This window comes from Vipera berus (assembly GCF_964194415.1).
Source record: "Vipera berus genome assembly, chromosome: Z".
Taxonomy (NCBI): domain Eukaryota; kingdom Metazoa; phylum Chordata; class Lepidosauria; order Squamata; family Viperidae; genus Vipera; species Vipera berus.
Window position 1 is genome coordinate 120694043 of NC_138205.1, and position 111527 is coordinate 120805569.

At 41.8% G+C, this 111527-nt stretch overlaps 1 protein-coding gene across 1 annotated transcript; it reads left to right on the plus strand.

The window, feature by feature from the left end:
* Positions 1-19668: 19668 nt before the first annotated feature.
* VIPR2 (vasoactive intestinal peptide receptor 2) lies at positions 19669-103829 on the plus strand (the record flags this gene model as incomplete). Its single annotated transcript, XM_081343351.1, has 13 exons — positions 19669-19722; positions 27627-27729; positions 48753-48860; positions 54011-54105; positions 61534-61628; positions 69801-69942; positions 77299-77449; positions 78641-78701; positions 93471-93540; positions 100607-100698; positions 100812-100935; positions 101023-101064; positions 103656-103829. 13 exons carry the CDS (start codon positions 19669-19671, stop codon positions 103827-103829), a joined length of 1311 nt encoding a protein of 436 aa, XP_081199477.1.
* Between the last annotated feature and the right edge of the window lie 7698 nt (positions 103830-111527).

Consider the following 111527-nt stretch of genomic DNA (forward strand, 5'->3'; position numbering starts at 1 on the left):
AGCTTCTGGAGGCAGGTTGTTCTACTGGTTAATTGTTCTAACTGTCAGGAAATTTCTCCTTTGTTCTAGGTTGCTTCTCTCCTTGATTAGTTTTCAGCCATTTCTTCTTGTCCTGCCTTCAGGTGCTTTGGAGAATAGCATGATTCCCTCTTCTTCCTAATTGTCTAGTAACTAGCTGCTAGAAAGAAAATGCTAACAATATTAATATCTAACCAAATTTGGTTAGCTCTTTAGTTTTCAATTTGACAATCTGACAAAGCAGAACCAAGAATGCTATTGTTACATGGTTAGTTTAGTTCTCAAACCTGTGGTTTGCACTCCTCTGGGGGCCCAAAATGTCACAAGTGGTCTGCGAAGTCTTGATGAAGTGTTATGATTTAAATCTTGAGTTAAGTCTGAGTGGTCCGTGGCCACGGTCCATGGCCACAAAAGGTTTTTAAAGGGAGTCTGTGGTGAAGAAATGGTTAAGGTTTTATAGTTAAGGCACCAAACTAGAAAGCAAGAGACTGTGAGTTCTAGTCCTGCCTTAGGTGTGAAAGCCTGCTGGGTGACTTTGGGCAAATCACCAGGAGACAGTTTCACCTTAGGCATGAAAGCTGACTAGATGAATTTGGGCCAGTCATGCACTCTCAGTCCAATTCAACTCACAGAGTTGTTATAGGAAAAACAGGATTGGATATGTTAAACAGTCTTGAATTATTTAAAGATAATAAAGTTGGGATATAAACAAGCAAACAAATAAACAAAACATTCCACCTATGTTTAGCATCTTATCTGGGTTGGATGATATTATTAACAAAGCAAATGTTCATCCAGGACCGTCTTGCCTAAGTGGGTTCAGTTGCTTTCAAATGAATCCAAAGAAATTTGGGAGAAAATTATATGGACGAATTATTATTTTGCAAATTCAACTTTATGAATGGAAATATAAAATTGTTTTTATATGAACGGAAATACTCTAAGACTTTTGTCTATGAATAACAAATTCATGTTAAAGAATTTGTTGCATTCTTGAATTTTTAATATTCCCAGGTTTTGTAGTTTGCAAAAATATTACTAAAAATGTAAAAAAACTTTCAAAAATTCACATAAAAATTCCAATTCTAACAGGCAACCCCAACATGTGCTTTATTTCCAAAAGAGGTGGAAAAGAGAGAGTTAGGCATAGGTTTTTTTAAAAATGATACCTTGCTTTATTTATTTTTATTTTTTCCTGAGAACAGCGCAGCATGCAATTCTGCAATAGAAGAAAACTATTATAATAAAATTAGTACCTTATGACCTAGAGCTATAGGGGAAAAAACATTTGAAAAATGAGTTAGAAATATTTTGCCTTTATTATTCTGGAACTGATTTTAAAAACTGCAATAAAGGGCCATTATTTTTTACATCAAAGGAATAATAAGTGCCAGCAGAACCTCTGAAATCTTTATTTGGTTTTGAAATGGCAAAAGCCTCATAAATTATTATTATTCACTAATAATTTTTCAAACATGAATACAGGAAAATAATTATGATGGTAGAAAAAACCCTAAATCCTTGTTTGTTTAAATGGGAGCTATTTCACTTTTATACATGTAAACTTTACTGTTTGGTTCATCTACAGAAATCAAATATAAATAATTCTCCTCAGAAGTTAGATTAGCCCCAACTCTGACGGTTTTAGATGACTTCGAAGATTTGGTTGGGCCACCAAGTATGTGGAGTCAGAAGAGATAACATGGCCTCTGGCATTACTGTTGAAGAAAAAGAAAGAAAGAAAGAGCGAGAGAGAGAGAGAGAGAAAGAAAGAAAGTAAGAAAGAAAGAGGGGGGAAGGAAGGAAGGAAGGAAGGAAGGAAGGAAGGAAGGAAGGAAGGAAGGAAGGAAGGGAAGGAAGGAAGGAAGGAAGGAAGGAAGGAAGGAAGGAAGGAAGGAAGGAAGGAAGGAAGGAAGGAAGGAAGTTCCAAACGTTATTCCAGGAAATAAATTAATAACCATCCATAGGAGAAGATGATCACTGGCAGGAAATTATACAGTAGGCGCATAAGGACAGGCGCACACACCATCAACCATCTTACATGGGCCAATTCTTTCCTTATGGAAGTGGAATATAAGTTTTCATACCATTATTTCAGTGGTCAAATTAGCACATTCTGAAAGCATTAGAAAAGGAAATTTTTACATTTCCTGAGCAATGGACTTTTGCCCTTAAAAAAATTGAAAAAGAGAAAAAAAACATAATTACCATACTGGTAGAATCATCTGTTGCATTTCAACTGCAAATTTAAATGTAAGGACAATTTTTGCATTTAAAGTTGCAATTGAATCATGTGCTCCTGATTAAAATATTATGTGATGACTGTACAGAATAAATTGCTCACACTTGTAAACCCATCTGGTCAATCTAAGCTCTCTGTATTGGACACATTCCCTAAATACTGCAGAAATGATTCAAGAGTTCTTTATGTCTCAATTTCTGCAGTCCAATTTATTAGAAAAGAGTAGCTGTCTAGCCAATTTGAAAAAGGTACAAAGGCCAAGGAAATAAGGGAAAAAAGATGGCTTGTCAGGAGAAAGAAATTTATCTGGATATGGATCTCATGTAAGGAGCTAAGGCAAAGAGAGTTTCAGTCTAAAAGAAAATAACTGTATCTTTTCTTGAGATGGATGGATGGATGCATAGATAAAACAGAGACAGAAATGTTTCTCTATGTCCATTTTTTATTTTTATTTTTGCAATTTATCATATAAATCCCTAGTACTCGGCATCATTCTCTAGTCTTCCACAGTTTATGGAAGTTCCTCTGAGTGTTTATAGTAAAGCGTGAAAGTTTTAAAATGGATTTGCTCTTAGCAATTATTATGGAAAGATTTCGCACAGAAACTATAAATATAGAAATGCATTTGTCTTAAGAACACTGGCCTGGCAAAGGATCAGGTTTTGCTTTGGGGTCATTTGGGAAGGTGAAAATAAATTTCAGAAATAAGGTATCCCAAAGAGCAAGAGACTAGTTACAATATATACTAACTATACGAGAAAATAAATGGAATCTATATTGGAAATTCAGCTCAGTTTATTTAAAACCCACATGTGCACATACACAGACACACATATTTTTTTCTACTTAAACATGCTCTCTTCCTCTCATACGTACAACACACATAGGCTTCTACAGTTTTTGCAAGTAATCTCAGGAAAGCTAAACAAATGAGTATTTTTAAAAAATTGTGGAACACATTTCATTAGCCCAGCCATTTCTCTTACTTCTTTCCCAGATGAAACAGTAGGAATCTTTTCCTTTTTATGGGAAAGTGGGGAGAGTGGCTTAGAGGGAAAGAAGCTAGCACACTGAATATCTTGTCCTTAATTTCCTTTAACTTCATTTTATAAAACTTTGGTAGAGAGAGCTATTAAACCCATACTGAATAGAAACAAACAAGAATGGTCAGTATGTAGAGAAGGGTGACTTTAAATTATTAATAGTGACTCTCACCTCAATTTTATTTATTTTTTAAATATTTATTTGATAGTTTGATATAGTTCCTTGAGATATACATGTGTACTCCCATGTAACACCTCTACTCCACGAGCTGCATTGGCTTCCGGTTGCCCTCCGGGTGAGATTCAAGGTGCTGGTGATGACCTATAAAGCCCTAAATGGCATGGGTCCGGATTACTTATGGGAGCACCTGCTGCCAGGATCAACTTCCCTTCGTCCAGTGCGCTCCCACAGAGAGGGCCTCCTCAGGGTGCCATCGGTCAGAGAGTGTCGGCTGGCGACCCCCAGGGGGAAGGCGTTCTCTGTGGGCGCGCCAGACCTTTGGAACCGTTTACCGGTTGAGCTCCGGATGGCTCCTGACCTTCGCTCCTTCCGCCGTGACCTAAAAACTTATTTATTTGAACAAGCCGGCCTGGTCTGATGGGTTTGGGGTATTTTAATATTTTAATATTTAATATTTAATATTTAATATTTAATATTTTAATTAATTTTTATTGTAATTGGGCTTTAATATTTAATTTTATCTTAACTTTTGTATACTGTATTTTTATTGTATTTATTACCCTGTACACCGCCCTGAGTCCTTCGGGAGAAGGGCGGTATAGAAATTAAATTATTATTATTATTATTACTACCATTAAGTTGCCCTTTCTCTAATGAAGGAATTAAGTGGGATTTCCAGTACAAAATAAATTATCCTGACAATAATTATCATATATAAGGCCAGCTCAATGCAATTTTAGATATATAAGATTTAGTAATATTTTACAAAACAATAACTTGTATTGTTAATCCTTGACTTACAACAATTACGTGTAAAATTTCTGTTGTTACGTGAGACATTTGTTAAGTGAGTTTCGCCTCATTTTACAACCTTTCTTGACACATTTGTTAAGTGAATTATTGCAATTGTTATTTTAGTAATATGAATGAATGAATGAACCTTTATTGTCAAAGTACAACCATGTATACATTGAGATTGGCTGAGCCTCCCTTCGTGCCCCCACCCCCAACTTACAGTGACACAAACCCTCCATCTTATTATACCATGTAAGCTAATTGCACAACACACCGGCCTCGCAAGTCAATCATGCATAAAGTTTATAAAATTATATCCCGTTCAAAAGCCTAACAGCCCATGGATAAAAGCTGTTCTTCAGCCTGTTGGTATGGCTGGCTATACTCCTATATCTCCTACCCAATGGTAGGAGAGTAAATAGATACCATCTCAGTCATCCCTGAGAATTTTCCTCACTCTTCCAAGGCAGCGAGCCCTGGTGATGTCATCCAGTGGTGTCAGGGGACAGCCCACAATGTCTTGTGCTGTGCTCACCACCCTCTGTAATGTTTTCCTATCCGCGGCTGTCAGACCAGCATACCAAACCACAATACAGTACGAGAGGATGCTCTCTATAGTAGACCGGTAAAAGAGGGTCATAAGCCAATGTTCTACCCTGTTCTTCCACAAGACCCTGAGAAAGTGAAGTCTCTGTTGGGCCTTTCTGGCCACCTGGGTTGTATTAACTTTTCAGGTCAGATCTTCGCAGAGGTAGACTCCCAGAAATTTAAAGGAGGAAACTCTCTCCACACAGTCCTCCCCGATGTAAAGTGGGGCAGGTTCCTCCTTTTTCCTCCGGAAGTCTAGCACCATCTCTTTCGTCTTGCCAATGTTCAGGTGCAAGTAGTTGTTACAACACCATATGGATAGTTTTTGTATCTCTGCCCTGTATGCTGTCTCATCCCCACCTGTAATAAGACCCACCACGGTAGTATCATCTGCGAATTTATCACAGTAGATGGGTCGGATGATACACAGATAGAGTACAGATAGGGGCTAAGCACACAGCCCTGTGACGAGCCGGTGCAAAGCTTCAGGGGGGTGGACAAAGCAGACCTGACCCTCACTGTTTGTAACCGGTCCCTGAGAAAGTCTTGAATCCAATCGCAGATGGAGGGGGGAAATTTCAAGTCAGTCAGCTTCTCGATGAGAGTGCTCGCCAAAATGGTGTTGAAAGCTGAGCTATAATCAACAAAAAGCATCCTGACATAGCTCCAGGTTTCTCAAGATGACTTGCTACAGAGTGTAAAGCAGTAGCTATGGCATCATCTGTCGACCTGTTCCCGCTATAGGCAAATTGATGTTTATCGAAATCCAGTGGGAGGCATGTCCTGAGATGTTGGAGAACCAGTCTTTTGAAGCATTTCATGACTACAGACATTAATGCAACAGGTCTGTAGTCATTCAGGCACTCAACTGCAGTTTTCTTGGGGACTGGGACATTGGTAGCTGCTTTCAAGCAGGATGGTACACATGCCGTTTGCAAGATGTTAAAAATCCTTGTCAGGACCCCTGCTAATTGGTCGGCACAGTTCTTAACCACTATCCCCAGCACCCCATCTGGTTGTTAAGTGAATCTGGATTCCCCATTGATGGTTGCAAAAGGTGATCACATGACCCCAGGACAGTGCAACTGTCATAAATATGAAGTAGTTGCCAAGCGCTCGAATTTTGATCACATGACCTTGGGATAAGTGTGAAAAATGGTCACAAGCCACTTTTTCCGGTGCCGTTGTAATTTCAAATGGTCACCAAAAGAACTATTATAATCAAAGTCTACCTATAGTAAGAGAAACTCAATATTTAGGATTTGTTTCATCCTATATTATTTTTCAGAATAGTTAAGTTTTATGATATTACCATCAATATGCTAAAACATTCTGATTTTTTGCATTTCCAACAATTTTTTGAAAGAAGGTTGTTTATTCTGTCAGTCACCACCAAGATCATGTACCAGTGGAGGAACATCTTGTACCAATTTTCTCTTAGTATATTATTCACAGTGAATTTAGTTTTTGACTTCAGTTGATATTCCATTGTTGCATATCAGTTGTTCTGTTTAACTTCTGCATCCATTAGATCATGCCATATTAGGAGCAATTTATATATAAATTCTACAATGGTAAGAATTCTGTATTTTATGTTATAAGTGTCTCAAATTCAGCAAAGGCTCGAAATTACTATATTGTCACCATACCGTAATTCTTTCTGGACTGCACATAAGAAATATTTGGCATTGCTAACTATTCTAAGGAGAAAATCTCATCTCAGTTTCTTTAGCCAAAGCAGTTAAAAATCTTCTTAACTTGGACTTTGAAATTGGTACCATTTTTTATTATTTTTTTTAAATCAAAGATAGGAAAACCTTGGGGACTAATGAGCATGTTTTGCACTTAAGAGGCTGTTGTGACCCCTTTCTCAAAATGGTTGTCCTAAGGAGTTTGTACATTTACAATATGAGCTGCTGGGGAAGGCATGCACAAAGTCACAATGCACCCATTTTACTAGAAGACAACACTGATGTAGTCATCCACCCTTTACTTGCTATGCAAGAGTACGTCATAAAATCCTAGCTTACCTCTTCAGGTAGTCCTTTATTGACAATCATTCATTTTGTGACCATTCAAAATTACGTGACTTATGATTGTTTTTCAGACTTTGCATTGCAGCATCCCCATGATCATTTGATCAAAATTTGGATGTTTGGCAACTGATAAGATAATCTTTATTGTCATTTTTTACTGTGGGCACAATGGTGCACATCAAAAATGATAAGATAAGATAATCTTGACATTTTTTTACTGTGGGCACAATGGCACACATCAAAAATGAAATTTTGTTGCCTGCTCTCAAAGTGAGACACATACATGACACCCCCCAAAAACATACTACATACAACATATGTATAGACCCACACCCCTACATATACATAACAATAAAATATTAAATACTGTCCAACTTGAATATATAATGGAAGGAGGAAGCCTGAGAGTTCACCAGGTTAATGCTGTATGGAATGAAACTATGGTTGAATCTGTATATTCTGCTACGGATACCACAAAGCCTCCTCCCAGAAGGTAACAAGGAAAACAGGTTGTGAAGAGGATGAATAGTGTCCCAGATAATCTTACAGACCCTGTTCAAACAACGCTTCTGTGCTATGTCCTGGATGGGAGGGAGGGAGCTGCCAATGATCTTTTTGGCCATCCTCACCACTCTCTGCACTGCCTTCCTGTTTGAAGCAGTGATGCTTCCAAACCAGACTGTGATGCTGTATGACAGGATGCTCTCGATCGCCCCCCTGTAGAAAGTGGTCAGGACAGGGGAAGGTAGATGAGCTTTTCTCATGCAACATAGAAAGTGCAGGCGCTGCTGTGCCCGCTTCACCAGTTTCTCACTGCTGAGCAACCAAGCCAGCCTACTTGTTAGCTGCACACCCAGGAATTTGATGCTGGCAGCCATCTCCACAGGTGAATCATTAATGCACAGAGAAGTGTGGCTGTGCCTGCCTTTTCTGAAATCAACGATTTATTTGGTTTTACTGGTATTTAAAACCAAGCTGTTTTCTTTACATCAGTTCACCAACCCCTCAACCTCTTTGCGATAAGCTTCCACATTGTCATCATAAATAAGGCCCACTACTGTTGTATCATCTGCGAACTTTACAATATGGTTGATGGCAAACCTAGCACAACAGTCATGGGTCAACAGGGTGAACAGCAGCGGACTTCTCCTCAGCAGCCCTGAGGAGAACCTGTGCTCAGGGGAAATGGTATTAGAGGTATTTGTTCCAGCTCGCACATATTGGGGCCTGTTGGTAAGAAAATCCAGAATCCAGTTGCACAAAGTGGTGTTTAAGCCTAAAAGGCCCAGTTTGTCTACTAGATGCTGAGGAATGTTTGTGTTAAATGCCGAACTGAAGTCAACTGGCGTGTATTTAATATGGTTGCAGTGTCCCAGGGTCATGGGATCGCAAAATTCCAAATTAACAACAACGGTAAGAAAGGTTGTAAAATGGGGCATAAGTCACTTAACAATTAGCTTAGCTTAGCAAAGGACATTTTGGGCTCAATTCTGGTTGCAGGTGAAGGATTACCTGAATTTGACTCTTAGGCAGTTACCCAAAGAAATAATTGAGATGTTATTCAACCAGTAAAAATTCAGGTAGGAAAATAAATGGGGCAAAGTGCTTGATAGGGGCCAAGGGAATGACCTCTAAGCATATTAGGTTCATAGGAACAAGATTGTTGGCTTACATCTCTCAGTCTTCTGTTTGTTTCTTATGTACCATCTTGATGGCTTCTCAAAGTGATATTAAAATAATGCAAATAAATATAGGAGCAGTATGTTTGCTTTTCAAGTCTGCAAAATCAGAAATAATCATGATTATGCCTAAATTTTGCATATATTTTTTTACCTTTTCTCCCTTTTAGTTTTTTGTTTTAAGCTTGTTTGATCCTTCAGTTGTCATTTGTGCCCTTTCTTCTGCTGATCTTTGCAAGGGAATGTATCCATCCAATAAAATATAATGTCGGGCAATGATACATCCTTCCACTAATTTTTTTTAAAATTCCATTTATATCCCGCCCTTCTCCGAAGACTCAGGGCGGCTTACAAGCTTAGCAGTAGCCTTCATTCTATGTATATGCCTGCTTATTAGGGCTTTTGCCCCCCCCCAAGCGGCATTATTACAAAGTCAGCTTAATTGCCCCCAACAATCTGGGTCCTCATTTTACCTACCTCGGAAGGATGGAAGGCTGAGTCAACCTTGAGCCTGGTGGGATGCGACCCTGCACTAATTGCAGGCAGCTGGTGTTACTTAAGGAGGCATTAGCCCACTGCTCCACCAAGGCTCTAAGATTGGTTTTCAAGGTCTTATTTCTGAATAGGCTTTGAAGAAACTGCTATTTCAATAAATTTCAAGCTTCTAAATGAATCCCAAACATTCCTCACAGTATCTGAAATTATTGCCTATGTTCTCCATGTGCTAAATTTCTCAGAATTCATTTCGAAGTGTGAGCCTAATTTTGAACTTTCCGATTTGCAAATTGTCACACAATAGCATTCTGTGAAGAAAGACTAAAATAGCCTGCCTCCATCTTTGAGAATACAGAAGCTGATTTTCCCTGTCTTAGGGAAAGTTAAACAAAACTAAATCTTATTTGTTCTTTCTGTTCCATGCACAGAATTAAGAGAAATCATTCAAAATGATGTGTTTAAATAAAGTATGACACTATCAACCAACAACTGCCTTGATTCCAGAATGAAGAGAAGCCCTAAAAATATGTTGCCAAAAGCCCAGCACTATCTTGCATTTTTCACATTATCTACCAAGTGAAAAAAAGACTCCCTTTTCTATCTTATTTAATGGAGTCATGAATCATGGTGTTTAAATAATGCTTTCCATTAAATCAATAGTCAACAGTATTGTTGTAATCTGTATGCAAGACTGACTTGTATTACTTATTATTTAAAGTACTCTCTCTATATATATCATTCAGCTCAGCTTCTTGCAGCTAAAGACACAGCCAGAATATTATCTGGGCTCTATTAACTCCTTATTTTCTGCAGCATCTTTACTTATATAAAAAAAGTCTTACTCTTTTATTTAATATGTTGTTGTATCTTGAATGGAGACCACTTAAATAGATGATAAATAGAACAGCTAAATTGATATCTCTCAAATATACAATATTATTCACCCAATATCTTCCAGGAAATAAAATAAATAAATGTGAAATAAAATAAATGTGTGGTATCAATTTGAAATCAGGCATCCAGCATTGGTGTTGCCAGGTATTTTTGTATGTGTGTGTGTTAAGCAAATTGTGATTCTGTCTGATGTATGAACCAGACTAAAATTCCATTGATTTAAAGGCAGACTCGACTTTGTGGTATAACTGTGGTGTAGTTGGATCTGGAAGTTAAAAAAGATACAGATCAAATTTTATACATATACATTCAGGGCAAAAAGCCCCACCAAAGAATCTAGACATAAAGCAGAATCTAGCATTTTGAAAGGCAGGAGTTGAAATATTCTCTGCGATGGGTCATCTAATACCAGGTACCCAATGTAATGTATACATAGAACCTAAAGATTAAACCGTTATTTGGTGCTTTTTTATTCTTAAAAGTCTTTAAAGTTTGGTTTAGTGAATTAGTGAATAGCATTTCCCGCAGCTATATAGTATAAAAGTATATATAATACTTTTATCCTTATTAGAGATCTATTAAAGATAAATGTAATAGCAGACAAATGAGTCTATTTAAAGAAATATATGTATAGCTAGTCCTTGACTTATGACCACAGATGAGCCCAAATTTTCTGTTAAATGAGACATTTTTTTAAGTGAATGTTGCCCCCTTTTATGACCTTTCTTGCCACAGTTGTTAAGTAAATCACTGCAGTTGATAAGTTAGTAACACACTTCTTAAGTGAATCTGGCTTTCCCATTGACTTTGCTTGTCAGAAGGTCACAAAAGTGATCACATGACTCTGGGACACAGCAACGGTCATAAATATGAACCAGTTGCCAAGCATCTGAGTTTTGATCACATGATCATGGGGATGCTGCAAAGGTCATAACTCTGAAAAATAGTCATGTCACATTTTTCAGTGCCATTGTTACTTTGAACATTTATTAAATATTTATATTTATATTTATATTTATTAAATTTTTATACCTCCCTTCTCCCGAAGGACTCAGGGCGGTGTACAGGGCAATAAACATTAAAAAACAAAGTACAAAAGTTAAAAACAATTAAATGATTTATGCCCGATATATACAATAGTTAAAACCATATTAAAACCCAACCCCAAACCCATCAGACCAGGCCGGCTTGCTCAAATAAATAGGTTTTTAGATCACGCCGGAAGGAGCGAAGGTTGGGGGCCATCCGGAGCTTGACCGGCAAGTGGTTCCACAGGTCTGGCGCGCCCACAGAGAACGCCCTCCCCCTGGGGGCCACCAGTCGACATTCTCTGATCGGAGGCACTGTTTTAAGTTGAGGACTACTTGAAAACAATGGACAAAGTTTCTGAATTATAATTATTTATATTAGATTTTTATTTATAACATCCCACTAAAATATAAACCGTTTGTGTATGCTTCTTGTGCAAAATTTCACTCACTACAAAATGTATTTGTGACTTTAAGAGAATATTGCAATTCAATGTTCTCATCTCTTTTGGAATAGAAATGAACAGGGGGTTGGACTATAACTGTGATGGCGAACCTATGGCACGCGTGCCACAGGTGGCATACAGAGCCCTCTCTGTGGGCACATGCGCCGTTGCCCCAGTCCTAGGCCTTTAGCTGGGTTTTATAAAACTTTTTCGCTTTAGGCCTCCGCCGCCAATTACAAAAAAAAAAGGTTCAATCAATCAATCCTTTTCAACTTCTCGCGGGGAAAAAAAAGATCTCGCGAAGTTGGAATTGATTGACTGAACTTTTTAGTCCCACCCAGTCTGCCGTTACCATCACAGCCATGCCCACCCAATGGGCCATGCCCACCCAGCACCTGACAATACATAAGTGGGTTTTCGGTTGCAGTTTGGGTACTCGGTCTCTAAAAGGTTCGCCATCACTGGACTATAAGATCTCAAAGGTCCCTTTCAACTCTGTTATTCTGTTATATAGTTCTCTTATTTCGATACCAAAGAATCAGGCATTTACACAAAATCTTTTCTGTCCCCTTGAAAACAACAAAACAGTCTATTTAGATGGGAAATGACAAGGGGAGGACAATAAAAGCCATTTGGTCCTCAAAAGTAAAGAATTGGGTGTATATCATGGGCTGTTTATGGTGATTTATATGAGTTCTTTTATGTTATAGGACTGATGCTGTACAGATAATTCTCAACTTACGACTGATCCCTTAGCAACCACTCATAGTTACGGTGGAACTTCCTGGAGGTACTTATGACCCGGATTCAAAGTTCCAGAGGTCACACACCCATGCGTGCACATAATGGGCAGGGTCCATTATGGCTATAACGTGAGCATGGCTATTGTCTGATGGATTTAAGTCTCAGTGGACCCAGTGATCTTCACGCAGCGCTCTAAAATGAGATGGGAAACTAGGTTACTGCTTCATTTGCTCAAGGGAAATTTTGAGGGTAAGTTCACATATCATTTTGTCTCTTGGACTATCTGAACTCAGCTTTTAAGAAACCATGAAAGGTCTTGGATACAAGCAAGATCTGAAACGAAGGAAAAAGTCAACTAGTTACAAAATAAGCCAAATATTTGGAATGGTGCTACCTGCATGCATGCTTTGTCTCCTCTCTGTCTCGTTTCTCTTTATGCTATTAAACAGCAGTAGCTGCATGCAAGTGTTGGATGTAGAAGAATGACAATGGCGAAGAATCTGGCAAGGACTTCAGCTTTCTTGTCCAGTTACTTAGTCATAAAGGTGACTCAGCTGCTTGAAATGTGCAGAAAGAAAAAAAGAAAAAAAGAAAAATGCACCATTGGATGCTGTATGCTAAGAAGCTTCTAATTCAGCCCCAAGTTTGAAATCTGGTGAGAAAGCACCAAACAATGAGTTCTATTTCTCTTCTTAAAGTTTCATAATGCTGCACAGCCATGCTCACTTAGGACAACATTGTATGTTACAGGGACATCTAGATTCATGCCTATATCAGAATTGCTGGTATAAATGTTGATCTTTGCTCAGAAAATAGAAGGAATCTAGTAGTGGGTTTTTTTTCTGAGTAACACATTTTTGGCATAGACGTTTTGTGAGTTTATTTCATCAGAGACACAGAATGTCTAGACCGATGTGGGATTTAAATGGGGTGAAGGAAAGGGAAGAACAAGGAAGAAGAAAGGGAAGGAAAATAGGTTGGTTATGCAGATACAAGTGAGACAGATAAGTACCTTGTCAACTAACAATTGTAATATGTTGAAAGCCCATTGTGTTGGTTCCAAGATGGCCTCACACTTTTTGATATATGTGGAGTTCACAATACTTGACCTCTGGGAATACAGTATAATATCACTAGTGCTGATATACTCCTGATTTCCTAAAACAGTCATTTGGTCTCTACAATGGATTTGCATTGCACTACGCTATGATATTCCTTTATCCTTGATTTGAATCTTGATGTCAAACTTGTGTTCATTAATTCTTTTCTTGGTTTTGTCAGATTTGTCTTAGGTAGAAGCTATTTGTGTTGATGTGGGGGCAAATTAGACATGTGAGTTTGTTGCAGGGTCTGGTTCCCATGTCAGTGTTATGTTTTGTTGGTTCTTGTGAGGATCTGCTTCAAAGTTGGGTGGTTGTGTGTATGAATCTGCTAACAAGTGCTTGACAAAATGAGGTGCCATTGGCTATGGCATATCAATCAAGTATTTGAGTGATTTGAGATGTGAGCTGTAGTGACAATTAGTGGTATTCTGTTTTTTAATAGATAACAAGGCATGATCAAACAAGTTACCTTAAAATAATAAGGTAAAAAGATAAATAAGTCCCTGTGGATTTTACTCCACTAATCATTGCCCACTATAGGGGGCAGTGCTCATCTCCATTTCAAGGCCATTGAGCCAGTGCTGCCTGATAACATCTCTGTGGTCATGTGGCCAGCATGATGCTATGGAGTGCTGTTATCTTCCCACCAATGTGATGCCTATCTACTGTATCTACTTGCATTTGCATGCTTTTGAACTTCTAGTTTGGCAGGAGCTGAAGTGAGGATGGGAGCTCACCCCATCATGTAATGCTTGGGTCTCGAACCTGGGCTGCCAACTTTCAAGTTGACAAGCCCAGCATCTTAACTGCTGAACCACCATGCCACCCACTTTAAAATAACAGTCAACCTTAATTCATTATCAATGAATGTAATAATTAATAGTTATTTGATGAATAGATCATTAAATAAGTAGCAGAGGAGCAGTTTTTGCCACCAATTAACCTTCCTTCCTTCCTTCCTTCCTTCCTTCCTTCCTTCCTTCCTTCCTTCTTCCTTCCTTCCTTCCTTCCTTCCTTCCTTCCTTCCTTCCTTCCTTCCTTCCTTCCTTCCTTATCTCACTACGCAAAGGAACTCTGGGAAGCAAATCAAGTAGATTATGTCTAAGAAATTAAGAAGGAACCATTCAATGCCACATTCTTCCAAGTTCTCTCCTTAGATCCCACAAGAATATTTATTTATTTAATTGGATTTATATACCGCCCTTTCCCGAAGGACTCAGGGCGCTTTACAGGGTATTTAAAACAAGAAATACAAAAGTTAAAAACAATTAAAAATAATTACAACGGTCCCTGAAAAAGTAAAAAAAACCAATTAAAATTAAAATTAAAATTCTCAGCCTGGGCCAGAGAGCTTGAAGAGCCAGGTCTTCAGGTCCCGGCGGAATGAACGGAGGTCGGGGGCAGTCCTAAGCTCCAAGGGCAGCTGGTTCCAGAGGGCAGGCGCACCAACTGAGAAGGCCTTCCCCCTGGGTGTTACCCGCCAGCAATCTTTTACCGGCGGCACCCTGAGAAGACCCTCCCTGTGGGAACACACTGGACGAAGGGAACTTGATGCTGGCAGCAGGTGTTCCCTCAGATATCCTGGACCCAAGCCATTTAGGGCTTTATAGGTCATCACCAGCACCTTGAATCTCACCCGGAGGGCAACCGGAAGCCAATGCAGCTCGCGGAGTAGAGGTGTTACATGGGAGTATCAGGAAACCCCCATCACAACTCGTGCAGCCGCATTCTGCACCAGCTGAAGCCTCCAAGTGGTCCTCAAGGGCAGCCCCATGTAGAGAGCGTTGCAGTAGTCTAAACGGGAGGTCACGAGCACATGAATGACTGCGCGTAGGGCATCTCGGTCCAGATAGGGTCGCAACTGGCGCACCAGGCGAACCTGGGCAAAAGCCCCCCTGGTCACGGCTCCTATATGGTCTTCAAAATTGAGCCGGGAGTCAAGGAGGATGCCCAAGTTGTGAGCCCTATCAACGGGGGGTAACACCTCACCCCCCATCGTTAAAGGTGGAATGGTCTGGCTAACCTGAGATGCCGAAATGCACAGCCACTCAGTCTTGGCAGGATTGAGATGTAGCCTGTTTCTCCCCATCCAGACCTGGACCGTCTCCAGGCAACGGGACATCACTGCGAGGGCATCACTGGGTTGGTTCGGGGTGGAAAGAAAAAGTTGGGTATCATCAGCGTACTGATGATACCCCACCCCGAAACCACGAATGATCTCACCCAGCAGCTTCATGTAGATGTTGAACAGGAGGGGCAAGAGAACCGACCCCTGAGGAACTCCACAAACAAGAGGCCTCGGAGTGGATCTCTGCCCTCCCGTCAACACCGACTGCGAGTGGCCCAGGAGATAGGAGAACCACCGTAAAACGGTGCCTCCCACTCCCAACCCCCTGAGACGCCACAGTAGGATACCATGGTCTATGGTATCAAAAGCTGCTGAGAGATCTAATAGGACTAGGACAGAGGAGCAACCCCTGTCCCGAGCCCGCCAGAGATCATTCACCAGCGCGACCAATGCCGTCTCCGTGCTGTGTCCGGGCCTGAAACCCGATTGGTACGGGTCCAGATAATCAGTTTCCTCCAGGAACAGAGGAAGCTGATGCGCCACCACACTCTCAACAACCTTCGCCAAAAAGCGAAGGTTGGAGACTGGACGATAATTATTTAAAACAGCCGGGTCCAGGGCAGGCTTTTTGAGGAGGGGTCTCACCACCGCCTCCTTCAAGGCGGTGGGGAAGACACCCTCCTTCAAAGAAGCAGTTATTACTGCCTGGAACCAGCCTCGTGTCTCCTCCCGGGCCGCATAAACCAGCCAGGAGGGGCACGGATCCAACAAACAGGTGGTGGAGCTCAGCCTCCTCATGATCCTGTCTACATCATCAGGGGAAACAGGATCGAACTCAGTCCAGATAACATGCTCAAGACCGTCCGATTCCTCCACGTCAGACTCCGCCCAGTCAGAGTCCAGGCCGGCCCGGATCTGAGCGATTTTGTCCGTCAGATGATGACTGAACTCCTCGGCCCGTCCCTGTAAGGGATCCTCCCTCACGTCCTTGTTAAGGAGGGAGCGAGTCACCCTAAACAGGGCGGCCGGGCGATTATCTGCGGACGCGATGAGGGCAGCGAAGTAATTAGACTTCGCCATCCTTATCGCCACAAGATAAGACCTTATAAAGGTTCTTAGCTGCAATCGGTCAGATTCGGATCGGCTGGACCTCCAACCGCTCTCTAGACCCCATCTCCGCCGCTTCATCTCCCGGAGCTCCGCAGAAAACCATGGAGCCCAGTGGGATCTGCGCCGGGTCAGAGGTCGCGAGGGTACAACACAGTCAAGTGCCCTGGTGGCCGCCCTTTCCCAGGCATCCACCAAGGCATCGACTGGGCTGTGGGTGAGGGCGATGGGTATAGAACCAAGCGCCATCTGGAACCGTTCCGGGTCCATTAGGCGCCTGGGGCGGAACCACCTGGTTCTCAGAGAGAACCATACAATCTGATTTTAAAAATTCCTAAAGTTATATAACACTCCGGACCAGTTATATGAAGTGCCCCGAATACAAAAAAAGGCAACATGGGTCATCCCATTATTTCAAATATTGGAACTATAAGAACTGATAGATAAACAGCTAGGTTGGTCTAGTGGTTAAGGCACTAGGTTAGAACTGGGAGACTGTGAGTTCTAGTCCCATTTTAGGCATGAAAACTAGCTGGGTAACTTTGGACCAGTTATTCTCTCTCAGTCCATTCTCTCCAGCCCACCTGACAGGATTGTTGTTGTTGGTGGGGAAATAGAAGAAGGAGGGAATATTAGGAATGTTTGCCCCCTTGAGTTATTTCTAAAAATAATAAAAGCAGGATGTAAATAAAGTGGAACATCAGGTGTCATGACTTCTGTCTTTTTACCTTATGCCATCAGCATTCCTATCTACATAAAAGACACCACAGACTTCCTAAGAAACGTCAACCACGCTCCTCCTGATTTTTGTCACTATAAACCATAAACAGCTGTCTTCATAGAATGATCTTTGCCAAGCTTTTGAATTATTGGGAATTATTGGCAGGAATGCCAAGTGGCCCTATTCTAGATGGATGGTGTTCTAAAGATTAGTGTTGTTCTTTAATCTTTTTTCTTCTGATTTCCTCCAAACCTCTTGCTAGCTTGAAAGTATTAACTTTTTAATAACCTCCAACTCTTTGGTGTAGCTTGAAAACAGAAGCAGAAATGGGCTATGGGTTTGTGTGCTAATTCTTGATCTGGTGAATCTGGCTAGTAAATTTGGTACAAATTGTATATGAAAGGAATGACAATTTGTGGCCATTCAGGCAATGCAGAAAATATGGGACTCTTGCTATGCAGACCATACTGGAGTACTACAGGTTCCATCGTTCTCTAAAAAAGTAAAGGTAAAGGTTCGCCCGCACATGCGTACTAGTCGTTTCCAACTCTAGGGGCCGGTGCTCATCTCCGTTTCAAAGCCGAAGAGCCAGTGCTTGTCCGAGGATGTCTCCGTGGTCATGTGGCCAGCATGACTAGACGCCAAAGGCGCACGGAACGCTGTTACATTCCCACTGTAGTGGTCTCTATTTTTCTACTTGCATTTTTACGTGCTTTCGAACTGCTAGGTTGGCAGAAGCTGGGACGAGTAACAGGCGCTCACTCTGCTATGTGGCACTCGGGATTCAACCCACCAAACTGCCGACCTTCTGATCGACAAGTTCAGCGTCCTAACCCTAACTGTTACACGGCACTTGGGATTTGACCCGCCAAACTGCCGACCATCTGATCGAGCATTGCAAAATTCTTCTCTTGGGTAGGTGTAACGTGAACAGTTCTACAGTACTTCTGCCATGTTGCTTTCAAATATTTACATGTATCAATCAATAACAATAATAATATGCATGTTTATTTATTTCGGATGTATCTTTCATGCCATAGTCTGTTTTATAATATGCATCAGTCATGCATATTAAAAGCAACTCTGCTTTCTCATCTGCCATCAAGATGTCTTGTGAGATGGTTGAGAATTGCTTGGGTTACAATCCTCCTCGTCTAGAGGGAATCCTGTAGGGAATGCCTGTGATATTGTACGATGAATGCATGTATTTATGAATGCATGTAGATGCATGTATTTATGTCTCTATTAAATATCGAAATCATTAATTACAGATGTTCCACACCAGTTAAGAGTTTCCCTGGAATGAATTACTTATAAATTAAGGGGTTTTGTAATATATTTATAGAGCTTTTGGTGCAGTTTGTTTGTTTTACTTCCCAGAGATCAACATTTGGATTATTTTGGCCATCTACCTTCACCATCCAATTGCTTGGGTACCTTTCTTTAACAGTTCAAAGCATTCCATAGCAGTTCATATTTGAGCCATTGGCTGCTCCTTTACAATGTACCACTTCATTTTTGAATTATTTTCTGTATCAAAGCTCTATAAAATACTGGGGAGTGGTTCTCTTTCAGCCATTTATCATCAAAAATGTCCTATTCAGACGCATGCTCTCCAGCGAAGAGACATGTTATTCCATTTCCCAATCACTTTGACAACAGACCAACTCCAAAGTTGAGGTGACCTCCAAATTGACCTTGGAAAAGGGAAGCTGGCAGTCCACCATAGTGTCCATTCCACTCTCTAGCCTTTGATCTACATTTTGGCCTTGATCCTCACCCTTTTAATGGCTCTGGGGGATACTCAAAACTTGCACTCTCATGGATAATATTATGGAAGGTCTTCCTCATCCAATTATTTTTTTCCAAACTACTGACTTTGGGGTTTTTTAAACTCCCCGCCCCCATATCCTCATTCCCAACCCCGCCCCACGGATCAACGCAGCTCCTGTTCTTTACACCCCGACGAAGTTAAGGCAAGTGAGATTACGCGCCATCATCCCAAGGCTCTGGAGAATATAGCTTTCACCATCTCCAGTCGAGGCATCCTAGACTGCTGCGGAAATTGACACGGTCCTTCTAACTCAATGGATTAGAAGGGAAAGGTTGTTTTTGCATCTCACCCCCACCTTTTTTGGTGTGGAGGGGGGAAACAAGTAACTCACGGAGAGATTAAGTCCAACTCCCGGAGGAGGACCCGGCGAGGAGGGAGGTGGAGTCCGGAGAGCGCGCAAGACCACGCGGCGGGAGTGCGGCGGGCACAGAGTGGGCGGACGGGTGGGCGAGGCGACGCGGCTCTTCGTCGGGGCGCGAGCTCCAGTCAAGGCTCCAGGCGGCGGGGCGGGGGAGGCGAGAGCCCCGTAGTAAAAGCGCGCGGCTGCAGACGGGCAGCGCCGGCTGGACGACCGCATGTTCCTCTGGCTGCGGGAGGCTGCCCGCGCCAAGGAAGGTTGCCGCGAGTACCGAGAAGCTGGGACGGAATGCAGCTCTCGCTGCTGCTGCTCTTCTCGACGTGCTGGTGGACGTTGGGGCCGGTGAGTAGGGATCCCTGGCGAGTTGAGCCTCGCCTGTCGGGCTTGGTCCTGACTGGAAAGGTCTGAGTTTCGGAGCAACGTGCAGAGCTCTTTTCCTGCGGCTTCTGCGAGAAAGGGGCGCGTTAGCTTAGACGCCGCGACCCTTTCAGCAGTGCCTCAGGGATGGAGAGAGGCGCCTCGGATCTTGCCTTTCTGCTCTTCTTTTGGAAGGAAACCTACGGGGCAAAGAATGAAAACGCGTCCATATCGGCTCCTGTTTGTCCCCCGGTTGTGGGGCTGACTCTGCGGGCCGAGTTTGGCCAGGGTCGCCCCCCCCCACCCTTAATGTGGGGTATGAACTTATTCCTCCCCTCCCCGCATCCCCTTAATACGTTACACATACACACAAACACGTACCCCGAATAGTTCCTGTTATTAATACTTAATGCTAATAGTTATCACTTTTTAGAATTGCTGCTTATTCTTATGTCCCTCCCATTAAAAAAGGAGCGAATGGGTCTCCTCAGGCTGTGCAGGATTACAGTTCTTATTATTCCCTTCCATTTCAGGTTGGGGAGGATGCCAAGCCCATCTGCACAGTCCCCGGTTGAGTGTTTGGTTATACTACTGGGCTACTGTTAAATTTGAGCACCGGATAAGAAGCCAGCTAAATTTGAATATCGGGCTGATTTATAGGATTAAAATTTAATAAATAATTGATTTAAGGTGCACAGGGCTTTGGCAGTTCCAGTGTCTACTGTAACTCCCTGAAAAAAGCTAATTCAATTTTAATTGATATCAGTGAAATTGCTATAAACAACAGGATGCCTTATTTCAAGGAGTTTTAAAGCTTGTGAAAACTCCACCCTCCCACACATGCACCAGCTTTCAGGATCATTTAAAGCCAACAGATTTCACCACACATTTAGCACTCAGAAATATAACAGTGAAAGAAAGACAAAAGGGTGGAGTTTTCACAAGCTTTTCTTTATTTAAGGTTGGAGTAAAAATTCTGTACTACTTTAAGGCAGAAATTCTGTCCGTTTTAACCATTTTAATGGACAATTTGATTTTTGTGTATGTAGCACTGTAAATTTTGGTGCACTTATGGCATGAAGTTGTGAGGACTAGTGAACTTTAAAACAAGACTGCAGATGTGATTTTTGCCAAGCATTTGCAAAATACAAAATATTAAGGAAAAGAAGGCTAAGCTAGGGATAAATGTGTGTTTTCTGGATAAATCAATTGGTTTCTCTTTTTCCATTGTTTGTTACCTGTTTTAAGTGAACCAAAGCAGGCTTATGTAGAGTTTATACCTGCAGCAGAATGAAGTATTCATTGACCTAATATTGTATATGTTTAAAAAATACAAAGGTCATCCCTGCCAGGAGCCAGATTGAAGACCTCCAAATAGGAAATAACGTTTATAATAATTTATTAGAAAGTAGAGGAGAAAGCTTATGAGATTTTGGGGCTCAACTTCAGGGTCTATATCATGATTTTTGAGAATTATGAAGCAACAACTAAATGTCTTCAGACAGTCCTGTTGTGTCCCTCTTTTATAATCCTCCTTGAAAGCAAAAAAAACAAAATGATTTTGTCTCTGTATAGTTTTCTAATTCCAAGGAGATAGTTTCCCCTGCCATTTGGTTTCTATCATTATGATAACCTCATTCTATGATATTAATTGTCCTAAACTTAGAGAGAATATGAAGTGGCCTAAGAAAAATCACATTAGGTCAATGTTTATCATTACATTTTATATAAACATTTTGGCTGTTGTGTATTCTCTTATTTGTATAGTGTATGATACATACATTCCAGAGCTATTAGTTTTGTTTACTAACTCCTATAAATGTAAAGTCTCTTTTGAGTCACACTTGATTTCATGTCTTCATAGATAGGTCCTTCTAGTTTTATTAGTTGCAGTATGGAATAGCTTACTACAGTATTCTCATTTTCAAGATGATTTTTTAATTTCTCAGTCTAACTTGCAGCTTTAAAGTGTTTTGATAGTCTCCCATTAAACCACTAACCAGACCTCCAAAAGTTTAGCTTTTTGATATGGCCAGGCTTGGTTAAGTCATCCGATAGTTGAGCACTGAAATATTATTGCACCTAAAACAAAAAAAAAGGTCACAGCATTTCTCAAACAGGATTAAAAAACAACAATACAAACATGGTACAACTGCTTACCACAATTGATTCATGAGGTTTTGTGGTAAAGCTAATCTTTTTATGTTTTATAGTTATCACATATGGTCCTTAAACATGTTTTCATATTCAAGCAAGGAGCTACGGTACTTGATAGGTATTTGATAAGCAGATACAATTGTTATTAATCTCTATAAATTGATGATTTGGTGTTTGAAATAGTATACTGGAATGTTATTTAAATAAAGGAATAGTTGTGTTATGTGGATATGTAAGAGATGTATTTTTAACGCTTATATGTGTGAAGCACAACCCAAAAAAGTTTAACTGAAGTTTAGAGCTTAGTCATCTTAATAAGAGACAAATAAATTCAGAATATCCCTGGATTATCTTCCGTAATAAAAAAAATTGGTTCCACTCCACTGGAGTAACCAAAATCTTTTCATTTCTTAGTCCAAACAAAGAGAAAATAGAAAAATATATAGAATCTAAGCTAATTGAGCAAAACACAGTTGCTTCTCTCTTATTGAAGAGGAGGAAGAAGTAGACAAAATGTATCCCTGTTAGAAACCCAGCATTGCTCTTAAATGATTTTCTAAAGTTCCTGAAATTCTAGTACAGAATGAGGAAGAAGATTATTTATAAACTCAACAAAGCTTCACTTTTGCAAAAAGAAGCTTCTATATTTTGCACTTGGTTATGCTATAGCGACCCAAAACTAAGTTGGATCAGTTCTTAAGTTAACATCAGAATTGGAACAATGTTTTCACCACCACAACATTGTTCTGTAAAAGTCTATTTTTGACAAGCTTCTGATTTTTTTTACCTTAGTATTTTTTTAAATTCAGCTTTAAAGTTGCTCAGATTAATTGTTGTCATTTTACATAATTTCATATATTAAATTTTCTAAGGAAAAAGAACATAACTGAGAAACTGTTGTTTCATAGTGCCCAGCTTTTATGCTAGAAGGACATCTGTGTAGAAATTAGCAAGACTTTGGTTTTGTTAGTACAAAATCCTTAATCAGTCAATTACAAATCCTGAAGAGGCATTTATATAATATGCTAGATTTCACTTCTTTAGCAGTAAACTACATTATTGTGGCTTATTGGATTGTTGCAAGATTATTTTGTTAGTCTATGACTTGTTTGGACTCAGAAAACAGAATAGTTTGATAACTTAGGTTAAAATATGTATAAATGCAGTTTTTGAGTATGGAATTGTTTGGTTCAAATTTTGAACGTAAAGGTTAAAAAACCCAAAATCTTTGAAAAGGAGTTGTAGTTCAGAAGTAATAAAGTTCTTGGACTGAGCCAATAAATCATGGCTACAAACACAAAAACAACAATGAGAAAACTCTGGTTCTTTGTTGTCATCTAGTGTTCATCTAGGTTTTTGCAGTAGCCCTGATTTAGAATAAGATAATTTTTACATTAAAAGAGATTTCAAACTGTCTTATCCATTCCTCTGTTTAATGTAGGATCTACAATGTAGAATACTCTCTGGCTGTACAGATGGACTCCTTAGGGCAGAGGTCTTCAAACCTGACCCTTTTATGACTTGTGAACCAACTCCAAGAATTCCTCAGCCAGGCATGCTGGCTGAGAAATTCTGGGAGTTGGAAGTCCACAAGTCATAAAAAGGCGAAGTTTGAAGACCCCTGCCTTAGGGATATATTTGTCAGACATTAAGCCTTGACTTCCACAGAGTACCTTCTAAAACAAAGAATAGTGTAGAAATTATGAGAGCCTGAGGTACTGAGTTGTGGAAGGCTTATGAAGATGAATCTAATTCACAGTCAGTAGATTAGCCAGTCATGCCATGTCTCATTTGAACTACAGCACATATCTAAAGCATTAGAAGTTGAGCATCTAAAGCGTTAGAAAGCCAGGCTTTACTGTGGTTTAATGCTGGAATTGGGAAGAGCATCACTGACATGGGGAGAGAGTAAAAAACATTGCAAGAAATTCTTGCTCATGTTTTTTAGTTATTTTAAGTAGACGTTAAAGTTGCTTTAGCTGTTTGCTTGCAACTGCTGTACTCTGCAATAATAATTGCAGAGCAATACTTAATTCTTTGACACTTGAGACAAAGATAGGAAGTGAGAAAATACTTGTGTCTCTCAGGCATGACCAGAAACTAGAGTTCTACATATTTTATGGTGAATTGACAATATTCTACTACGTAGGTTTGAGGTGTGGTTTTCAACAGACAAAACGTCCAATGTGTGGTGTAACTCGGTGTTTGTCTCTGTTATTTCTTATTTATTTCTTATGCCTTCAAGTCATTGTTGACTTCTAAGAACTGCCTAGACAAATCCCTGCAGTTTTCTTGGCAGTGTTTTTAGAAGTGGCTTGCTATTGTTTTCTTCCCAGAGTTGAGAGAGAATGGCTGGCCCAAGGCCACCCGGATAGCTTTGTGCCAGAAGGTGGAAGTAGAACTCCCAGTCTCTAGCTTCTGTGTCGGTGCTTTAACCCAGAGGTCTTCAAACTTGGCTCTTTTATGACTTGTGGACTTCAACTCCCAGAATTCCTCAGCCAGCGTGCCTGGCTGAGGAATTCTGGGAATTGAAGTCCACAAGTCATAAAAGGGCCAAGTTTGAAGACCCATGCTTTAACCTGTACACCAGATTGACTCTCACCAAAACTGTCCCTCTGCTAACTGTCTTTAAAGAAATAATTCTCAGAATGAAGGGAGTGCTTATTTGGTGTCCCAGATGAGGATATGGTTACAATATGAGTGTCTGCAGATGGAGATTTTAAAGAAGTCAGTCTGATGGCTGAGCCCACAAAATCAGTGCTCTGCCCTTTTTTATGTGTCCTACACACAAACACACACATGCACAGACACTATAAATGTTTTATGTAAAGCTGTGAGACATTTTGGTTGACATTTCTAAATAACTGTGGGGTTCTAATTGTCACCTGATGTTTTATTTTCCAATTTAGGAATCGCCAACATACAAACAAGGTGGCGTTCCTTAATCCAGCTATACAAAATTTTATGTGTTGAAATTTACATTTGGTCAGATATGCTTAACCAAACTGTTGAATAAATCAGAGTGCGTGGATATGCACAACCATAAATCATTATTTAGTTTGTTTAATCTTGGCTATGGTTGTATATTTATGAATCTAGTTTAGCATGATATGTGAAGCCAACCATATCGGTTAAGAGGCTGGCTTTTAACTGAACATCAGATGTTTGGATCAAGTCATGTTTAAGTCATTATCTCTTGGATATAGTTCCTCAGGAGCTACCTTTTAGAACCAAATATTTTTTATCTCAGAATTAATGAATTCCCAATTGAAATTTAAGAAATCAAACTTTTTTGCTAAGGACATTGATTTGTGCTTTAGATTGTAAGCCACCCTGAGTCTTCGGAGAAGGGCGGGATATAAATGGGATTAAAAAAACCACACTGATATTGCTACAGCTATAGGTAATCTGCAACTTGTAGTAAGTCCTCAAACTTAAAACTATTGTAGTATGCCCCTCCCCACCTAGTTACATGATCAGTTTTTGGGCATTTGGCAACCAGCATGTATTTACAACAAGGTCATGGCAGCATCCTGGGGTCATGGGATCACCATTTGAAACATTCCCTGCCGCTTCTGTCATGCAAAGTCAATTGGGAAAGCCCGATTTACTTAATGACTGCATGATTCAACTGAGAACAGCAGCAGTGATTCGCTTAACAATCATGGCAAAAAAGATGTATAATGCAGCTTTATCAACCACCTTCCTTAGCAATGGAAATTAATCCCAGTTGGGGCTGTAAGTCAAGGACCATCTGTAATTTGTTGCTCTGACCCTTTTAGTCTTCTAAACATTTTGAAGATATTTCAGTTTGACATATAATATTTTTTTTTAATAATAATGGTTGTTTGCAAGCTGATGCTCCCAAACTGTCATTTATCAGTGTTGAGACATACCGGACTGAAGTTTTCCAAAAAGCAGATGCTAGCTAATTTCAATAATTGCATAATTAAATAAGCCATAATTTGCTAGATTTTTAAAACAAACTGTACCGTAAAATATAGTTTACAAACAGCAAAGGCTGTTAGTATAACACATACTAAGCCAACACAAACTAAGTCGTGTTTATAAATTAGTGCAATAGGTGAACCACTTTTATGTTTTTTTCTAAGTTGCACAAGAATTTGGCAGAGAACAAGTTTGCTAGTGAAATTTAGCATAACCTGTTAATTTTGGGGCTCTGGTATCTTACGTCAGAAAGAAACTAGAGCATAAATCTCTAGTTTGTTAATGACTTTGTCCTCTTTTTCTTCTGGTTAGAAGAATTCTATAATCTCAGGTGAATTTTGGTAATCATATTATAGATATCTTACAAATTATGCTCTTTTGTAGAAGAACCAGCAGGTGCATTTGCTGCTAAGCCAATCTTGGAACCTAGTGTTAACAACTTTTAAAAAAAGGTTGGCTAAACCATTAACTTTGGTTGTCATGTATGGATACCATATTTGCTGCAAAATTCTAAACAACCACATGATGGCAACAAAGAATTCAAAACTCAATCAGATTTTTGCAGCCTGATGTCAATAATCCTAGTGTGACTTCAATCTGTACTGGGGATCTAATAATATAGAAGTGCCTTTTATAATCTTTATACGAAGCATAGACTGCTCCAGGCATATAACTAGAGCAATAACTGTGATGCCCTCGATGTAATGTCACGTTGCCTGGAAGCGGTACAGATTTGGATGGGAAAGAACAGGTTCCGGCTCAATCCGGCCAAGACTGAGTGGCTTTACGTACTGACATCTTGTTTAGTCCAAGAGGTTCCATCTTTGATTATAGGAGGAGAGATGTTACCTCCCGTTGATAGAGCACGCAATCTGGGCGTCCTCCTGGATTCACGACTCAGTTTTGAAGATCATATTGGAGTCGTGGCTAGGGGGGCATTTGCCCAGATTCACCTGGTACACCAATTACGCCCCTTTCTGGACCGAGATGCCCTACGTACAGTCACCCACGCACTCGTTACCTCCCATATAGACTACTGCAATGCTCTCTACATTGGGCTGCCCTTGAAAACCACCCGGAGGCTTCAGCTGGTGCAGAATGCGGCTGCACGGGTAGTGATGGGAGCTCCCCGATACTCCCAAATAACACCTCTGCTCCATGAGCTGCATTGGTTACCGGTTGCCCTCCGGGTGAGATTTAAGGTGCTGGTACTTACCTTTAAAGCCCTACATGGCTTAGGCCCGGGATACTTGCAGGACCATCTGCTAACAGGAACGAATTCCCATTGCCCAGTACGCTCACACAGAGAAGGCCTCCTCAGGGTACCGTCGGCTAGACAATGTCGGCTGGCGACCCCCAGGGGAAGGGCCTTCTCTGTGGGAGCGCCAGCCCTGTGGAATCAGCTCCCCCCTGAGCTTCGGATGGCCCAAGATCTCCAGTCCTTTCGCCACGGCCTCAAAACACTCCTTTTTTCACCTGGCTGACCTGGACTGACAGGGATTTTAATTATGTTTACAATTTTTAATTTATTTTTAATTTTAATTTATTGCACAGAGGCCTTTAATTTTAATTTTATCTTAATTTCTGTATTTATTGTATATTATTGTTGTTAGCCGCCCTGAGTCCTTCGGGAGATAGGGCGGGATATAAGTCCTATTAATAAATAAATAAATAATAAAATAAATAAAAGCTTCCTATTATAACTTTTTCCCCCAGTTGGTTTTTCTAGCATAGATATCCTTTCTGCAAAATCAAATGTTTTAGTTTTTGTTTTTATTCAACAGGTAAACAGTATTCATCCAGAATGCAGAATGCAACAGGAAATCTATCAAGAAGAAAAAAAGTGTATGGAACGTCTAAAGAATGCCAATACAGTGAGTTTAACAGGTAAGATAATGGCTTATAGCTCAAGATTCCAAAACAAACAAGCTCACTTGGAATTTAAGCAACAAAGTTTTATTTAAAAAGAAGCATTTGCAAAGGCTTGGTGAGCTGAAGCACACAGAGTCCAGCCAAACCTTAAAGAGCTGTTTGACACATTTTTATATTATAGATTCCCACCCCTCCCCATCACACTCAATGCCCCTTCCCCAATCATCCAATAACTAATCCGGACCGCCTAAAACCACTTTCCCTCCCATGTTCCAGGAAGACCCTTTGTGCACATCCTATCTATCACCATCTAATTTTCTATCAACAAAGCTCAATTCTTATAATTATCTCTATATTTGTTTGCGGTTGTACCTTTGCTACCTTAAGCTCTAAACTTTATCTTCAGTTTTTGTGTTTCCTTTGTTTGCGGTTTCAGTTAGCTAGCAACTTCTGCTTTTCTTATTTGTATGTAATTTGCTTGTCTGACTATGACTTTCAGGTGGCTTCTGTCGACCTTTAGACTCATTAGAAATTTCTGAATAATAATCTACTCCTTTCAGTGGCATAGCAGTCACTCAGTAACAGTCCACTGGCTTTCTATACCGGCTTACTGAGGACATGATGATGTTGCACAAAATGGTACCTTGTTCTAAATTATAATATGATTTGGATTTTGGTTAGTGTTGTGAAGAACAGCCTGTGATACCAAAATGGTATAGTTTCTCCATTTGAGGTTCTTGGAACTTTTCTGGTGTTGATTGCTGAAAACTGGTAATGCTTTTTCCTGCTGTTTTCAGATGGAAAACATGAAATTTGAAAAACCTAAAGTTAGCATTTATAGTTTTTAAAAAGTAAAAGACCTCGCACAAATTCATCCCGTAGCCGGGCACTCCACATATATAATATGGCTCCATCCACATTGTAGATTGTTATCAGCAAAAGATAGTCCAACCCTGAGTGAGTTAGCTCTATTTCAACTGAAACATTCAACATGTAGAAGCATCATATCTGGTGTACAAACCAACAAATGGCAACCAAGAGTTTCATAAACGTTCTCTCCTGCCATCTGCTGGTCATCTCAACATTTGCAGACCTATATCTTGAGCCTAACAAGCAGCTGGCATAAAAAGTCTATGCACCCCTGTTATAATCTCAGGGTTTTGAGATGTAAATCAGACCAAGATAAATCACTTCAGATTTTTTCCCCCACCTTTAATATAATCTGTAAGATTTTACAATTCAGTTAAAAACAAACTGAAATCTTTTGGGGAAAAATAAAACTAAAATACTTAAAGTAATATGGTTGCATAAGCATGCATACCCTTAAACTAATATTTGTTGAAGCGTCATTTGATTTTATGACAGTATTCAGTCTTCTGCAGTAGGAGCCTATCAGCAAATCACATCATGCCTGGGGTATCTTTGCTGACTCTTCCTTGCAAAAGCATTCCAAATCTGTCATATTGTGAGAGCATCTCCTATGCATACCCTCTTCAGGTCACCCCACAGATTTTAGATAACATAAGATGAGAAGAGATAAGATAATCTTTATTGTCATTTTTTACTGTGAGAACACTGGCCCACATTAAAAATGAACGTCTGTTGCCTGCTCTCAAAAGAAAGTATATATCTACCCATACACATACATAACACACGTATACACATGCTATATACATACCTATATATTCCTACATCCATACACACACATACACACACATGTGTATGTGTATGTGTGTATGTATATATATATATATGTATGTGTGTGTGTGTGTGTGTGTGTGTGTGTGTGTGTGTGTGTATTAATCATTGTCCATTTTGAATACATAGAAGAAAGAGGGCTCAATTGGATTCAGGTCCGGACTCTGACTCAGCCACTTTGATCTTTTTCTGTTCCATTGTTTTCTTGATTTGGAAGTATGCTTTGGGTCATTGTCATGTTGAAGGGTGAAAGTCTTCTTCATCTTCAGCATTTTAGCAGAGCCTTTGTGCCAAAATTGATTGATATTTGGAATTGTTCTTCATTCCCTTCACCTTGACTAAAGCCCCAGTACCAGCTGAAGAAAAGCAGCCCCAAAGCATAACGCTGCCATCTTCGGGAGAAGGGCAGTATATAAATAAAATTAATAAATAATAAATTAATAAATAATAAATCACGCTTCATTGTGGGTAAGAGGTAATTCTGGTTGCGTGTAGTGTAAATTTTGAATCAAACATACATTTTGGAGTAATGGCCAAAAAGTTCAACCTCGGTCTCATCTAATCATAAGAAATTTTCCTACATGATTTTGTTGGACTTGATGTAGATTTTTGTAAATGTAACTGGACTTGAATGTTTTTTCTTTGTAAAAAAATGCTTCCATCTTGCCACCCTACCCCACAGCCCAGAAGTAGTGGAGACTGTTGTTACGTGCCATACATAATCAGTACTTTCCAAAAATTCCTGCAGCTCATTTAATGTTGCAGTAGGTCTCTCTGCAGCCTCTTGGATCAGTTTTCTTCATTTTTTAAAATAGTTTTGGAGAAACATCCAGTGCTTGCTTGGCAATGTGTCATTGTTGTGCCATATTTTGTCACCTTGTTGATGGCTGTCTTCACTGTGTTCCATGGTATATCTAATGCCTGGACATTTTTTGTATCTTTCCCCTAACTGACAACTTCCAACAATGAGATCCCTTTGATCCTTTCTTTGTAAGCTCTTTGCTATAAGAGGCAATTGAGCCAATGTCAGAAAAATCCTACTAAAACAGCTGAACTTTAATATGGACTTCATCAGAGTCACTTTCATTGATGGCAGGTATGTAATGACTACTATTTAACATCAGTTTGAATGTGATTGATTATTTCTGAACATAGCCACATGCCTACTTATAAGAAGGTGGGCACACTTATGGAATTATATTATTGTAAGTTTTTTTTGGTTTGTTTTTCAGTTGAATTATGCAGCTTACGAGTTATATTAAAGGAGGAAAAAATTTCTGAAGTGATTTATCTTGGTCTGATTATATATATATATATATATATATATATATATATATATATATATATATATATATATATATATATATATATATATATATATATATATATACACATATACATATACATATACATACACACACACACACACACATATGTGTGTGTAAATTTTACATTGCTAACAAAGAATTAAAGGCAGACTGATATGCATTTCAAACTTATTTGTTTTCATCAGTCAACCATACCCTTCTGAGATTCGAACCTGGGCTGATTGCACATTAGGCAGTTGTTGTGGCCTAGAGGTTAAAACAACTGCCTAATGTGCAATCAGCCCAGGTTCGAATCTCAGAAGGGTATGGCTGACTGATGAAAACAAATAAGTTTGAAATGCATATCAGTCTCCCTTTAATTCTTTGTTAGCAATCTAAAATTTACACAAATATGAGCTGTCACTGTTGTGACTACTGCCTGTGGATGGCCTTCGGTTAGGCCGAAACAGGAAATAAAGATTTGTCCCATGTTTGGGGGACAAAGCAAGGTAATCTAAATAGTTAACAAGCATTTAATACACACATATATGTGTGTGTGTGTGTGTACATACATACATACATATATATATAGCTCCTACACCTTCAATTCTACGTGGGGAAAAACCCATATATATAAAACCTGGCACTTTAATGACAGCATGCAGACTTTTTATATCCACTGTAGAAAGTATCCTTGGGCAGTTTCTGGGATTTGAGCCTTCTATCAAGCCTCAGGCTTTTCAGGAAGGTAGGAAATTGGTGGCTGCAGTTCATGTGTCAGTTGCCAGTTTATTTTTCTCATAATGCCATAGGCTTTATGGAAGAAACAAAATCATGGGTGTTGGAAAATGCTTCCCGTGGATCATCCTTGGAAAAGCAGATGGTATTGCAAGTAATCTGTGGCACGGATTATAATAAAATTAGAAACACGACGCTTTAGCCTATAAACCAGGGGTCCCCAACCTTTGGGCCATGCCCCACTAGTGGGACATGAGGGGATTGCAACCGGGCCATGGAAATGGCCAGCAAGCATGGATAGATGGCCATCCACACTTGTGCAAGCAGCAGGTGAGTGCGTGCCCGCCAGTTCCATTTGTTGGGCAACAAGCTCATATGCCCACCACTCACATGGAACCATCCCCTCCCCACTGCTTGTCCGCAAGCCGTAAATGTTGGGGAACTCTGCTATAAACAATGATATTGTGGATTGATTCTCCCTAATATTCTTTTTTTTTATTAAAAAGTTTTAGAATACATTTTATCTTTAACAAACAACAAAAACAAAAACAAAAACAAATAGAAAAAAGAAAAAGAAACCCCCCCAGCCCCCTTCCCTCCCACCCTCCCCAACCCTCCCCAACCCCACCCTCCCTTTCCCCTCCCCCACTTCGCAGAGCAGAATACAGGGTATAAAAATACAAACAATCATAATCTAGCTTACGCAAACAATCCTGAACTATATAGACTATCGAACTTTAACTCATATAGATAAACTCCAAACATATATATATATATCATATCAATAATTATTCAAAAACAAGATAATACTTTTCAATCTACCCAATAAAAACAATCACAAATAAAACAATTTGTATCAATTGTCTAAAGCTGTTCTTCTTCCCAACTAAGCTTTAAATTCATATTATCCTGATATACAAATTAAAATACCATAGATTACTTCCAAACTTAAATTTTTTTTATATAATCACATCATTCTTATATTCTTATATTCTATTACCTACTCCAATATTGCCCATAAAAGTATTACAAATTAATTTCAATCACACATAAAACAATTTATATCAGTTTTATAAAACTATTCTTCTATCCAACTAAACTTTAACATACTAAAACCAAGTTTATACAACCTTTCCTTCTCCTAATGTATTATACAACTTAAAATACCATACATTACCTTCCAGGCTTAAAACTTTCCATCCAAATAACAAAGCATAACCTACAGAATATCAATAAACACTACTACAAATCTTCCCAATTAAATTTTCATAATCATCTTAAAACTAAAGCAACACAAAATATTATATAATTATTTTATAAGGGTGAAAAATGAATCCCCAAATACTTAATCCTTCTAGCATCCTTATTACATTATTATCTCTTGCAATTATGCAACTAAATCCTCAGGTTTGCTTCATTCTTCCAGAAGCAGCACACCTCTTCCAATTTCTGGCCTTCTCCCGTGGTGATGAAATTTGACCCACTCCTGTAGCTTTCACATCTGTCTGCGTTAACCCTTCATATTCTTAGGGCATAGGCACTTACGGGGAAAAAAAGAAAGGAAAGGAAAGCATGAAAGTTACCTCTCCTGTTATTTTGTGCTCCCCTTAAAAAAGCTGTAATGTTTTAACAAATGCTGAGATATAGTTGTTCACATTTATACAAAGTTAATGGCATTTTCTAATGACCAATGAGAGTTGCTTCACATTGCATATTCAAACCACCTTTTAAAAATGATCCATGGTTACTGTACTTTAGGAGATGAAACTGTGATGAAAGGAAGTAGCTGTTTCCATTCCTTTTCTGTCTTTACTTTTAAAAGAAATTTTGTTGTCCCTTTAAGTCAAATGGAATAGAAGATTATCAAAAAGCAAATAGAAGAAGTACAATATTTTCCACAAGTAGGTGCCTAAGTCAAGACCATCTGCTCATAGTGTAAATAAATGATGTTTTTATTCTTCTGGTAGGGAGACAATAAATATACCGGTGAGCTTATAAATGAAAAATAAGTGTATCTTTGCCAGGAGTGCAAGGAAAATATATCAGTAGCCTAATGCTACTTTATAGGCAAGGATAACTCTGTTAGTGTTATGCAAAGCTAAAATTCAAAGACAATTGGGTTGAATTGTCCTTTCAGATTGCATTTCTAAATGTGTTAGGTTGAACCAGTTGACATTCCTGATGAAAACACATTTTTATCATATTTAATCTTTAAACTGAACTGAGTCTCTACACAGTTTGAATTGCAATTCCGAATTCAACAAATAAGTCAAGAGATCTACTGGTAAATCAAATTTTCTAACCTCAGTTCTTGATCATGGCTAATCTGCATGCTCCTAATTTCTGTTTCAAAAGGATTACCTAGAATTTCATACTAATAGGACATGTGAACTAGTAACCAATCCAAATCTGGAAGATCCTTTCAATGACAAAGCTTAAAAACATTTTTGTCATAAATTCTAAAGGAATTTATAAGATAAGATACTCCCTACATTTTATCTTCAAAGGCTATTTTCTGAACCAGGAAATCACCTGCATTAATGAGCAGACTACTCTGATTGAATATCTTTGACCTTCCATATTGAGTAGCCAATCAACATTGCTGCTCCCAGATTAATTAGCCAATTATAATTATACCTTATTTCTTGTGTTTTATTCCAGAGAAAACAATGCTATAAATATTTTGCTAGACATCTAAGTGGAATGAAATAAGGAAACTTTTACTTATATATCACCTATCACATATATTTTAATCAAGGCAGCTTAAAAAAAATCTATAATTGGCTGGGTACACAGATAATGCTAAACCATAAAACATGATTTACTAATTATATTGGCTGGTTTGCCGATGAACTAAGCCAAAATGTCTGTTTGTTTTGAGTTAAGTAAAGTGTAATTAATTTGGCTTTGATTGCATTCATTATAGTTTATCTTAAATCAAGAGATAGGAAGGAATTGAACTATGCATAGCAAGAAGAGGAACACTACAGTACATATATTGTGATTCTGCAGATGATATAGTGGTGTCTCATTCATATGTTTCATTTTAGTGGCAATAATAGTACGTGTGTAATCTTTCTTCTTTTAATAGCCTAAACTGCAAAATATTTTTTTCAACAAAAAACTATTTTTAATTCTTTGTCTTCTTGGTAGAGTGAATTTCAGTAAGAATGATTAAATTACTGTTCGTTACTGTTTTTCCAGACCTATTTTCTCTCCCCACCCCCGCCTGGTGCCTTTGAGTCAGCATTGACTCTTGGTGACCCCTGGTTCCTATAGTTTTCTTAGCAAGGATTTTTCCGTTACATCTTTCCTAAGGTTTAAAGAAAGTGACTGTCTCAAGATCACACAGCTGGCTTTATGCCTAAGGCAGAACTCGAACTCAGAGTTTCCCGGTTTCTAGGCTAATGCCTTAACCACTACATGAAACTGGGTCTTCTGCTGTATCTCCTCTGTCATTTCTGCATCTTACTGTATGCTTGGAATATTTGCTTTCTAATCTCCTTTTTTAATTCTGTTACATTCATTAGGAGTCTAATAATAGGTTTCTTAAACTTTTGTTCTTTGAAGAGATAAGCCTCTATTGACCAAAGAAATTACATGAAAATGCTTAATATGGAGCAAAAAATCTGTCTTTAGGTAAATTGCAATCCAATCTGAACTCGAGGAAATAACAAGAAGAACGGAAAGTTGCAACTGAGAACCAAATTTGTTTTTAGATAGCTGAGAAGCTCTTAGTTCTTTTTTTAAACTGCATTGTGAGCTTTTCCAGAGAATGATACAAAAGCTAGGGAAATAATATTGTAATCTACTGTACCTCTGTGATCTATATATAGAGCATACAAATATTGCTTTAGTTCATCCATGTATGAATCACATTTCTGTGGGGACCATTGACTTAAATGCAGGTGCAAACACATTATTTTTCTGAATTGATGTTGTTCAGAAAGGAACCAATTAAAAAAGACACCCTTTATTGATTACTAGCTTTTCCAAAATCGGAATATGGTCAACTTACTTGTAGTTAAAACTCCCCCCCCCCTTTTTTTTTAAAGTGGAGATAGCAAGCTGAAATAGTGTACGATAGTTTCCATCTGTTTGGGAGCAGCCTTTGCCTGTCACTCTAACCTATTTCACAATATAAGAATAGAATTGGGATAAAATAGTTTGAATATTGATGTACTCATAATTTAGTCTTCTCTTCATGAATCAGCTACTTAATCTACAGAGCTGCTTGGTTAGCTCCTCTTATTTATCTGATTAAGTTTATATTCTTCCTTTTTGCATTTGTAAGCATTTAGGTGGCTAATGGTTATCTGTCTATCTTAGATAATCTATATCTATCTATCTATCGATCGATCGATCTATCTATCTAATGTATATATCTCTCTATCGATCGATAGATCGATCGATAGATAGATGATAGATAATTATTGCGGCAAATGTATCCAACATACCTTCCTTCACCTATTTTCCCCATAAAGGCAACAACCTTATGCAGTGAGTTGGCTGAAAGAAAGTGATTGACTCAAGGTCATCCAGCTGGCTTTCATAGCTCAGAGAGGACTTCTTTCTAGCCTGGAGCCTTAACTACTAGACACCCCTCCCCCCTCTCATTAAAATGAAACAACTTTGTAATATAAAACATGACATTTAAGATCAATAAAATCCAAATGGCTCTAACAGTTAAAAGCGAAAATATGTTTTTGCTGCTTTCCTGGGAGAAAGGAGGCCGAACACTAGAGATATGGGGTGAAAAGGTTGCTGGGGTACACACTCAACACTTATCAACAACTTCTTTAACAAAGTGCTTCTTTCCCTGGGATTGTGCTGCAGCTGTAGAGAGGGCCTACAGAAGTGTCCTTGTATAGTCTGAAGGACTTTTATTCCTTAAGAACAAAAGTCCTGCATAGCCTGTCAAACACTTCTTCCCAAAGAGCACGTTTTTGCAGTATTGAAAGTCCTACAGAAAAGAAAGTCCTAGCCCGCATTCCAGACAGTTAAGCTTTGGGTGGAAAAGACATCTTCAAAAGTTGTTACTGCTGATTTAATAACTAGGCAAGTTCTTAGCAAGAGAGATGTTTTAAACAGTAGCACTTTAAATGTTGATAAACAATTAGCAGCCAGTCCAGAGCTTTCAATGCAGACATTTGTATTTAATATCTTGTATCACTTACACAACTTGTCTGCTGTATTTTGCATTAGTTGCAATTTCTGGAATTTAAAGCACCTTGCAATAATTGAGACAGGTTATATCCGAGGCATGTGTAATTGTTGCTAGGTCTGACTAATAAAGAAAGGATATCGGGTTTATTACTGTAGTTGCGCAAATGAACTTGTTTCCACAATCTCCATCTGTGAATCTAGTGCCAACTCTGGGTCACAGAGCATATAAAAACAGCAAAGTTGTTAGGGGAATGCAGTAGGTGGGAAGTTCAGAGAACAAAAGACAATGTATGAATTTGGGTATCAATGTGATGAAAGCAAGGAGGATGTGTAACCATAAAAAGTTGTTGTAAAGTAACTTTAGTTATATTTCCTTTTTTCATACTTCATGCTTTTTTTAAAAAAAAAAGAAGCCTTCTGGGTATATGTGTATTCTTTAATTCCTCAACTTCCCTGTCTCCTTGGTCTGGTTCCCAATACTAAAGTACAATTAATATTAGGATTACAATAACTGTACTTTCAAATTTTACATGGTCACCAGATGGCATTAGGTTTTTTCAGAATGTTCTGCAACTTTGTTGCCATCTAGTGGTCATCCCTAAAAAGCAGAGACATCACCCTGTCAACAAAAGTGCGTATAGTCAAGGCTATGGTCTTCCCAGTTGCAATGTATGGCAGTGAAAGTTGGACCATAAGAAAGGCCGAGCGCCAAAAAATTGAAGCCTTTGAACTATGGTGCTGGAGAAGACTCCTGCGAGTCCCTTGGACTGCAAGGCGATCAAACCGGTCAGTCCTAGAGGAGATCAACCCTGACTGCTCTTTAGAAGGCCAGATCCTGAAGCTGAAACTCAAATACTTTGGCCACCTAATGAGAAGGAAGGACTCACTGGAGAAGAGCCTAATGCTGGGAAAGGTTGAGGGCAAGAGAAGAAGGGGACGACAGAGAATGAGGTGGCTGGATGGAGTCCCTGAAGCAGTAGGCGTGAGCCTAAATGGACTCCAGAAGATGGTAGAGGACAGGAAGGCCTGGAGAAACGTTGTCCATGGAGTCGCGATGGGTCAGACACGACTTCGCAGCTAACAACAAGTGGTCATCCAGACAGTGCAACCCAGATATGGTGACCTTATGACAACTGCTCCTTTAAACCTCAATGCTTTCCCAGTGTTTATACATGAAGATGAACAGGGACAGCTTTCTTCTGAATTAACTCATAAAACAACAACCCATCATTACATCTGTTTGCCCCAGAATTCTTTTCATACCTGAGAAAAATTCCTAAAATTTTTATTTGTGACGGTTGCAGTATCATGGGATCACTTTTTGCAAGAAAAAAATCAGATTCAGTTAATAACCCTGTTATTAACTTAACAACTGTAGTGATTTACTTAGCAACTGTGGCAAGGAAGGTCATAAAATGGGGCAAAATTCATTTAACAACGGTCCCACTTAGCAACCAAAATTTGGGCTCAGTTATGGTTGTAATTCAAGGACTACCTGTACTTAAACTCTTTTCAATCGACACAGCAGTTTTTTGTGTTGGAGACTAATGGGAGCTCCAAAATATTTAAAGAACATCACAAGTCTGTATATGTTTACTAATAATCCTTTTCTTTGGATTAATTAAATAGAGATATATGGTCATTAGTAGCCTTAAAAGCAATTTGAGGCTGCATAAGAAGAGATGGTGCAGTTGTTTGTCGGATCACCTAAGTGGCAATATTATAGGGACCATTCAGATACAGGTAGAAGTCAACTCGCAACCATTCATTCAAAGTTACAGCAGTACTGAAAAAAGTGACTTGAAGATTGGTTTTCACATTTATGACTGTTTCGGCATCCCCAAGGTCATGTGATCAAAATTCAAATGCTTGGCAACTGGCATTTATTTACAACAGTTGCAGTATCCTTGGATTGTGTAATCGCCATTTGCAATTGTGCATCTGGTTTTCAACAAGCAAAGTCAGTGGGGGAAACCACTTAACCACTGTATGGTTCACTTAACATCTGTAGTGATTTGCTTAACAACCATGGCAAGAAGATTGTAAAATGGGGAACAGTTCACTTAACAATTGTCTTGCTGAGCAGTCAGGCTCCATTGTGTTCTAAGTCAAGGACTACCTGTATATTAGTGTCTCCTGGGAACAAATTTGTACAATGCTAGTTTTTACCGGAATTCAAGAAATAATATGAATTGTCCACCTGTTTTGCTAGGGGTCATGGCAGTGATCAAGTGCCCAGGCAACTGATTCTTTTAGATCTGGAGACAATGAACTTTCCAATAAATAAAAGGTTTTTAGACTTTATCACTAGCTCAAGCAAACATTTAAAAGCATAACATAAAAGATATATATTCTAAGCAAGATAATACCCAAACCTTTTACAAACTGCCAGGAGCTTCTTGACAACTGAGTTACCTTGAAGGTGGCCAATTTTTCCACAGTACCCAGAGCTATGCTCCATGCAGGAGCTTCTCACTAATAACCCCACAGGTTTTATCAAAATCTGACACCAGAACTTCATGATCCTGTTATAGTCAGGAGCTTGCAAGACCTAACATTGACTGAGTGACACATGACTTCAGGACAGGAATTGAAAGTCCTGAGACCTTCACAATGGCAAAAGTTTTGAAGTTATGAGCATAATTTTGGATGTTAACAGAGAGTATCAAGGATAATTTAAGAGAAAGGTGCTTTTCTTAATCAGAAAGGATCGTAAGGTTTTTAAAGAATGCACTGTATATATTTTTCTTAGATTGGTGAAATTGTGTAGTATTGTTCTGAAAAAGTATTATAAGTTATAGATTTCTTAATAACAGTATCAAGGATAAGAGGCAAGGATTGTAAAAGATGGATCAATAAATGTCTCAAAAAGACATTTCTAGACATAGAAATTTTCAATATTTCATTTCTGAATGCATTTCTAACACAAAACAGATTTTTCATTGGGAAGAAATATTGAAGATGTGCTTGCCGAGGACTCATTTTAAAAAAAGTTATTTTAAACTTGGTGAAAAATTTGAAGTCACTAATTTATGCCTGTTTATTGCATTTCTGTAAACAGCAAATGCTTATGTGGCTCTTACTTTTAGAAAATCCAGGCTTGAATTTTAATAACATTTCCATAGAGAAAGGTATTCCAGAGTTTAAAAATGTCATTAAGGTGCAAAATATATGGCTTCATTTGCAGGTTGCTTAAATGCTCCTCTAGGTTTCATGAACATTTATATTTGTGTATGGAAAACATGATTCTGTCATTTTGTTTTAAGGGAAGATTTTTTTTTCTAGTGGAGAGCTTTAATATGCAGAAATATATAAACAAGTGTATTACTGATCATGAAAGAACAAACTGTGCTCCATTACTTACCAAGATCTTGCATGACTTTTAGCTAAAGCATGCACTCAAAAAAAATCAAGTAGATAATCAAAGTTCCATTGGGATATATTTCTCTTGGGATCTTAAATATACCATATTTATCTTTAAACCATTCTCTGAAGAAAAAGTATCTTTCTCTTTATTGAAACACAAATCTGTTAAAAGATTACAAGGTTAGTTTAGCAGAGTATAATACTATATTCACATCACCAAATCCATAAAGCATTTTCTGTATTATGGCATAACTGCTTATTAAGTCTACCTGAATTAAGTACACATATGAGGTATTCATTTTGTGTAGCTGAAATAGATTCTCAATCAGTTACCTTTTATTTTTCTCCCATCCTCATTTATTTTCTTCTCATTTCATGTTTCAGAGATCATTATGACCTGATAAAATAATTTTCTTTCCCAAATCATTGGGTCAAATATTGTAATCAAAGTGTATGTATGTAAGTAGAGATGTAGAGTTTAATACATGGAGTATTTTACAGTATTTCCTTGTACAACATCTTTGCCACTTTCTGGGAATCTGCACACAGACCTTATCTTTTGTAATCTTTCTTAACTTTGATCTAACTGATGCTTCTTTTAAACACTATATCATTAGATATTACAGTAAGAAAAAAAAAGTAGTATCAATTTTTTATTCCATTATTTGCATCCCACCTTTATTATTTTTACAAACAACTCAAGGGAGTGAAGATATCCAACACATCTTCCTCCTATTTTCTCTACAACAACAACCTTGAGAGGTGGGTTGGATTGAGAAAGAAAGAGAAAGATAGAAATGTAGGTTTGAATTTTTGCATGCCTAAAATCAATTGGGACTCCACTGTTTGTGGCCTGAATCCTCTCTGGCATGACAGGGTAGACAGAGCAAGGCATTAAATAGGAATTTTGCTAGGCATTGTGAAAATGAAACTCCAACCCTTTGATTTCCAGGCTACCTTGTAGCAACAGTAAGGATAAAAACAGCAATATCCTCTTCTATAGTAAATATACATTTCCTACCTCTATTTGTGCATTGTATATATTCCATAGGACCACAGTGGATACTAAATTGGGGAAGGGGGAGGGACACATCTCATTTCTGTTGCAATTCGCTGTAAGTAGGTAAAAAGATGATTTGGAGATTCATAGTTTAGATATGAATTGAGTGAATGGAAGCCTATGAAAAAATGGACATTCCTATCCTCTTTCAAGCCTTGTATAGAAAGGCAGTTGATTTGAGCCACACTAAAATTAGCTAAGTACATGCATAGTACAAGGGGGTTGGATATTTTGAGGAGAAACTGACTTGCTTCAATAGTATTCTACAACCTGCCTTTTACCACAGTATCCCAGTCTATTTTAATGTCTGGAATGGGGGATTTAAAATAATAATGCCAAACATTCCGACAACTCTAATCAGAACTATTACGGTTCTGCAAATAGGAAACTGATCCTGAAGCGGTTGGTCTCATGATTTCTCTAAGGCCAAAAAAACAAAATGAGGCCTGAGATTCAGCCTTCAAGATCTCAGCCGGAATTCACTGGTTCTTATGTTGACATTATGAAACGCATAATATTTACAGTAGTGAAAAGATGCTTGGATCCTTCTATTATACTCACAGAGACCTGGGTGGAGTAGCTTGACTGTGAATAGCACAGGACTGTCCTGTAATTTCTGTTCTTTTCTCTCTTTTTTAAAAAAAACATGTCTTTTTTGACATGAAAACAAAGTTAATCTGCATAAGATAAGGCTGCAGTTTTCTTTCAAGTCAGAATATCTGTAGATTATAGGAAAGAATGATACTTCCTTTTTTCCATATAATAGACACAGTGCATCTCACCAATTCCCAGCTACTGTTATTTCAGTGATGATTATGACAGAGACATTACTCTTACACCCAAAAGTAGGAGGTTCAAATCCTCATCTCAGCAGGGCAAAGAAATACTTTTATCTTTATTAAACACATAATAGGCATGCAGTAGGTACTTTAAAGGTAAAGGTTCCCCCGCACATGCGTGCTAGTTGTTTCTGACTCTAGGGGCCGGTGCTCATCTCCGTTTCAAAGCCGAAGAGCCAGCGCTTGTCCGGGGACATCTCCGTGGTCATGTGGCCGGCATGACTAGACGCCAAAGGCGCACAGAACGCTGTTACCTTCCCACCGGAGTGGTCCCTATTTTTCTACTTGCATTTTTACGTGCTTTCGAACTGCTAGGTTGGCAGAAGCTGGGACGAGTAACAGGCGCGCACTCTGTTACGCGGCACTCGGGATTCGACCCGCCAAACTGCCGACCATCTGATCGACAAGCTCAGCGTCCTAACCCACTGAGCCACCGCATCCCTAGTAGGTACTTAAGTTTTCTAAATGAAGATTAGACATTGCCCCTTATAGAATTTTGCACAAAATGAAACAATGCATTTATTATGTGTGCTTTTAATTATTAGGGGGGGAAAACAACCGCTAGATAAAGAAAAAAGTATTTTTTAAATAATCATAGAATAAGAAGTAATTATGTAACTATGCTTATATTTGCTGCAAAAGAACTGGAAGCTTTCTTTTCTTTTTTTATTCTTTCTTTCTGGATTTTTTTTGTCTTTCCTTGCTTCTTTTATTCTTTGTTGGATGAGTTAGTTTTTATGTTCTTTGTAAAACCTTTAATAAAACCTATATTAAAGATTATGATTGTAGACATTTATGACCCGTTCTGAGAATTATGGGAAAGTCACTTATAATGTATGTAAATATTCCACAAATTCTTCAGGCACTCTGCAAATGCAACAAGGCCAATATTGTGTGTTTAAATATTCTGAAGATGTTTTACTTATTTATATAGGAGTTTGCTTCATATCAACTGAGGAATTTTATTTTAAACTAAAAAAACATTAGTGAATAAAGCAGAAAGTAGTTTTCTCTGAAAAGTTAGGATGGATTAATTTGTATTGCTTTCTGCAACATATGTTTTTCAAGGTCATGTTTATTTCATCCCACTTACACAACAGTGGTCAGTTTTTTAAAAAAAACATTCAAAAACCAATAAACATTTTAATGCAGAAGTTTACTTAATACATATATGTTGGATGCAATTTTATATGCGCTAAATTACATGTATTCAGTATTTCCAGAGTGTCTAGAAAGGAGATTAAGATTTCAAATGTTCCCTAAGGCATTGAAAAATTTGTAAACCAAAAAATAATTGTGTGGTGGTTCACACTTTTATTTGGGCAAATGCAAATTGTCAATTTACATTAAAATATAAAGCAAGCAACTTTATACTAGGAAAAAAAAACAAAGGTCATCAATGGATAGCAAATAGAATTCAGAGTCACTTTTTCCAATGGAGTTATGGCATGCAAGACAGCTTGATATTGTATTTCTATATTTCATTTCTACTAGAAGCTAAAGACATCATAAGCATTCTTATTCCACTCGTTTATTCTTACAAGAACAAGAATAGTGTGGTCTAAGTTATCCTAAGAAATACAGGTAGTCTTCTTTGACTTAAAACCATTCATTTAGTGATCATTTGAAGTTACAACAGCACTGAAAAAGTAACTTATGATTGGTTCTTTCATTTATGACCATTGCAGCATCCCTATGGTCACATGATAAAAATTTGGGTCCTTGGCAACTGATGTGTATTTATGACAGATATATTGTCCTAGAGTCATGTTATCACCACTTGTAACCTTCCCAGCCAGCTTCCAACAAGCAAAGTCAGTGGGAGAAGCCAGATTCGTTTAATGACTGCATGATTCACTTAACAATTGCTGTGATTCACTTAACAACTGTCTTACAACAAAAATTTGGGGCTCAGTTGTAGTCGAAAGTCAAGGATTATCTATATTAACTGCTTGATATAAAGACATTCTTGAATTTGGGAACTTCACAGCTGAATGGAAATTTGAACCTGAATATTTAATTAGAAGTCAGCCTACTGATCCGTGGGCCAAATCCAGTCCTTCAGCTATCCCTGTCCGGCCCATGGCATTGGTGGCAGGAGGTGGGGCAGCGCCAGCACCAGGAGAGATCAGGGGGCTCTGTCAGGGTAGTGGGCGGCTTTAGTGGGGGCTTTTCACAAAAGTCCCAATTTCTCATGTGGTCTCCTTGGAAAAATTAATTGCCCATCCCTGGCTTACTGCCTTCTAGAGCAGGGGTCCCCAATCCCCGGTCTGTGGACCGGTACTGGGCTGTGGCATACTAGCAACCGGTCCGCACAAAAAAGCAAATCCCCATCCACAGGATGCAGGCAGCACACAAAACCATGCCCCCTCTGGTCCATGGAAAAAGCTCTCTTCATGTAACCGGTCCCTGGTGCCCAAAAGGTTGGGGACTTCTGTTCTAAAGAACTGAAGAGTAAAGCAAGTTCTGGTTTCATTTAATTCGTGATGCAGATGTAAAACCAAGCTCTCCATGCATATTACTACTAAGGCTTCTGCTGTACATTTCCTCTATCAAATAAATCATGATTAGATAATGATTAGATAAAATTACATAAAGTTAAATAATGGGACATAGAAGTTCAAACAAGCTTGTGGTTGTTACTTAGGATTTACACAGTCTTCCGAAACCAGCAAATGTGTCCAATTAGCCATAAGCAAAGGATATGGCTGTTCTTGTGCCTCTAGAAGAGCTTGATGTACAGACGTATTTTACATGGGAAACAATAATTTAATCATTTTCTAATATTAGCTCTTAAATGCACTTTTAATGACAGGAGACAAAATTGCTTCTTTTTGCTTGCAAAGCAGTTTAATTGCCCATACTGAATTAGGGCGCAATCTGGAATCTTCCTAGACTGTCAATTCCTGTTCAAGGAACAGGTAGTAGGTCTGACCAGGATTGCCTTTGCACAGCTATGTATTGTATGCCAGTTGTGTCCTTTCCTAAACCACAACAACCACAGTCTATTCATGGTTGCTCCTGCTCTAATCTTCTAAATGGAGTACTGCAATGCACTTTATGTGGGGCTGCCTTGTAGCATCTGGAAGCTACAAATGTACAGAATGTAATGATGGGTACTCCTCGATCAGTTCATGTTACACATCTTGTTTTCCAGCTTCATTCATTGCCAGTTTGCTTCTGGGTGAGTTTGAGGGGCTGGTTATAAGTTATGAAGTCTTTTATGGCATGGATTGGGTTCTTTGAAGGACTTCCTCTGCCTGATTATTCCCCATCCCTATCCCATTAGATCTGGCAGAAGCAGCATAGTCCAGATGCCACCTGTTAAAGAGTGCCATCTGGCCTTTTCTGTCATGGTGCCCATCATTTCATATATTCCCCCAAATGTTAAGCTGGCCCCAATTTTTATAAGGCTTGCAAGATGTGATGTGTGTGTGTGTGTGTGTGTGTGTGTGTCAGGAAATGGTTCCGAGCCCATACATGGGTTGTGCAGATTTGTTATTACTAGAGTTATTTTTACTTGACTTTAAGTCTGTTGTCTTTCATTTTTTTTCTGTTTTTATGCCTTTTTTTCAATATTGTTAACAACTCGGGGTAATGAGTTTGAGATGGTGGCCATAGAAATCAAATGGATAGATACATGCATGATGGTATGTGGTAGGCTAAGATGCCAAAATTCACCTATTCATATTTTGGAGGGTTTTCTCTAGAAGCTGTTGGACATAATGTAGATCTTTTCAGAAAAAAAGTCTTACCATTTAAATATGAGAACTATTTTGCTTTTCCTGTAACTAAGATATAGGAGATGCTAAATTATGCTTTCCCAGTCTGGCTAATAGTTGTGATAAATGATTTTCATAATTATAACTTTTATTCCTTCCTATCTCATCTGTGACTGAAATGTTGTATAATAAAAAATCCAGATATATGACTAACAAAGGTTCTTAGTTAATAGCATTATGTTTCATAGTTCACCATAAATTGCTTTCCATTAAAAGGAATCAGTTAACGTTTAGACAGCAAACATTATAAATCCGTGGAGTTAAAAGATCAAACTAAAACTACACCAGTCAGAGAAATGGATTAAAAGAATGGACTTGTAATCTGTAGATATTGTTGGGGAGATAAACATCTGCTACCAAGCTTTATTTTGGTTGGATTCCTCTTCATTTGCATTGCCAGCCCTTGTAAAGATTGGAAGTATTTTGAAAGCAGCTTGAGACACAGGATTTACAGATGGGTGTCATTAAAAGCAGGCTCTCCAATGATATATAGATAGCTGGTTTGAAAAATTACTTTGAAATTGCATGAGAGTCATTTGTCTAGCAGTAGAGCAGCTGTATAAATATATATTTAACTAATCATTCATTGATATTAAATTCAAATCATTATTAAGAATCCACCTCAAAGAATGGTTAAGTAGTAACTATTTTTATTAATTTGTAATAAATGATGGTTTCTAGCCCATCATTTATCTCTCATAATAGTTTGAAGCAATTCTTTATGTGCTGATTTAACAGGCATTTTTACTTTCTTTAATAAATAATTCTTGGGTTTAAGTAATAAAAGTGGCATCTATTAATCTCACAAGTATTAGCATTTTATACAATTAGGTAAGCCTAATAAAGAATATTAGTGTTATTATGGTAGTTGGAAAATATTAGTAATGCTGACCAACATCTGGAGGCTGGGACTGTGACTGAAGGCTAAAACATATAAAGAATGATTGCTGGAATTCAGAATGTCTAGTTTAATGAAAAGAAGGACTAAGGGTGACATGACAGCAGTGTTCCAATATCTCAGGGGTTGCCACAAAGAAGAGGGAGTCAAGCTATTCTCCAAAGCACCTGAAGGCAAGGCAAGAAGCAATGGATGGGAACTAATCAAAGAGAAGAAACATAGAATTAAGGAGAATTTTTCTGACAGAACAATTAACCAGTGGAACAACCTGCCTCCAGAAGTTGTGAATGCTCCAACACTGGGAGGTTTTAAGAAGAGACTGGACAGCCATTTGTCTGAAATGGTATAAAGTTTCCAACCTGAGCAGGAGGTTGGATTAGAAGATCTCCAAGGTTCCTTCCAACTCTATTGTTGTTGTTGTTGTTATATCTTTTAAACTTCCTTACAACATTATCATGATAAACATTGATTTTTAGCAAATGACAAAGTTAATAACTTTCTTTTGTATCCTTCTCTATTGTAATATAAATCTGACTAGGTTGCAAATAAGATTTATTACCTTGTCTCAGGCACAGTCATTTATCTTTGCTTGCCAACACTGAATATCTACTTTTATTTCATCGTTTGGTCTGTTTTCTCAACCTGGCAATTTCCAGATGTGAAAACTTCAATTCCCATAACTTCTTAGCCATCTTGGTGCCAATGTTAAAAATTCAGAGGATTGAAGTCCATGTTACTTGGAGTCTTGCTTTGATCTAACCTGTTCCTGTTTCTGCTAAGTAGTAAAGAAACAGATTTATATTGCATGATTCAGATTTAGACCAGGACATTTAACATCTATGGGGTCCTTGGTGCTCTCTTGAGTTTGATTATTTGCTTGCAGACATTTCAGTACCCAACTAGGTAAAACCATCAAAGCTAGGATGAGCTGTGTGAAGCATTTTACCCACATATGGTATCAATAAAAGGGAATATTTGTAGCTCAGAACTGAATTGTGGGTCTTTGGTGTTCTCTGAGCTTGACTGTTTCTTGCAGATATTTCTTTAGCCAACTAGGTAATATTATTGGTGCTATTCAACCTCTGGTAGTGTATCATTCTGTACCATTGACCTGAAGTTAGCATTTGATGCAATTCTAAGAAAAATTGGGGAGACAGCTTTGTTTGACTTCCTGTTATTTGGATAGATCATACTGCTCCATGAAAATATTTACATGAATACAGTACCAGTGAAATCCTTGCTAATCTTATTCCCATCACATTAGCAGTTTAATAGAGTAGAACTCTTGACCCATTAATCATAAACTTCTATTTTAATAGTATTATTTAGGCTCTTTCACAAAACACATTTCATGCACCAAAATTGACACACTGACCCATCCCTACATTACTGTTGATGCCATTCTTTCTGTCTCGAGTAGAATTTCAGCAAAGCATCCAAATATAGATAGCCCTTGACTTATAATCAGGAGTTTAATTATCTTTTGAAGTTATGATGTATTTTTTAAGAGCTTCTTACAACCTGTTCTCAAAAGATATAACTGCTTCTGCAGACATATACTCACACCCTGACGCCATCATGTCATTGCATTTTGGACACCAGGCAACTGGCTGTGTTTGTGACCCGTTGCAGCATGCTGTGGTCATGTGACTATGATTTGCACTGTGTTTTTGGCAGTTTCCAGTTTTTACTAATCAAGGGCAGCAATGCATGATTTCTTCTGGCCAGCTGAGAAGATGGCTGGTTGCCCATTTTCCCCCCTGTGATGCATTATAAGGGAATCATCATAGCATTTTATGACTTCTGCAGAGACAACATGTTCTGGTTCATCTGCTGTGCTTCCTTTTATTGTAGACAAGTAACTTTAATTCCAGTTGTGCACTACACACCATCTTCAATAGTTACTATCCTTCATGATCATTTTTTGTGCCCTCCTACCTTCCTGCTTCCTTCTGAAGGTACTTCAAACAATGGATCTAGGAAGATGGACCAATCAAATGCTGTTTATTTTTCCTTCCAAAATTTAACTGATGGACTAATAAACAGTGGAGCCTTTGCCCCCAGTTTTTTTAATAAGATGAAATTGAGAAGATTTCCTCCAATGTTCCCTTCTGTTGGTATTGTTGTTTCCTCTGGAAACATTAATTTGCTCAACAAGTTGAATGTTTTCTACTTATTTTTCAGGATGTGCTGGGAACTGGGATAACATTACCTGCTGGCGTTCTGCAGAAATTGGAGAAACTGTAACAGTCCCTTGTCCGAAAATCTTCAGCAAATTTTTCAGCAAACAAGGTATTAAAATGTCTTTCTGTAATTTGGACTGATGTGTATCTTTGGTTTCTGTGTGTTTTAAATGTTGGAAATAATGGTTATTTCATTAGGCGGGATACAGATTGAAAGGAAAATACATTTGACAAGTGCCTCTTAAGACTTGTGTTTTAAGACAGGTACAACCACCACCATAGCAGGTGGCATGCACCTCTTGTTGCAATTTCAGATACTGACTATATTTAGAAAATAGTCTTGAACAAGGGTTAAGGACAATGAAAAGTATTTTATAGTTTTGATGTTTAATGAAAGGAAATTCTTTTCTCTGATCATCTGTTGGTTTATGATAAGTTTTTTACTATGAAGATATGGGAAAGTCAAATTCATTTTCTTGCATACTTCAAAAGAATCACAAGGATTCTTTTAGGACCCTTATTCTAGGATCAGATCTGTGCTTTCTTTTTTGTTCCAATATTATTATTATCTGAGATCACGCCCACGCTATCTTCTTGCTGTGGCGCGCTCTGACCCTCTGGCTCTCGCCTGCTGCCCTGGGGAAGAGGGAGGACTGACTCCTGAGCTCAGGCTGATCTATTTTAATGCCAGGTCTGTTATGAATAAAGCTCCCCTCATCCATGACTTGATCGAGGAGGAAGACGCAGACCTGGCATGCATCACGGAAACCTGGCTGGGCCCAGAGGGAGGGGTCCCTCTGACTGATTTATCCCCTCCAGGTTTCCGTGTGCTACATCAACCTCGAGCTCAGGGTAGGGGAGGTGGCGTGGCGGTCGTTATCAGAGAGACCCTCCATCCACGGGAGGCCACTGCCCCTCAGATAGACGGATGTGAATCCCTCCTCTTAAGATGGGGTCCTGGTGGTCAGTTGGGCCTACTTCTGGTATACCTCTCTCCAAGCTGCACAGCAACGGTTCTACCCAAGCTACCTGACGCCATCTCAGGATTGGCGGTCGAATTTCCAAAACTTATGGTACTGGGAGACTTTAATCTACCTTCCCTGGGCAGTGCATCAGAAGTGGCCCGAGAGTTCATGGCCTCCATGACGGCCATGGACCTGACTCAAATTACTCAGGACCCAACTCACGAGGGAGGAAACATGCCGGATCTTATTTTTGTCTCTGGGCAGTGGCTAAATGAACTGGGTGGGGTTACTCCAACATCACAACCCCTTTCATGGACAGACCACTACCTCCTGCGGTTGGGCCTCCGTCACGTCACCCCCCGATGTCAGGAGACGGAACCGACCAGGTGGTTCCGCCCCAGGCGCCTGATGGACCCAGATAAATTCCAGATGGCGCTTGGACCGATTCCCACCTCCCTCTCCCACAACCCGGTCGAGTCCTTAGTTAATGCCTGGCAACAGGCTGCTTCGGAGGCGCTCGACCGCGTTGTCCCTTTGCGGCCTCTGACCCGGCGCAAGTCCCGACTCGCTCCTTGGTTCTCCAAGGACCTGCGGGAGATGAAGCGCCAGAGAAGGGGCCTAGAGAGCATTTGGAGAGCCAGTCGGTCTGAGTCTGACCGAACACAGTTAAGATCCTTTTCTAGATCCTATCTTGTGGCAATGAGGGTGGCAAAGCGCGCCTACTTCACCACCCTCATTGCGTCCGCAGATAATCGCCCGGCCGCCCTATTTAGAGTGGTCCGCTCCCTTTTAAGTCAAGAGACGGGAGAGGACCCCCTACATAGACGAGCTGAGGAATTTAGTAAATATCTGGTGGACAAAATTGCTCAGATTCGGGCTGGTCTGGACTCTGACTGGGCAGTATCTAACAAGAGGAAAACGATGAAGTTGGCCGAGTACATTTGGGAAGAGTTTGATCCTGTGACTCCGGATGAAGTGGACAAGATCATGGGGAAACTAAGTGCCGCCACATGTTTGTTGGACCCGTGTCCCTCCTGGCTAGTCTATGCATCTCGGGAGGTTACACGAGGCTGGCTCCTAGCAGTTATCAATGCCTCACTGAGTGAAGGGTACTTCCCTGCTGCCTTGAAAGAGGCGGTGGTAAGGCCCCTCCTCAAGAAACCAGCACTGGACCCAGCTGTTTTAAACAACTTCCGTCCTGTCTCCAACCTTCGCTTCCTTGCGAAGGTCGTTGAGAGCGTGGTGGCACGACAGCTCCCTTTGAACCTGGAGGAAGCTGAATATCTAGATCCGTACCAATCGGGTTTCAGACCAGGGCACAGCACGGAGACGGCATTGGTCGCGCTGGTGAACGATCTCTGGCGGGCCCGAGATAGAGGTTATTCCTCTGTCCTGGTCCTATTAGATCTATCAGCGGCTTTTGATACCATCGACCATGGTATCTTACTGCGTCGTCATGAGGGGCTGGGAGTGGGAGGCACCGTTCTGCGGTGGTTCTCCTCCTACCTCTCGGACCGTTCGCAGACGGTGTTGGCAGGAGGGCAGAGGTCAAGCCCTAGGCCTCTTAATTGTGGAGTGCCTCAGGGTTCGGTGCTCTCGCCCCTCCTGTTCAACATCTATATGAAGCCGCTGGGAGAGATCATCCGGAGCTTTGGGGTGAAATATCATCAATATGCTGATGATACCCAGCTATTCATCTCCACCCCGAACCAACCCAGTGATGCCCTTGATGTGATGTCCCGTTGTCTGGAAGGCGGTACAGATTTGGATGGGAGAAAACAGGCTTCGACTCAACCCGGCCAAGACTGAGTGGCTGTACATACCGTCATCTCGTTTAGTCCAAGAGGTTCCATCTCTGACTATAGGAGGAGAGATGTTACCTCCCATTGATAGAGCACGCAATCTGGGCGTCCTCCTAGATTCACAACTCAGTTTTGAAGATCACATTGGAGCCATGGCTAGGGGGGCATTTGCACAGATTCGTCTTATATACCAATTGCGCCCCTTTTTGGACCGAGATGCCCTACGTACAGTCACCCACGCACTCGTTACCTCCCGTATTGATTACTGTAATGCTCTCTACATGGGGCTGCCCTTGAAGACCACCCGGAGGCTTCAGCTGGTGCAGAATGCAGCTGCACGGGTTGTGATGGGAGCTCCCCGATACTCCCATATTACACCCCTCCTGCGTGAGCTGCATTGGCTACCAGTTGCCCTCCGGGTGAGATTTAAGGTGCTGGTACTTACCTTTAAAGCCCTACATGGCTTAGGTCCGGGATACTTGCAGGACCATCTGCTGCCGGGAACAAATTCCCATCGTCCAGTACGCTCACACAGAGAAGGCCTCCTCAGGGTACCGTCAGCTAGGCAATGTCGGCTGGCGACCCCCAGGGGGAGGGCCTTCTCTGTGGGAGCGCCAACCCTATGGAATCAGCTCCCCCCTGAGCTTCGGATGGCCCAAAACCTCCAATCCTTTCGCCGCGGCCTCAAAACACACCTGTTCCACCAGGCTGACCTAGACTGACAGGCATTTTAATTAATTTATATTTAGTATTTTTAATTCATTTTTTAAATTCTCTAATTTTTTATTGCACTGATGTTCTCAATTTCATTTTATCTTGATTTATGTACTTATTATATGTTTTGTTGTTAGCCGCCCTGAGTCCTTCGGGAGATAGGGCGGGATATAAATCCCATCAATAAATAAAATAAAATAAATAAATATTAGCCACTCCGCCATTTCTTTAATATACAAATGGATGATATATTTGCCAACATGTCTGGCTAGGAGACTCTGGAAGCTGAAGTCCACATAGCTGGAAATTGCCAAGATTGAGAAACACTGCCCTAAATGGAAAAAGCAGACTCCTGCCCCATATAGGGCCAACTGATAAAAGTTTGCCCTCCCGCCCAAGCATGAAGAGCAAGAGGCAGAGAAAAAAACTGATCAGGGTTTGAATTGGCCATAGGTCACCAATCTAGCCTTGTTGACTACCATTACATTCTGGATTGGAATTTGTTAAGTCATCTTCAGGAACAACTCTGATCGATGGAGGAGACAAGCAGATTAGGCTGACACAAAGGATTGTCCAAAAAAACTCTTCCTCAACTTTAGCCTTTCTTCCATGTTTGGATGAGTGTTTTTAAAAATGCATTTTTACCATTCTTGTGTGTCAGATGTGCATTAATCTCTGACTAGTAATTCATCACAGGAACTGAAGCCTTTGATACTCTTGCCATGGGTCATTCAAAATCACTTTAAATAATGATGTTGAGTAATGAGAGGCTTTTATGGAGACAATTTAATTTAAATTATTCTCCCATCCGGCACATTTATAGCCTCAGATTAGTTGTATCTAAAGCTACATATGTTGCTTTAAATGTTAAACAAATTTTTCTGGCCACCGAGTTTCCTTGAGTAGTTGTCATATCCTTAATGACAGACACTTTCTCAGAAAATGAAGAGGGAATCAAAGTCAGTTTGTGCAATAAACTAGGCCTATCATGACAAGCAAGCAACACTTTGCATGGGTGCGATGAATAATGTAGTATCAAAGGAAGTCCAGGAATGTGAGATTGCAAGGAAAAACGTACTGGGAGTGATGTATTTGGGAATCATTTTTGTTTCCAAATCAACTTACCTCAAACTGAATTATATACATAGGGTTCTGTTAGATACAAAGAAACATTTTTATATAAAGCTTTCCTTTTTCCCCAAAAAATGGTTTATTCCCAGTTTCAATATCTTGTTTGCTCCTATGGCCACCTCTTTTACATCCAAATCTTGTCAGTTGGATTGATATCTTGGATTTTGATATTGCCTTGTCTGGTGAGTTATGGGTTGAAACTTTGATTACCTTACCTTGGCTTTTTAATAAGCTATGCTTCTTTGCTGAATCTTATGACATGTTGATTGTATGGGAGAAACTTTAATCCACCCAACTAAATATCACTGGGTTACACTGCTGTTAAATTTTGTCTGATACATTTGGATACAAAGTAGAACAGCTTTTCCAAAGTATTATTATTCCAATAGGAAAAACACTTGGAAATACAACATATTATCACCTAGCACTGATAAGAGCTGTGCTAGTTGTCAATGTTAGTTAGGAGTCTCAGAGTCGTCGTCTCAGTTTATCTGGAATCCATGAGGTTAGAGAAGATTAAATAATTTAATAAAAGTGGAAGATCTAACAAATAAGTTTTAAGGTTAGAAGTTTTGTTGACTTAATGGTGGTGGGAATGTCTGATGCTCATAAAATATATTGCAGTTCTCCCTTGTTCATTTTCTTAGGAAACATCAGCAAAAATTGTACAAGTAAAGGATGGTCAGAGATGTTTCCACATTTTTTCATTGCTTGTGGATTCAAAGATATCGAAGACAACCCGGTAAGAAAAACTTATTGAAAAATACTAAAGAACCATCTTCATTTTTAAGAGATCTGGTATTTGTATGACAGGAAACAAATACAAACGTCCATCTGATTGCATGTTAACCACTGAGTTACTAGCTTCTTTAGGACGATGTTCTGTATTGTCTGTCTTTGCCTCCCTAGAGAAGTCAGTTTTGCAGGTTAAGTTACCAGATTTGGATTGTAATTTCTTTGCTTCCAAAGTATCTTAGCTTTATGCTAGTTAACACAGAGCTTAATGGCAGAAAGTGAAGAGGAACTAAAGAGCCTCTTGTTGCGGGTGAAGAAGGAGAGTGCAAACGTTGGCTTGAAACTTAACATTAAGAAAACCAAGATCATGGTATCCAGCCCTCTCAATTCCTGGCAAATAGACGGGGAAGAAATGGAGGTAGTGACAGATTTTATTTTCCTGGGCTCCAAGATCACTGCAGATGGGGACTGTAGCCAAGAAATTAAAAGACGCTTGCTCCTGGGGAGGAAAGCCATGGCAAATCTAGACAGCACACTAAAAAGCAGAGACATCACCCTGTCAACAAAAGTGCGTATAGTCAAGGCTATGGTCTTCCCAGTTGCAATGTATGGCAGTGAAATTTGGACCATAAAAAAGGCTGAGCGCCAAAGAATTGAGGCCTTTGAACTATGGTGCTGGAGAAGACTCCTGTGAGTCCCTTGGACTGCAAGGTGATCAAACCGGTCAGTCCTAGAGGAGATCAACCCTGACTGCTCTTTAGAAGGCCAGATCCTGAAGCTAAAACTCAAATACTTTAGCCACCTAATGAGAAGGAAGGACTCACTGGAGAAGAGCCTAATGCTGGGAAAGGTTGAGGGCAAGAGAAGAAGGGGACGACAGAGAATGAGGTGGCTGGATGGAGTCCCTGAAGCAGTAGGCGTGAGCTTAAGTGGACTCCAGAAGATGGTAGAGGACAGGAAGGCCTGGAGGAACATTGTCCATGGGGTCCCGATGGGTCGGACACGACTTCGCAGCTAACAACAAAAATCTTTTTTTCTCTCTATAAAAGTGGGGTCTTGCCTCATTTTTTTTAACTGGAGAGCAGTATTTCACAATCTTGGCCACTTCAAAATGTGTGGACTTCCATTCACAGAATTCTCCAGTCTGCCATGCTGACTGAGGAATTATGAAAGTTGAAGTTCATACAGCTCCAAGTGGCTAAGGTTGAGAAACACAGCTGTAGGGGATCATTTCTCATTATAATTTTATTACTTCAGCTTGTAATGACATTCTTTGAAATGATCAGAACAGAAAGTTTCCAAAGGCCATCCTGGAGATATGACTTCTATGAATATGTGACGTTATATGTGGTTTGCACCTGTAATTCTTTTACTTAATAAATCTTTGAGAAAGTGACATTCTGGCAAAAATGTCTGTGTGCTTTCTCTTGTGAGTTTTGACAGCTATAATAAGTTTATTTCTCCTTTTTCTCATCAAGATGCATCAGGGCTATCTATGTGTGAACATATGTCATGCGTACATGTCTTATATAAATATGGCAGCTGCCTGTAGGCTTATTCTGAAGGATTTTTTTTAAAGAAAAGAATGATTGTTTCATGAACTTTGCAAATTAAGGGATTTTTAGAAGGCTAAACAGTTGTAAGTTCTCATGGAAGTGGAATGAGTTTGTTCTTCCAGATGGTTTTTGTCATTCCACATGTCTGGAATACCTCCTACTAACACATGTTATGGCCCCTGTCCAAAGCTCCTTCTCAAATAGCAGATCCTACACTTATTGGCCATTGTGAGCCCTTTGAGGTAGTCCAGATAATGAGCACGACAATGAATACTAAGCCTATCTTTATTGTAAGGTTACATTAACAGAATCTTGCAATCTGAATATCCCTTCTGATCCTTACTTTTGCTCTTGAAAAGTAGGGAGGGCCCCTTCTGAGTTGTTTTATTTTACTGTACACCTTCAGACTCGAATTTTGTTTATCAGACCAATCTAGTCTATGGCTTTTCTTCCTGTCTCTTAAGATCATGCCATTACAGAATGAATGGAGCAAAAAAAAATTAGATGCTGAAGGGCATTTGGGGAAGGCAAATGGCACAATGGGAATTTTACAGCCATGCACAAAGATGCGTTTATTAGAAGGAAAGCTGGTGAAGATAATCTCCTTTAATCCCTTAGGATGGTGTCTGTATTTCATCTTGCTTTTTGTCTTTTTCTTAGGCACGGGAAAAAAGAATTTTTGTTCTATTAGTATCCATGTAGAAGTATAAGAACCCTCAAGATGAGTCTTTCTATTTTTAAACTACTAATTAATTTTTAGAAATAACTTGTGGACTTCAACTCCCAGAATTCCTCAGCCAGGCATGTTGGCTAAGGAATTCTGGGAATCGAAGTATACAAGTCATAAAAGGGCCAAGTTTGAAGACCCCTGGTCTAATGCATGAGTTCCTGGTGAGGAAAGAATGGTCTGAAAGCTTCATGTCATGAATGAAAAGAAATCTCACTCCAAAAGTCTCAGACATGAAGCATTTAAAGGGAAACCTACAATTGATCTATTAATCAAATATGGATGCCAATAGGAAGTTCAGTTATTTTGTGAAAAATTATCTGAGTTGTTTTGCCTTTGTTCTGCCTTCATTCTTTGTCTGCGTCCATGTGTTGCTGGCTGAAGGAACAAGCTGAGATAATCTCTTTAAAATCATTATTTTCTTTTGTTTCCTTCCTTTTTTTGTTTTTCATCCCTGTTTAGTTCCTTATTATTCATATACATAAGTTTTGAATTCTTGCTGAATTGGTTGTCTTATTCTGAAAGGATTTTCACTTAGCGCATGCATCAATTTGTTCAGAACTTTACCTGTTTCAAGTAATTCAGTCCTAGAGAACATAGAGAACCAGAGACCATGTACATTTCATTAAATAAGTAGATAAGGATAGTGGCAGCATTTACATAATAGGACATCCACAGAAGTATGGGAGGGTACAGTAGGATTTGATGGGGAAAAACAAAGGGAAACTCACTTAAGTCAACTGAGAGACCAATTCACCACATCTGCATCTCATTACAATAAATAGGAGCAGCAATGCAGCTGGAAAGGACATGGGTTCAAGTTCAACACAATAAAAAAGCTGGTTAACTCCTATGGAGTTTCTCAATTTGCAAAAAAGTTTTGTTATTAGATATTCCGAGCAGCCAAGCTTTGTCAGCATATGGACAAAGAGTGCGGTATCCTTGCAAGAACAATGTCAACGTTGAAACTTCTCAGTTAAGAATATATTCAATCATCAATTAATTTGAGGCTGCACATTGCCCTTTCCCAAACTATCACCCTCCAGTTGAATTTCCAACTACGGTAACATTTTTAATAGAATCTATTCCACATGATGGAGTAACCATTATTGGATGATTTCAGAAGTGCTCTAAACAAATGAATGAAACTACGAGGGCAATTTGGAAATAAACCTCCATTTAGTTATCAGTGACAGATATAGAACTTGTACACATTAGAAAACTACAACTTTACTTTTCGACCTAATCACCATTCAAACTGATGCACTTGTCATAACGTCTTACAAAGTTTGAAATTCCTTCTACAAAAAAGGAAGGGCGGGGTCTTTATCAATTTGAGGGCGGATGTTGGTTTGTGTTGGTGGGGTGTGGCTGGGGTGTGGCCGGACGATAAAGGAGCATTGGAGCAGGATGCTGCCAATGCTGACTTTGTTCCGGTTTAGTCTTTTGTTTGGCTGCAAGACGAATAAACAACATCACTCGTACCTTGGACGTGTCTGTGGTTTGTCGGCAAGGATGGTTCGTGATAATCTCCTGCCTGAGAATGAAGCCACCCTGTAACACAGTATTGTGAAGCGCATTGTCATAATTGAAGTGATGTGACACAAGCCACTGTTTCATTTTAAAAAATGGTTCATTTTCAATTGATCTAGAGGACGAGTCAACTGCAACACAACTTTCTCCTTCCATTCCTCACTGCCTACTAAACTATTGCGCAGGGCGCCATAGGACAGGCGTCACTATCCCCGCCTATTTCTCGCACATGCTCAAGTGGAGATTTATTTCCAAATTGCCCTCGTACATAGAAGCTTCAGAGTATTGCAAGGAACACAACCAGAGGTGTGGTGTTGCCTGCAAGCTTTGTTTTTAGACTTTCTAGAAGAGCATTTGATGAACAATTGAGAAGGAAATAAGAGTGATAAGCGCACTAGGATAAATTACTTAAATTTCAACTGGATTGGATTGGATGTGGGAATGAATGGAGGTAGACTAATTTTTCTCAAGGTGAGATTTCCCTTCTAATGTTTTTAAAATAGGCTTCAGAAAGGTCAACATTAGAAATGCCATATTTTTGAAGAGCAGAGGCCATACTTCTGACATTGGCCCTGACCATATAATATATTCATAACACCATGCCAACGGTGTCAGGAAAGGAACATTCTCCCTTAAACCCAGCCCTGCTGTCAGTGTAAGGACCTCTGTAAATCAGTTTTATGAAAATCAAGAGAGGCTTTTCACCATTTTAGGAACATGAAAACAACTTCTACCTGTATCTGCCATATATTTATTCCTATAAAGAACAAGCTATAGTTAGCTCCATCGTGCTATGGAGCATCTAGAGATGTACCGCAATGAAACTCCTAAATTTGCTCCTGGCAGGATGTGTGGCAGAATTCTTTTTTAATCTCTTAGCAGAAAATGAAATCTATGTGGCTCTTTAGTCTAATCCTACAGAGCCCTTTTAATATTTTCAATATGCCCTGTAATTTAATTCAAATGGCAATTATGTTAAGAGTGTGAATGAAACCAAAGTGTCAAATGTCATGTAACTTGTTCCAGAGAGAAAAATGATACATTTGGCAATTCTAAGGCTTTGTGCACCGGAAAGCAATAAATTAACACTTTTTCCCCCACATTAAGCAGAAGTGAGAAATATACTTGAAAAGTAGGGGAAAAATGTCCCGTCAAGCAAAACCTGAGCAAGTTAATTTCAGCATAGTAAATCCAATAATAATAGCAGCACTAGGTACTCTTTTGTGTTGCTATACATTTTTAAAGAAATAAAATATTCTTTTTTTTATTGAAAAGTTTTAGAATACATTTTAGAATACAAACCCCCCTCCCCTCCCCCCAGCCCTCCCCTCCCCCCTCCCCGACTTCTCAGAGCTAAATACAGGGTATAAAAATACAAACAAACATAATCTAAAATATGCAAACAACAATAAAATATTAAATTCTATCGCACTTTAACTCTTAGTAAAATAACTACAAGCTAATTATACATCATATAAATCCGCTACTTATTCAAATGCTAAGTGAAACTTAAGAAATAAAATATTCTTGATTTGAAGTAAATGTATTTTGATTTAAAATAATGTACCAATACAATTGAATAATAGCTTTTCAAACAATAAGCATCAAGCACTATATAAGCTGAAAGAACATTTTCCCAGAATTATTATAGTACCATTTTAGAATATCGGCAAAAAGGTTAGCTTTTTAAAGGATTTTTACTTTAAACATAACTTCTGAGGCTATTGTTCCTAAAGATGTGGTGAGTTACTCTTTCAAATGCTGCAAAATAACAGGAGCAAAACCTCCCTCAGAGTGTCTTGATTCACACAACACTTAACTCCATAAAGTGGTTTGATTAGTTTTGATTTCTGTATTATATGAAACCAGTTATTTTGTGTATATCATAATTTATGGCAAAAGGTGGAATAGGCAACATCACCACCAGATGGATCTGTAGCTGGCTGGCAAACCATACTCAATGAGTAGTCCTCAACGGCAGTACATCCACATGGAGAGAAGTAAGCAGTGGGGTACCACAAGGTTCCGTCTTAGGCCCAGTACTCTTCAATATCTTCATCAATGACTTAGATGAGGAAATAGAAGGGGAACTCATCAAATCTGCAGATGACAGAAGTAGCCAACACCCCAGAAGACAAACTCAGGATCCAAACTTGAACAATGGGCCCTGTCTAACAAAATGAGTTTCAGTGTGGAGAAAAGCAAAGTTTTACATTTAGGCAGGAAAAATCAATGGTACAAGTATAGATTGGACAAGACCTGGCTTAAAAACAGTAACTGTGAGAGGGACAGGAGTCCTAGTGGATGATCACTTAACCATGAGCTAGCAGTGTGCAGCAGCAGCCCAAAAAGCTAATACAATCCTGGGTTGTATAAACAGAGGCACAGAATCAAGATCACGCAAGGTATTAGTACCGCTTTATAAAACTTTAGTAAGACCACATCTGGAATACTGCAGCCAATTTTGGTCACCATATCACAAAAAGATGTTGAGAGTTTGGGGAAAAAATTCAGAGAAGAGCAACTAAGATGATCAAAGTCCTGGAGACTAAAACATACAAAAAACGGCTGCAGGACTTGGGTTTGGCTAGTTTAAAGAAAAGAAGAAACGGGCGACATGATAACAGTATTCCAGTATTTGAGGGGCTGCCACAAAGACAAGGAGGTCACATTATTCTCCAAAGCACCAGAGGGCAGGAAACAATGCTTGGAAACTGAACAAAGAGACAAGCAACCTTGAATTAAGGAGAAACTTCCTGACAATGAGGACAATTAGCCAGTGGAACAGCTTGCCTCCAGAAATTGTGGGCACTCCATCACTGGAGATTTTAAAGAAGAGGTTAGACAGTGGTGAAATTTTGGAAATATGAACTTGGGATGGGTTTCTGTTCTCTGGAACAATTTCTCCCTTCCCCTGTATATGATATCCCAAAGTCTTCTTGCCTTTAGGAATATGCTTAAGATTTGGCTCTTCCCCCAAGCATTAGTGGTCCTGTGAATGGTTGAGCGCTTGGTCACCATTTTACATTTGTATATTGTTTGCTTGTTGTTAGGTGGTTTTTTTTCTTCTTTTTGATTTACTGTGTTTATGTTGTATGGCAGAGGTCCCCAGTCTTTTGGGCACCAGTGACCGGTTCCATGGAGAGAGGTTTTTTCATAGACTAGAGCAGGTATGGTTTCATGTACTGCCTGCATCCCGCAGATGGGGCTTTGCTTGTTTGCGCAAACCGGTTTCTGGCATGCCGCAGTCTGGTGCCAGTCCATGGACCAGGAGTTGGGGACCCCTGTTGTATGGAACCCAGAAGCACACAATCTGAGTTGGGCTGTATTATAAATGTATGACTGACTGACTGAATGAATGACTGTTGGATGGTTGTATGCTGGGGTTTGTCACTTACACAATATAGACCAAGATTCTGGAAAGGAGAGTATTTTCTGCCTAAATAGTGAGATGTGCAGTACACAAATTTAATAAATAAATAAATTTCTCCATTTGACAGGTACAAAAGTGTTTTATGTAATATCCATGGTCTACTGTATTTAAAAGGCAATTCTCTTGCTGAATCTTTTCCAAATGTCTACCCATGGCAATTAATTAAAATACATCTTTGCTCCATAGGTTTTCTATGTTTGGGTGAAAGCAGTTTATACCCTTGGACACAGTGTTTCTCTCATTGCTCTGATCACAGGAAGCATCATTCTTTGCGTTTTCAGGTAAGTTTGTTGAAACATTGGCAGGGACTAAGTATTTTGGAACAGTGGTAGAATAGGAAGAGGTAACATTCTCACTAATCGCTTAACAGGTCCCTTATTTTATTTTTTAAATAAAGCCTCCTTTGAATCAAAATCAGCTCCTGGTGATCTGAAGGACATGACCATGTAGTTATCTTGGCAACAGTATATAAATTGTTTATTGTTATCTTCTTTGGAGAAGGGACGCGGTGGCTCAGTGGGTTAGGACGCTGAGCTTGTCGATCAGAAGTCGGCAGTTTGGCGGGTCGAATCCCAAGTGCTGCATAGCAGAGTGAGCGCCTGTTACTCGTCCCAGCTTCTGCCAGCCTAGCAGTTCAAAAGCACGTAAAAATGCAGGTAGAAAAATAGGGACCACTATGGTGGGAAGGTAACAGCGTTCCGTGCGCCTTTGGCATCTAGTCATGCCGACCACATGACCACGGAGACGTCCTCGGACAAACGCTGGCTCTTCGGCTTTGAAACGGAGATGAGCACCGGCCCCTAGAGTCGGAAACGACTAGCACGCATGTGCGGGGGAACCTTTACCTTTACCTTCTTTGGGAGTATTTTTGGACTTCTAATCTTCTATAATTTTAGAGTCTTCATCCAAAATATTAAATAGTTTGTAGGCTGATACAGATGTTAAGGTTTTGCATTTGTTCAGATGTGTTTAATTGCAACCATTTAATTAAAATGATAAATGGAAAGCAACAGGTTTGCTGCAAGCCAGAGTGCCATTCTGCAGTATTATCTATATTTCTAAAAATCCTTTCGGAACCGAGACAAGCCCTATAGAAATGTAGATGAACATAGTCCTGTGCTTTGCCAGCCCTCTGGAGCCCAGGACCTTGCAGTCCAGCAAAGAGGCCTACCTGCTGAGGCAAATAGGTAACTGGGTGGGGAGATCTAAATGAGGTAATGTGGGACAATCTTATTGAATTGCCTTTTAAAGAAGAGTTGTTTTGAGGCTGGCTGTTTTTGTCAACTCAGCCATTTTCTGAATGGGCAGATCTTTCCCTCGACAGGCATTTTATGTGAATACCAACATAATTTCAAAATTCCTAATGTATCCAGGGCCTAAAATGGATTTGGAACAGCAGCAGCCATAGACGATTTATTGTTTTATTAAAGAACAGTGCTGATTAGTGAACCTAATTTAAACTGGGCAGTATTATACTGCAGAAAGCTTGTGGGTTCAAGGGCAATTCTAGAGAAGATTGATAAAGAGAGTTGTTGGGTAAGAGCAAGAAGGGATCACAAAATGAGGAACAGGATGCACTGCAAGACCTTCCCCCTCCTTTGCAAAAGATGTCCCCAGGACTAATGTAGTTAGAAAATGTTCTACCAGTCAGTCAGGCAAGAAGGCAGTGTCAGTCTAAGAAAACGAGGATGGGCAGCTAATATACAGTATATGTAGTCCTTTCTTTATTGTATCTTTAGGATGTAAATAAAAAAGAGAATAATTAGGAATTGCCATTTGTACTTACACAATAAAGCAATAATATAACTTGCAAATATAAACAGTTAAAAAAACAAGGCTATGATATTTAGTAGTAGGAAAAAGAGTTAGCTCTGTAAGGAAGCAGCTTAAAGAAGTGAGTGCTGAAATGCAACTATCTTACTTGTAAAATCAGGTTCCCCTTTGAGGCAAAGGGTGTTCCTGGGACAGATCAGTGAGGAACATTATAGGCAGTACTTTTTTGTAAAAGAAAAAGGTGCCGGAACTCACACGTCATACAACCTGCCTTGCCTACCCTACAAGGTTCCATCTAAAAAAGGTGCCGGAACTCTGTTCTGAGCATTCTATGAGAAACAAAGCCCTGATTATAGGATTTGCCAAAAATATGTACCCCCAGCAGGGTCCCCCAAGACATGCAGGTAATCCTAGCTGCCCGGCTAAGCCAACATAATGGCCAACAACAATATAAGAAGATGTTGGAGGTGGATTATCACTTTAGTAACAATGGCAAAGACTGTTCTGTACCAGCCTGCTACCGGTCCTGCAGAAAAGGCAGGGACAACCCCTTTTACAAGAAGGCAAGAGGCTGGAACTAAGCCTACCAAATTTATGGATACAAAAGCAAACAAGACACGAACCATGAAACAGGAGCTATTCAAGCGGTTGCCTTCAGCAAACCAGCCCTCCCACGCATTCCCCTTTTATACAGTTCAGGGCATGGCTTCTCTCTGCCTCCTTCCGAGGTGCCCCATTGCCTTCCTCTGTTTACTCCTGATTGACTGCCTCCTGCGTCGGGCGTCCTTGAACAGGGCCAGCTGTGGGTCATCTTCATCCACGCTGTCAGGCTCACACAGCTGGGTCTGCGTCGTGACCAGGTGGGAGGGGCCTGGCTGAGGGCTCTCATCAACAAGCTCTCCAACCCCCTCAGCAAGCTCTTCAACACCCCCCTCCTCCTCTGAGTCGTCCGACCCAACTGCCGAACCCACAGGCTGACCCTGAATCACAACAAAGACATCATTTCATACTGCATAGAAGAAAGCAGTATAAACCATATTTTGCCAAGTAGACCATATGGATAAGCAGAAGTAGAATGTTGTTAGGTAAATAGGTACCACAGAACATCTCGCCATCTTCCATGAGAAAACTTTACAAAGAACAGGAAGCTGCAGTCAGGATGCAGCATGTAGAAATAATCTGTCTCTTGAACAATAGACTGTTCTAGGAGGTTTAACACATCTATTTTTAAGGGAAATTTTTTTGTTGTTTAGTTGCTAAGCCGTATCCAACTCTTCACAACCCCATGGACCATAGCACACCAGACCCCCATCCTCCAGTGTCTCCTGGAGTTTGCCCAAATTCATGTTCAATGCATCAATGTTACTATCTGACCATCTCATCCACTGCCATCCTCTTCTCCTTTTCCCAACATCAGGGCCAATGGCCCTCTCTTCTCATTAGGTGAACAAAGTATTTGAGCTCCAGTTTTAGCATCTGTCCTTCCAAAGAAGAGTCATAGTTGATTTCCTTTAGAATTGGCTGATTTGATCTCCTTACAGTCCAAAGGACCCTCAAGAGTCTTCTCCAAGACCACAACTCAAAAGCATCAATTCTTCAGCACTTCCTTATGATCCATCTCTCACAGCCATACATAACTATTCTAAAACCCAGCTCTTTCAAGTAAAGGCTAAAATGTTGGCCTTATCCTTTCACAACTATAAAACTATAGTGCCTCCTTGTAACCCTCCAAGGAGAGAGAGAAAAAATAAGAAAGCACATTATCTCATCCCTGCCTTAAAATAAGTCACTTTAACAATTCTTTCAAGTTAAGACATAGCCATCAGTTTTTCTTAGTTTTCAGTGAAATTCCTCAAGATCCCTCATTTGTCACATAAGAACTTGTAAAAAAGAGCAATTTTGCATTTTGTTGTTGTTGTTAGCTGCGAAGTCGTGTCTGACCCATTGCGACCCTATGGACAACGTTCCTCCAGGCCTTCCTGTCCTCTACCATCTTCTGGAGTCCATTTAAGCTCACGCCTACTGCTTCAGTGACTCCATCCAGCCACCTCATTCTCTGTCGTCACCTTCTTCTCTTGCCCTCAATCTTTCCCAGCATTAGGCTCTTCTCCAGTGAGTCCTTCCTTCTCATTAGGTGGCCAAAGTATTTGAGTTTTAGCTTCAGGATCTGGCCTTCTAAAGAGCAGTCAGGGTTGATCTCCTCTAGGACTGACCGGTTTGATCGCCTTGCAGTCCAAGGGACTCGCAGGAGTCTTCTCCAGCACCACAGTTCAAAGGCCTTAATTCTTTGGCACTCAGCCTTTTTTATGGTCCAACTTTCACTGCCATACATTGCAACTGGGAAGACCATAGCCTTGACTATACGCACTTTTGTTGACAGGGTGATATCTCTGCTTTTTAGTGTGCTGTCTAGATTTGCCATGGCTTTCCTCCCAAGGAGCAAGCGTCTTTTAATTTCTTGGCTACAGTCCCCATCTGCAGTGATCTTGGAGCCCAGGAAAATAAAATCTGTCACTACCTCCATTTCTTCCCCGTCTATTTGCCAGGAATTGAGAGGGCCGGATGCCATGATCTTGGTTTTCTTAATGTTAAGTTTCAACCCAAGTTTTGCACTCTCCTTCTTCACCCGCAACAAGGGGCTCTTTAGTTCTTCACTTTCTGCCATTAGAGTGGCATCATCTGCATATCCTAGGTTGTTGATATTTCTTCCGGCAATCTTAATTCCAACTTTTGATTCATCTAGCCCTGCCTTTCTCATGATGTGCTCTGCATAAAAGTTAAATAGGCAGGGCGACAGTATACAACCTTGACAGACTCCTTTCCCAATTTTGAACCAATCAGTGGTTCCGTATCCAGTTCTCACTGTTACTTCTTGGCCCACATATAGGTTTCTCAAGAGACAAATAAGATGGTCTGGTATACCCATCTCTTTAACAACTTGCCACAGTTTGTTATGATCCACACAATCAAAGGCTTTAGCATAGTCAATGAAGCAGAAGTAGATGTTTTTCTGGAATTCTCTAGCTTTCTCCATGATCCAGCATATGTTGACAATTTGATCTCTAGTTCCTCTGCCTCTTCGAAATCCTGCCTGTACTTCTGGTAGTTCTCGGTCCACATACTGCTGGAGTCTAGCTTGTAGGATTTTAAGCATAACTTTACTAGCATGAGAAATGAGTGCAATGGTGTGATAGTTTGAACATTCTTTGGCACTGCCTTTCTTTGGAATTGAAATGTAAACTGATCTTTTCCAATCCTGTGGTCACTGCTGAGTTTTCCAAGTTTGATGGCAAATTGAGTGTAGCACTTTTACTGCATCGTCTTAAGATTTTGAATAGCTCAGCTGGAATACTGTCACCTCCACTAGCTTTGTTTTTGCTCAGCTTTTCTAAGGCCCACTTCACTTCACATTCTAGGATGTCTGGCTTGAGGTCAGTGACCACCTCATTGTGATTATCAGGGACGTTAAGCTCATTCTTGTATAGTTCTTCTGTGTAATTTTGCCGCCTCTTCTTAATCTCTTCTGCCTCTGTTAGGTCCCTGCCATTTTGGTCCTTTATAATGCCCATTTTTTCATGAAACGTTCCCTTCATTTCTCCAATTTTCTTGAAAAGATCTCTGGTCCTCCCTATTCTATTGTTTTCTTCTATTTCTTTCCACTGTTCATTTAAGAAGGCATTTTTATCTCTTCTAGCTATTCTCTGGAATTCTGCATTCAATTGGGCATATCTTTCTTTTTCTCCCTTGCCTTTCGCTTCCCTCCTTTCCTCAGCTATTTGCAAAGCTTCCTCAGACAGCCATTTTGCTTTATTGCATTTCTTTTTCTTTGGGATGGTTTTGGTTGCTACCTGTTGTACAATGTTGCGAACCTCTGTCCATAGTTCTTCAGGCACTCTGTCTATCAGATCTAATTCCTTAAATTTATTTGTCACCTCTACTGTATATTCAACAGGGATATGATTTAATTCATACCTGAGTGGCCTAGTGCTTTTTCCTACTTTCTTCAGTTTAAGCCTAAACTTTGCAATGAGAAGCTCATGGTCTGAGCCACAGTCAGCTCCTGGTCTTGTTTTTACTGACTGTATAGAGCTTCTCCACCTTTGGCTGCAGAGCATATAGTCAATCTGATTTCTGTGTTGACCGTCTGGTGATGTCCATGTGTAGAGCCATCTCTTGGGTTGTTGGAAAAGAGTGTTTGCTATCACCATCGTATTCTCTTGACAAAGTTCTATCAGCCTGTGCCCTGCTTCATTTTGTACTCCAAGGCCAAACTTGCCAATTATTCCAGTTATCTTTTGGCTTCCTACTTTAGCATTCCAATCCCCCATGATGATGATGATGATGATGATGATGATGATGATGATAATAATAATAATAATAATAATAATAATAATAATAATAATAATAATAATAGTAATAGTAATAGTAATAGTAATATAAAGTTGGAAGGGACCTTGGAGGTCATCTAGTGAAACCCCCTGCTCAGGCAGGAAACCCTATACCATTTCAGGCAAATGGCTGTCTAGTCTCTTCTTAAAAACCTCCAGTGTTGGAGCATTCACCACCTCTGGAGGCAGGTTGTTCCACTGGTTAATTGTTCTAACTGTCAGGAAGTTTCTCCTTAGTTCTAGGTTGCTTCTCTCCTTCACTAGTTTCCATCCGTTGCTTCTTGTCCTGCTTTCAGGTGCTTTGGAGAATAGCTTGACTCCCTCTTCTTTGTGGTAGCCCCTGAGATATTGGAACACTGCTATCATGTCACCCCTCACCCTTCTCTTTATTAAACTACACATACCCAATTCCAGCAACCGTTCCCTATATGTTTTAGCCTCCAGCCCCCTAATCATCTTTGTTGCTCTTCTCTGTACCCTTTCTAGAGTCTCGACATCTTTTTTACATCGTGGTGACCAAAACTGGATGCAGTATTCCAGGTGTGGCCTTACCAAAGCATTCTAAAGTGGTATTAGTACTTCACTTGATCTTGATTCTATCCCTCTGTTAATGCAGCCTAGCACTGTGTTGGCTTTTTTGGCAGCTGCAGCACACTGCTGGCTCATATTGAAGTGATTGTCTACTAAGACTCCGAGATCCCTCTCACAGTTACTACTATTGAGCAAGGTACCATCTATACTATACCTATGCATTTGATTTTTCCTGCCTAAATGTAGAACCTTACTTTTTTCACCATTGAATTTCATTTTGTTAGATAGTGCCCAGTGTTCGAGTCTGTCCAGATCCTTCTGTATCTTAAGCCTATCTTCTGGAGTATTGGCTATTCCTGCCAGCTTGGTGTCGTCTGCAAATTTGATGAGTTCCCCATCTATCCCCTCATCCAAATCATTAATGAAGATATTGAAGAGCACTGGGCCCAGAACAGAGCCCTGGGGCACCCCTTCCTTCCATGTAGATGCGGTTCCATTGAGGACCACACGCTGAGTACGGCCTGTCAGCCAGCTACGAATCCATCTGGTGGTAATGCTATCTAACCCACATTTTTCTATCTTATCAAGTAGTAGGTTGTGATCTACTTTATCAAATGCCTTACTGAAGTCCAAGTAAATTATATCTAAGGACATCATTTTTGGGTGTTAGTTCTATAAGGTGCTGTAGGGCTTCATAGAACCGGTGAATTTCATCCTCTTCAGCACCGGTGGTTGGGGCATAGACTTGGACTACTGTGATATTGAATGGTTTGCCTTGGATTCGAACTGAGATCATTCTGTCATTTTGAGGATTGTATCCCAGTATTGCTTTTCCTACTCTTTTATCGACTATGAAGGCTACTCCATTTCTTCTGAGGGATTCTTGCCCACAGTAGTATACCTAAAGGTCATCTGAATTAAATTCACCCATTCCTGTCCATTTTAGTTTGCTGATACCTAAGGTGTCAATGTTCAGTCTTGTCATCTCTTGTTTGACTACGTCCAGCTTTCCTTGACTCAAGGATCTTACATTCCAGGTTCCTATGGAGAAAAAATCTTTACAGCATCGGACTTTCCTTTCACCACCAGACACATCCATAGCTGAGCATCCTTTCAGCTTTGGCCCAGTCGCTTCATTCTTTCTGGCACTACTAGTACTAGCCCTCTGCTCTTCCCCAGTAGCATATTGGACGGCTTCCGACCTGAGGGGCTCATCTTCCAGTGTCATATCGTTTTGCCTTTTGGTACTGTCCATAGGGTTTTCATGGCAAAGATACTGGAGTGGGTTGCCATTTCCTTCTCCAGTGGATCACGTTTTGTCAGAACTCTCTGCTATGACCTTTCCGTCTTGGGTGGCCCTGCACGGCATAGCTCATAGCTTCATTGAATTACGCAAGCCCCTTCGCCACGACAAGGCAGTAATCCATGAAGGGGAATTTTGCATTTTAGCAACTATTTAATTTTTATGCTGTTCAGATGGAGCATGAGACATCCTGATCCTTCACTGCTAGCTTCAATGTATGGTGCCTCAGGAGTTTCTGGACTAAAAGCAGAGATTTTGGCATTATTATATTTTAACAGTAAAGTTGATGCAGCTTGTAGAATAGCAGAGGGCAAAGCAGAATATAGATATGGTGCTCTCAAGAGCTACACCTACATTATAATCTTTTCATAGTTCTATCAAATAACAGAAGGTAAGTAGAAAGATTTTCAGCTATACTTTGGTTCCAGAAACTACTTTGTTTTTCTTTCCATATGTAGGAAACTTCACTGCACTCGGAACTATATACATTTGAATCTGTTCCTGTCTTTCATTTTAAAGGCAGTCTCTGTCTTAGTTAAAGATGGAATCCTCTATTCCGACACTAGTACAGATAAGTGTTCAGATGTTCATGCTTCTTGGGTAAGTAGTTAATATTACTTAATGTGTTTCCTTTCTAATGATCTTTGAGATGGTTGTAGGTTATATCAAACCTCACATGAGATGAGTACCAGCAAGGGCAGTGAGGCTTTTGTTGGCTTGCTGGAAAAGAATTGGAACAGAGTAAGAGTGTCTATGGAGATTCTTAGTCATCCAGTTCATGGTTGTCCCAAAAGTGCTTTTTCAGGAGGCAACTGGACTTTCTTGTTTTTCTTTGAAGAAATTTCACTTCTCAATCAAGAAGCTTCTTCAGCTCTGTCTGGGTGGTGGGGAATGGAAAGATTTATATTCCTTGCAGACAGAATTATTGAGGCTATTTGGAGTTGTACCTGTGTCCTCAGGGTCACCTGAGTAGTGCAAATGTGTGTGGAGTCTTTTCTGCTGCAGGATGTTTTCTGCCCTGGGTCCCTTCGCTGTTGAAGACAGGCAGAGGCTGTTGGGGATGTGTTTTGTTCGCGGCGGGTTCCAGTAAGAAGGAGGACAGCAGGCTTAAAGTTCAAACAGCTCTTTTTATTTGCCTCACAGGAACGAACGGCAAGGGGACAATCTCCCCCTTATATAGGGATGTCAGCAAGAGGCTAGCCAATCCCTGTCTTAGAATGCTTCCCGCCATTTCAGCTCCTTCCAATCCCCGCGGACCATGTGTGCAGCTGTCAAACTCAGCTGTCAACTGTAGCCGCGTGTGGAGCTGTCAACTAAAACCGCGTGTGCGGCTGTCAGCTGTCAAACAGGGCTGACTCGCGAATCTTTGTTAAACAGTATTGATAATCACATATAATACATCCCTTCCCCCCCATAAGTAACCATTTAACTTATTTACATTATAAAGGTTGTGTTTAGATGTCCATTTGGCCTACCCCTGGGGTTTCAGCCAAACGTAGTCCTGTAGGTATGCAGGCGGCTTTCTTTCTCGGTTGGAGCGTCGGAGAGGTTGGTACGTCGCTTTCTCCCTGGGGAGGGAGATAGTCTCTGCCGGCTCGGCTGCCGGGCTTGTTGGGGTGCTTGGTGTTTCTTTGGGGTCTGGGCGGCTCCTGTTCCTTTCGGGCGGTGTTGATTCTGCGGTGTTGGGGGTGATGTAAATGGGGTCTGCTGCAACTGGATCTGCCACCGGTTCAGGGTTGCTCAGTCCTCGTTTTCTAAGCTGGTCGAGGTGTCTCCTCATCTGACGGCCCCCTTCCCCCTCAACCAAATAAGAAATTGGTCCCGTGCGTAGAATAACTGTCCCAGGCAGCCATTTGTCCCCTTGGCCGAAATTCCTAGCCCAGATAAGATCACCTGGGTTAAATTGTCGTGGTAGGGGTGGTAGCTCGGGTGCAGTAGTTACCCTGTCGGGGTGGAATCTGTTCAGCTTGGTTGTTAGTCGACGCCCCCAGCGTAATTCTGCCAGGCTCTTGCCAGTAGTTGTGCAGGGGGTTGAGTGCTGTGCGAGCAGGAATTGTGCAAGCCGCTGGTGCCAGTCTCCTGAGATGATACGCCGCAAAGAGTCTTTGGTGGTCCGTACCATAATTTCTGCAAGGCCATTAGTCGCTGGCCGTAAGGGAGCCGTGGTGACGTGCTTAATTAAGTTGGATTTGATGAAGATCTGGAAAGTAGCAGAAGTGAATTGCGGGCCGTTGTCGGATACAATAACGTCTGGGAGACCGTGCGTAGCGAAGAGCCCCCTAAGCACTTGTATTGTGCTGGCTGAGGTGAGAGTCCTAACGGGGACGACCTCTAGCCACCTGGAATAGCTGTCCACTACTATGAGGAACAGCTGTCCTTGGAAGGGTCCAGCATAATCTATATGGATTCTTGCCCAGGGTCTCTGCGAGAGCTCCCACTTGTGCAGCGGTGCATGGGGGGGTCCTGGTCTGGATTGCTGGCATGGGTAACAGCCTGCAACATAATTCTCAATGTCCCTATCTATACCCGGCCACCATAAATAGCTTCTGGCCAAGGCTTCCATTTTAACTATGCCAGGATGACCTTCATGTAATGTTAAGAGAGTTTTGGTTCTAAATTTTTCGGGAATTACTACCCTGCTTCCCCATAAAACACATCCCTGGTGTGTTGAAAGTTCAGTTCTTCTATTGTAAAATGCTTGGAAATCGGTGCCTGGGCAGTGGTTTTGCCAGCCTGGAGTTACCCATGCTAAGACTCTGCTCAGAATTTTTTCAGAGGCTGTAGCTGATGCTATGTCTTTAACCTGAAGAGGGCAATCTGGTAGTTCGTTGATGGCTAGGATTTGTCCCCCCGGAGCAGGGTCTGGGTCGTAACCAGGAATGGGAAGCCTACTTAACCCGTCTGCGTGACACATTTCCCTACCCGGTTTGTGTATTAATTTGAAGGTATAAGCTGACAGGAATGTGGACCAGCGCAGGACCCTCGGGGACAGGATCTGGGGGGTTTGCTTGTCGACTGTAAAAAGTCCTAATAGAGGCTTGTGGTCTGTGAAAATCGTAAATTCTCGACCATATAAATAATCATGAATTTTTTTAACCTCAGCGACAATAGCAAGTGCTTCCTTGTCGATCTGGGCGTAATTTCTCTCTGCCTTAGTTAGGGTTCTGGAATAGAATGCTATGGGTTTCTGGTTTCCCCCTTCCTCTAAATGGCTGAGTACAGCGCCAACCCCATATGGTGAGGCATCATACGCTAAGCATAGGGGCTTGTGCTCATTGTAATGGGTTATTGTTGAATTACTGGACAGTAATTCTCTTAGTTCCTTGAAGCACGCTTCATGGAAAGAGGTCAATTGCCACGGTGTGTTTTTATCTAACAGTCTGTGCAAGGGCTCTGCTTTGGCTGCTTTGTGATAAAGGAATGAATGATAAAAATTTAAGAGCCCTAAAAAGGCTTGCAATTCCGCTTTGTTCTGTGGTGCTGGTGCTTGTTTAATTGCCCTAACCTCTGATTCAGTGGGGTGAATTCCCTGAGCATCTATGCGAAATCCAAGAAACTCTGTGGATTTCACTCCGATGGAGCACTTTTCTTTTTTTTAATTTTAACCCTGCGGCTCGGAATCTGTCTAAAACGGTTTCTAATCGTCCTGCTAGTTCTGCCTCGTTTTCCACGGCTATTAAGATGTCGTCGAAATACGGGCACACCCCTGGGATGGCTTTTAGGGTGCGCTCCATGATTTCTTGAAAAATTCCTGGTGCGACTGAAATGCCAAATTGAAGTCTGTGAACTTTGAAAGCCCCGCGGTGGGTAACTATTGTCTGCGCATCTGCGGTCTCGCAGGTGGCAGGGAGTTGCAAGTAAGCATGCGCGAGATCCAGCTTACAGAAGATGGCGCCGGACTGAATGGCCGAGAGGACATGCTTCACCGCAGGAACAGGGTAAGCATGGGGGTTCAGGGCCCGGTTCAGGGTGGATTTATAATCAGCACAGATACGCACCTTCCTGTTAGGTTTAAGGGGGGTGACAATAGGGGTCTCCCAAGTTCCTCCCTCTACAGGTTCCAATACCCCTAGTTTAGTTAGGCGTTCCAGTTCGTCCTCGATTTTCTTTTTGAGGGCGAATGGAACCCTTCGGGCTTTAATGCGGATGGGCAGGACTTCGGGTTTGAGTTTAAGGGATATTGGGGACCCTTGGTATTTACCTAATGTGGCATCGAAGACGTCTGCAAACTTTTTGCAGACGGATGCGAGGCTTTGGGGCCGGCTTTGGGGCTTAGTGTTGTGGACTCCCCCAATCCAAATTCCTAGGACCTGGAACCAATTTAGGCCAATTAGGCTAGCTCCACTGCCCCGGGCTACCAGGACTTCTAGGGGTCCCTGGAATTTTTTATACTGCACGTATAGTGTGGCGATTCCGTTAATTTTTATCGGGGCTTGCTGGAAATCCGCCAGCTGCATGGAGGTCGGCTTAAGCACAATCCTACTTTTGCTGAGTCCCCGAATTTTTTGAAAGGTGTTCATTGAAATTATTGAGACGGAGGACCCAGAGTCCACTTCCATCTCACAGGGAATACCTTGTAATTGGACCTTGATTCTAATCTTGGGCCTTAGTAGGTGGTGGATTTTAAACTGGTTATCTGGTTTCCCCAGCCAATTTGTGGTTTGCACTAAGGGCTTTGGGGGCTCTGCGTCCCGGGAGGGGAATTTGGTCCTATCTGGCAGAGAGGAGTCCAGGTCATTGATGTTGGCACGGTTCTTGCTGCGGCAGACGGTATGGATGTGGCCCGTTTTTCCGCATTCGTGGCATCGGGCGTTCCTGAATTTGCAGGATGCCCGTGGGTGAGATGACCCGCAGCTCGCACATTGTTGTCCTGAGCTAGGCGTGCGGGGAGTTGGTGGCTTGTTAGGGCCCCATCTATCGAATCGTTGTGTCTGTTGCTTTGTATTTTGTTGTTGGAGTATATTGATTTCATTGTCAGCTGCCGAGATTTCTTCATCGCTGTCAGTGTGCTGGCAGTGATGTATAGAATTGTTGGCCCCATTGGTAGGGCATTCTTGATGCTCGTCACGGGTGGCCTCGTAAGCTTGGATCTCGCTGAGTACCTCAGCAAGGCTTAAGGTCGGCTTAGCGACTATCTTCCTCTGGAGTCTCCTGTCCGAGAGTCCGAGGACGATCTGGTCCCGGATCCTGTCTTCTAGGTCCGGGAAGTGGCACCATCGTGCGGCATGTCGGACGGCCGAAATGAAATCTTTGGCCGCTTCGTCAGGCCTCTGAGTGCGTTGGGCGAACCGGAGACGCCAGTAGAGCTCTGACCGGGTCGGCACGAAATGCTTGTTCAGCATGTCCGTTAGTTCGGCATATGGCACGGCACTGACAGGGTCAGGATTGCATAGGCCAGCCGCGACATCGTACACGGGTGTGCCGCTGAGGCAAAGTAGGGCCGCAGCTTTCATGCGGTCATCTGTTATCCTGTTGAACAGCAGGTACCCTTCGACTTGGCCGAGGTGTGATTCCCATCGTTCTGGGTATTTTAGGTCAAACTCTTTGATTTGACTGACTGCTGCCATGCTATCCTGGTGTTAACTGCTTCACGATAGTACGGGAATTAATTCCCCTTAGTGACTTCGCTCGGTGACTAGTCAGCTCGTGACTTCGCTCTATTGTCGTGAAGCAGCACCACCTTCGTCGCCAGTTGTTTTGTTCGCGGCGGGTTCCAGTAAGAAGGAGGACAGCAGGCTTAAAGTTCAAACAGCTCTTTTTATTGGCCTCACAGGAACGAACGGCAAGGGGACAATTTCCCCCTTATATAGGGATGTCAGCAAGAGGCTAGCCAATCCCTGTCTTAGAATGCTTCCCGCCATTTCAGCTCCTTCCAATCCCCGCGGACCATGTGTGCAGCTGTCAAACTCAGCTGTCAACTAAAACCGCGTGTGCGGCTGTCAGCTGTCAAACAGGGTTGACTCGCGAATCTTTGTTAAACAGTATTGATAATCACTTATAATACAGGATGAGTCTGTGTTGTCTGCATCTCAGAGTGAAGCACAAATGGCTCCTGTAGTCTGCAATGTTTTCTGGAAATCCATTCGTACTCCTGCACCATTCGAAGGGTGTACATCCCAAAGTGCATAGCTAAATGTCTATGGAGATTCTTCCATTCCCCACCATCCAGTCAGAGCTGAAGAAGCTTCTTGGGTGAAAAGTGAAAATTCTTGAAAAAAAAACAAGAAAGGCCAGATGCCTCCTGAAAAAGCACCTTTGGGACAACAGACTAAGACTGCAAGGGGGAAAAGTTATCTATTCTGGTAATGGCTTCCACTTTGCTTTTGGGAAGACAGCATTAGATGCAGCTGATATGCAGATTGATATAATTAAAATTAAGGTTCTCCTTCCTCAACCTTACATCTTGTAAAGAGATAGAAACAAGAAGTTGGAATGGGATCTGGAAGCCTTTATTTCAGGTTTAATAATTGTAAATCACTACTGGCTAGTGCAGTGGGCAAAATGCTGCTCAGTTCTGCATCTGAAACTTTGATCCATCTGTCACTGAACTTGCAAAATCTTCCTAGTCAAAATGCGTTTTCTAACTTCCTAACAATGAGTGGTGCTAGAAATGGGAAAGATAATTTGAATATTTTTAAAAAATGAATAGTGATATGTGTGAGTGTGTGCATGTAGTTTTGCCTGTCAACACCAGACAATATTAATCTGTCAAGCATCTTAACTTTTGAAATTAAGAAATAAAGATAACAACCCTTAGAATGCTTATTTTGGGAGGGATAAACACAATTCTGGTGAATACGAAGGGATTTATAGTGAAACTTGCTTGCAAGAGTGTCATAACACAGACACACCCAAAGGGAGAACTCTCAGAGGGCATTGAAGGATATGATTTCAAAGATGTTGCTACTCAGTATGAAACTCTTGTCTTGATGGGTAAGACAACTTGAAGAAATATGGCAATTAAATACTTAAGTGCAAAATTTCAGTTTCTCAAATCCATGGATATTATGATTCCATTCTTTTCTGCTTAGTTAATAGGAACTGAGGATGTTGGTAACAAGTGGAGGCGTTTTAGTCTTCAGCATGATGCTTCCTCATATGTAATCCCTCTCCTTCCCCCGTTAATTAAATCGTGACGTGGCTTTTCACAAAAGTGCTCTGTGATAAAAAAAATGTAAAACAATGGATCACCTTTCATATTTTGCATGTTCAGCCTCATACAAGTCAGACTGGAGTGACTTGTCTTGGCTAATTTAAGAGGGAATATTCTCCTTCTCCTCCCCCCTCCCCCCATTTCTGATTAATTCTTCAAAGTCCTATCTTGCTGGCCTCGTTGTAATATGGTCCATGTGATAAAAGATCTGCAGCAACGAATCACTTATGCTGTGCTCATTCTGGTTTACTTATACAATAGTCAAGCAAAACCTTTCAGTTTTTCCTCAGGGTTGTACATTCCATGAGCTATTTTTTGCTTCTGGCACAGCTGCTGTAGAATAAACTAACTTTAAAAAGGGATGGGAACATGTTTCCCAAACCAAATTGCTCCTGATTAATGGGTGGTCTTAAATACCTCTGCCCTCTCCTGATTCTCAAAGGAGGTGACGTTTTTATTCCTGGGCCTTTTTGCCCTGAAATTTGTGAGAAAGTGAGAGAGAGATTTCATTATAAAGACAAACACAATATGATGAATATGCCACTACTTTAGGAGGTAACAACCAAGTACATCAGTCTCAAACCTGGTTTTGAGAAGCACTTGGCATTTGCATTCATTCATTGGATTAAGTCCAAAACAGTTGAAAGAGGCTGTTTCAACCCATCAATAGCTAAATTCATGGAAGGAGAAATCTCTTGTCAAAGCTTGTATCTATCAAAAGAGCTTTTAAACAAAGGAAACCATTTACTGTATTACAACAGTTTCTTTGCATAAACATTTCATCTTTGATTTGTAACTTTTAGGTCGGCTGCAAGGCTAGCTTGGTATTTTTCCAGTACTGTGTAATGGCCAATTTTTATTGGCTCTTAGTTGAAGGACTTTATCTCCACATCCTCCTCATGATCATGTTCTCTTCTAACAGACACTTCACCATGTATCTCCTTACTGGATGGGGTAAGAAGGTCAATACAGTTATCTCTGTTTTTTATTCCCTCCCCCTCAAGAGACTTTGGTATCCTACTTAGGACCTCTAGAATGTGAGACTTGGCAAACTCCATGTTCTCTGTGCTGGTGGTATCTGTCCCATCTTTGACCCACTGTTGTTTTGAAAGTTCAGGCACATGCAAAAATACTGGAGATGCATACAGAGCTCTTGCTCCATGACTGATGGGATTTATGTAGTTTGATAGGTCACAAATTTTGTAGTCCTCTGACCTTAGTGCTTGGACTACAGGTAGTCTTTGGCTTTTGACCTCAGTTGAGCCCAAAATTTCTGTTGCTAAGAAAGACAGTTATTAAGTGAATTTTGTCCCATTTTATAACCTTTCTTGACACAGTTAAGTGAATCACTGCAGCAGTTAATAACACTAGTTAAGCGAATCTGGCATCCCCATTGCTTTTGTTCAACAGAAGGTCACAAAAGGTGATCATATGACCTCAGGACACTGCAATCGTCATAAATATGAGCTAGCTGCCAAGCGTCTGAATTTTGATCACTTGACCATGGGGATGCTGCAATGGTTGTAAGTGTGAAAAACGGTCATAAGACAATTTTCAGTGCTGTTGTAACTTCATTAAACGAACTGTTGTAAGTCGAGGACCACCTGTACTTGGAGAAACAACTATAGAACTCCTATAGAGGAGCACGAGAAAAATTCTCAAGTGAAACCAAAACCATGCTGGAAAGAAGAGTCAGAGTTGCTAGGTACGATAAAGTCTTGGCCTAAATCGAGTAAACTTTAATTTTCCAGAAACAAAATCAGGGAGTCATATTGAGGCACATTCAGTGAGCGTTCCCAGTTTCAAGACACCCTGCACAGCTGCTTATAGTTATATAGACAATTCTGGATGCACAGATGTTTTAGTTATTTGTTGGATTTGGAGACCACTCCAATTGTAGATGACTAAGGATGGTTTAAAATACAGACACAAAGACCAAATAGTAATAAACGTGTGTACAGAACACTAAAAACAAGGTCTATTAGTGATTTCCCTTCAGCTGATTCTCATGCTATGTCATATTATATAGTTTGAATTCTTCATCTACAAAGTGATTTCTGTTTACATGATTAATTTTGTCAAATCAAGTATTGTTTATATATATATTCTTTTCCCCCCTTGCTTCCTCTGCTGTCTTTCTTCCAGGAATCCCTACAGTTTTTATAATCATATGGATAATAACTAGAGTCTATCTAGACAACAATGGGTAAGCACTAATTGAATAGCAGCATATACATTTCCAGGCTTTATTGTACAAGATAACTGCTTCTGCTTGCATGATGTCAAAAATTTAATCCTGTATATATGGGTTGCAATAGATAATATGCATAGATATGTTAAACATAAACTTGAATTGTATTGTCAAGGTTAGTTGCCTTTTCTTAACTAGCTGCTTCTGTTTGATGCAGAATGCCTTTATGGGAAAGGGGGTTGAATCAGAACCTCCTGATCTTCTGAAGCATCATAGAAGATCAGTTGGTTATACCAACAAAAAGAACACAGCTTTCTGATGAGATTTTAAGTGTGAGGATGGAACTCTTACTTTTGAATCAAAATGGTATCATTCAAGTGGAGTCAGTATTGCAATGCTGAGATGCTGGATCATGCAAATGGGGTGGTTGGAGAGTCCATTTATAGGCATAGTCCTGATATGGAGTAAAGACATCTAAGCAGTAAAGAAGTAACAACTCTGCTCCACAAAATAATGGCTACATCTGATGTGAAAACAAGTTTCATGTCTTGGAGGAGGAAAAACCCCAAATATAATGTAATGAATTTAATGTATGATCTTTATTTAAAATGCAGAGCAAATAACTGAAATATAATTTCTGAACACTGTGTTCCTTCCTTGTTCCCTCCCCCTTCCATCTTACCTGACAATGACCATAATGTGGTTGCCCATTCTAGACATCATTTATTTATATAGTAGATTTACGAGCTTCCTGATACTGGGTAGCTTACACTTAAATGGGAAAACAATAAAAAGAATCTAAGTGTCCAGACAAATTCTGTCACAGCCTCCACAAACAACCTCCCACAAGGCCTGGGAGAACAGCCAGTCTTTTAAAGACTTGCAGAACATCTTTTTTTTTCATTGATTGATTATGTCTCGTCAAGCTGGTATTGATGCTTGGCAACCACATAAATAGATATTTCTCCAAGAAACATAGTCAGAAAGGGTGCTATTTGGATCTCTAGAGGGGTAACTTTCCAGAGGACAGGTGCTTCAACAGAGAAGGCATGCTTTATGGGTCTTGATAGATGGCATTACAATCATGCAGGACAGTTGTCAATCAAGTAGGAAGCCATTTCAGACTTTACTATCACCAAAAAAATCAGTGTCTACGCCCTTCATAGTATATATTATTTGTGATATACAGGTACAACTCTCCTCAGTGCAACTTGCATTAATTATTCTGGGCTTTTATTTTGAGGCTTGCTTATTTCACAGCAAGATATGAAATGCCTCAGATAATAAATATGGACTGTCCCATGATATGAAGGCTTGTCAGAGACGCGAAGGCCTGGAAAAACGTATACATGCAAATAAAAAAAAATTAAGTGTTTTCTTCCGCCATCCAATATTTCCAATAATTTTCCCAGGCTAAGACCTCTGTGACTGCTAAACTGATAACTTAGATTTGGATTTGTTGAAAACCATAAAGTTGTACCTGGCTAGGCTTTTTAAAAAAAGGAAATTAAGGATAGTGAATCTCAAACAATATCAGTGAGGATGAAAATTAGGAGATATTAAAAACAAGTAAATATAGTTTTATAGGCAGCTTATGAAGGAGTTGAGTCAACTGAAGATGCTTATATGGAATGGAAGGTAAAGCAGACAGCCAAGGAAGTTCAGAAATGTAGAAAGTTAGGAAGACTCACAGGGAAGATTTCTTCAAATAACTCAATAGCAGGAGGAAGGCGTAAGAAAGGAGAAATCAATGTTAGTCCAAGTGGAGAAATCTTGACATATGACCCCCCCAAAAAAAGGAAACAAAGGAAGTCAAGTGCTATTTTGTTTCTGTATCCAAAAGATATGGTCATTTAAGTAGCTTCGATTTTAAAAGAATATTCGCAGGGTGGATTGAAGTCAGTAGAGATGTGGTAAAAGAGCCACTTTGAATGTCTTCATGCTTATTGCTTCTCCTCCTCCTCCTCCTCCTCCTCCTCCTCCTCCTCCTCCTTCCAAAAAAAAATCCAGTAATTATTGACCAGTCAGCCTAATATTAATAGCTAGAAAGATGTTAAGTAGAGCAGAAAATAAACATATCATTTGTAAACTTGTAAATAGTGCTTTGATTCCTAAGTGTCAGCATGGTTTTGTCAAAAATAGGTCATATGAGACAAATTTCATCTCCTTGGACAAGATAATTACTTTAAGGGAGTAGGGAAATGCTATGTATATCACTTATTGGGAGAAGAAAGTGGAGATGGATGTGGAACGCACATTACTGGACAGAGAGTAAAGCCTTTGCTTTCTCTTCCTTGTAGCAGTTGATCAACCAAAAGAGACAAATGTTTTCCCAGTCCTAATTTGCTACCAAATAAAAGCCCTATATATATAAAATAGAGAAGGAATGCCTAGTTTTTAAATTTATTATTTATTAAACAGGTGTATATAGCCCCCAACTCACACATTTATTTATAAATTTTATTTATTTATAAAATTTATATTTTTGTGACTGTAAGCTACCCCGACTGGTCACTCATGTTATCATAGGGTAACTCTGGGTAGCTTATAGTCATAAAAATATGTCTTTACGTATACAGTTAAAACATAATTAAAATCAAACTTTAAAACTTAAGGACACTTGGGGAGGGCAGGAGCAGTGTGGTGGAAGGTGGGATCTGTGGTTACTCGAACAGTCACCTCCACCGTGCTGTTCCCCTCACTGGGGCCTCAAGCTGACTGGCAGATCCATGTGTTTAGGTGCTTACAAAGGGAGGGTTGGGCAAGAATCTCATCAGAGGGCAAGATGCTCCAGACCAAGAGAAGGGGAGGTTGGAAATTGGACAAAAATCATCTAGGCAGGTGGAATCCAGTGATGGTTTTTTAAGGAGGGGGCAAACTTGGGCTTCCTTAAAAGCATCCCGAAATGTCACTGCCTGGACCCACCCACTAGTCACCAACCTGCAGGCTTTCACCATCCAGGAAGGACAAGGATCTAAATGACAGGTGGTGCCACTGACAGCATCAAAGACCTTGTCCGCTTCATCAGGGCTAACAGGATCCAACATTACCAGATAACAAAGCAAGACCTCTCCCTGGGCATCTAACATGGACTATCTTCACACATGGGATCCAACTGGGAACAGATCTGAGTAACTTTGTCCATCAGGTACGGAACAAGGTCCTCTGCCTGTCCCCCGGCACTCTGGGGACTGAATAAGAGCAGAGAAATACTAGGTTTTGCTGCTCTTACCGCCATGAGATAGGCCTTAATAGCGGCTCTAAGTCATGCCTGGTCAAAGTCATCCCTTGTGTTCCTCAGCAGCACTCGTAGAATCTCTTGGCCCTTTTCAGAAGCCATAGCTCCTCCATGAACCATGAAGAAGGTCAGGGCATTATCCTTAGATTTCAGGGCATTATCCTTAGATTCCAGGCCACAACCATAGCTTCAGTGGGACTGTGTAGCAACATCTCCTGGATATCCCCAGTTCTCTCTGGAACCCATCAGCATCCATCAATCACTGGGGGCAGACCATCTGAATGGATCTGGCCTCCCTGTGGAGAGGGACAGTATACAGAGGTGACAAAATTTTAAAGATCTACCTTATAATAAAAATCCATTTTAAAAACTCATTCTATTCCTCATGGCAGCAACGACACAATCAAATCTGCCACTTAATAAATTGTAGAGTGTGCTGTCCCACTCACACACCGCAGTGGATAAAAGGACTTACTGAGCTACCCACGCCCAATTATTCAGTCCCCAGCAGTTTTAGAATTGCTAAAATCCTTTTTCTGGAGCTCTAAGAAGTCAATAAGTGCGGGTTAAATGTTATGTATTCACATGTTTAACGAAAACAAACGTTAACCATACTTTAATGTAAACCAACGGGGCTGAGGTAAAACCGCGGCAGCTTTTGACTGCTGTCAAAAGCTGCCGGAAGGAACTACGCAGGCGCTAACCGACTGACAGCTCTCGGCTGTCAAAGTCGCCGGCTACAGCGCACGTGCCACCAGATGACAGCTCCGAGCTGTCAAACCAGCTCGACTCCGATTGGCTGAAACAAACGAAGCGGGAAACCGGCACAGCCCCGATTGGTCAGACATCTGACAGCTGCAAGTATAAATAGAGCGATGTTCTTCTGTTTGTTTGCCTGGTTCCAAATAAAGTTAAGTTTTGCTTAACCTCGCTGTCCTGCCTGCTCCTTCAAAGCACTGGCGACGAAGGTGGGATGTCTGCTTCGCGTAGCTGAAGTCACCGCCTAAGGGGAGAAGAGATTTTTTCCCTTAGCCGAGCTAGTCACTCGCTGAAGTCGCTGACTGGAAGCATAGCTTCCACGATAACGCAAGCAGCACCCACGACCGGACAGCATGACGAACCACGGCCATATTCGTGAATTCAACACCCGCCACCCAGAATGCTGGGAATCACACCTAGGCCAGGTAGAAGGGTACCTGGTGGTAAAGAAGATAACCGACGATAGGGCCAAAGCAGCTGCACTTCTCTGGCTCAGCGGGCCGGCCGTATACGATGCTGCTGTGGGACTATTCAGTCCAGAACCCATCGCAACTATATCCTACGCAGAACTCACCGAGGGACTGAGCAAACACTTCATGCCAACGAAGTCAGAGCTGTTCTGGAGAGTGAATTTTGCCCGACGCGTACAACTCCCTGACAAACCCGCTAATGACTTCATAACTCGAGTCAGGCACGCTGCACGGCGGTGTCGGTTCCCTGACCTGGAGGACCGGATCCATGACCAAATCGTTATTGGGCTTAAAGATGAGCGCCTGCGGAAAAAACTAATCGCCAAACCCGCTCTAACGCTGGCAGAAGTAGCCATGGAAGTCATCGCCTATGAAGATAGCCACGGCGACAAACCCCGACCCCCTGATAGCGGACCCAGCGGGTCTGTGCACCAGGAGGACGGCACCTTCAGCGGGCCAGAGGACGACGACATCTCCACGGACATCGATGCCATTCAGCGTCGATTCGAGAGACTCAGGTCCCAGCGCAACAGCCGAGGGGGTCCTTCCAAATACAGCAAGAGCGCCAGCTACCAACCTAGCAGAGCCAAATGTGCCAGCTGCGGCAGGAACCACCCGAGGGCATCGTGCCGGTTCCACAGTGCCAAATGCCATGGATGCGGGAAAACAGGTCACCTCAAAGCCGTGTGCCGGAGCCGAGAAGACATACATGAATTGGAGGTGACGTCTGCAGGTACGAACCGACCCACATCCAGGGAAAAACAAAAATTTAAACCCCTAGTACAAAACGTTAAGGGAAAAGCTAGGGAAGAGACGATCCACACCATCCTTAAGCCCAAAGTTAAAGTGGACGTCCTAATCCATGGAGTCCCTTGCGAGATGGAAGTTGACTCAGGGTCCTCCATCTCTCTCATCTCATGGCAAACTTACAAGAACATTTGTAGCCGCAGCCGGCAGCAACCTGCCTTACGTCCCACTAAACTCCGCCTAGCGGATTTTCAAAAAACGCCCATTAAGCTCAAGGGAAAAGCCTCAGTCCCAACGGAGTTTAGGCAATTTAAGGGACCCCTCACTATTCTAGTCACCCAAGAAAACAGGACCAGCCTGCTGGGGCTGGACTGGTTCGAGGCATTAGGAATAGCACTAACAGGCGTCAACGCCACTCAGCTGTCAAACTTAGATACCGTCTGCTATCAATTTGCGGACGTTTTTGATGGCTCGCTAGGGAAATATACAGGACCCCCGGTGTCTCTAAAACTGAACCCTAATGTAATGCCCATAAGAATTAAGGCTAGGAGGGTCCCCTTTGCTTTAAGAGAAAAAATAGAAAACGAACTAGACAGGCTAGTTAAATTGGGAGTTTTAGAACCAGTCGAAGGGGCCGAATGGGAAACACCTATAGTGACCCCAATCAAGCCCAATGGCCAAATCAGACTCTGCGCTGATTATAAGGCCACCCTGAACCGCGCATTAAATGCCCATGCTTACCCTGTCCCGGCTGTCAAAGACATCCTCGCGGCCATTAAGTCAGGCGCCATTTTCGCTAAATTAGACTTGGCGCAGGCGTACTTACAGCTGCCTGTCACCCCTGACACCGCCCTAGCACAGACAATTGTCACGCACAAGGGAGCCTTCAAAATTAACCGCCTTCAATTCGGCATCTCTGCAGCCCCAGGGATCTTTCAAGAAATCATGGAGAAAACACTAAAAGGAATCCCTGGGGTCTGCCCATATTTTGACGACGTTCTAATTGCAGGGGAATCGGAAAGGGACTTAGCGACCAAGCTGGCAAAGGTGCTCCTTAGGTTCAGAACAGCAGGGCTCAAATTAAGGCGAGACAAATGCTCCATAGGGGTGCCCTCAGCGGAATTCCTAGGGTTCAAAATTGATGCAAAGGGGATTCACCCCACTGAGTCTAAGATAAAAGCCATCAAAACAGCCCCTATCCCAAAAAAACAAACGAACTGCAAGCCTTTCTGGGGTTAGTTAATTTCTACCACACCTTCCTGCCACATAAAGCCACAATAGCAGAACCCCTCCATAGGCTTTTAGATAAGGGCAACCCCTGGTCTTGGTCCCCGCAGCACGATGAAAGTTTCAGGCTTCTAAAAAACTTACTCACCAGCAACGCCACAGTAGCACTGTTCAACGAACAGCTACCCCTGTGTTTGGCATGCGACGCCTCTCCCTACGGCATAGGAGCAGTCCTAAGTCACTTAACGAGGGAAGGAACCCAAAATCCTATAGCGTTCTATTCTAGAACGCTGTCAAAACCTGAGCGCAATTACGCTCAAATCAATAAAGAGGCTTTAGCCATAGTGGCCAGCGTGAAAAAGTTTCACGACTACCTCTATGGTCGCCAATTTACCATTTTTACAGATCACAAGCCCCTGCTATGGATTTTTACAGTCAATAAACAAACGCCCCAAATTTTGTCTCCCCGCATCCTCAGATGGTCCACCTTCTTGTCAGCCTATTCTTTCACATTAGAACACAAACCAGGGAAAAGCATGGGTCACGCAGATGGGCTTAGCAGGCTGCCCCTACCAGAGATAGACCCGGACCCCGCACCAGCTGGAAAAATACTAGCTATCTCTGAATTGCCAGAATGCCCATTATCAGTCAGAGATATTTCTTCAGCCACAGCTGCGGACAAAATCCTGGGCAGAGTCTTAGGCTACGTCACTTCAGGGTGGCAAACCACACCCCCAGGGCCAGAATTCCAACCCTACTTTCTAAAACAAAAAGAATTATCCTCCCACCAGGGATGCATATTATGGGGCAGCAGGGTAATAATACCTGAAAAACACAGAGCCAAAGTCCTAGAAACCCTGCACGAGGGTCACCCGGGAACCGTCAAAATGAAAGCTTTAGCCAGAAGCTACGTCTGGTGGCCTGTCCTCGACAAACAAATAGAAACACATGTGGCTGGGTGTTACCCCTGCCAACTTGTCAGAGCAGCCCAACCCCAAGCCCCTGTACACAGATGGGAAACAACAAAAACACCCTGGTCCCGCGTCCATCTAGACTTCGCGGGTCCCTTCCAGGGACAAATGTTCCTAATAGTGGTAGATAGTTATTCCAAGTGGTTAGAGGTGGCCCCAGTCACAAGCACAACCTCTGCAGCCACAATACAAGTATTAAGGGGATTGTTTGCCACACATGGGCTTCCAGATGTGTTAGTCTCCGATAACGGCCCCCAATTTACTTCCCACGAATTCCAGAGTTTCACAACGGCGAACTCTATTAGGCACACCACCACGGCTCCGTTTCACCCCTTGACGAACGGCTTGGCTGAGGTGATGGTGAAATCAACCAAAGAGGCACTGCGGAAAATCATCACCGGCAATTGGCACCGCAGACTTGCTCAATTTCTATTAGCACAACACACCACCCCCTGCACGACCACCGGGAAGTCCCCGGCAGAACTCCGCTGGGGCAAACGACTTACGACCAGATTGGATCGCTTACATCCAGACAGAAACCCAGCAGACCCAGAACTGCCCCTCCAGCACAGGACTCTCAGTACCGGGCAAGCCGTCTGGGCTAGAAACTACGGAGGTGGGAACAAATGGACACAGGGGGTCATCATAGAACAGACGGGTCCCCTGTCATACATCGTCGAGACCGGAAACAACACCCACCTCCGTAGACACATCGACCAGCTACGGCGACGCAGCCCACAAAATATGGGGGAAAGGGGGAACTACGAAATGCTATCAGAACCCCCCCCCCGCAAACACTGTCACACCAAAACCTCCCCGAGCAAATGTCATCACAGCAAAACCCCGCACAGAATGACTTTTCCCCACAACACGATTCCAACCCAGAAACGATGGAGCCAAACCCTCTGCCCCCCGAGCCAGACTCTAACAGAAGCACTACACCTAGGGGCAAGGAACGACCAGAGGAGACACCCCCCCGACGCTCCGAAAGAACAAAAAGACCCCCGCCTACTTGGAAGACTTCGAATGGGGAAAGCCGAAAAAGAAACAGCCGGGGGAAACTTCAACTCAATCAGAGGGAGGGGTAAGGGGTGTTATGTATTCACATGTTTAACGAAAACAAATGTTAACCATACTTTAATGTAAACCAACGGGGCTGAGGTAAAACCGCGGCAGCTTTTGACAGCTGTCAAAAGCTGCCGGAAGGAACTACGCAGGCGCTAACCGACTGACAGCTCTCGGCTGTCAAAGTCGCCGGCTACAGCGCACGCGCCACCAGATAACAGCTCCGAGCTGTCAAACCAGCCCGACTCCGATTGGCTGAAACAAACGAAGCGGGAAACCGGCACAGCCCCGATTGGTCAGACATCTGACAGCTGCAAGTATAAATAGAGCGATGTTCTTCTGTTTGTTTGCCTGGTTCCAAATAAAGTTAAGTTTTGCTTAACCTCGCTGTCCTGCCTGCTCCTTCAAAGCATTAAATTACCAAACTTAGGCAGTGGCTAGAATGACAAGGCAAGAGTCCAAGGCAAGAAGTAATCCACGAGGCAAGGCACAAGGTCCAGGCATCAATCTAAAGTCCAAACACAAGTCCAAAGGCAAGAAACATGGGAAACAAGAACATGAAGCAAGGCAAGCAGGCACCTTGTTCCAGCAACATCCTTCTCTTTGGACAGGCCTAAAAAGTTAAGCACAGCTCCTCATGATAGGTGAGGCTGCTGCCTTGCAAGTAACTTGGTCGACCAGTGTATTATATATGTAAACAGTTAAAAATACATCATTTAACAGGTTGTTCCAGCTAAAGAAAACATTCTGACAGGAGAACACGCGGGAACTTTGACAGCTGTCAAAGTTCCCCGCACAGCGCAGGCGCAACCACTGACAGCTCGCGGCTGTCAAAACACCGGACCATGCACGCGGGAACTTTGACAGCTGTCAAAGTTCCCCGCACAGCGCAGGCGCAACCACTGACAGCTCGCGGCTGTCAAAACACCGGACCATGCGGAAGCCTGAGCTGTCAAAGAACAGACGACGCGGATTGGTCCGGATAGACGCGGCGCCAAAATGAACGCTCCTGATTCGCCCTCGCTGACAGCTGCCGGCTATAAAAGCCGGGCAAGTTATTCTATGTTTGTCTTGCTCACAATAAACCTTTTAGTTAAGTAGCCTGTCGTCCGAGTGGTCCTTCGGCTACTTCACTGGCGACGATGGGATCGCTCCGGAGCTGAAGTCACAGCCGAGGAAGAGAGTTCCCGAGCTGAAGTCACGGCCGAGGAAGAGAGTTCCCGGCAAGAGCTGTCACTGGAAGTTTTAACTTCCAAAGGAGCGACCCAGGACCGGACGACATGGCAAACTTCGGGCGTGTGAGGGAATTCGATACCCGCCATCCCGAGAGATGGCAATCACACCTGGGCCAGGTCGAGGGATTTCTCCTCGTCAGTAAAATCACTGACGACAGAGCAAAGGCCGCCGCTCTACTATACATCAGCGGACCTCCAGTGTACGACGCTGCCGTGGGCCTGTTTAGCCCGGTGCCCATCACAGAGGTCTCCTACGCGGACCTGGTGGACCAGCTGAACAAATACTATATGCCGGCTCGCTCAGAACTGTACTGGCGGGTCCAATTCGCCCAGAAGAAACAGCGACCAGACGAGCCCGCCAACGAGTTCATCGCTGGGGTCAGACACGCCGCGCGGAACTGCTGTTTCCCCGACCTGGAGGACCGCATCAGAGACCAGGTGGTGATCGGGTTGAGGGACGAGAGGCTGCAGAAGAAGCTGACATCCAAACCCGACATGAACCTGGCAGAATTGACCCGAGAAATCATGGCGTATGAGTACAGCCACAAGAAGAAATCGACCACCACGACCCCTGAGAGCCCAGCAATGGTATACCAAGAGAGCGCCACGCTCAGCGACAGCGACGAGTCGGTGGACTTCACTGACGGGGAAGCCCTCCAGCGGAAAATGGAACGCAGACAACAGAGGAGAAGCGACACCTCGGATCATCGCAGAGCGAAGAACCCCCTGCCGCCACCACTGCGTTACGAGCAACGGGCCGCCTGCGCCAGCTGCGGGGGCAATCATGCCCGAGGAAGTTGCCGGTTCAGAAACGCTAAGTGCCACAATTGTGGAAAGACCGGCCACATCAAACCGGTGTGCCGCAGCCGGGGGCGCGACAACATCAATGATCTGGAGACCAATCCCCCAGGTAGGCCAGCTACCCGGGCCATCAGAGAAAAAACGCCAGGGAACCTAGTAGAAACAATTGACAGGGTACACAGCCTAAGCTCTAAGGTGAGGATCAGGGTAAAAATTCAGGGAGTGCCCTGCCTCATGGAAGTAGATTCAGGGTCAGCAGTCTCTTTAATTTCATTTGGAACGTACCAGGAGATCTGCCGACAAAGCAAGGGAAGAATTCCTCTGAGGCAAACCCAGGTCCACCTAGCAGACTTCCAGAAAACCCCCATTCCTCTGGAGGGGAGGGCTAAGGTTGTCGTGCAGTACAAAGGGTTCAAGGGTCCCTTAGAAGTTCTAGTTACGCCAGGAAACCGCACCAACCTGATAGGGTTAAACTGGTTCGGCCCTCTAGGAATCGCCATAACGGGGGTAAATACAATTCAATCACCCAGCCTAGAAGCCGTTTGCAACAAGTATGCAGACGTCTTCGATGGCACGTTAGGAAAATACACCGGTCCCCCCATCTCCTTACAGTTAAACCCAGCAATCCAACCCATAAAGATAAGAGCTAGGAGAGTACCCTTTGCCCTTAAAGAAAAAATAGAAAACGAACTTGATCGCCTCATAGGTCTCGGGGTGCTCGAACCTACGGAAGGGGGAAGCTGGGAGACCCCTATAGTCACCCCTATTAAACCTAACGGGGAAGTGAGATTATGCGCGGACTATAAAGCGACCCTTAACCTAGCCCTCAGCCCCCACGCTTACCCAGTGCCAGCGGTAAGGGACGTATTTGCTTCCATCCGCTCTGGCGCCATTTTCGCCAAACTTGATCTCACGCAGGCGTATTTGCAACTGCCTGTCACTAATGACACCGCGGAAGCCCAGACAATTGTCACCCACCGCGGTGCCTTTAAAGTGAAAAGGCTCCAATTCGGCATATCGGCAGCCCCGGGTATCTTTCAGGGTATCATGGAGAAAACCCTGAAAGGAATACCCGGGGTCTGCCCCTATTTCGACGATGTTCTCATCGCCGGAGAAAACGAAGCAAACTTAGCTGACAGGCTGTCAGCTGTGCTGAGCCGGCTTAGAGAAGCCGGCCTCAAACTTAAACGGGAAAAGTGCTCTATTGGAGTCACATCCACAGAATTCCTAGGGTACAAAATAGACGGCCAAGGCATCCATCCCACTACAGAAAAACTAAGGGCTATTCAAACAGCACCAAGCCCAAGGAATAAACAAGAGCTCCAAGCGTTTTTAGGGTTATTAAACTTTTATCATGCCTTCCTTCCCCATAAAGCCACTATCGCTGAGCCTCTGCACAGGCTCCTGGATAAGGGAACTGTTTGGTCCTGGACCAAAATTCATGAAAATAGTTTCCAATCATTAAAAAAGATTATTTGTCACAGCTCAACGATCACCCTTTTCAGAGAAGACACCCCAATATGCATCGCATGCGATGCCTCTCCCTATGGAATCGGGGCAGTGTTAAGTCATTTATTCAAGGATGGTACACAAAGACCCATAGCCTTTTATTCACGCACTCTGTCTAAAGCAGAAAGGAATTATGCACAAATAGACAGAGAAGCCCTAGCAATAGTCGCAGGGGTTAAAAAATTTCATGACTACCTCTATGGGAGACACTTTACTATATTTACAGATCACAAACCCCTTCTGGGCATATTCACGTGGAATAAAACTACACCACAGATTCTCTCACCGAGAATACTACGGTGGTCCACATTCTTATCGGCCTATTCCTATCAGTTAATACATAAACCGGGGAAGGAATTAGGACACGCAGACTGCCTCAGCAGACTGCCCATTCAAAGCAAGGACTCAGACCCAGCCCCAGCTGGACTGATTCTAGCAATCTCTCAACTTCCAGACTGTCCCCTGTCTGCAAACATTATAGCTAACAATTCAGCTAAGGACAAAATACTTAGCAGAATCCTCAAATGGGCCACAACAGGGTGGCCAGCACAAAACCCACACCCCCAATTCCAGCCATATTTTAGCAGGAAAAATGAAATATCTACTCATAGGGGATGCCTGCTGTGGGGAAATCGGGTCATAATACCAGAGAAGAACATAAACCAAACATTACACATTTTACATGAAGGACATCCAGGCATTGTCAAGATGAAAGCTATGGCCAGAAGTTATGTCTGGTGGCCTGGCATAGATAAAGAGATAGAAAGATATGTGGGAGGGTGCTACACCTGTCAAGCAACCCGAAACGAGCCACCCCAAGCACCAATTCACAAATGGGAAACTACGAGGAACCCATGGTCACGGATACATTTAGATTTCGCAGGACCTATCCAGGGGCAAAGTTTCCTAATTGTAGTGGACAGCTATTCTAAATGACTAGAAGTCACTCCCCTTAGAAAAACAACGTCAGGAGCCACTATACAAGCCTTAAGGAAAATATTCGCCACACATGGTCTTCCAGACACCATAGTTTCAGACAATGGACCTCAATTCACCTCTCGTGAATTTCAGATGTTCACTATGAAGAATTGTATTAGGCTGGTCACGTCTGCGCCGTTCCACCCATCGACAAACGGGATGGCTGAAATTATGGTGCGGTCCACAAAAGAAGCTTTGAAAAAATTCGCAAAGGGGAACTGGCAGCGGCGTCTCAGCCAGTTCCTCATGTCACAACACGCAACTCCATGCACAACAACGGGCAAATCCCCGGCGGAACTGAGATGGGGGAGGAGGCTGATAACGCGGCTCGACAGACTGCATCCTGACACATACCCGGAAGAAAAAGAGCACCCCTACCCAAACCGCACACTCAAACCAGGGCAAATGATATGGGCACGGTCATATACGGATAAAAACAAGTGGGTCCAGGGGACAGTACTAAAACAAACGGGACCCATTTCCTACCTAATATCCACCCAAACTCACGGCAACCTACGCCGCCATATCGACCAACTCAGACCCAGACACCCACCACACAACTCAGAACACCAACCAGAGGAACTCGATCTGCAACCCCCCCCAGAAATACTACCTATACCAAACCAAGAGGAAGAAGAGCAAGGAAACGAACTACCAGAACCAGACAACCCCCCACTTCCTCGCCGTTCCAACAGGAACCGAAGAGCCCCCGCCTACCTAAAGGACTACCAGTGGGCAGGTTCCGGCAACCAAGGGGGAGGGAACGCTCCAGGGGAGGGGTAAGGGGTGTATTATATATGTAAACAGTTAAAAATACATCATTTAACAGGTTGTTCCAGCTAAAGAAAACATTCTGACAGGAGAACACGCGGGAACTTTGACAGCTGTCAAAGTTCCCCGCACAGCGCAGGCGCAACCACTGACAGCTCGCGGCTGTCAAAACACCGGACCATGCACGCGGGAACTTTGACAGCTGTCAAAGTTCCCCGCACAGCGCAGGCGCAACCACTGACAGCTCGCGGCTGTCAAAACACCGGACCATGCGGAAGCCTGAGCTGTCAAAGAACAGACGACGCGGATTGGTCCGGATAGACGCGGCGCCAAAATGAACGCTCCTGATTGGCCCTCGCTGACAGCTGCCGGCTATAAAAGCCGGGCAAGTTATTCTATGTTTGTCTTGCTCACAATAAACCTTTTAGTTAAGTAGCCTGTCGTCCGAGTGGTCCTTCGGCTACTTCAACCAGTGCTGTTCTTGGCACCTCTCCTCCCTGTGCGCTCCTGGATCAGATTGGGGTGTGTGGTTGACTTCACTTCCTCATCCTCACTGGCCACTGGCAGCTGCCCTCACTCTGGAGCCTCCAGGCTAACTTGTTGCAGCTGTGTCTCACTTTGCTCGGGCTCAGCTGGCTGCCCGTCCAGTCGTTCCGGCTGCAGTTGAGCTGGGTCTCTCTATGCCCTGGTCTGTGTCTCCCACAACCCCCGGACTCACTGCCCAGAGGTGCCAGGGACCAGGTCATCCTCTTCCTCTGAATTAGCGTTTGGAGAGGACACTGGCAGCACATTACATAGAGAGGTTGTTGTCCTGGTACTACTATAGCTCCCCTCCCACCTATCTATTGTCATATAGTCTAAAAATAGTACTTGTTTCTGATTTACAATTATATTGTAGTCCCCTCTGCTTTTTGTTTTCAAATTTTCTCACAATTTTGCTAGAGTTAAGTAATAATTATGGTACAATGACACAGGATTTATGTTTGTTCATTATTTTTTCCTTTTTTTAACAGTTGCTGGGATACAAACGAGCATAGTGCTCCTTGGTGGATTATACGAGTACCAATCCTAATTTCCATTTTAGTAAGTAAACTCATAATTGGAAATGAATTATGTTAATGTAATTTTTCACACTAGTTTTTATCCCTTGAAATTTCATGCGCAGATGTTGGTCTCGGCAAAAGTCTAATATTTTCCATTATTAATTTTAAACCCACCCTTCAGTAACAGAAGAAGCAGCTAATAATAAAAATTCACAAAAAAACAATAATTAGCACTACAGAAAGCAATTCCACATTCCTAAAAACAAAAACGAACAAAAAATCAAGCATTGACATTCTTTCTATTAGATAATCCCTGGTGAATTTCAAAAACCTTAGTTTATTTTCTGAAAGAGTAGCTAAAATTTATTTATTTAAATTTATTGGGTGCCCAAGTCCAATTGAATCTGGCCAGTGGGCAAAACTAAAAAAGTCATCTGCCAAAAATATTAAATGAAAAAGCTTTCCCATTATTAGTTTGACAAAAATCAACATTTTTCCATATTAGATATTGATGTTATAATAACTGCCCCAAATTTAGTTTTTATGTATACCTTACAGAAATATAATTCAACTGTATCTCTCCAAATTGTAAGTACATATAGTCCTTCTACTTTGGATTACAATTGGGACAAGGCATTCTGTTGTTAAGCAAGGTGATTGTTAAGTGAGTCATGTCCAACTTTATGACTTTTTATTGCTATGAGTGTTAAGCAAATCAATGCACTTGTTAAGTGAATTCAGCTTCCCCCATTAACTTTCTTTGTGAGAAGCCAGTGGGAAAGGTTGCAGGTGTGATCACATGATCCTCGAATGCTGTAAATATATCCCAGGTATCAAGTGCCCTAATTTTGATTACATTACCAGAGAGGATGCTGCAATGGTCGCAAATATGAGGACTGGTTGTTTGAAATGATTGAGGGTGAAGGTTCATTCTCCAGCATGACGAATGGAGAATCCACAGATGGGTTGATCTTGCCTTTCTGCCCTAGAGATTAAGTCGATCAACCTTTGACATGCCTCTCTTCTTCCGGCTAGGAATCCCCAGTCACGACTTAGTCTTAGCCCAAGAGAGACGTGGTGAAGGTTGGCTCTAGTAGAAAGGCAACACCATTGGATTCTTCTCAGGTTGTATCTTTCCTTCCCTTCCCTTTCTCTGCGCTGATATCAGTGCTGAAATTTAAACCGCTGTGAGGCTGAGCGGTTTTTTTACAGACTTCGGCTAAAGCCTCAAGGTACTTTTAGCTTCTAGGCAAGCCATGAGTGTAGCGGTCGCCATTTTGGGTGCTGCTGTTGTTGTTCCTGAGGGGGGGGGGAATCCTCCCTTCCAGCGAGGGCAAATTAGCAGCAAACAGACTTAATTGGGCACATCCAGCTAGCAACTTTCTTGCCCCAACCATTGAATCTGCTGCTACAATCGGTTAATTGTGTCTAGCGTTGGAGCAGGAGGTTGTTTTTACTGGCGGCTGACATTTTGAAAACGCCATTTTGAAAACTGCACGATCATTTCTCAGGCCATTCAGAAGGACAAATCACTTTCTTCAAGGTGCTTTCAGACTACTGGGCAGCTCTCATTATAATCACAAAACAGCAACAACAGCCTCCAGCCTCATAGCTTTTATGGAGGTGTGCAATCGCTCAGGCATTTCCAAGGTTCAGGGCGTGGCTGGGTGCCTGCCTTAACTACCTCCATTTTCCTAGCAGTTTTACTGCTTATAGTGTGCTAGCTACCCCATTAACTTGGTCTTGCTGCCACCAACAGAATATTGGAGTGTGCTAGCCATAACACTAAGTTGGGCTTGCTGCCGCCAACAGGACTTTATGTGTGCTGGCCGTACCAAAAGTTGGGCTTGCCACCACCAACAGATTAATATGTGTGCTGGCCGTACCATAAAGTTGGGCTTGCCGCCAGTATTGGAGTCATACGTCTGCTGGCAGTAACATTAAGTTGATCTTGCCGCCACCTCCAGGACTGTGCGTGTGCTGGCTATCCCATTAAGTTGGTTGAGTCGCCACCATTTCAAACCACAACTAAACTCTTTACTATTGAGTTCACCTTGCTTTTGTAAACACATTGTGATTGCCATTTCCAGGATATCTCTAGTGTCATAATGGCAAATGAATCTACAGCTCAGGTACAAAGTGCCTCTAGCAGTTCACCCAGATGCAAGAAACCCAAATCGGCCAAGCAGGAGGCTGCTGGGAAGCTCAGATCCAAAGCTATCGCTGGCAAAAGGTCTTCCAAAGCTGCGGAGAAAGAAGCAAGTAGGAGGCACCAGGCATTGGAAAGGCAATTGTCCAAAGCTGCAAGGCAAAAGAAGGATGCAAAGGTTGGTCAGAGTACTTCTGTTTCTATGGAAGCATCGGTTTTTGGCCCTCACCAAGCTCCTTCTCCCTCCGCTGCTCCCAGTGCCTGGTCCAGAGGGTGAGGCAGGTCAGTTCAGTTTTCCTGTGATAGAACAGGTGGAGATGGCTTCCCCTTCCAGTGAAGGGTTCGGCCTTCAGATCCCTGGTCCTCCTACTACAGCTAGGCCCCTGGGCCCAGAGGCCACATTCACTCCAGATGCTACGCTCTCCAGATGCTAAGGAGCCAGAACTGTCAGAACGACTGCAGTTGCTGATTTCTCAGGCCATTGCCCAAGGCATAGCTTTGACCCTGCACCAGGCAGCTTGGCCTAAGTCAATAGCATCAGAATATCCATCTCACAGCAACGTGCCATATCTTCCCCAGGTGGAGTCTGCCGCATATCAGGGATCAGTTTTCCCCTCACATTCCTCCAGAAGTAGGATGACGTTCATAGGGGACGAGGATCAGAGAGAGCAGGGGATGTCAGAAGATGAGGACTTATCTCCTGACCCCCCTCCTTTCGTAGGCTTGTTTAATCTGGCCCTCTTCAAATCCTTGCTTCACAAGGCCAGGAGCACTGCCCAACTTGGTCCTGAAAGTGTTTCTCAGGCTGAACCTTCCACCAGCCAAGCGTCTACCAGTAAGGTTTTTTCGGAACCAACCTTTACTCAATAGGACATTCCCTGCCCTTCCCTTTTTCTCAATGTTGTCCAAAGACAATGGGGAGCAGCAGGTACTTTTCCATCCCCGGGAGGAACCGACAAAAGGTTATTTAATGTGGCTCCAGCACTGTCAAGAGGTGCTAGCAGTCCCCACAGTTGATGAGCCCTTAGCACCTTTGGTTTCATCTTTCGCTGTGGTCTGGAAATATAGCAGAGGCTCTGAAGTCCGAGGATAAGAAGGCGGAGCTTAATTTCTGCAGGACCCATTGAGCCTTAGCATGGGCAGTGAAGGCAGCTTCATCAACTTATTTTTTCACCAGAACTTATCTGGCTTTGCCAATTGCAGGCTAGGGTCCCTCCAGAAGAGGTACAGATGCACCAAGATCTAAATAAATTAGTGGCTGCATCTGAATACATGGCTGATTCATCTTTGCACGCGGCCAGATTTTCCTCCCAGGCATTAGCATCTAACATCACGTCCCGCAGACTTCTGTGGCTCAGACACTGGCAAGCTGGTGCTAGATCCAGTCTCAGCCCCTTACAAGGGGGGGCAGTTATTTGGAGAGGCACTAAATCCTTATCTCATCGAGAATAAGGATAAGCGTAAGGTCATGTCCCCTCTGATCAGGAGAACAGACAGGAGAGCTACCCGTTATGCATTGTCCATCAAGATTCTTCAGGACCATGGGTTTTCGGTGAATTTTCAAAAGAGCCAGACAGTTCCCTCCACCCACATCCTTCACCTGGGCACGGTGATAGATAAAAAGAGGTGTGAGGTTTACTTGTCTCAGGAACTTCAGGACAGTATCCAATCTCTAAACTCCCAAATTCAAAGAGAGCGAGTAGTTGCCCTGGCAATTGTTTCGCAACTGCTAAGAAAGATGGTTTCCTGCATAGCAGTAGTTCCTTGGGCTCAACTCCACTCCAGACCCCTCCAATGGTTCCTGCTCCTGTTCCAGAGACTAGGCACCAGTTCCTCCAACCACAGGGTATGGGTCCCATCACAAGACCCACAATCCCTCCAGTGGTGAGTCTCTCCAGCGATGGACAGGGGGACCTTATTCAAGGAGCCCAACCGACTCATCCTAACATCGGATCCCAGCTTGTTTAGCTGGGGAGCACAGCTGCAATCCCAGTTGGCCCAAGGTCGGTGGTCCCAGTCAGATCTGAAGCACAACATAAACTGGTTGGAGCTCAGAGCTATTCATCTGGCTCTACGCCACTTTCGCCACACAGTGACAAGGTGACACATTCTAGTCCTCACGGACAACGTCGCGGTGAAAGCCCATATCAACGGGAAAGGGAGTACCCACTACAGGTCCCTCATGGCCGAGGCTCAATTATTAGGAACCTGGGCAGAGACCAACCTCTTGTCCCTTAAGGCGGAGCACATCTTGGGAGAGATGAATCGCCAAGTGGATTTTTTGAGCAGGGCAACAGTGGACCACTCCGAGTGGCGCCTGCACCCAGATCTCTTCAGGGAAATATCGGAGAGGTTCGGTCATCCAGCGCTGGATTTGTTTGCTACCCGGGTGAATTCCCAGCTCCCAAGATTCTTATCCCGGTTCCCGTCTCCAGGGGTGGAAAGGGTAGATGCGCCCAGAAAGCTCCTGTATGTGTTCCCTCCTCTCCCTCTGATCCAAGCAGTTATCTGAAAGATACTGCAGGAATGGGCAGAGGTGATACTCATTGCTCCCCACTGGCCACGACGGCCGTGGTATACCGACCTCATAGGCCTATCGATATCTCTTCCATGGAGGATACCTCAAGATCGGATCTCCCTCAGCTAAGGGGCTCTACAACATCCAGAGCCTCAGTGGCTCCAACTAACCGCCTGGCATTTGAAAGGAGACTCCTAGCAGAGGAGACCTACTCATCAGGCATGATTAACATGATTCAGGCTTCAAGACGACCTGCGACCAATAGAATTTATGATTCCACATGGAGGATTTCTGTAACTGGTGTGGGAGACAACAATTAGATCCAAGTACCATTCCTGTTCCAAGAATCTTGGATTACTTACTGGAGGGACTTCAAAAGGGTTTAGCACCTAACACTATTTGCAGGCAAGTCACTGCTCTGTCCACGGTGCTCACATATGGCAACTCAGAAACCTTGGCTCAGCACCCCATGGTATGGTCCTTTAACAAGGGAGCAGTCAACACCAAAGCCACCCGTGGTCCACAGATATCCCTCGTGGGACCTGTCCAAGGTCTTGCAGGCTCTCACTTCATCTCCATTTAAGCCCATCAGAACCTCCTCTATGCGGTTTTTGACACTTAAGGTCACCTTCCTAGTAGCCATCACATCGGCTAGGTGCATCTCAGAATTGGCAGCACTTTCTATTAGAGATGTCTTGTGTATTTTTTACAAGGCCAGGGTGGTCTTACGCTTAGACCCCTCATTTGTTCCCAAGGTAAACTCATTGTTTTACAGAGCACAGGAGATTGTGCTGCCAGATTTTTGTCCAGAGCCATCCCACGAATTGGAACATAAATGGCACACCTTGGACGTTCATAGAGCATTGCGTCGCTATATTAAGCGAACCGCCTCCTTTCGAAAATCTGAAGCACTCTTCATTTCATTCCAGCCCTCTTCAGTGGGTCAGAAGGTACCAGGCACACTCCTTGCCAGCCCCAAGGCGAATTACTCGCAGTTCTGCAACTTCAGTGGCCTGGGCAACACAGGCATCGATAGAGGAGATATGCAAGGTTGCGACGTGATCGTCCCCTTCCCCATTTGTGAGGCATTATAAGTTAGATAAGTTCGCCTCAGCAGATGCTTCATTTGGCAGGAGAATTCTCCAAAGAGTAGTAACAGATAGTGGGACACAGGGCCAGATGTCTTCCCGCCCATAGGGACAGTGAGGCTTTGGTATGTCCCATCCGTGGATTCTCCATCGACATGCTGAGAAAAGGCATTCACGTAAGACAACACCCCTTCTCTGAGCTTGTGGGTTGGTTTCTGAAGGTTTCGTTACCAGGCTAGGTGTAAGGAAGCCCTTATAAACAGAAGAACACTGACAGTGACTTCCCCTAAATCCACTGGAGGTGTTATCTAGCCTGGTAATGAAACTTTCAGAAACCAACCCACAAGCTCGGAGAACAAATCTTCAGATATATGCCATTATTGCAAACTTCAAATGTTTGCTAAACAAATGATTATAAGTTCACCTGTGTAGAATAATTTGTTTGTTTGCATCCCGCTTTTGTTATTTTTACAAATAATGCAAGTCAGCAAACTTATCCAACATACTGTCCTCCTCCTATTTTCCCCACAACAGCAACCTTGAGAGATGAGTGGGGCAAGAGAGAGTGACTGATCCAAGGTCACCCAGCTGGCTTTCATGGCTAAGGTGGGACTTGAACTTAGGTCCTCTGGTACCTTAACCAATAAACTGGCTTATGATATGCAACACTAGTTATGTTATGACCTGTAATATTAGTGTTAGTGACAGTAAAATGGTGGTAGAAATGTGGGAAATAGAACTTGAATAAAGGATCAGAAGAGAAATTTATGGCTCCTAATTTAAAGAAAAAATATAATTTTGAGACAGGTGAATGGACAGGTGTATTATACAGAGGCCTGTTTGTCTTTCTTTTAAAATTTTATTTCATAAAACTATACCTAAAGGCCAATTATTTTTTAAAAGGTTCAGAAGAAAGATAAAGTTATTAAATATCTTTTCCCTCTCTTTAATTATCTTGCAATGCCTTTATAAAAACTGAATGTTCATGGACAAGTTTGTGCAATTATTATACTGCCGTTGTTAGTTGATCAACTCTTAGATGCAGTTCAGTATTGATTTGTCCCAGGATAAGCCTCTTTGAATTCCCTGGGAATTGATTTTAAGTAAATCAATATAATGAATTATGTAATTACAACTGGATGTATATTTAACTACAAATATATCCTGTTAGATACACTGAAATGTAATTCATTCTATATTTAACTGAGAGTAAATTTTAATCTGCACATTAAAGCAGTATTTTTCATCCTCAGCAAATTTAAAACAGATGAATTTCAACTTCCAGAATTTGGGCTGAGAATTCTTATGCATTTTTATACAATTATTAATGCCTCTGTTAATTCTTTCATAGGTAAATTTTATAATTTTCATTAGCATTATAAGAATTCTGCTCCAGAAGTTAAGATCTCCAGATGTTGGAGGCAATGAACAATCACAATACAAGTGAGTGAAACACAAATCTCTGTTTCTCTTGATGGAGGCCCATGTTGGCAAAACACATATCAGAGGAGCTCTGACTTATTCTAATGAGCTTATTTTATGTGTTTACTTTTAAGGAGACTTGCAAAGTCAACGTTGCTTCTGATTCCACTCTTTGGTGTTCACTATGTGGTGTTTGCAGTCTTTGGCGTTTCTAATTACTACCAGATAGTTTTTGAATTATGCCTGGGCTCTTTTCAGGTAGTATCTGAGCAAGTTTTCCTCTTAAAATAATTCTGATTTAATTTTATTACTGTGTTTTAACTTGTAAGTATTTTGCCCTTGCAGGGACTGGTTGTTGCAATCCTGTATTGCTTTCTGAACAGTGAAGTAAGTTTATATCTTTTTGTGATAAGATTGGGGGCAGTGATAATATTTTAGGCCATTATGCTGTTGTTCAGCTGTTGATAGAAGCCTTGAGATTCACTTTGCAGTATATGGAGGTAGGATTGAAAAAGTTCCATCTTGGGCAAGGGGAATCAGCTCAAGTGAGAGAAATGAATGGAATCTTGTTTTAAACATTGCAAAAAACCATAGCATGTTTTGAATACTAGTTGAAGGGACAGGGTTGTAAGGTGAGTACTTTGTCAGATCGGAGTGGAGTCAAGAATTTCCTTCCTTCCTTCCTTCCTTCTTTCCTTCCTTCCTTCCTTCCTTCCTTCCTTCCTTCCTTCCTTCCTTCCTTCCTTCCTTCCTTCCTCCCTTTTTGTTTTTTAATATATACTAAATGTGGCTTAGCCTTACAATTCTACTGTGTGTTTCCATCTTGAAGTAATAGCTAGCCACCAGTTTTCCAGAGTGTGGTTGGAAGAGGCTCTAGGAGCCTCTCCAATGAGTCTGAGGGTTACTTGTAGCCCTGGACTTCAGATTTCCTATTCTTGCCTTAAAGCACAGTTTACAAACCACAGTGCCTGCATATAGCTAACATACTGTGGGATTAAAAAAACTGCATTCTTGTGTGACATGTGAACTCAACTAGGGGGTGGTGACATGATAGCAGTGTTCCAATATCTTAGGAGTTGCCACAAAGAAGAGGGAGTTAAGCTATTCTCCAAAGCACCTGAAGAAAAGAGAAGAAGCAATGGATAGAAACTAATGAAGGAGAGAAGCAACCTAGAACTAAAGAGAAATTTCCTGACAGTTAGAACAATTAATCAGTGGATTGCCTCCAGAAGTTGTGAATGCTCCAACACAACCATTTGTCTGAAATGATATAAGGCTTCCAGCCTGAGCAGGGGGTCAGTCTAGAAGACCTCCAAGGTCCCTTCCAACTGTTATTCTATTAAGGCCTTTTCCCCAAAAAGAGGGAAATGCAAAGCAGGAGAGGCATTAACTATAAATATTGCTAGAAACAATGCCTTTTTTGCAATCCAAATCTAGTGCCAACCCAGACTTGAAATATTTTTTTTTATTTTTTTATTTTTAATTCCATTTATATCCCGCCCTTCTCCGAAGACTCAGGGCGGCTTACAAGCTTAGCAGTAGCCTTCATTCTATGTATATGCCTGCTTATTAGGGCTTTCACACACACCCCCAAGCGGCATTATTACAAAGTCAGCTTAATTGCCCCCAACAATCTGGGTCCTCATTTTACCTACCTCGGAAGGATGGAAGGCTGAGTCAACCTTGAGCCTGGTGGGATGCGAACCTGCACTAATTGCAGGCAGCTGGTGTTACTTAAGGAGGCATTAGCCCACTGCTCCACCAAGGCTAGCCATTTGTGGATTTAGTTCTTAGATGGCTGGTAGGGAATAAAAACTGGGTTCTTCAATAAATACAATTGTAAATGTCTAGGGTAACATGAGGAGAGTGCTGGATGATTTGATGAGATTTTGTAAGTTCATGCTTGTGACATTAGGAAAGTATCTACTTTCCCTTCTGTGGGCCTCTTCCTCAGTTATCTTTGATTTTTTTTCAAACATCTGGATCCTTTTTTGCCTTGGTATGAGGTATCCAAAATATTTAAGCTTTAGCTTAAGTGTTACTGCTTCTAGTGAACATTCATTGGATTTAGCACCTCCCAAAAATAAATATGGTGATACCCTGCAAGTGTTTAATCAGTTAACAAGTGTCTTTTTCGGCTGGGAGTTACTGAGAGAATAATTTTCAGATATTTTCAAATGCCTATAATCTGCCAGTTGCTGGGTTTTAATTTGGCACCAACCCAAAATTTGGAAATAAAGATTCCTGAACTAAGAAGAGATTTAGTTTCAAATAAACATGCCTAATTTTCAGTATGTAATTAAATTTTTAAATCAAAACCTCTGCTTAGACGTTAAGAGAGAGATAAAATATCTTGACTTCAGTTTTCTTGGCAGCTACAGAGACACATCCCTATTGGTGATCGGAGTATTGCCTTTTTTCTGTTTTTTCCAGGATGTTTGGGTTTTTTTACTGTTTTTCTCGGTCTAGTGCTAAATCAATTTGATTGTTTTTTTCACCACCACTTTAACACCTTTAGATATGGAATACTTTGAATAAATGAACTTATTATTTTTATTCTTTACTCTTTTATTAGCACCCCAACTATAGCACAGCATGTTGTAAACTGTCAAGCAATTTCAATACTTAGCATAACAAGTTTTATTTAAAAAATAATTATAATGCAGTTTTATTAAATGTGGGAACCTTCTTGTAATTCTCTTTTCGATTTACCTCACCTTCTTGTGTATGGGGGGCTCTTAGTGCTCTCTAAGCTTGGTGGTTTTCTTGCAGACATTTCATTACCCAAACAAGGTAACATCATCAGATTGAAATGTCTGCAAAAACTCCAAGCTCAGATAGCACAAAGGACTCCTTATTTCAACCATATACGTATATTTTCTTTTTTTGTCTTCTTGCATATTCAAGCACATTTTCATCCCAAAGGGAACTAACCCCAGTGCTAATAAATTGCATGCTGGTTTCCTGTTTGCCTTTAGGTTCGGGGAGAGCTGAAAAGAAAATGGAAGAGCTGGTGTCTGAATGAAAGAATAAGCCGCGATTACAAAGTTCACAGGTCTTCTGTTTTCCCAAATGACTCAGAAGGTGGCTCCCATTTGCATCACAATTCGGCCACTCAATTTTCTTCTCAGACAGAAACTTCAGTGATATAATCCATCTAGGTGCCTATGTAAAAACTATGGGGCATATCTCTGGGCTTATAGTTCATTCATTGTGCTATTTTCTAATGTGTAAAGTTTGTACTCCACTTTATCTGTAGGTCAAGATAGAGGGATTTCCAGCCTATGACAGCTGTCTTTTGTACTTGCTTTTAGAACTTGGTTATGATGAAACCTCTCTCCTCTATTAATTCCCTGCCCCCAACTTTGTATGCTGCAAATAGCCGTAAAAGTTTAATAGTCACCATCCACATTTGGTTTAAACCTCTGAAAAGTCATCAAATCATGCAGCAATTAGTTTCATCTGTTGAAGAAATTTTTTTTTTACAAAGCTGCTTCCAAAGATTATATATTTAGATATTAAATCTGTTAATTCTGCTACAATTATTGTCCTTTTGCAGAATCTTGACTCTCATTAGTGTATCTTCTGTGCAGGTAGTCCTTTTTAGCAACCATAATTGGGGTCAGCAACCTGGTTGTTAAGCAAAACAGTCTCTAAGTGAAATATGATTTTTGTGGTCTTTAGCTTTCCTTTGCTTTATGAACACATGAAGGTCATAAATGTGAGGGACTGGTCACAAAGTTATTTTTTCATCATCAGCGTAATTATGAACAGTCTAAGAAGGACAGTTGCTAAATGGGGGCTACTTGTAGAGAAACCTGCTGCTTATCTTTGCAATATCATATGACAGAGGACCATGAATTTGCTTGGTCTTTAGAACCTAGAAGGGTCATATGTACACAGCACTGGCTTCCCATTCCAAACAAGCTGCTTACACAAGTATGATTGTAACCATAGAATTGGGGCTTGTGATCATGGCTCATTTGAGTTCTCATGTAGATGAACAATTGAAGGGATTTGAATGCAAAGTAAAAATGAAAAACTAAATGTTAAGTGTTTGTGAGTTGTCAGAGCAGATAGTACGTTCTTGGCAGATGGAATACATTGAAATGCATTTGAAAAAGGGGAAATTTTCAGTGTCAAGCTTTTTTTTGTCTTTTTCATGTTTCTGTGATCTTCCAAATGCTGTCATTTATCAGTTTTTTCATATGTTGTTTTAATATTATTTATTGTGTGCCTTTTTGATATTTCCTGTAATTTAATATATTTTGATTATTCCCAAGGTTTTCTTTTTTGTTAGCTTCTGTGGATTTCTGTAAAATAAGACTAAAGCACTGAGAGACATCGCTGCCACCTCTCCATAATGTTACCTGATTTTATTAGATTTCTATTTGTTTTTAATGCCGTGGCCACGGAATCCCAACAAAAAAATTCCAATCTCTTTTTTATGAAGAGGGAGGCAGGCCCTCAGCACTAAAAGTAAAAGTGTGGTCATAACATAGCCTTTTGTTTTCAGATACGTTAGGGTTGCAACTTCCAACACAACTTGTTTCATTGGATTGTGCTTTTATAATGTCTGAAAAGAAGAATGATAAACCTGTATGCCTAGGGCCAGTAGTGGACTCCAAAACAATTAATTTCCCTGAGTAGATTCATTTTCAGATAAATATTTATGGCAATTTCAACCAGAATAGTAGTAACTCAGTTATTTTCAGTTTTAGGGTGTCCCCTCCATTATACTACTGTATCTTATTTGCATTGCCTCTACAAGGAAGGAATGAGTCAAGATGAGTGTAAAATACTTTGCTTTAGAATATACAGCATATTTCATCTACTTGATATCAGTGACCTTTACAGCACAATCCTATTCAAATATTCCGATGGTTCTGAATGGGAATAAGGCATAGTAATGAGTTAAATGAATATTTTACAAGCTGCTGGGCTTTAAATGCGTTGGATTATTATTCCCAGACTTTCTGATCAGCCAGTAAGAATTCTGGGAGATTTTACTCACACACAGGTAGTCCTCATTTATCTACCACCTTGTTCAGTTACAACATTGATGAAAAAGTAACTTTGCAACCAATTTTCACATTTACAACCTCTGCAAGTCTTTAAAAGAAAGCTGAAATAAGATCATAAGCGCAATCACCAGCTTTATTTAGCAAGTGCTTTGCTTAATGATGGAATTGCTATTCCCAGTTGTGATTGCTAAATGAGAACTATCTGTATTTTAAATCTCCAGACGCTAGATGGTTAGTCTAAAGCTAGTTAATATCTTTGGAACAGCAACTTGCTCTAAATAGAAAATCAGGCATATATTCCTGGAAGTAAGTCCCATGAATTCTGCAGAGTGCTGCCTCTCTTTGGCTATTTGCTAAAGCTGGTCTGTATGTGCAGAACAGCTTTTTATTAATTAGTATTTTTTCCTTTCATTTCCCCTAGAATGAAAAGGCTAGTTTTCTTAAAGAATGCAACAAATGCACGCACTGATAAAAGGCAAAATAAAAAGCATATTTCTGCATAATCATAAGGCTTTTTTGATTTGATATAATTATCTTTCTAAGTTTCCTTTTCCGGTATTGTTTTTTTCAGCGTTCTGTTCTTTTCCAGAATTTTTCAAATTGATTGTTTTTCTTGAATTGAATTTTTCTTCTTGTTGGATCCATTCCTAAAAAGTTGAAAAGATCCAAAATGTGGAAGTCTTAACTGTAATTAAAGTTTTAGATTTTTTTAACAACAAGATGAAAAATATGTAATAATCTGGGTATATTAGCAAGTTATCACTCGACAAAGAGGAGTAGCAAAAAAAAAGTCATACAACATAATTTTTTGCCATTGCTTTTTTCTAGGATTGTTTTAATTTTCTAGTCTAACCTGCAAATTTAGTCTTTCCAAATATTAGTTAAATTTAAGTTTAATCACCTTTCATTGAATAGGCACAATGACAATTAATCAATTTTTTTATATAAAAGATGCATTGAAAACCATTTTTATATAACAAAACAGATTGAAAACCTAGAACCTCATTATAATTTGTAATCTTATTATAACATATAGGTTCATGTTGTTTACAGGTAAGATTGTATGGATAAATTCACATTGCCTAGGGATGTGGCTGTGCTTGATGACCATTTGACAGACTCTTAAACATCACTAGGGCCTTAAGATGGCTCAATGGCTGTTTTTTCCAGTAATACTCTTGTGACTTTGTGTTATATGTTAATTGTTAATGTTAAGTATTAGTGTTGGAAGAAATGTTAACCACTGTATGAAGTAATAACCATGACAGGAATACACGCGGCAGCTTTTGCTAGCTGTCAAAAGCTGCCACCGGCGAAGGCGCAGGCACAGAAAGCTGACAGCTCTCAGCTGTCAGCGCAGCTCACCACCACGCATGCGCAAACCGCCACGAGGACGCAAAGCTGTCAAAACACACCCCACAGCCGATTGGCTCAGCTGTCCAGACGGGAGAGGAACGAGCAGCGGATTGGTGCAGCCAGCCGGCGGCCGGCTATAAAAGAGCAGAAGCGGAGCATATGATTGTCCGGTACCTCAATAAACTGTTAGACCAAACCAGCTGTCTCTGAGTGGTTCTTGAGCCACTTCACTGGCGACGAAGGTGGGATCTGCTTCGCCAAGCTGAAGTCACCGTCAGGGAAGAGAGTTCCCGGCGACCAGAGCTAGTCACGGCTGAAGTCACAAACTGGAAGTTATAACTTCCACAGACGCGGCGAAACAGATAACCGGACCGAGAAAGTATGGCCAACTTCGGACACGTACGAGAGTTCGACATCCGCCACCCAGAGCGTTGGGAGTTGCATCTGGGGCAGGTCGAAGGGTTCCTACTGGTCAGCAAGATCACTGAAGACCAAGCCAAAGCAGCAGCTCTCCTGTATATAAGTGGCCTGGCAGTGTACGACGTCGCCGTCGGCCTCTTCAGCCCAGAGCCGATAGCTGAGGTACCCTACACAGAACTAACGCAGAGACTCAACAAGCATTTCCTGCCTACGCGCTCTGAGCTGTACTGGAGGGTACAATTTGCGCGTCGACACCAGCGATTTCATTGCAGGAGTCCGGCACGCCGCCCGAAGATGCCGATTTCTGAATTTGGAAGACCGAATCAGGGACCAAGTAGTTATCGGGCTAAAAGATGAGCGCCTCCAGAAGAAAATTATAGCGAAACCACTTTTAAATTTAGCGGAGGTCTCCAGGGAAGTTATGGCGTACGAAGACAGCCACCAAGGAGACCCCGCACGGCCCGCCATCAAACAACATGGATCGGTGCATCAAGAAGGGATAACCCTAAGCAACGATGACAAACTGGTAGACCTGACCGACGTGGACGCCATACAATGGCGACTCGAGAGACTCCAAACCCGCCAGAATGACCACGGGGAGAAACAAAAATCCAAAAGCTACAGTTCCCCAAGAAGCTACCCCAAGGAACAGCGATCCACCTGTGCCAGCTGCAGAGGAAACCATGCCCGAGCCACCTGCCGGTTCTGAAATGCCAAATGCCATAACTGCGGGAAAACCGGGCACATCAGGACGGTATGCCGGAGCCGACACCACAAGAATCTGCACGAGTTGGAGGCTACCTCCCCAGGTACGAGACCCACAAGGGCCACTAGCGAAAAGCCTCCGGGGTCCCTAGTGCAGGCAGTAAACAGGGACAGGGAAGCAAAAGGGGTCCACCAGCTAAACCCAAAGGTTAAAATCAGAACAAAATTACAAGAGGTCCCCTGTGACATGGAAGTAGATTCTGGATCCTCGGTCTCACTAATTTCCCTTAAGACCTTCAGGGAAATTTGCCGGCAAAACCAAAGACAAATTCCATTAGAAACCCCCCCCCCAGATACACCTGGCAGACTACCAGAAAACCCCCATTCAATTAAAAGGGAAGGCCCGAGTGATAGTAGAATTCAAAAAATTCCGAGATCCACTAAATGTGTTAGTCACGCAGGGAGATTGAACCAGCCTAATCGGCCTGGACTGGTTCAAGGCCTTAGGCATTGCCATCACGGGAGTTAACACAACACAGGCCGCAAGCCTCGAAGCCATCTGCAATCAATTTGCAGACGTCTTCGATGGCTCCCTGGGGAAATACACCGGCCCCCCCATCTCCTTAAAACTCAACCCCAAGGTACAACCAATATGAATTAGAGCCAGAAGAGTTCCGTTCGCCCTCAAAAAGAAAATTGAGGACGAACTGGAACGCCTGGTTAAATTAGGGGTCCTAGAGCCTACCGACGGGGGAAGTTGGGAAACCCCAATCGTCACCCCAATTAAGCCTAATGGCCAAATTCAGCTCTGCGCCGACTATAAAGCTACCCTGAACCGAGCATTAAACACACGCTTACTCAGTCCCCGCTGTAAAAGACGTCCTCTCTTCCATCCGCTCTGGCGCCATCTTTGTCAAGTTAGACTTGGCGCAGGCGTATTTGCAACTCCCTGTAACCCAAGAAACCGCGGATGCGCAGACCATAGTCACTCACCACGGGGCTTTTAAAGTCAAGCGGCTACAGTTTGGCATAGCAGCCCCGGGGATATTCCAAGGAATAATGGAGAAAACCTTAAAAGGAATCCCCAGGGTCTGCCCCTACTTCGACGATGTCCTCATCGCCGGCGAATCAGAGCCAATCCTAGCTGACAGGCTGACAGCTGTTCTTAACCGATTTAGAGCAGCCGGTCTAAAACTGCAAAAAGAGAAATGCTCAATTGGTGTTCCATCCACTGAATTCCTCGGCTATAGAATAGACGCCCAAGGTATCCATCCGACCAACTCCAAAATCAAGGCTATCAAATCAGCCCCCACCCCAAGAACAAACAGGAGTTACAAGCCTTCCTAGGGCTGTTGAATTTCTATCATGCATTTTTGCCCCATAAAGCAACTATAGCCGAACCCCTACATAGACTACTGGATAAGGGGAGCCCATGGATCTGGACATCAAAACATGATGCCAGCTTCCACAATCTAAAAAACATCCTATGTAACAGCTCCACGGTTACACTATTCAAAGAGGACCTGCCCCTATGCATCGCTTGCAACACATCCCCATACGGAATAGGGGCAGTCCTAAGCCATCTAACAGAAGAAGGGACACAAAGGCCAATAGCATTTTATTCAAGAACCCTGTCCAAAGTGGAACAGAACTATGCCCAAATTGACAGGGAGGCATTGGCAATTGTCGCCGGCGTGAAAAAATTTCACGATTACCTCTACGGCAGACAGTTCACCATTTTCACTGACCATAAACCCCTTTTAGGTATATTCACATGGGACAAACTAACACCCCAAATCCTGTCACCCAGAATCTTAAGATGGTCGACCTTCTTATCAGCTTACACATATAAATTGGTGCACAAACCGGGGAAAGAATTGGGCCATGCAGACGGACTCAGCAGGCTTCCCTTGCCGGCCATTGACCCCAACCCAGCCCCGGCCGGGCGCATCTTAGCAATTTCAGAACTGCCAGAATGCCCATTGTCCGCCAAGGACATAGCCTCGGCCACAGCCAAAGAAAAATACATTAGCAGAGTACTGCAGTGGGTCACCCGGGTGGCCTGCAAAGTGCCCAGGGCCGGAGTTCCAACCATTCTTCGCTAGGAAGCAAGAACTGACATCCCATATGGGGTGCCTTCTATGGGGTAACAGAGTAGTGGTTCCAGGGAAACACAGACCACAGACATTGCACACACTACATGAAGGACACCCAGGAGTGGTAAAGATGAAAGCCCTAGCTAGGAGCTATGTTTGGTGGCCAGGAATAGACAAGAACATTGAAGACCATGTGGCAGGATGCTACCCCTGCCAAATAGCAAGACCAGCCCCACCCCAGGCTGCAATGACACCCCAGGCTGGGAGACAACCAGGAACCCATGGTCCTGGGTACACCTGGACTTTGCAGGGCCCCTACAGGGGCAACATTTCCTAATAGCTGTGGATAGTTTCTCCAAATGGCTGGAGGTTATCCCAGTCAACAGTATCACCACAGCTGTCACTGTTCAGGGACTTAGAGGGCTTTTCGCCACTCATGGCCTCCCCGATGTCTTGGTCTCGGATAACGGGCCCCAATTTACTTCTCGTGAATTTCAGATATTCACCAGGGAGAACTCTATTAGGCATGTCACGTCGGTTCCGTTCCATCCCTCGTCTAACGGTATGGCTGAAATTATGGTGAGATCTACTAAAGATGCCTTAAAGAAGTTCATCAAAGGGAACTGGCACCGGCGACTAGCCCAGTTCTTACTGGCCCAGCACACCACCCCTTGCACAACCACGGGGAAATCACCAGCTGAACTACGGTGGGGAAGGAGACTAATTACCAGGCTGGACAGAATGCACCCAGACAGGACAAACTTTGACGCAGAGCAGCCTCTTCCACTAAGGTCCTTAAGGAACGGAGAAACCGTTTGGGCAAGGAACTACGCTGGGGGCAAAAGTGGGTGCAGGGGGTTGTTATAGACCAAACTGGACCTCTGTCATATCTGATAGATACTGGCTGCAACGGACACATCCGGCAACACCTCGACCAACTAAGGAAACAGAGCCCCCAAAATACAGCAGAACTGGCAAATCCTAACATAGGAGAGGAAGGAACCCCACAAGAATGTGACCAAGAACTAACTGACCAGACACTACCAGAGACCGCCACTCAGCAACTACCAGAACAGGGGGAAGGGAGCAAGGCGCAGAAACACCCATACGTCGCTCTAGGCGAAGAAGGAAACCCCCAGCCTACCTACAAGACTATGAGTGGGCAGGCAGCAATCTGCAACAACGGGGGGGGGGGGGAAGGAACCGATCCAGGGTAAGGGTAAGGGGTGTGTTATATGTTAATTGTTAA